This window comes from Barbus barbus, assembly GCF_936440315.1.
Source record: "Barbus barbus genome assembly, chromosome: 7".
Lineage (NCBI taxonomy): Eukaryota > Metazoa > Chordata > Actinopteri > Cypriniformes > Cyprinidae > Barbus > Barbus barbus.
This window is the reverse complement of record NC_136735.1, coordinates 7,202,144-7,346,322: the sequence shown is the minus strand read 5'-3', so window position 1 is coordinate 7,346,322 and position 144,179 is coordinate 7,202,144. Positions and strand designations below refer to the sequence as shown.

General features: G+C 36.8%; 11 protein-coding genes across 21 annotated transcripts in view; 4 read left to right on the top strand and 7 right to left on the bottom strand.

Moving 5' to 3' along the window:
- The window catches only part of meis1a (Meis homeobox 1 a), a 24,039-nt gene extending 3,279 nt beyond the window's left edge, over positions 1-20,760 (top strand). Inside the window, exons 7-13 of one of the 2 annotated variants that reach the window (XM_079422384.1) lie at positions 2,913-3,018; positions 4,952-5,097; positions 12,959-13,035; positions 16,996-17,054; positions 18,420-18,509; positions 18,983-19,083; positions 19,978-20,760. In XM_079422384.1, coding sequence (XP_079278510.1) covers positions 2,913-3,018; positions 4,952-5,097; positions 12,959-13,035; positions 16,996-17,054; positions 18,420-18,509; positions 18,983-19,044 — 540 coding nt within the window. In that variant the 3' untranslated portion in view covers positions 19,045-19,083; positions 19,978-20,760. The remainder of the gene's footprint in view (positions 1-2,912; positions 3,019-4,951; positions 5,098-12,958; positions 13,036-16,995; positions 17,055-18,419; positions 18,510-18,982; positions 19,084-19,977) is intronic. The other variant, XM_079422385.1, reaches the window with a different exon arrangement.
- Positions 20,761-28,141: 7,381 nt separating this feature from the next.
- Positions 28,142-32,841, top strand: etaa1a (ETAA1 activator of ATR kinase a). Its single transcript, XM_079422345.1, has 5 exons — positions 28,142-28,419; positions 29,300-29,434; positions 29,522-29,595; positions 29,681-29,790; positions 30,741-32,841. Exons 1-5 carry the CDS (start codon positions 28,302-28,304, stop codon positions 32,389-32,391), a joined length of 2,088 nt encoding a protein of 695 aa, XP_079278471.1. The 5' UTR covers positions 28,142-28,301; the 3' UTR covers positions 32,392-32,841.
- Positions 32,842-40,746: 7,905 nt separating this feature from the next.
- On the bottom strand, positions 40,747-57,432 carry ppp3r1b (protein phosphatase 3 (formerly 2B), regulatory s1ubunit B, alpha isoform, b). Of its 3 annotated transcripts, XM_079422229.1 has the most exons (7): positions 57,216-57,385; positions 52,442-52,481; positions 51,818-52,044; positions 46,370-46,546; positions 44,937-44,996; positions 44,562-44,746; positions 40,747-42,858 (listed from the first exon to the last, which is right to left on the bottom strand). In XM_079422229.1, the coding sequence occupies exons 3-7, from the start codon at positions 51,834-51,836 to the stop codon at positions 42,811-42,813; spliced, it is 489 nt and encodes a 162-aa protein (XP_079278355.1). In that variant the 5' UTR covers positions 51,837-52,044; positions 52,442-52,481; positions 57,216-57,385; the 3' UTR covers positions 40,747-42,810. The 3 variants fall into 3 exon arrangements, with proteins under 3 accessions (XP_079278355.1, XP_079278353.1, XP_079278354.1); XM_079422227.1 differs by lacking the exon at positions 51,818-52,044 and having other exon boundaries at positions 57,216-57,432; XM_079422228.1 differs by lacking the exons at positions 51,818-52,044; positions 52,442-52,481; positions 57,216-57,385 and adding an exon at positions 46,827-46,896.
- Positions 57,433-58,457: 1,025 nt separating this feature from the next.
- Positions 58,458-61,779, bottom strand: cnrip1a (cannabinoid receptor interacting protein 1a). The gene is made up of 3 exons (XM_079421139.1): positions 61,512-61,779; positions 60,997-61,141; positions 58,458-59,670 (listed from the first exon to the last, which is right to left on the bottom strand). Exons 1-3 carry the CDS (start codon positions 61,688-61,690, stop codon positions 59,506-59,508), a joined length of 489 nt encoding a protein of 162 aa, XP_079277265.1. The 5' UTR covers positions 61,691-61,779; the 3' UTR covers positions 58,458-59,505.
- A 348-nt stretch (positions 61,780-62,127) lies between these two features.
- On the bottom strand, positions 62,128-64,702 carry fbxo48 (F-box protein 48). Of its 2 annotated transcripts, none has more exons than XM_079421523.1 (3): positions 64,633-64,702; positions 63,674-63,987; positions 62,128-63,586 (listed from the first exon to the last, which is right to left on the bottom strand). In XM_079421523.1, the coding sequence occupies exons 2-3, from the start codon at positions 63,974-63,976 to the stop codon at positions 63,425-63,427; spliced, it is 465 nt and encodes a 154-aa protein (XP_079277649.1). In that variant the 5' UTR covers positions 63,977-63,987; positions 64,633-64,702; the 3' UTR covers positions 62,128-63,424. The 2 variants fall into 2 exon arrangements, with proteins under 2 accessions (XP_079277649.1, XP_079277650.1); XM_079421524.1 differs by having other exon boundaries at positions 62,598-63,586; positions 64,220-64,697.
- A 27-nt stretch (positions 64,703-64,729) lies between these two features.
- Positions 64,730-80,429, top strand: aplf (aprataxin and PNKP like factor). 3 transcript variants are annotated; one of them, XM_079421349.1, is made up of 11 exons: positions 64,730-65,055; positions 65,187-65,279; positions 66,745-66,816; positions 67,675-67,835; positions 68,727-68,907; positions 70,486-70,570; positions 72,400-72,587; positions 73,376-73,665; positions 74,470-74,589; positions 75,285-75,331; positions 78,977-80,429. In XM_079421349.1, the coding sequence occupies exons 2-11, from the start codon at positions 65,187-65,189 to the stop codon at positions 79,168-79,170; spliced, it is 1,431 nt and encodes a 476-aa protein (XP_079277475.1). In that variant the 5' UTR covers positions 64,730-65,055; the 3' UTR covers positions 79,171-80,429. The 3 variants fall into 3 exon arrangements, with proteins under 3 accessions (XP_079277475.1, XP_079277476.1, XP_079277477.1); XM_079421350.1 differs by having other exon boundaries at positions 64,741-65,055; positions 68,733-68,907; XM_079421351.1 differs by lacking the exon at positions 66,745-66,816 and having other exon boundaries at positions 64,764-65,055.
- A 26,994-nt stretch (positions 80,430-107,423) lies between these two features.
- On the bottom strand, positions 107,424-116,538 carry prokr1a (prokineticin receptor 1a; the record flags this gene model as incomplete). Its single annotated transcript, XM_079422320.1, has 2 exons — positions 107,424-108,129; positions 116,075-116,538. The coding sequence occupies 2 exons, from the start codon at positions 116,536-116,538 to the stop codon at positions 107,424-107,426; spliced, it is 1,170 nt and encodes a 389-aa protein (XP_079278446.1).
- Positions 116,539-125,003: 8,465 nt separating this feature from the next.
- snrpb2 (small nuclear ribonucleoprotein polypeptide B2) lies at positions 125,004-128,964 on the bottom strand. 2 transcript variants are annotated; one of them, XM_079421179.1, is made up of 7 exons: positions 128,912-128,964; positions 128,657-128,747; positions 128,390-128,562; positions 127,969-128,100; positions 127,786-127,827; positions 126,573-126,661; positions 125,004-125,853 (listed from the first exon to the last, which is right to left on the bottom strand). In XM_079421179.1, exons 2-7 carry the CDS (start codon positions 128,718-128,720, stop codon positions 125,694-125,696), a joined length of 660 nt encoding a protein of 219 aa, XP_079277305.1. In that variant the 5' UTR covers positions 128,721-128,747; positions 128,912-128,964; the 3' UTR covers positions 125,004-125,693. The 2 variants fall into 2 exon arrangements, with proteins under 2 accessions (XP_079277305.1, XP_079277306.1); XM_079421180.1 differs by lacking the exon at positions 128,912-128,964 and adding an exon at positions 128,888-128,911.
- Positions 128,965-129,851: 887 nt separating this feature from the next.
- On the bottom strand, positions 129,852-134,104 carry rnaseh2a (ribonuclease H2, subunit A). Of its 2 annotated transcripts, XM_079422142.1 has the most exons (10): positions 134,039-134,104; positions 132,996-133,080; positions 132,201-132,329; positions 132,054-132,125; positions 131,854-131,980; positions 131,675-131,762; positions 131,365-131,502; positions 131,144-131,231; positions 130,342-130,465; positions 129,852-130,174 (listed from the first exon to the last, which is right to left on the bottom strand). In XM_079422142.1, the coding sequence occupies exons 3-10, from the start codon at positions 132,325-132,327 to the stop codon at positions 130,015-130,017; spliced, it is 924 nt and encodes a 307-aa protein (XP_079278268.1). In that variant the 5' UTR covers positions 132,328-132,329; positions 132,996-133,080; positions 134,039-134,104; the 3' UTR covers positions 129,852-130,014. The 2 variants fall into 2 exon arrangements, with proteins under 2 accessions (XP_079278268.1, XP_079278269.1); XM_079422143.1 differs by lacking the exon at positions 132,996-133,080 and having other exon boundaries at positions 134,039-134,098.
- prdx2 (peroxiredoxin 2) lies at positions 133,070-139,851 on the top strand. Of its 2 annotated transcripts, XM_079422145.1 has the most exons (7): positions 133,070-133,276; positions 133,554-133,628; positions 135,067-135,190; positions 135,369-135,522; positions 136,124-136,246; positions 137,295-137,425; positions 138,826-139,851. In XM_079422145.1, the coding sequence occupies exons 3-7, from the start codon at positions 135,088-135,090 to the stop codon at positions 138,906-138,908; spliced, it is 594 nt and encodes a 197-aa protein (XP_079278271.1). In that variant the 5' UTR covers positions 133,070-133,276; positions 133,554-133,628; positions 135,067-135,087; the 3' UTR covers positions 138,909-139,851. The 2 variants fall into 2 exon arrangements, with proteins under 2 accessions (XP_079278271.1, XP_079278270.1); XM_079422144.1 differs by lacking the exon at positions 133,070-133,276 and having other exon boundaries at positions 133,531-133,628.
- Positions 139,852-142,197: 2,346 nt separating this feature from the next.
- On the bottom strand, positions 142,198-143,781 carry junba (JunB proto-oncogene, AP-1 transcription factor subunit a). 2 transcript variants are annotated; one of them, XM_079421368.1, is made up of 2 exons: positions 143,669-143,781; positions 142,198-143,449 (listed from the first exon to the last, which is right to left on the bottom strand). In XM_079421368.1, exon 2 carries the CDS (start codon positions 143,409-143,411, stop codon positions 142,545-142,547), a length of 867 nt encoding a protein of 288 aa, XP_079277494.1. In that variant the 5' UTR covers positions 143,412-143,449; positions 143,669-143,781; the 3' UTR covers positions 142,198-142,544. The 2 variants fall into 2 exon arrangements, with proteins under 2 accessions (XP_079277494.1, XP_079277493.1); XM_079421367.1 differs by having other exon boundaries at positions 142,198-143,775.
- Between the last annotated feature and the right edge of the window lie 398 nt (positions 143,782-144,179).

Genomic DNA, 144,179 nt, shown 5'->3' with positions numbered 1-144,179 from the left:
AGAAGCTAACATAGAACATGAAATAATATAAAAAAGGCCTATAAGATGTGATCAAGATTTCAATGGGTCTCTGGTGAGAAAAACTTTCTTTTTTTCAGCAAATGGACAGTTGACATCTAACCTGTTTTAAATATGTTTGTACTTTGTCTATATTTATTTGCATGCAGCTTTTATGAGAGATTATTTGGAACATTTGAGCATTTAAAAATTCTAAATAAATAAATCACCTAAAATAATACATTATAAGTTATAATTTCATTGTTGAGTAAATTTGTCAGCTGCTCAAATACAGTATAGCGAAGCAACCTTGAAACACTATCCGGACAGTTTGTTTTTGTGGGAACTCCTGTTTCATACAATACTGCTGCAGACTATCCGTCCGCCTTGTCTGTATTAAATAACAGCAGATAATGAATCTTCTGTCATTTTATAATGAATCATTTTTGCTCTTTTGATGTTAAATGGAGCTTAACTCTTCATATTACAGTGTCCATGCATAATGAAATCTCACAAAATTATTGTAGATCATATGATAATTCATATTATACGTTCCCTAATTGAATATACTGACACAGTAACATGATCACAAGTGTGATGAAACCTTTCAGCGAGTAAAAAGACATTCTCAGTCTTATGTAGCAGGTTACTCAAAACTCCAACATTTCTAATTATATAAAAGTAAACAAAGTGTTTTAGATAACAGTCTTTCTAACTGCTGGTGTCAAACTGCTGCAGCACCTAAACAGGTCGCTAAAGACAAAGGACTTGAAATGCCTAAAAGCAAATAAATATATGTTGTTATTTCAAAATATATATGCTGCAAACTTGGGAAGTGTTAATTATTTAATGTAAATAATCTACCATTGTCAAGTGTGCTGTGTGTGACCTTAATAGCTAATGCAAATCACCGAAGCATTGTTTTTCTGTTTACTGCATTGTTTGCACACATGTTTGTTGTTTTCTGTGAGTTTGGTGTCATGTGACGATAACTCACAGTGCATTTCTCTTAATGATGTGGTTTTGAGAGGCACCATCATTGCATTTGAAACATTAGGGATTATGTTTGCCCTGTTAAAAATCTTGAGATATTATAAGTGTGTCACAAGATTCCTTATTGTGCTGAACATCTCTTTATTTATACAAAGTATAATTCTGAGAAGACCAAACTATGTTGCTATTCTGTGCACAATTGGCGCTGGATAACAAAAAAATAAACCACTTACTTTAGTTTGACTCAATTTTGAAGCATTTGCTTTCCTAAACAACTCATAACTGAATAAAACATGTCATTCGGATTGTAGATATAAGTTACTTTAACATTTTTTAAATGAATAAATGAAATACATATAGATAATTGACTGGGGCAAGTTGTCACATCACGTCCTCTAACAGTACTTTTGAATGTTGGTTTTAAGCACCTAGTTCAAAACCCTCTTAAATTAGGTTTAGTTCAGTAAAATATCCAAAAATATCCAAGCTAAAATATCATACTAATGTCATCATGTTTCTGTAATTCCATTTGGGTGACAGGGACAATTTTTCATAAATTTAAAATATATATATATTTTTAATATATATAATTTATATATATATATATATATAATTTTCAGATTTTAATTTTTTACATTTTTATTATACATTATTGTAAATTATGTGACCCTGGACCACAAAACTTCAAAAATGTTTTGAAATTAAGATTTATACATCATCTGAAAGCTGAATACATAAGTGTTCCATTGATGTATGGTTTGTGATGATAGGACAATATTTGGCTGAGATACAACTATTTGAAAATCTGGAATCTGAGGGTGCAAAAAAATAAAAATATTGGAAAAATCGCCTTTAAAGTTGTCCAAATGAAGTTCTTAGCAATGCATATTACTAATAAAAAAATAGGTCTTGATATATTTACGGTAGGAAAGTTACAAAATATCTTCACGGAACATGATTTTTACATAATATCCTAATGATTTTTGGCATAAAAGAAAAATAGATGATTTTGACCCATACTATGTATTTTTGGCTATTGCTACAAATATACCCGTGATACTTAAGACTGGTTTTGTGGTCCAGGGTCACATATTTTACATTACATATATAGGTTTCCGAAATTTGTCTATATTTATTATGCATGCAGCTTTTATGAGTGATTACTTGGAATATTTGTGCTTTTTTAACTGCAAATAAATTCTTTAACTTTTTTGCCCACCAAAAATGACAATAAAACAGCAAAGTTAATTTTTTTTACATTATATATGTATGTATGTATGTAATTGGAGTCAAAATTGTGACAACTAGCCCCAGTCTCCTCTAATATTAATCCATCTTGCTCTTATCACTCGTGTGTGAATGGTTGCTCACCCCTGGTTAAGACATTTCTCTCTAGGTGAAGTGTCAGTTAAATGCAACACAGTGATCAGATTGCATCTTTACTACATAATAAAAATATTTAGCTGTCACTGACATGCAGCATTCATAGTTGGTCTGTATGTGCAGTATGCAGTGATACACACACTGGCCAGATGCACAGGTGTTTCACGTCGTAGCTGTTATTGTATTATGTATTTTAGCACAGTTTGAATGCTTAATTGACCAGTCAGCGTCCAGGACTGTATCCATCCGCTTCATTCGCTCGGTTAAAGCCAACAAGATGGGTTTTCAAAATATCCCGTGCGTGTATGTGAGTACGTTTGTTTGTCTTATAATTTCTGCGCAGATGTTTGTGCGTGCATGCACACGTGTGTTTATATACAGCAGTCCGTAGCGCTCTTCAACTGTTTGCTCTTGCAGCATGTGTTCTGTATTACTCCTTACAGCACGCCTCTGGTATGCGGCGCTATACTGTACTTAACCAATCGTATATTACGCCGAACGCAGCTTATTACTCTGTCTACCTGTCTGTCTCTCTCTAGGCGTTCTGGAGGGAAGACGCCGCCGCATCTGTTCATTCTTCTGAAGCTCCTGCGGCCTGCGGCAGACGGCCCGGCTCACACAATGGAGACAACAGCAGTGAGCACGGTAACACACTCACACGCTACGCTACAGATATACACGCGAGCGTTTGCGAAGGCCTCGCTTCTGTGCCAAGTGAAACAGATCTGCTGCAGGTTTGTCATCTCTAGCATACATTTACACTTTAGCACCACCACGGGGGTCTCCGACTGCACACGCACACACAAACACTCAAGTACACACACCGGTAGACTGCTCCTAAATAACTGCAGTCGCTCGGTGTGTGTGTGTGTGTGTGTGGATGTGTGTTGGACAGGAAATGGTGCATGATGGATATAAAGACTCTTCTCTGGGCTCCTCTGCTCTGAGCACCAACCATGGCCAATAAAAACCAGAGTACATACTTCCCCGAGCACCGCATCTGTGTGTGTGTGTGTGTGTGTGTGTGTGCGCGCGCGTGTGTGTGTGTGTTTTGTTCGCTGTGCCTCAGCGCAGCAGCTGTGAGTCTGGCTCGGACAAAATATCTCACTACCTGAGAAAGAGAAACAACAGACAAACACATGGTTAAATGATGTCCTAGAGCATTGTTTATACTGTAAACGTTTGCTTGATGTCTTTTTTTAAGTTTTTGTCACATTTAAAGGAGCTGTGTCACACCTTTTTACTTTCTATGTCAGTTTTGTTTTCAAAAACAGTTCACATTTCATTTTCTTGACATTTTGTGCCCTCTTTCTGATGCATAAACATAAAGGGCTGTTGTTTTTCTCAATATGCTTTTAAGACTACTAATGTTTAAGACTTTTAATAGTGCAAACATTTGCTTGACTTTTCTTATTTTAAGCTTTTTAAAGGAGCCATGTCAAACCTTTTAACTTATTTATGTCAATTTTGTTTCCAAAAACAACTAAAATTAAATTTTCATGACTTTTGATGCATAAAACTAAAGAGCTAGTATGCTTTTAAGATTATTAATGGTTAAGACTTTTTATACTGTAAACATTTGTTATACTTTTTTTTTGTTTTTAGACTTAATATAAAATGCATGCATTTTGACTTTTTTTGTCAAATTTGTTTAAAAAAAAAGGCTATAATTTTATTTTCATGACGTTTTGTTCCCTCATTCTGATGCTTCAGTATAAAAGGTTTTTGATTATATGCTCTTAAGAATTTTATTACTGTAAACACTGTAATATGTCTGTTTTAGTTTTTAGATTGAATTTGAAAAGGGCATGTCATACTTTTTTTAACGTTTTATGTCAGGATTTTTTAGTCGGTTTTTATGTTCAATGCCTTCTTTGCATGTGATAATTGTCTCATATTATTGAACATCACTGAATCAACCTACATACATTAATTTATACCAACAAAACTACCTTTAACCATGTAGAAATGGCTCTTTAAGGTAACAGCTGCATGTTAACACTTTTTTACATTGCAGCTTTTTTCTGTCTGACATCAGAAAGTTGTAACAACTTGTTCAAAACAAGGTGATTATTCCTAATAAATGGTTATTTTCACAAGGGAGGACATTTATAGCTCTAAAAAGTTACTGTTTGTTACGGTACAAAAGGAGAATTTGGCTCCTCGAGATATGACCGCTTAAATAAAACTAACTGCTAACAAAACACATCAGAGATGTTGAAACCATATTAAACAGAAGTTCAAATAATTCTAGTTCTAATGATGTATTTAGAGCGTAATTAAAAAGTAATGCAATCATACTGTTGTGATGAAAGAAACGATCAGCATGATAATCATGCTCAAATTATGATGAATGAAAATGAATAAAGTACTTGTGATGTACTTTATTAGTAAAAAAAAAAAACCCATCAAACTAAATATGCTTTTGCATTTATTAGAAGGTTTTTGAAATGTTATAACCCCTTTTAAAATGTTTAAAAGCATATTACAAAGAAATGAAAACAAATGCAGCCAATGCAAATACAAAGAATATTATCTCACATCTGTTAATGCTGTGTAATTGCTTTCTTTTGCCCAGGTGACTTTCTGGATCAGAGTGTTGCGTCTCCGAGCACAGGAGAGGAGGAAGACCCTGATAAAGAGAGGAAGAACAACAAGAAAAGAGGCATTTTTCCCAAAGTGGCAACCAACATCATGAGAGCATGGCTGTTCCAGCACCTCACGGTAAAACACCTCTCTGCTTTCCCAATGATTATGCAAATCAAGCTCTTATAATCTTCATTTACATTACATATTACTTTCTCATAGAGTAAAAACCAAACCGGAATGTGCTGAAATAAAGCCAAAAGTCATTCAACTGTATGTAATATAAATGTAAATTACAGAATTATGGTTTTCAGAAATATTAACGTTCAGTTATGTTAAGATTAATAAAAGTGCGTGTGAATGTGCATTACTAGTTATCATGTAACCTAAAGTTTCTTTATTAGTAAACTTAAGGTCATCAATACCCAGATATAAACCTATAAAACAGCTTAGAGATGCACAGAACAAGATAAGAAGCTCATGCGGCGTGTCTGTACCTGCACGGCTACATTATTTCAAGCTCAGTGACGCTCCCACATTGCCTAGAGGCTAGTTAGTGCACACACACACACACACACACACACACATGTTGGTTTTTGTGGTTTATGGGGACTCTCCATAGGCGTAATGGTTTTTATACTGAACAAACTGTGTGTGCTATTGCCCTACACCAACCCTACACCTAAACTTAGCCCTCACAGGAGACTGTGTGCATTTTTAGATTAAAAAAAAAAACACCATTTAGTATGTTTTTTAAGCCTTTTGAATTACGGGGACATAGGCAGTGTCCTCATAAACCACCTTCATATTGTAATACCTCTGTCATACCCATGTCACTATACAAATTTGTGTCCTCATAAACCACATAAGCATGCACACACACACACAGATGCACTAATGACTGGTGTAACGATATATTGGGATGAAACACAGGCAGGGTTTCCTTACTGTTGTCATGTGTAAAGTGTGATAACGGTTTCCATGGTAAAGTGGGCGGGGGCGACTGTGAGCCCCTCCCCCTTCCTCACGCTTTGAATATGTAATCAGTGATATTGCTTTCAGAGAACTGAGCAGACATTTCTACAGCCTTATTTTCGTTCTCTCTCATTCAGAAACTTGTTGAATCTCCTTCCAAACAAATAGGCGCTCACACTGCCTCATAAACACTAGCTCATATGCGTCCCACATAAAGGCTGTGATTTAGATTGAGTAATTAGTGGGTAGTTTGTTGCCTTCTTGAAAGCAGATGTGAAGCAGCAGAACATAAAGCTGTCTGTGCAACCAACATTAAGGAAGGAAGGATTGTAGAAGGTTTTTTTCTTTTGCTTTCAGATTGCTTTTATTCTTTTGTATTTTTATTATCGTTGGGAGTCACGAGAGGACAGGAATGAGCTAAACATGTGCTAACCACACTGCATACATTTTAATCAAAATATACATTTTAAATGCTTTTAAATATATTTCTATTTCTAAAATAGATTTTAAAAAATATACAAAAATTATCAAAATATATTTTGGTAGGAAATATATTTACGTAAATAAACATATTTTAGCAAATATATTTTTGGCAAAAATATTTTTAAATATTTAAAAAATATATATTTGGAAATATATAGTTTTTGCCACATGGATTCAAAAGCCATATATATATATATATATATATATATATATATATACATATACATATATTCTTGAATGAAATATGAAATAGATACTTTGTTCAGTAAAGATGCAATGAATTGTTGGAAAGAAAAACATTTCTGAAGGATCATGTTACACTGAAGACTGGAGTAATGATGCTGATAATTCAGCTTTGCATCACAAGAATAAATTACATTTTAACATATATTCATGTAGGAAATAATTATTTTAAATTGTAATAATATTTCACAAATTACTGTGTTTTTCTCCCCTGTTTTACTGACTTCTTTCATTTAAAAAAAATCCCAAACTGATCCCAAACCTTTGAACGGCAAAGAAAATTAGATACTTTATTTTTGCCAAATTGGCAGAATCATAAATATCCTTCAAAGAGGAGTCAATCCCATATGCACAAGCTGGAAAAAAATCTATCCAAGATGGTGAATAAAATGCATGAAGTGTTGATATATTTATAATTATTTCAATATGGAGTGTTAAAATAGTGAGACCATTTTACTTTGCATGTTTCGTATCAAATGCTCATTTGGGCTATTGTGTGATTTAGCAACAGTGCCAAACCCTGCTGAAATCAGTTTATATGAGAAGAAAGTACAGGCCTAAACCACTGCATGATCAACTTATGAATTAACATGACGACAATTACATGACATTATTGTACAGATATTTTGTAGCAGCGCACAAACACCTAAACATACCTCAGTGATTTGGAGGTGAACAATGAAACGTTGTAGACGCGAGGGCTTTCCTTCAGGCGCCGAATAAGGTGGTTAGCATGCAGATAGATGACATTACAACATTCCCTGAGATCATTAGGGGGTCAAAGGTCGTGGGTGTAAAAGAACACGCCCCCAACCTTTATTCCCGTACAGTTGCCTGATCCATTCAGCTCCAGCAGTCACACAAACACCATGCAGCACCATCGCAGACGTTACTGCATCCTGCTGTTTGAAGTTGAGAAACACGAGAAGCGCATGCAAAACCGAATTCATATGTTTTCCACCCTGCCTCTTCCCAGGCTCTGATCATTTTCAGTCTTCATATTCGTGTTTGTCAGCGGTAGATGTGATTTCGCAGACCTCCGCTCGCTGATTACCCTTTAATTCTGCTGCAGCGCAGACCAAAGGAATAGTTCACCCAGTCATTATTTTCTGCGTTCTTACTGTTGCTTAAGACCCATATGCTGTCATTTCTTCATAATGCATGAGTAATTTTGACTACTTTTACTGTTTTTGTTTTAACTTTTACTGTTTGTTTTTTTAGTTTTGGACAGTTCATTGTTGCATGAGAAAGAGCTGCATTAAGTTTTGTGTCCCAAAAATATGCAGGTTTGGATCTGTATTTAGAAAAAAAATTTTTGCCACAATATTTGATTTGGCCAAATATGACCTAATTTGGTGATGCTGTATATATTTATACACTGCTGTTCAAAAGATCCTCTTACACTCTTAAAAATAAAGGTTCTTTATTGGCATCAATGGTTCTGTGAAGAACCTTGAACATCCATGGAACCTTTCAAATACAGAAAAGGTTCTTTATAAGGGAAAAAGATTCTTTAGATTTATTTGATCAAAAATACAGAAATAAAACATTAATATTGTGAAATATTTTTGCGGTTTCTAACATTGGTTTCCTGGTTTAATATCTTAAATCTCATTTATTTCTGTGATGCAGAGCTGAATTTTCAGCCTCATTACTCCAGTCTTCAGTGTCTTCAGAAATCATTCTAATATGCTGATTTATAACCAGTGTTGAAACTGTTGTGCTGCTTAATAGTTTTTTTGGAATCTGTGATACTTTTTTCTTTGATTCTTTGATGAATAAAAAGTTTAAAAGAACTTCAAATTCAAATGCAAATAACTTTTCTATTCAAAATAGAAAACTTTTCTAACAATATGTCTTTACTACCACTTTTTATCCATTTAGCACATCCTTGCTGATTAAAAGTATTAATTAATTTAAAAAAAAATTACTGACCCCAAACGTTTGAATAGTGGTGTGTAACACAGAATTTCTGTTTGGAATAAACACAGTTCTTTTTTACCATTTTATTGATCAAAGAATTCTGAAAAAAGTATCACAAGTCCCCAAAAATATTAAGCAGCATAACTGTTTCCAGCATTTATTACATATAAATCAGCATATTATAATGATTTCTGAAGGATTATCTGAGACTGAAGCTTTGATCACAGGAATTGCATTTTAATATATTAAATTGCATTTTACAATGTATTCAAATAAAAAACTGTTATTTTAAATTGCAATAATATTTAGCAAAATTAATTTTTTTTGATCAAGTAGATACAGCCTTGAAGAGCATAAAACTTTAAAAAATCTTCCTTATCCCAAACTTTTGAATGTGTGTGTGTGTGTCTGTATTTTTTAAAATCTTGTATGTAAAATGTATATAAAAATATCAATAAAAAAAATTCAGTTTTCCCCACAAAATATAAATGAAGATTGATTTATATATGTATTTATTTATTTTAATTTTTTTCTCCTGGAAATTATGTCTTTATGGCAGTTTTTCAGAAGATGAAGTGATAATACAGGACTTCTTACAAATGGTTGTCGAAAGCAAAAATGCTATGAATTTCATATATTTTGTGAGAAAGTATGACATGCAAGAGCAAAATTAGGCACTATTTTTGGAATCAGCAGCCCAAAATGAGTAGGAAACAAGTGCTGGATTTCATTCAGCAAATATGAGGCAGGGTTGTGAAATGATGTAATTTTCTTTCTGTGGCTGAACGTTTTCTTGTATGTCTCAGTCAAAGCCACTATATAAGAGAGTTGGGAATACAGGGATTTCCCTTATTTAACACCCACCTTTAACAGTGGCTGTTGTTTAGGGCTTCATTTATACTTTCTAGGCTGTTCATGCTACTGTTTAAGCCGGTTTCTCCACAGACATAGTTTTCCTTTGAAGCGCTGGAGCATTTGGTTGTAATGAGGGCGCCGCAATTAACGTCAGTCCCAAAAAATGAGGAGCGGAGGGCCATGGTGGGGGCGGGGCGGGGGCGCGACGGACCTCATTTAGCCCAACTGCACGGGCATGTTTTTTGAGGATGGATCTGCTGGGGTTCCTCCCCCCCCGGGGTCTCTCCAGGGTCGAACTCACTGTTATCAAAACACCATCCATTACGGCTCTGACAGCTCCTCCTGGGGACCCGGCTCTGCTAGACCTACGGGGAATTTCCGTCCTTGCCCGTGAAAAGAAAGGGATGCGGAAAAGAAAAATGCTGGGGAGAATGAAAGAAAGGAGAGGTGATTCATCACGGCCAGACGTTTTTGGTAAACGCAGAGGGGAGGGAGGCGAAGACGAGACGCAGAGAGATGAAACAGAGAGCCTCGCTTTGGGATGCGCTGCAAAGTTAATGAAAATCACAGTCGGCCTGCTGGGCCTTTGTAGGAACATCTTTTTAAAATGAAAATCTGTTTTATGCAGTGTCAGAGAAGCTACTTTAAAACTAGCTTGCCAAGTAACAAGCTACTCCTAATTTAGAGTATAGAGAGCTACCCATTTGAGAAAGTAATTTGCTACACTGCAAGTTAAGTAAAAGTATATTTAATATCTATAAAGCTGTATTTATATACCAAATAAATAATTAAATAATCAAGAATATAGCAATGTATATACACTACCAAGTGTTTGAACAGTAAGATTTCAGTCTCTTCTGATGACCATGCCTGCATTTATTTGATCCAAAGTAGTTTGAAATATTTTTACTATTTAAAATAATTATATATTAATAAAATATTAAATAAAAATACAGTATAATAATAATATTTGAATAAAATACATTTGTTTATCATTTCTTTATTGTAATACTTCATGTGTATACACACACACACATTGTTTAAATATTGGTATATTACTTTATATATTTATATACTTAATATATAATATTACTATGAACTGTTTATGCCCCAAAATGTGCAAAAGTATTAACACATTTGGGGAGAAAAAATAATATTATTAATACAACTATAAAATATTAAATGAAGATAAAATAATACAATTATACATCAATTATATTTAAGTTTAACGTCTTTATTTATATTTGTGTATGTATATAGTATATGCCCAAAAATATGCAAAAGTATTATATGTGACCCTGGACCACAAAACCAGTCATAAGGGTCAATTTTCCAAAATTGAGATTTATACATAATCTGAAAGCTGAATAAATTAGCTTTCCATTGATGTATGGTTTGTTAGGATTGGATAATATTTGGTCGAGATACAGCTATTTGAAAATCTGGAATCTGAGGGTGCAAAAAAATCGAAATATTGAGAAAATCTCCTTTAAAATTGTCCAAATGAAGTCCTTAGCAATGCAATTGTAAAAACCAATGTATTGTTAGCTATTGCTACAAATATACCCCAGCGACTTAAGACTAGTTTTGTGGTCCAGGGTCACATATTAACCATGACTGATTTAATATTTGTGTCTACTATTGTTTTGTCCCCTGCTGTCTGTGATTTTTTTGTTGTTGTGACCCATCAGTTGAATGCTGGTATACAAGAGTTTAGGTAGAGTGTGGTCTAAAGTCTAGACGCGGTGTTTGAGTACAATACAGAGACCATCACACACACACACACACACACACACACAGCTGCAGCGGGTGAAGCTGGGTGTGTTTTAGAGTCTTTTTAAGTACCGTTCACCCTGAATTACCGATCATTAGAGCCCTAACAGTTTTACTGCCTCTGTAAACAGGATAATGACCCCACACACACCTTTAACTCTTCATTGAGTTGCACAGGACACACACACACCTCCAGCCAGCATGGCTCAGTCGCTCGTAAAGTTACCCACCATTTGCTACCAGAGCTCTCGGCATGCAACAGGTGTTAAGAGAGAGTCATTCATGGGTGAGGTGTTTATAGTCGCTGCTGTAAAACCCCCTGCTCCAGGATCAGTTTAATACGCACACCTCTTTATTTATAGAGCTCCTTGAGCTTTAGGCGGCTGACCCGGGATCGGTTGTTGTCTAATGACAGGTTGAGACCCCCTCTGTCACTGTGTGCGTATCCTCTGGGTTTAGAGAAAGGCTTTGGTGGTTGCTAGAGCCGTCACCCTTGGTTACAGGATAGCAATTTGTAATGACTTTGTGGCTTGGCGTCTAAATCCCATCTGGCAACTCTCCGATTAGCGAATGGGCTTTCCTTTAGAGTTTAGCGCTTTATTTGCCAAGATACACAAGGAATTTGTTTGGCTGCACATGCAAACACAGAACAGACGCAAAACACAGTTCAATAGAGGAACAATGGCAGCTGAAACCTGATTCTTCAAGCACTGCTGATTTTTGTGTTGTTTTTATTGTTTCATGTACAGTTTTTTTTTTTTATCATTATTTTTAAATGTTTTTGAAAGAAGACTCTTCTGCTCACCAAGGCTGCATTTATTTTATTTAAAATAAAGTAAAATCAGTTAAATTGTGAAATATTATTACAATTTAAAATAATTGTTTTTAGTATATTTTAAAATGTAATAGATCTTAAATATAGTAAACAGTGTATTTTAATATAAATTAATAAAATAATTGATATATGTAAATTTACATTTGAATGTATTAAAATCTTTTAAAGTCTAATGATGTCTTTAATGTCTTTAAGATAAAAAAATCTTAATTATATAATATATAACAAATTATTAAAACAATTGATTATGTATTAAATTACATTTTAACATGAGATTTAAAGTTTCATTAAATACATTTTATTGTGTATTAATGATGTAAATCTTAATTGTTTCTTAAATATATCATATAAATTATTAAATAGTGTGTGTGTGTGTGTGTATAAATATATATATTAAATGATTAAGTTTTATTAAAATCTTAATATAAATCTTAAATCTTAATTGTGTAAATCTTAATTACTTATATTTTATATATTAAATATTAAAATAATTTATACAATTATACATACATATTATATCTTAAATTACAATTTAATTTGAGATTTTAATATTTGTTAAAATACATTTTAATACATTTGAAAAATCCAGAGATTCCAATTCCAGTTTTGCATTTATTTATTTTATTTTTTTACATTTTCAAACATACCTCTATTATATCTTGTGAACATTTTTTGTGGCCGTACGTTTGACTCTCTGATAAATTTACATGAATTTATAATCTAAGCATAAAATGTGTTAAAATCAACATGAAATCAAAACTGACCTTATTTAGACTTTATTGCACATTCCTGGTTTTATGCTTCTTTTTATATCTCAATATTTGTATATTTCTGTGTCACTTAAAAACTATTTTGTGACAACTTCAGATAGATATTTAACATGTACATACTGTGCTTGTTTGTGCCCCGCAGCACCCGTACCCCTCTGAGGAACAGAAGAGGCAGCTGGCCCAGGACACTGGACTGACCATCCTGCAGGTCAACAACTGGTAAATGCTCATCAGATCAGACAAATCCAGATGTGAAAGTATGAGCAAGTGTGAAGTTTGTTATTATTTCTAATGAGAAACAAAAGGGATTTTACAGCATGATGTAGTTAGTAGAACCTTTTCAAGTTCATCAAAGAACTTTTATTCTTTAAAAGTACATACAATACAATACAAATGTACAGATGATAGACAGACAGACAGACAGACACATCCTTTAAAGAAACTCAACAGGCTTGTTTTTATAGTCGAGTGTTTGGTTTCCAAATGTCTCTTGAATTTCTATGGCTTCATGCTCTCGGCAGCCAGTCATTCACCACACAAAAACACATTGCGGTCACCGCTTACAATGGTTGTGCTTGCAGCAACTGAACCCTTACTTCATGTAGTCTGGATCATATTTTTGGAGCTTGCGTAGTTTTGTTCATGTTTTTTAGGCACGACATGCAACCTGTCCGTGTTTGCATCTGTCTAAATCGGCCAGCTTTCACAGATTAATATGTGTTTGACCGCCTTGGACGTCAACAGCCATAGATGTAGGAAGAGTTTCTCCTCCCTATCAACTTTTAAGCTGATAAGCATATCTGTTTTGCTATCCTAACTGCACGATTACATGGTTAGTTTAAGCATTTATCTTTTTTTCCATGCTAAAATTGCTTTTATAATTTGCACACTCCTTGTGAGTGACCCTCCAGTTGAGAAGCACTAGTCGGCTCAAGAACGCCATACAGTGAAAAATGGTTCTTGATAACCATTTACTGCAAAAAAAAAAAAATATATAGAAGATGTGTTATTTTAAAGAGTGCATGCTCTTAATGTGGAGGGAAATGACCTGTGAAATCTTGATTTCATGGGAACATTTCTGCATGGATATATATTTCAGTATATAAGTCACCAAAAGAAAGAAAGGGAAATTTATATATATATATATATATATATATATACACACACACACACACACACACACGCACACACATATATATAATTTACTTAATATTTATTTTTTACTATTTATTTAACATTTATTTAATATTTTAAAAATATATACATGTTGGACTGTGGTTGTACTCAGGTTTATAACGTCATATCTAATAATTTCTGTGACTAATAAAAGCAGATTCTATTACACGAAGTACATTTTAATTGGCAGAACATTTTCTCGTCTTTGGCTTTTGGCTCATCACTGTAAACCAAATCCAGACCTCAAGAGCCCTTCATAATCAAAATGACAACTAATTAGCATTTTAATCACCAGAGTGAAAATACATTAGGTGCTCTTCAAAGCCCAACACAAACAAGAGCGCAGAAAGTGCTGTGTGTATGTCTGCAGCTCCAGTCGCACAGAGGAAACAGGTGAGGGAACGAGAGGGGCGAAAACGAGCTGCTGTCAAATTAAACAGAAATTATCACTGGGAACAGCTGGACTGGTTTATTTAAACGTGGAGACACACACACACACACACTGTCCTCCGAATGAACTCACAATACAGTGGGACTAAAAGAACACTTCATGTCTATGGTGTCCAGACAGGAACATTTGTTGTTGAGTTGAGGCTACAAATATTGTATGGTGAGTTAATATAAACTGTGAGGCCTAGGAATGTTGATTTTAATTAAACTTTTCACATAAATTATATGGATAATACAATTTGCAAGTAAATATTTAGTATTAAAAAGCAAAATATAATATTTAAAATATAATAAGTTGTTACTTCTATCTAATCTATCTATATATCTGTGTGTGTGTGTGTGTGTGTGTATATATATATATAATTGTAACAACTTTAACTCAGAAATTGCTAGTAAATTTCATAATTACACACACACATACATATAAACATACAGATACATTTAATGTATGTATTTTTATTTTATTTAAGAAGAGTACTGTAGCATTTTAGTAATATATAATTTTTAATATATATATATGTAATTATATAAATATAAAAAAATGTGAGTAGATTTATCTATGCATATAAAATTTTATATATAAAAGAAATAAAAATATATATATTTATGTCTAATTCTCTTATTTTTATATGATAAATTTTTATTATTTATAATTTAATATTATTAATATTTTTTATAATATTTAAGAATTTATTCTTTATAATTGCATATATTTCTCTCAAATACTTGCATATTTTGGGGTATATTATACAGTAATATATAAGCGTATATTTGGCACAGCAGGTTTGTTCAGTGTTGGATTGTGGAGGAAAGGTACTATGTGTTTCTTTGCTCCCTTGTGCACCAGAAAGGGCCCCCAAATATTTGACTTGCTGCGTAGTGTTGTTATGTGTTTGGTGTGCGTGTTGGGCCGTGTACGAGTGTGTGTGTGTGTTTGGAGTGAACAGGCAGAGGCATGAAGCTCGTAAACTTGGTCTCGTGGTGAGAAGAGGGGTTCAGTGAGGGGTCAGCTTTTAACCCCCTTAAAGAGTGGGACGGGCCCATCCCCGCTGGGGATACGGCTCCTATCTCTGATTGGTCACCTAACGGGCGGAGCTGAGAGAGATGCTCGCCCTCTACAACCTCACAAAAGCGTTTATAGTACCTGCTCTGAATGTTCGACCTCTAACGCTGCTCTTCCTGTTTATCTCTGCTTTTAATGCAGCATTACTCAAGAGAAGTGCTTCTCAAGCTGTGGTGTGCAATATAATATGTACAATTTATTATAAAATCTTCTAACATATCCATTTTTAATTGGCAGTTTTAATTTTCCATGTGATCTCTATAAAATTTTAATATAGTTTTTTGTGTGTAAGACTAATGCATAACATACAAAACATTGCAATGTGAATAGTAGGATGCTAGGGGAATATATGGTGCATTTCTTAATGCTTTAATGCTCACCAAGGCATTTATTTGAATAAAAATGTAGTAAAAATATTGTGAAACATTATTATAATTTCAAATAAATGTTTTCTATGTGAACATATAGTAAAATGTAATTTATTCCTGTGATGCAAAGCTGAATTTTAGCATCATTACTCCAGTCTTCGGTGTCACATGATCCTTCAGAAATCTTTGAAAACAGTTGTGCTGCTTAATATTTTTGTGGAAACCGTGGTAATTTTTTGAGGATTTATTGATGGAAAAAAGAAAGTATTTATTTGAAATTTGTAACATTATAAATGTTCAATTTAAATGCAATAAGGAAATACTGTGAATGTTTATGTCAGGTCAAAGTTGGCTTCTCCGCAGCCTTAACTCTAATGTCATATGCTGTTTAACATTTCAGATGGTGACACCTCTCACAGAGTGTGTAATTCACTTCCTATGAATGAAACGTAGAACTTCCCCTCCTTTGTGAAGGTTAAAATGCGAGCGAAGCACCTGGGGAGATGCAGAGCAGTCATTAATCATGTGTGGACTTGTGCCCTGGCACCCGGCGGTCAGAGGTCACGGGGAATTTTTTAGGCTGAGAAAGAGCAGAGCTGCGCTGCTGCCCGGGGTGTGAGGTCACTGAGTCAGGGGGTCAGAGGTCAAGCGTAGCATGGGACTAAATGCGGAAAGCATTGAAGTTCTGTGGAACTTCTTCATTTATGTTCTGTTTACAAATAAACAAGTTTTCTAAAACATTTGCTGCCAGTAGCATGTTGTGGGTGGGTGCTATGATGTTGCTAAGTGTTTCTTGCTGGCTTTCATCTCTGTTATTCTGGTCTCTACACATGGCTAGTCTGTTGGATTTTTCGTCCATTTTATTGTCCACCAGGCATAAATCTGATGATTTCAGACATAATAAGCGGCATGATTTGAGGAATCACTCATGTCTGGAGCACAAGCGGTGCTGGATGAGTTGCACGCCAAAGTTTAATACTCTGGGTTTGTTCAAATCCATAATCATAAGTATGAGCAATAATTTTAATGATGTTTGCCTTTGACAGAAGCCAGCAGCGTTAATAAAACAGAAATGTGCTTTTTTTAATGTTTTCACCCCTGTTCTTTCCTTTGCTTCATCAGGTTTATCAACGCCAGGAGAAGAATCGTCCAACCGATGATCGACCAGTCCAACCGTGCAGGCAAGTGCCTTGTAAACTGACTCAGATCTTATTTGTTTCAATTCTCAGAGCTAAACCGTTCACTATATTTTAATTATTGGTTTATGCAAATATTTGCGAGATTTGGCTGTTGCATTGCATTTTTCAGGGTTTTTTTCTGTGCTTTACACCATGAGCATCAAGTTTTTAAAACCACGGCTCAAATTGAAAGGTTTTAATGTGCAGCAGTTTTAAAACAATCTCTGAACATGCTGAAAATTCAACTTTACATCACAGGAATAAATTACAGTTTAAAATGTATTCAAATAGAAAACAGTTACTTAAAATTGTAATAATTTTACACAATTTTACTGTTATTACAGTATTTTTTTAAAAACTGTTTGTGTATGGTTTACACACACACACACACACACACACATATATATATATATATATGTTAGTGAAAAATAAATATATTTGAGATACATACATTTATTTCATGCTAAGTATACTACAAATACATGTACATATTTATGTACTAAATAAAAATACCGTGCAATTGTACTTTTAGTATACTAGACTGGTATGCTTATAGTCTGCTAAACTGGAACAACTAATTTTGTATTTAATTTACTTAATGTGTGGAAATAGTGCTGAAATCCAGCTAAAGACATGCTGAAGTATATTTGATTGTGCTAAAGTGGAACTGTTGCAAGTACTTCAGCTAAATATCTTCCATTTAAAGACAGAGATCATACAATCCTTATTAATAGTGACATTAAAACACATTCTAGGCTTAATATTAAGAAATGTGCATTGTGCACAAGTAGTACTCCAAATAAAGTTAAATTATCATTTTTATTTTAACAGGTTTGAAATATATTTAGTATGAAATAAATGTATTTTAAATATATAATTTTTTACTACGGTATACAGTATATATACATAAATCAAACTAACATGTTTTAAATAAAAAAATGGACCAATCGTATATCTCCAAACATGTTTTCGATTGAGTTGTGTTGTGCTATTCTAAACAGAAGACTGTGTGCTGTGTGCCCATAAAAATGTTTTTCAGGATGAAGTAGTTGAACTCAGCCTTAGCCATCACACACACACACACACACACACACACACTCACACTCAGGATGAAGGATAAAGGCTTGCTGATTGCAATGGACCTCAAAGACATTTACCCAAACGGATGCTTACAAAATGATCTTTTCTGACCCATTTTTGTAGTTTGGTTTCAGTAAATGGTCTGGTTGAGCTGGAAGGGGAGTGTTGTTAACATCGCCTCTGTTTACACATTTCCTCTGGGAAGCGGCTGGCGTAGTTATGTTTGACCTTAACTGTCTCTTGTGTAATATATGAGTGTAATGCATGTGTGTTTGTGCGTGTGCGCAGTAGGTCACAGCGGCCCGTACACTCCTGATGGTCAGCCAATGGGAGGTTTTGTAATGGATGGACAGTCGCACATGGGCATCAGACCACCAGGTACATCAAGTCTGAATGTTTAGATGTTTGAGGGACAAAATGTACAACCAGCCTGTAACTGAAGCCAGCTTGGTTTATAAAAATGAAAAGGATGATTCAGCCCAAAATCTAAATAAATATATATTCAATTATATTTTGCCTGAAGAAAAGGAAACCAACAGTGTGTTGTTGTGGACTTTCAAGTTGTATTTATGACATTTAATCACATTTTCCCTCTCAGTTCTGATTAATTTAACACACACAAAAAACATTTTGAAAAGAAAATAATACTGTTATTCAGCAAGGATGCATTAAATTGATCAAAAGTGGCAGTACAGACATTAATAATGTTACAAAAGCAAATAAATGTTGTACTTTTTAACGTTCTATTTATAAATTAATCTTTAAAAACAAGTATCACTGTTTCAGCACAAGCATTTTCAACATTGTTTCATGAAAGTCTCTCTCTCTCTCTGTCTGTGTCTGTCTCTCAGCGGCTCTGGGTGGTCTTGGGGGAGTGAATATGGGGCTGGAGAGTCAGTGGCACTACATGTAAACAAACCCCTGGCATCCTGCTGAACACAGCAGAGCAGAGGTACGATCCTGCACCAGGGATTCCCCTCCAGTGAGAGCAGCTCTTACGGCTGTTCCACCTCGCTAACAGTCATACTTCTCTCACGTTTTCACCATTCTTCAGCTTTCCTCTCTCTTCTTCTATGTCCTCATTTGTTGGAGCAATTCTCTTTCATAACAATCCCCACACAATATGCTGTGGTATGAACTGTACACTGTAAAAAAACTCATTCGACTTCATGAAAAGTCCATGATTATTCAATGTGTTTCTGTTTATTTGTGACCCTGAAGCACAAAACCAGTCATAAGTAGCACAGGTATATTTGTAGCATTAGCCAACAATACATTGTATGGGTCAAAATGATTGATTTTTCTTTTATGCCAAAAATCATTTGGATATTCATTAAAGATCATATAAATATATCAAAACTTAATTTCTGATTAGTAATATGCATTGCTAAGAACTTCATTTGGACAACTTTAAAGGTGATTTTCTCAATATTTAGATTTTTTTTGCACCCTCAGATTACAGATTTTCAAATAGTTGTATCTCTTAATATTGTCCTATCCTAACAAACCATACATCAGATTTCAGATGACATATAAATCTCAATTAAAAAAAATTGACCCTTATGACTGGTTTTGTGGTCCAGGGTCACATATGTGAAATCTACTAGCAATCCCTATCCCATAATTCCATTGTCACTTGGTATAAACCGCCCAGACCGATTAATTAGTCACTCAATTACTCAGTGGAGACAGTTTATGACATTGGAATCAGTTAATGTCTCAACCCACAGGAAAAGATAAAGATGAAAGTGGCTGTTTTGATAGAAATGTCAGCTGAGTTGATTTGTGACGGCGCCGTCGCCAGTACAGTTTCCTCATAAATGATTTCAACTCTTTTTCATTACAGAGTCAGGTTTTTTGGCGAGAGGATCGATCCTTTGCTCACGTACCCAGATTGGATTTTGACTTGCACCACCATGAATGGCCTTTATTCAACGGTACAAAAACCCCTACAGCTTCACTCTCGAAATCAGGCGGCACAGACGCATTCAAGATGGCCGCCGGGACTCATGTTCCCTGTGATGGGAAGATCAACCGTATCAGGACAGAGAGAAAACAATACAGGATAAAGCAATGCCTCAACACCTGGACGGAGCCGCTCTGGGCCGGGAGATTCCTTCACGTGACCTTTCACCTGGAACCAGGTGAATCTTCAAGTGGCCTGGAAGGTCAAAACAGAGTCTCGTCTTTCAACTCAAGTGCCACCTCAAATGAAGAGTCATCATTCTGCAGACAAAAGCCCGGGAGTATTTTCGCAGCATTAGACGTCACGCTACCACACATCTATTACAGGAGTTCATGATATAATCTGTGCAGAGCACTTCAATACAAAACCCGTAAATGTATATAATGCTGCTGGATGTGTCAAGCGTGACACAGAAAAGGTTCATAAACGCTGGTGTTGCCCAACGAATGCAACTAAAGGTTTCTCGCACATCATTTACTGCAGTAGAAATGCGCTCACATGCATTGGGACGGTCAATGGTTTTTGAAAGGTACTAATGATTGTTCTGGATTTGACTGACGTGAGCTGAGCTGTATATTCACACTATGTGTGTGTGTGTGTGTGTGTGTGTGTGTGTTTGGTTTTCAGTGAGCGTGGGTTTATTCACATAAAAATTCATACCTCAACATGTGTGTTATATCATTTTTGTTGCATGTCTGCTTTGATTCGTTGGCTGTGTGTGGAATGGACTACTAGTGTACTGCTTTCTATACAGTATATTATGTACAGTACATATTAAGTTTAAAAATAGTACACTACTGTTCAAAAAGTTTGGGTCAGTAAGGTTTTTTAAAATAAATGAATCAGCAAGGACTCATTAAATTGATTCAAAGTGACATTAAAGATATTTGTAATGTTACAAACATTAATTTACATACTATATACTGGAGAAATAGTAGTATGCTAGTATGTTTATGTTCTTAGCACAGCCTATGTGTTGCTGGTAAGTGCACTGCACACTGAGCTGGTGTGTATCGTCCTCTGTAGGGCACGAGAGGTACTGCTTTCTCCTGTTTGTATTGTTCTGGTTAAACTGAACATTTCATCAACAGCTAGGCTAAATGAATGTCTAGTCCATGTCCAGACAAACATACATATGTAGGCCCACATTCTCACCTAAAATGAACTATTTCCTATAGAATAGGAAGGAGGATTGAACGAGAGAAAGTGGCTTGTGAACATGTTGGCTTGTGGTTGAAACAGAACCATCTGTGGTACGAAGGCGAGTGATGTCAGAGAAATGAAAATGTCTGGGTTGGATTTTAATGCCTGATCTCGCTCTTCTTCCACTTTTCTGTTTAAACTCACTACCAAAACAAACCCGGCATCATCTCAACATTGGAGAATCTTGAAGCTAATCCAAAACCATGTTTACAGTTCTGGCAAACTGTTTTTACGTTGACATATTTTACTCTTAAGCACCCTTCCTGTTTGCATTATGAGTATATGTTGCAGATCAGTTATTCCTACTACAGACCTTTAGCTGTACAGGAATACCGTACGTTTAATGAAATCTACAGTATTTTAGGATCATAAAAAAGTTTTTGCATTCTTGAAAAATTTAATTACCACAATGCATCAAGAAATGTTACTTTTAAAAAATATATATATATATATATATATATATATATATAGTACACACTAGATGTGTGATAGATATAGTTTTTTGAGTTTATAATTTTTATAGGATATAAACATTTTATATATACACTATATATTATTTTTATGTCTGATTTTTTTATTTACATTTTTATTTTATTTTATTTTTACATTACAGTAATAAGAATAAGTCAGTTGGGAAAATGTGCTTAATTGTCATAAAAACGGAAATCTTTTCCTTAAGGCTTCACTATATTATATATAAGCAAGACGTAATTTATTATTTACAGCAATGCATGATTAACACATACATACTGTTTTAACCATTTAAATCATGCATATAATAAGGGGTGTCCACAATCGAAACGAGGAAACGAGGGGATTGAATATCTCTCTGGATCTGTTTCGGTTGAAACAGAGAAACGAAGAGAGCGAGAGAAAGAGAGACAAACAGATGGGTGTCGGGTTGTCTTGAGAAAGCTTGTACCAGGACAGGAAGTTGCCCTCGTTTGAAAAAGCAACTGGCTTCATTTGACAAAGACACAGGCTTACAGTAGTCAACAGGAAATCAAAATTCACTTTTACTTACAAATAACTCTTTATTCATTTATCTTAATCTAAAGTATTTATTTTTCTTTCACTGTAGCTATAATAATAATCAGTGTTTTCTACCCTTTATACTCATTTGGCAAAGCAGTTTGTCAGAAGATGAATGATGGGTAATCAATACGTGCTGTTTAACAACATTGTTCAGCTGACAAAACCTCTCTCAGAAAAACTTTCAGTAGACAAAAACTCCACAAAACACTTGTAAAAAACAGTCCCTTTATACACAGTGTGCCAGCTGTACGTCTGACTTAATAGGGCGATTTACATATCAAGACGACTGATATTATACAATTAACAATTTTCATTCACACTTTGTACACCATATCACAAAATAAACTTAAGATAAAATAAAATAAAGAAATATTGGGGAGAAAAAAAATATATATATAGCCTACAAACACAGAAAATGTAGGGGAGTAGGAGGCTCTCACATTATGGAACCAAAATCCTCTAATAAAGTAAACAAAAACCTTGCTTTAGGACTTTTCATCTCTCTTAACGTCTCCAAATATATTACAAATTCCTCTTTAAAAACCACTAATCGTGGGGAAGTTTTGAAAAATGTACATTTATGGGCTAGCAGTGATATCGTTCATCGGCTAGATAAACGAAAATCGTTCCTGAGTTGACACTGATAGCTGTTGTGCTACGGGCGTCCCGAGTTCGAATCCCGGCTCAAGGATCTTTCCCGATCCCACTCCTGCTTCGCTTCCTGTCTGTTTACACTATCCCATCACAATAAAGGCTAAAAATAAATGCGTTATGAAAATGCTTCCAACGATATTGTTTCTCTGTTGTAGTGTGCCTCTTACAAAAATAGACAGATTTTTTTGTACTATAGGGCTTATCTTAAATACATTAAATGGAGAGTAAAGAAGACAACTAGCAAACCAAGTCCTTTGAACCATAATCTCTTAATATCTCACCAGATGGACAGGAAAAATATGAAATGGACAGTGAAGAACACAACTAGCAAACTAAATATTGCAAAGGATAACATTCCTTTGTGTCGTTATCGATAGTTGTGTACTCCTCGTATAATTCAGTCGATTATTGAAGGGGTGTTTACGCGACACCTTTTTCAATTATTGCATTTTGGCCATTCATTTACACGAAAATGGCGTTTTGGGGGCCTGAAAACATAAACTTTTGAAAACAGGTTTCACAGTGCGAGTTTTTGAAAACAATATTGTTACTGTCTTGCAAAAACGTGTATTTGTGAAAACGGTTACGCCATGCGCCAACTACTGGCCTGGCATGCATAATACAGCATTTTTCAGTTGTTTTCACGGATCCATGTAAATGGGGATCGTTTTGACAACATTGTCATCTGTATGCAAAACTTGTTGTGTAAACGTATCCTAAAACTATAACGTATAGTTATTGTTATAGTTATTGTGCTTGGTGGGAACGGACCTTAAGCGGCAAATCAGAATGTCAAATCACAAACTTACAAGAAACGAGCCTCCCAAAATGACTAAGGCTGAGATATGAACTGTTTGATGGGTCAGCGTATGTACAGTTAGCAGCCGACCCCTGTGCGACCCTCGGCCGAACCACACCAAAGACAAGTCTGTGACTGATTACGCAGTTTCACACACACATATACACACATTCAATCAGCTCTTCTAATCAGGACCTAACCACAAAAAAAGGCCAACCAGGGGTCGTTAGGTACCTTTTCTGATGACATCATCAGACTGCCGTGGGTAACCGGAGATGGACCGGCTCTGGCAGCGGTACAGGGCCGTATATCACAGAGTTTCCCAATAACCACTGTTCGGAGAACAGCCATTTGTCAAATGAAAGGCCTAGCAGTGCAGACTGTGTGTGTGTGTGTGTGTGTGTGTACACACGTACCCAGCCCGGCTTGATATAAACACAAGTAATCTGTTAAGGTAGCTTTAGCAGTGACAGGGCAGTCAATCAGGCGTCTGTCTACATGTCAGCCTGACAGCTTAACAGTTCATGGGAGATTTATTAGCCACGGGTCAGATCAAATAATATATCCCCAGTCTGCTCTTGTTTAGAATGACTTAGCTCTATTGATTAGACTCACCCGTGAGGCCCCTTCTGACATGGGCAGAGCTCACAGGAAACTCAGCTAAATTGCCAAACCTCAATATATCATGCTTTGATAATTCAATCAGATGGTCTTCATTTATCATACAGGTGAATGGCAACAGTGATTCTGGAAGCAGATTTTAAAGGAATAGTTTAAGGTGAAAAATGTAAATTCTATCATGACGTTTACTCTCATGTCTGTCCAGATCAGTGTGTGAATACATACAAAAACAGGTCATCAAACATCAATCAATGTCCAAAAAGGACCAAAAACACCACAACACCAATACAAAAGTGGTCCAGCCTTTATATTCAAATTATTTTTGCTGTTCAAAAATTAAAATAATCATGAAAAGGAAGGAAAATGTGAGTTTGGAATGACATGATGCTGAATAAATAAATAAAAATAAGATTACAATAGATTAAAATAAGTAAACAAATAGATCAAATTAAACATAAATAATAAATTATAAGTTAGATTTAATAAAAATAAATAAAATACAAATAATAAATTAGATTTAAATGAACAAACAAATAAACAATAGAATTAGATCAAAATGAATAAATATATAAATGTATCAGTATATTATTGTAGTGAGTGGGAAAAAAAAAATCTCAAGAATAAGAAAATAGAAACTAAATATCAATAAGGACCAAAAACACAAAGCTCCACATTTTTATCCAAGACAAAAAGTTTAGACAAAAACAGTTTAAAAGTGTAAAAATAGATAAATAAATACAAATTAAGAATAAATTAAATAAGTACGTAAATAAATACAAAGGAGATATAAATGAATAATTTAAAAATAAACTAAATAATACAAAATAACTGAATGAATCAATAATACATCTGACAGTATAGTACTAGTGAGTAGAAAAAAATAACTTAATGGAAATGAATGGAAACTAAACATTTCATATTCAATAGTATATTAAATTGGTATGGTGTATATTTAGCAGTTAAATTAGTCTAAATTGGGTCTTTATGCATAAAACAAATACATAGCTGTCTTTTACATTTTAGGATGGGGGTCCTTTGCAAAAAGTTGACAATATTTAGGGGTCTGTGGCATCTAAAAGATCGAAAAACCCTTTCTTTATGGCGCAAGGCAAATAATTCTGACTACCAGTTGGAACAGTAATTTGTTTAATGTTAAGGTTACTGATTAATGAATCATCAAACTTTCTGTTAACAAAATAGCTTGGTATGACATCAAACGGATGAACATTTCCACTTAACCTCTGAGAGGTCGATTACATGTGCCTTTAAATTTATGTTCAGCTCCTGCAGCTATTTCCTGTGTTACATTACCCTGAAATAACACTGAAGCTTTGCAGCAGTGCAGTCGGCAAGCAAAGCATTGCAAAAAATAAACATATAAATACATGACTGAGTGGGCACATGCTGTATTATGACATTTATATAATGTAATCACTCCATAAGTACAATAGGACAAAGGATCTGACAAGCTGAGATGGCTATCAAGCATTATTTGGACCCAGAAAAGCACACATAATATGCAGATGCTGACCTGCACTGACACAGACATGCAGAGCTCCAGACTTCTGTCAGTGTAATGATGAATACCTACAGCAAGAGATCAGAAAAGACAAATAGAGCACACTGGATTCACGATTTTCTCCCAAGTGGAATCACAGAACATTGGCTTACAACCATTTCAAAAACGTAATGAAAAACAATAATTGTGCCCAAATACCATAGCTCCTACCATTTTGTTACTATGTAAAATCATCTCCTTCACGCAACGTAAGACATTTTCAGGTTATGTTTGTCATGTTTTTGATGACAGTGGTTTCTAACAAAGAATTACAGCAGCTTGTGATGTCAAAACCCAGAGGACTTATTCGCCTTGAGCAAATTTGACCCTTTTCCTTTGGGTTTTAATAACAGGGTATTTCATCACTTATGTACAAACATACGATTTTAAAAATAAAACATAACTGCTTCAAAAATGGGTGTTTTCAGTATAGTATGTGTAGTTTATATCAGAGCAAATCGTCCAAGTATTGTCAAATTATATTTACCACAGATCTTATTTTAACCAGTAGCCTGCTATACTACTATTATAGTAGTGAATATTTTGGTGAAATATGATGGGCAATAGTGTAGTGATGTATTAAGCACAGTTTATACACAATGTTGCAATGGAAAGTGACTAAAGCTTGCTCGCTAAATGCTGCTACGTCATACAGGTGAGTCTCAAAAACTATAAAGTTTGTCCAAGAAGTCACTAGTGATTTTTTTGGAAAGATGTTGATTAAGGGGCATCTAAATCGGCAACACTGCTCACACAGAAATCACTTTCAAACCAAGCATTTTTCTGTTGGTCAAGGCAGCGAATTTGCCTGAACCTGTTGCAAAACCTGCTTAAAGCTTCAAATTTTTGTCCAGATCACACAAATTTCTATGGAAATGACTTGATTTCGTCCACAGAAATTCGCTGAACAACAATAAATGTGACCTCGCATGCACTTAACTAATAAAAACATGTGCACATGCACTATAAAACTTCAGTATAGTTTGAGCCAACTAAAAAATAACAATTCAGGCAGTACTTTTATTAGCATTAGAGAGGTATTAGAGAAGCTCATTTGCGCGTGATTGCATTTTGACATCTTTGTTTTTCATTGTGAGGAGTCTCCAGAACACGGGCCCGTTCACGCGTGCGCTAAACCTGCGCGGTTTAAAACATCTAGGAGCTCACACCTGCCCTTTGAGCACCAGGCTCTCCAGATGTAAGGCTGAATGGGAAAGTTATCAATGGGTCTGTCCAGTAACTAATGATGAACATTTCAGTTGCTCACGGTGAACTGTGACTTAAAGGGACAGTTCACCCAAAAATAAATAAATGTCATCATTTACACACCCACAAGTTACTGAGGACCAGCAGCTGTTCAGTTACCCACATAAGTGTCTTCTTTTGTGTTCCGAAGAAAAAAGAACTTCATGCAGGTTTAGAACAACCTGGTAAATTTTTAGAATTTTCTTTTCAGAATATTTTTAAAGTGACAGACACATCTGTGCTTCAAGGTACAGGCCTATTGTTTTATTAAAATTTGGATAGTCTGTTAATATAATATTCAATACATTATCAGAGCTTGGTAGACATAGTTATTATATTTCTAGACCTTATTAGACAGATGAATTAATAGATTGTGATTAATGTTAGACCCTTATTAATTTATCATTTATATTAATCATAAATTTATACATAGTAAATAATCAAAAATGTCATATACAATTTGGCATAAAAAAAAAAAAACTAAATTATTTACATAAAAATGGGACAAATAAATATAGCCCGAATTTAAGCAAATTATTAATAATAATAATAACATCATAGCCTACAAATTCGTCCCATCCAGAACTGTCAAAAAAAAGACTAACAATGATTAATAATTAGAAATAATATATATTTTTTGTACCTAATAAAATCCCATAAAAATCACTGTAACACACTGCATGTCTCGGCTCATTACTTGGGTAACTAATTATTTGACATTTTTACGTTAAGAAAACTTACTGCACAAGTCACTTGAAACAACCGCTCTGCATTCGCTCAGTGTGATTAATTATCATCACGTAATAAACTGTTAGTCGTATTTTTTTTCAGTGATTTAATTCTTTAATTATATAGCTATATTTGCTGTTAGGAAAGTGTAGATTGTATGCGTCGCTCTTGCGTAGCAGCTACGCACAGCTGACGTCCTCGAGCACGTTTCCGCAATGAATCCTGGGAGGAACTGCGTATTTGGCGGAATGTTTGAACGATTTACACAAATCCGGGCTCATGATGGCAGCGAAAAGCACAAATAATATAACACCAACTCGGTGATATATTAACTCCAGACATTCTGAATAACTCTACAACATGGAGGGCAGAGGCAGTCAGGAACAGGAAATCGCCAAACTGATGAAGTCGAAAGTAAACAGACTGAGACGCAGCCCTAAAGCAGCGACACTGAACCCCGGGCAGATCCAAAACACGGGTAACAAATCACCCCAAAACAGACAGAAACGTGCCTCTGGCTCCTCTGTCGTATCTGACTCACTCATGACCAGCCTGAGAGCTCCAACTTATTGTTTGAACGTTGTATTGCTTTTATTTAAAGTATTTAGTTCAGTAAATACAATGTTTACATTTAAGAAAGTTAAGAGAATTTTAATAAAATGAGACCCTGGACCACAAAACCAGTCATAAGGGTCCATTTTTTGAATTTGAGATCTGAAAGCTGAATAAATAAGCTTGTATGGTTTAGGATAGGACAATATTTGGCTGAGATGCAACTGTTTATAAAAAACATTGAGAAAATCGCCTTTAAAGCTGTCCAAATAAAGCCCTTAGCAATGCATATTACTAATCAAAAATTAAGTTTTCATACATTTACGGTTGGAAATTTACAAAATATCTTTATGCAACATGATATTAATATCCTAATGGCATAAAAGTAAAATCTGATAATTTTAGCCCATGCAATGTATTGTTATTGCTGCAAATATACCTGTAAGACTTATGACTGGTTTTGTGTTCTAGGGTCACTTTAAGAAAAAAAATGCTCTGGGCTGCGTTTCCCAATTTGTTTCAATGGGTCTATGATGTACTTAAGCTTACGATGCTAGCCAGTCTCAGGCTTGACCTCAATTTGATTATTTACATTATTTTGATTGAACCATCTTTTGAGACCGTTGAAATCATATTTTATCAAATATCAGGAAAAAGGCAATAGCATAATAGGAAAGTCGCACATGTAAAAGTACTATGAAGTTTTCTGTTTCTTCATTAAGTAATTAATGTGCATCACAGTACCGTCAGATGCAGCCATGTTTCTGTATTAAAGCAGGTGTTTTTGAACTGCATGTGTTTTATAGCAGAGTTCAAAACCCCTACACGTCCAGCGAGAGGCCAGTTCAGGAGACTGATACCTGACGACTCGCCCAGCAATGATCCGGATTTTCATCAAGATATTATATGGGATACAACATCTCCATCACCCATTCGACATGGTGTGCATGTCTATTAGACTTGTGCATTTTAAAATTCTTCTTTAAATGCGCAGTATCAAAGTATGACAGAAGTGTATTTATTTTCAGGTCGTGGACAGAGGAGAGCTGCAAATGCCAGAGCGGTGGATATATCGGACATTGCCAATCGGATCGCTCCAAAGGTTTGCTCGAGGAACACAAACTACCACAATGCTAGTTGAGTGTTATTGTCAAATGCTGTATTGTGATGTATTTGTTTGTTTATAGAATGGAAGATTAGAAGAAGCAGATTCATCTTTACTGCAGTGGATTGGGGACAGTGCCGTTCCCTGCACACCAGAAGTACAGCAACCCAAAGTCAAAACTATGTCGACAAAGTAAAGGAATCTTTAGACACCTCACCTCATCGATCAGATTCCAATTTTACTTAAAAAAATTAAATGAATTAGTTTTAATTCTTTAAATATTTACTTTATGCTATTTGGAACCACAAAACCAGTCTTAAGTTGCTGGGGTATATTTGTAGCAATAGCCAAAAATACATTGTGTGTGTTAAAATTATCTTTTTTGCCAAAAATCATTAGGATATTAAGTAACGATCATGTTCCATGAATATATTTTGTAAATGTCTTACTGTAAATATATCAAAAAGTAATTTGATTAGTAATATGCATTGCTTAGAACTTAATTTGGACAACTTTAAAGACGATTTTCTCAATATTTAGATTTTTTTGCACCCTCAGATTCCAGATTTTCAAATAGTTGCATCTCAGCCAAATATTGTTCTAATCATAACAAACCATACATCAATGGAAAGCTTATTTATGCAGCTTTCAGATGATGTATAAATCTCAATTTCAAAAAATTGACACTGGTTTTGTGGTCCAGGGTCACATTTTACATCACAGCAGCTGTGTATCATTTAGTTAATCTTGCTCTAAATTCAGTGGAAAAAATAGTTATATATTAAATATTTATGTGTGCTTTTGCATTATCTATTGAATAAATATTTATAAATTCAATGTATTTTTTTTATGCAAGTCGTATTCAAATAACTATCTTTTATGATCTTTTTATTATTTATATTTGAAACTTGCTGGATCCAAAAGGTCTAATTATTTGTAATAAATTATTGATAAATCTGGCATCATTGCGCTACACAAACAGCTTTGCATTATTATAAATACTATATTAATGCAGAAAGGTGCAAAGTTGTTTATGCATCAACTACGCTTTGAAAAATAGGTATATATAATGCTATAGGAAAATGTATCATGCGTATTTAGTCTCTGTACTTATCTAACGTCTGCTGATGTGTATGTTGCAGGCAGAGCACTGTGGAAGATTTAATGCGGCTGGCGAAGCAGTTTGACTTCAACATGAAGCAAGATGAAGCTCAAGAACAGAGCTCTGATGCACCAGGTTCAAATCAATCTGAGGAACAAGAGCCGCCACGTGACGACCGATACACAACAGCCCACAGCGGTTCTGCTCTAAAACCCAATGAGAAGCCTGTTGATGAAAGGGGACATTATCAGGAGATGGACGATGATCTTGATTTCCTTTTTGATGGGCCGACCCAGCGGCTTAGTGGGCGTCTTAGTCAGGCATCAGATTATCGTACTCAGGAAGTTCCTGAGAGAAATCTCAGCATTGTGAAAGCCAGCGTTTCACAAAAAGGTTCTGTGTTCATGACGACAGAAAACCATGGCAGTAAACAAGTTAACAAGGCTGATGATTTTGATGATGACTGGAACAGTGATGGTTTACTCGATGACTCGTTGCTTTTGGAGATGACGCAAAACCCAGATCTGTTTGCTGCACCGCAGTACAGTTCAACACAAAAACAAACTCATGAGAATCAAAATGCTTTCAGTGCAATAACAAACAAAAAACAAGAAGCTAAATCTGATGTTAAATGTGGTACATTTCAAGGGCAACAGACAAAAAGTGAGCAGAGTTTTCAGCAGGACTCTCTAATACAGGCAAATCCGTATGGAGGGCTGCCTAGAATTGGAAATCACATGGAAAATAATTGCACAAATCAGGTTTTTCCCTCGAGTAAAGCTTTGCCAGTTCCTCCAAGTTGCTTTAATGGCAAACAGAATCATGTACGACCGCTTCAGGTTATTCAAAATTCACCTGAGCTCAATGCTGTTTCCTCAACAAGTCATTTCCAGCCAAACACCACACATATGCTGCCATCCACCGGCCTCAGTACTATTAAACCTCCTCATTCAAATCCTCCCAGCATGCACCAGAATCCAAACTCTGGAGGCATTAAACAACAAGGAGAGAATGCCGTTACAGCCCAAAATGGCTTTAGTGATGTTTCAGATGGAGACCTGGACTCTTTTTTTGCGTCTGATGACATCTGGGATGACGGAGTGGAGGACGATGATCTGTTTTGTGAGGCGTGTGATAATCTTGAGGAGCTATCTGGCAACGCTGAAACCCCAGCCACAAACAACCAACAAAACACAGCAAAAGCACTACAAAACAAGCCGTACGGCCCCTCCGAAACGGCCAGTCAGCAAACAGTGTTTGCTCAGCCTTATCCACCTAAAAAGCTGGCCGCTAATGTTTCCATGTGCAGTGCAAACACATCAGTGTCTCTGTACGGCCAGAAAGCTCATGCGGTGAACTCTGGGCCTGCAGGACTCTGCTCTAATGTGTCATGTGATGCAACGAGACCATCTGGCCCCTCAAGTAATGGACCGTATAAATTTAAACAGGTGAGAAGCTTCTCTGTGGTGGGACGGGGGACCTGTGCTGTTCCCCCCACACAGCAGGGTCACGAGAGGGGCGTGCTGGCCGTCCTCCAATCAGATGTGAGAACAGCAAATAGTCATCAGTTCAAAAAGCCGTACAGTGACTCGTACAGGTCTGCGCCGGTCATTGCCAAAGGTACAGTTAATGCCACATGCTCTTTGCTTTATTACTGTGATTATATTAAAAGTTTAAGTAAAATACTGTAAAAATAATCAAGGATGTTTTCCACATTGTTTTTCACTAAATTAGCAAAATGAAGAATATTTAATCAATTTTATTTACATGCAACCATCAATATCAATAGTAATTAACAATATTTTACATAGTCACTTAATTGTACATAGGCAAAATAATCATACTGAACATATCATATATAATATACACTACCATTGAAAAGTTTGGGGTCAGTAAATTTTAGTCTCTTATGCTCACCAAGGCATTTTTTTTTCTCAATTAAGTTTGTATTGATTTTCCTTATTTATAACATACCAGTGAACAATAAATACATAAGACTGTGTTCAAAAAATAAATAAATAATTTTTTTTATCAGAATGACACTGTAGAGGACAACTGGATATACAAATCATAAATCAGGCATGGATCCAATTTCAGTTGTCCTTTGAAGTCACAATCTGAATAAAATTCTCCCATATGTCAAAATCTGTGTGATTTCCATTCAGTTTAGCTAACATTTTCTCATATGATACATTCTCAATCATCAATTCAGTCCACATTTTAAATGTAGGACATTGACTGTCTTTCCAAAATCTGAGTATCAGTCGCGCTGCTGTAATTACACCCACAGTAACGAGGGAAAACTGATTTATTAACATAAACATCCTTATTGAAAATGGGAGGTCAGATCCCAAGCATCTCGCATGACATTTCAACACCACAAAGGTTGAATCTTTGAACATTGCCAACGAGCATGAATGTATGTGCCAGTTTCCTGTTTACATTTCCAGCATTTATTATCCTTTATACATCCCATTCTAAAGAGACGAACTGGCGTATAATAATACCTATGCAAAACCTTATATTGGATAAATTTACCTTTTGCTTCTCATGTACTTTCCACAGTATGACAAAATTCTATTCCAAGTATCTATGTCTCTGTCAATATTAATGTGTTTTTGCCAAATCAAGCTCAGGTTTTCACAAATCTTATCACCCATGCTTAAACTAAGTTGATCAAATTTAGATGATTTTTGAAGAGGTCTCTTATTTCATAATTTTACTAAAATATTTTTGTCTTGTCCCATCGAAATCTTTGCTTCCCAAGCAGTTTATCTGTAAATATTTCCAGAAATGATCCCGATCTTCTAAATGAAAGTTCTCTTTTAAATTGTTAAAAGATAAAAACTTTACTAAATAAATCTCTCATGGTACGTATTCCACTTCTAAACTACTGTCCCCAAAACAAGGGTTTTTCCCTATTTTAACAAAAGGGATATTCCATATTGAAGAATAGTACTGACATATGTGAGAAGTCTTACACATCCGGTGAACAATTTTCCAAACCTCCTTAGAATGAAGTAATATTGGGTTGGTCATATGGACCTGTATGTCCCCCTCTGAATTTTGTGAAAAAGCCCCTATTGGCCGGAAAGGTGTAGTAATTTGACGTTCTATTAATACCCAATCTAAATCTGTATCATCTCCCCCCCCCCCCCCCCCCCCCCCACCCAGTGTCTAGCGAGTTTAGACATTTCAAATGCTATTTTATAACGCTCCACATTTGGTAATGCCAACCCCCCACTGTCTCTGGGCAAACATAATTTATTGAAGCCAATCCTAGGTCTTTTACCTTCCCACAAAAATTTCTTAATCATAGCATTGTATTGTTTATATATCTGATGAGGTATAGTTATAGGGACCATCCCCGATATGTAAACTGTGGCGCTACCAACATTTTTATTATTAATCTTTCCCCATAACGTTAAATTATTTTTTTTCCAACTATCTAATTTTGTTTGAATTTTCTGCAACAAAGGATCCATATTTAAATTCAGTATATTCTGTAAATTAGGGCTCAAGTGGATACCCAAATATCTAATTCCTTTATGCATCCATTTGAAACTTAATCTACTAACTGAGGAAGAAAAACATGTTACTGATACTGGCATAGCTTCTGACTTATGCCAGTTGATCTTATATCCTGAAAATTTAGAATAAGATTCTTACGCCAGTCTTCAGTGTAACAACGTCGTTTGCACTGCGCTCCTCCGTTACTTGATCTTATTTATTTTCTCACTTTGTGCAAGAAATTATGATCCGCACTCATGAGAACAGTCTTCTTTTTCAGTTTAATTCAACAATCATCACCAATAGGGAAAGCCACAAACGTTTCGGTTACCAAGTCTTCCTCCTCAGTGCGTAAAGCAATTACATCCCTCCACCCACTTTTCAAATCACCAATTGTGTCGACGTCATCAGTCATTAATCAATGTTGAATCATTAAAACATTTTCCTTTTAACTTCTAAACAATTTTCACAACATAAAACATCATATTCACTAGTACATCACACTACGCATCCGGTACTATAAGAATGATCTAGGATTATTCATTTATCACTATTATACAAGCCTACAGTTTAAATAATCAACAAAATATACTCCACCGATTAACTTTAAATAGTATAAAAGTGCAAATCTTCAGTGTCACATGATCCTTCAGAAATCATTCAAATATGCTGATTTGATGCTCAAAAATAGAAATTGAAATCTTCCTGTAACATTATAAATGTCTTTGCTATGACTTTAGACCAATTTCTTGCCTCCTTGCTAAATAAAAGTATTAAATAGTTTTTTCTTTTATTAAAAAAACAAACACTTGAATGGTACTGTAGGCCCTAGATCTGTTAAATAATTAAAAAGAAAATAAATCATTTAACATTTATTCAATTAAAAATCCTAGATCTTGGCATTGTATTCATTAAATATCTGACTTGCATCAAGGTTTCCAAAATGAATGTTATTTATTCACTGTTTTTCTGTAGATGTGTGTGACTCTGGAGCCGTGAGGTGCAGTGATGCTGAGATCGAGAGGAAGAAGCAGCAGGCTATGGAGAGGCGTAGACTCCGGAAGCTGGCCAATCAGAACCTCAGAGCTCCTGTCTGATTCACTGTTACTGTGGAGATGCAGAATTAAAACAGGTATACGTGTATATAAAGAGCTACAGTGTGTCTACACCACAACAATAACTATTCCCATTATAAGCAACAAATCTTTGCAGTTTTATGGATTATAATGGGAGTGATCTAGTTTTCCGCATCATGCCGCTTGTTTGTGGACCAAAACTCTTTAGGAACAATGTTTTGTTGTTGTTGTTGTTTTAAGGGTCATTTGTATGTGTACTACATCTGAGTGCTCAAAAACAATGCTTAGTATTATGCCTGTTTGGACATCAGAGAGCAGATCCTAGATCAACACTTGTTCTGATAAACCTTCTCAACAGATCCCCATTTGGCATTACTAAAAATCAGGAGTAGCTGCCTTTTTTATGCAAAATGTCTTTAAAAAGTGAATGTTTACATTGCTTAAAGTAAATCACTCTTGTTCATTTATGATGGTGTAGAAGACATTTTACAAACTTTGGTTGGTTGATTTTGTTTTATTGAGTCTAAAAGAAGCAGCCCAGGATATTAAAGTGACCTAAAGTGAGTAATGTATAGTATTTATTGAGTTGGAATTGTCATTGTAATTAAGGCAAGAATAAATAACTTTAATAAAAATATTCTGGATTTTTGATATTTTCGCCTAACTGAATTTTATCTAATCATATCAAGAGCTGCAGACTGATATGACCATACTGACTCTTATAATGCATTTATTTTCAGGATCTCACAGTCATGGAACAGAAAATCATTCATAGAAGTCATAAAAAGTGGATGCAATTAACATAAATTTGTATTGATCTTTTTGCCGGTTCTTCTTATTTTTAATGTCCTTATATTGTTATTTGTGACCCTGGACCACAAAACCAGTCATAAGGGCCAACAAACCTAAATAAACTTTAATAAATGCACTTTCCAATGATGTATGGTTTGTTATGATAGGACAATATTTGGCCGAGATACAACTATTTGAAAATCCAGAATCTGAGGGTGCAAAAAAATCAAAATATTGAGAAAATCGCCTTTAAAGTTGTCCAAATGAAGTTCTTAGCAATGCATATTAATAATCAAAAATTACATTTTGGTATATTTACGGAAGGAAATATTCTAAATATCTTCATGGAACAAGATCTTTACTTAATATCCTAATGATTTTTGGCATAAAAGAAAAATCAGTAATTTTGACCCATACGATGTGTTGTTGGATATTGCTACAAATATACCCCAGCGACTTGAGACTGGTTTTGTGCTCCAGGGTCACATTTGCATTTTCAGATCGACTGTCAAGCACATATTTAAAGGAATAGTTCACCCAAAATAGAAAATATGCTGACAATTTACTCAGCCTCAGGCCATTCAAGATGAAGATGAGTTTGTTTCTTCATCTGAACAAATTTAGAGAAATTTAACATTACATCACTTGCTGACCAATGGATCCTCTGTAGTGAATGGGTGCCGTCCAAACAGCTGATATGAAGCTGAGTGAAACAAATCCATTAAGAAATTTTGACTAAACTGTCGCTTCAGTCCTAAAAGTCCTGAAAAAGTTGCCTTATCTGAATCAGGAGAGTAATATGCACAGATCAAGCACCGTTTACAAGCAGGAACAGTTATTGAACAATATTGAACTGGAGTGGTGTGGATCACTATGATGTTTTTATCAGCTGTCTGGACTCTCATTTTTGACGGCACACATTCACTGCAGAGCATCCATTGGTGAGCAAGTGATGTAATGCTGAATTTCCCGAAATCTGTTCTCATGAAGAAACAAACTCATCTACAGCTTGGATGGCCTGAGGGTGGGTTCTCAGGGAAACGGGTGTAATGTCTGTTTCTCATCATTAGCTCTCTGACGCCGCTGTCCTCGGACACCTGCGGCACACATGAGTGCTCCTGAAAGTCGAGTCTTGTTATCAGGCTGCCGGTGTGTAACTGTAGCTAGCGCACAGAACTATGAAAAGCCCCCGCGGGCAGGGGATGCGATTTCACCTGACCAGCCGAGCGTCCAGGCACTTACCTGGACCGTGTGTTGTCTGAACTCTGATGAGGACAGCATGAATGGAGAGCTTCTGGTGAGCTTGATGTCGTACATGCAGAGATTAGTGTGTGTTTTGATATGGGGCTGACCTGAGGATTACATATCTGAAGTCAAAGGTCTGCACCTATGCTTCATTAACCACTAGCAAGTACACACATTAGGATGATGTGGCTGCTGTTAAAGCTGAGAAATATCCCCATTTACACCAATTTGGTAGCTTGTCAAATTTTTGATGCGGGTTGTGTTTGATCGATCAAGTTTGATCAGTTGTGTGCTTAAAAATTACACCATCATGGGAAACCTGGAAATGTCAGGGAACTTTAAAATGATGATTTCCAAGCCTGGAAAAAGTAATGGTGATCATTAAAAAAGTCTATAGTCTAAAATATTTAATAGACTGAAAAATAGTTTTTTGTGAGTGTAATTATAACAAATAAATGGGAAATTCATGGAATTTGGAAAGAAATAAATTTGTTTTTTTTATTTATAATAAGTTAGTTTTCTAAATATTAACAGTTTGCATAATTATTTTTTTTATATGTAAATAATTTAAATATTAATTTTTTTACATTTAGATTTTTTTATTGAATTTTCTTTTTTTTTATATATATATATATATATATATATATATATATATATATATATATATTAACAAATGTTTCTATAAATGTAATAAATACTTCAATTTAAATATTTATTCATATAACCTTTATATTTAAGAACATTTCATAAGTATTTTCATACTTCATTTTATTTAAATATTTACTGTTTAGTAAGGAAACAAATGAGCAGAAAATGTGCATTTCAGTCAGTAAATTAAATAAAAAGTTGACTTTAATTTACTGACTCTTAATTTCTGAAATACACACTGTGGTTTTGTTGCATTTAAGTAAATTAGTATAATTAGTGTTTTCTAGGCTTGGAAAGGTTATGGACATGATTATTATCATGCATTTTTCATTTAGCTGGCTAACTTGCTTTTGTGCAGAGCAGAATTAGCTTGAAAAGCCATAGTAATGGCTGATTTGGTGAATCAGTGTATGAGTTGCTTTATTTTAAAGCATCAAAATCAGTCAGAATTTAAGTGATTTATCAGTCTGAGTTTTTTAAAAGATGTTTGCTAAATCATAAACATCTTAAAAATGAAAATGAATTGGTTAAATGTGTGGGAACCTATAGGATTTCAAATTCTCTGTGCCGTTTATCCCTGTATTTCGTTTTGCCCGTCTGGTGTCCCGTCGCCAGCACACGGAGACGGAGAACAGGTTTAAACTGAAGCAACAGTATCCTCGCTGTCCTTTTGTCTGCTCGATAAACATGCTTATCAGCAGCCTGTGTGCAGAAGTAAAGTCACCTGAGAATACACCTGAACTCCAGCTGAACCTGCTCTCCTCTCTGCTTTACTCCGATTCTCTCACTTTCATCAATTATTCTCCTTCCCAATCAGAACGGACACCGATACAAAATATCGCTCACTGTCCCATACACTGGGCCTGAGAAAAGCCAACCTGCGAGGCCAAGACTATTGTCCTACCGGGGCACAGATTCTGGAAGTGGATCAGTGTCCTCTGATGTCTATGCATGTGTGTGGGAAATAGGAGTGTGTGTGTGTGTGTGTGTGTGTGAGTGGCTGTAATTGATAGATGTTCTAATTTGTCTGTTGTGCTTCACCTGATGCTGACTGATACGGCTGGTCTTGAATCTCTCCTGCAGAAAGATCCTGTACTGGACTCGGTTTCTGCAAGGAAACAAAAATGACGTGTTGGAAAATGTCTTGTAAATTTACCCTTTGGTTCAAATGGAATTGAGATAATAGGTGAGATTATTAGGCTGTTTTGGGTCATATTTCTGAGCATTGTTCCCAGCCAGCGATTATAAATGTGTTCTGCACTGAATATAAGCATGGCCATTTATCATTTATGTAAAACATAAGCTGGTCCTCGACAGAAAGTAGTTAAAGAAGCACATTGATGTAATGCCTGATGTTTTTATCTGCTGGATCTTTTGGCTTACTGACCTGCGTAGTCAAGCTGGGAGAGCAGTTTAAACAAGCTGAGACTAACAAACCAGTTTAGGCTGATTTGATATGATTTCTTGACCAGGGAGATGTGTTTTAATGAAACCGACTGAGATAACTCTTCCTCTGAAAGATACACTAATACCATTTCAATTAAGGAAACATTTCTTTGGAAACTTCATAGGTTAGTCCATTACAGTCTAAATGGAATAGACATCATATTGAATTAAAAGCTGTTAAAAACTAGTCTGTTACGGATTCCAAATTACATGACAAAAATTGTAGTTAGTAACGTAAACCATTACATATTTTAAGAAATGTAATCAGATTACTTTTGATCTAACTTGTTTATCACATTGATTTAAACAGTACTCATGTACCATATTGTACAAAGAGAAAGAAAATAAATTCCATTACTTCAAAAGATTTCCCAAATTGGCATTTGTGAAGACACTGCTGGGGGTTAATGAGTTTAATGAAAATCATAAAAAAGATTTCTCACTTATATTAAGAATTTAACCATATTCAACCAATAACGTGATTTTTACAATAACAAAAGCCTTACAAAGACATATTAATAGATAGTTAAATAACTCACTGAGTGATAATTCAAATAAAAATTGATCCGTAACTGATGCAATTTTGAAATGTTGAGAAAACGCGTCTTAAAATTGAAATGATTTTTGTAAATCCAGTGTTCAAATGCTATGGCCTCCAGTTTTTTCGTGTAATTACAGCCACCTGATTGGTGACTGGTCTCTGTGAGAATATCCACAAAACTGGAAGACCCTCTGAATGTTTAGAAGTGTAATATGTTCAGAAAGGAATATTCAAATGAGGAAGTAGAGAGAATCAGTAAATTATGAATAATTTATTGTTATTCTGTGAATATGTAATCAATAAAAAAGTAACTGTAGTTTGAGTGTTTTAAAATGTAATATCTAATTTACAAGTTCATAACTTTGGATTCTAATGAATTAATCCAGATTACATGTAATCAGTTAATACCCAGGTCTGGTAAACAACAGTACAATCCATTTCCTTTCTGTGACCAATATCTTAACTTCTCAGAAGTTACAATGATCCCCCCCCCCCAACCTAATATATACACAACAATTATTTAAGATATATATTTTAGAACCATAGAATAACCTTCCCACAACACTGGGTTCCCCCTTTCCCTGCATCTGACTCAATAGTTCGTTCGTTTGTTGTGTATTACTGACACCTAGTGGGAAACAGCTAATATTAAAGCTGTATGACTTTTAAATTCACCCTGTTGAGTAAATTAAAGTACATAAAACACGTTTAGAAATAAGCTCTTAAATTAATGATGAAGACTGCTTTTCGTAATTGCGGTGCTATAGAAAGACACAGAAAACAGTTGTACAAGTCTCAAATATTTTATTTCTCATTTTCATGAATGACATTTCAATGGTTCCCACGGCATATGACGCAGCATGCAGAGAAATGAAGAAAGAAACAAAACGTTAAACCTAAAAGCGACACGTTTTCATTCACTTGTATGTTTCCTTTGTCCAAAACCCCCACGGCTCTCCCATCTAAAGTTATACAGATGGCTGTCTGACCCCCAGCTAAAGGAATACAAAACAGGAGCATTAACAAACACGCATTCTGTACAAAACAAAGCAAACAAACCATGAACTGAAAAGGAGGAAAAAAAAATCGCTGGGAGTGACAGACACCAATCCAGAATAACTAACACATTTTTATTTTCATAATAATAATGTTTATGGATAAATGTAGTGATGAAACTCGCTTTAAAATCATTTCCATATTTAAACATTTACCAAAAGTTTGGCAACGTCCATATATTTATATGTAAATGTCATTCAGATTATAATATCTCAATAGTACGATTCATATGTAAACAAGAGAATCCCCCCCCCCCCCCCCCCAAAAAAAATTAAATAAAAAAATCAGATCTACATGCACAACAGAAAGAAAAAAGAGAGAGAACCCCTCCCGTGTCATGCAAGCACATCACAAGACCTTCGGGAAAGACACGTTTAAGCGTCTTCACCGTGCAGCAGATGGCGCGAAAAACGCCGTTTGCGCGGGAGAATCACATTTAAAGCAAAATAGCGGAGTGGACGAACGCTTCGAATTTATTCATCCGCATTGAAGGCGTCTGGTTTGGTCTCTCCTTTTTGAACAATCCAATCCCACGGATCAATCTTTGAAATGGTGAAGGAAAAGAGAAACTGATCAGTCAGTCGGATCTGGTTTTGCCTACTTCGACACCAACCCGATTAAAGCTTAGAAAAAACCCGAACCCACAAAACACACAATCTGTCCTTCAGTCCCTAATATACAAATATGAGCTACTAAGGTCTTTACAATGCTGCCTGCAGTCAAGTTGGAAAAAAATTAACCTTATATTTCCACAAACAAATAATCAAATCAGGTGTTATTGTGGATTCAGTTTGCCACAATACGCACTGTATCCTACATGTCGAGAGGTAAATCAAAATGACTCGTTTTCGGTGTTAAAATGGTAATAAATCCAGAATACACACACACAAGAAAAAGTCCAGAAATTTTACTGATGGCACTGTTCCATCCTGTAGTAACCTGGTATGATCTGATCGTCCCTCCCCACCCGACCACTGCGATAAAACACCGGTCTTAAAAGTAAACCGTACATATATATGTGCACAACTTCAAATATATTTGCTTTTTATCCTAGTCTACTGTATATCAGAAAGAAAGACGGTAGATGAACTCCCTGACAATATTAACACAGCACACTTTACACACACACATTCTTGGTAGAAAATTCAAATCGGATTTGCATTTTCCGTGAGATCTGAAGCAGATATTTGCTTGAAAGAGGTGGAAACAAACTTTTTTTTTTAATCTTCCCATGACATGAAGAACATCTGATAGCAGTTTCAATATTCAGCTATTGTTAAATCCCATGTATGTGTTTCGATTGGCACTTCATGCTTGAAGCGTATCGCACTGAAATCAAGTGTCAAGTCATATATCGCTCACATACACATATTCCCTGTAGACCTAGATCATCTTTAAAAAAGACAGGACCAAAATAAATACAAAAACCCCCCCTTCAAAAAGAAAAATAAAGAACACACACACACACACCCTCCTCTCTTCCTTCTCCACCACACTGAATCGCTCGGTAATCAACAGAGAAGTCATCTCTCTGACTGTCCTTGAATACCCGAGAACGTGGACAGAAGAATCTCATGCTCTATAACACTTAGAATGGCAGGCGTCACAAGGCTCAGGGAGTACAGACGGGGAACAGAGGCATCATTCAGAGAAATACTTCCATTGAAAGAGAGAACGAGAGCGACAGACAGACAGACAGAGAGAGAGAGCGAGCGTGTTAGCGGAACATCTGGAGCTGATTCTCAGAAATGAAGAAGTGAAAAGAGGGTGTTCTGTGAAGGGCCTGTTCCGTCTCTTCACACGTCCACCACCATCTTTTTGTGAATGTCTAAGCCACCAACCACCTGCGGAAGAGATGGGAGAGGGGGACGGGAAATAATGTCAGTGCATTTCATAACCAGAGGAAAAAAAGTGTTAATTAAATGAGCCACATTTTTTTACTATGCAAACTCTTATAGCACACTAATTAAAGCACCACTGATAAAACATACCAAAAAATCTAGTCATTTGTTCGACAAGTAGTCTACCAACACACACTTTAGAGACAACATTCCTATAGTGGACAAACTGAGCCAAAAAAAGACACCCATATTTACAAATAAGTTCTATTAAAAGGGTGGTTGACTTTTTTCTAGGCTTGATTGTGTTTATGGGGTACAGTGTCTAACGTGTTAATGCTAAAAATTGCACTATTTTTCACATAATTTACCTTTTATTCTACTTATTCTATTTTTTCCTGTATTCTCATAGCAATGTGTAAATAAGTGTATAATTGGACCAGTTCATTGTTGGAGCTGAGATGATGATCTGCATGAGAGAGAGAGCAGAGCGTGTGCAGAGCAGACGGAGAAACAGCAAAGAACCGCTGCTTTAGAACATTGATTTTGAAACGTGTGAATCCATTAGAATCGTTAGAAGACAGAATCGCGATTCATATATGAATCATCCCTAGTTTTCTCTTCCTCTTCTTTAAAGCAGCGCAACATGGTCTCGCCCCCTTTGTTGTGTTCCTGGGGGTGGGGTTTATCACGTGATGTCATAAACCCGGGAAGTAGCTCGTTGTAGTCCCTACGAGCTGTTTTTGTAGGCATTAAACTGCCAGAATTTTAAAAGACAATATCTCCGTTTGCATCGAACTTTCAGTGTCTTAACTTTGCAGATATTGTTTATACTCAAACAGCAACATTACGCACTAACTAACGTTAAAAAAGTGAAATCGCAATCAACCACCCCTTTAATAGATGAAGATAAATACTATTAATTATATTCATATTAAATGTTAATAATTATATTTATGGTTCACTTCACTAATAAATAAAATTCAGTGATTCATGAGTATCTTTTTTGAAAAATCGTTTAATATAGATGCATAAATGCAGGAATTTATAAAAAAATAAAATAAAATTGATAAACCTTTGAGGAAAACACTCTGAAACCAGTAATAACCAATGCTTGGGTTAAAATTTGTGATGCAGCTAAATTTTGGCCTCCAGAAATACTCATTCCTTCTAGTTTCGACCAAAATCATTGACCAAAATGGTTATGTTTAATTAGTTCTTCTCTGATGGCATGTTTTGGCCATGTCTGCATCTATTATGTGCACACAATCTATATAAGCTACAACAGGTAAACTATGGAAAGATGGCACTAAAACAGCTTCTAGAAAGCAGGATTGTGCTAAATATGCACACTATTACATATTCTTTATACTTTTTCTTAGCCTGTTGTCTTCATTATTTAACATACGTATAATAAATCTCATGAAAACACGTTTTTATTACAGCCACAGTTAAATGTTTATATTTTAACAACATAATGGAGAAGAAACACAATTATATCATTAAAAACTTGATATTAACTTGATTATTAAATAAACTTAAATTTTCAGTTTCGGGTAAAATCATTTTGGTGCATCACTAGTGAAAATGGTCCTTTAGTTTTATTTTCAGCAAAAGCTGAACATGGCAATTTCAGATGAAAGTGTTTGGAGTGTCAAATTTCACTGTCTCTCAACATTAAAAACCAGACCCAAAATGAAATGACTCACAACACAGAACTCCTCGAAAGATATCCTCCCGTCCCCATCCTTGTCTGCGTTGATGATGGTTTTGTCGACGATCTGCTGCAGCTGGGTGTCCTTCAGGTTATTCCCTACCATCATCTTCAGCACCTGGAACAGCTCACCGTTGGATATGTAGCCATCCTTATCCATGTCATAAATCCTGAATGCAACTGCAGAAATAAACAGAATAAAAAACATGCCAGAAAAAGTAATAAAATGCTTTACCCCAGTGCACTACAGACTAGTTTTATGAGTTTTTCTTTTTGTTTAGGATCAACACTGGATGACCATAGGTGTACTAAACACTTAAACCTAACTAGAGGAAAGTGTTGGGGAAATTCAAGATGGAAAGCGACTCACAGCGGAGCTTCTGCTCCTTGTCACCCTTGACACTGAACTGGGAGACGCCTTCAATGAACTCTGCAAGAAAAAGGACAGAAAATGGGAGGGTGAGAAAATTGTCTACCCTCTCCACCTTTAACTGGACCATGTTAATGCATCTGAACTCAAGTACAGACTAGGGCTGTCAAAAAAACAACAACTGAATTTCGCATGCGTGTCAAATGTAAAATAAAAATAACTTTAGGTGTGCTTAACACCGTGTCCTAACTACACGCAACACGCGATAAAAGGCATCTTTTCCATGTTAATCAGAGGTTTTGTCCTAACTAGCCATGACTGCGACACGCAAAATTTCTAATTTAGAACCGGTTTCTATTTCCGCGACGTCGCGGCTGGAACAACAACATATAATCTCAGATGATTTTGTGCTTTATACAAAGTTAAATGTGTCTAATATGAGTTTATATATCATATTGCCTGACCTTATAGCCATACTGAAACCAACAACAGATAGTTTACCTCAGATCTTGAAAGTTTAAAGCAAAGATGAGCGTTAAAACTGTGGACTCGCTGCGAACCAACGAGTGTATTCCATGACAAAGATGTTATCAGTCACTCAGTATGTACATTTAATGATGTTAAAAAGGTTTAATATTTATGAATTAAATTATAAACGTATCCATTTAGTTTCGAGTGCAGAGCGCTTCCAGAGAGAGCCCGCCCACACACGCTTCTGATTGGCTGTGATATTTGATTGATTCTGTCGCGTCGCGCTGTCGCATCGTGTGTAGTGTGGCTAGCCAACCTGCGTTTCGCTGGAATCCTGACGCGTCGCGTGTAGTTAGGACAGGTAGCCTTATCAGTGAAGTACGAAATGCAATGACAATGTGGGTCAAAATTATCCATTTTTCTTTTATGCCAAAATCATTGCATTTTAATGTTTTTCTTAGCTTATCCTGTTGAACCCACTAGATGCGGCGCTGAAAGAAATTATGCCTTTTAAATTTGAATATTGATAATATTTAAGTACAAAATTCGAATTTAGTTTTTCAGCCAGCCCTAGTACACAGAGCCTCTGAAACCAGCATAGAGCTCAGGTAAATCTTGCGCTTTCACAAAAAAAGAACTGGACGTGGACTGAAATGCAACAATTTCAACTGAGATCTGGGTCAGAAAATGCACATAATATTACATTTTCTGTAGGAAATATCAGTTCTTCCAAAAGACGAGAAAGGAACAGATTTTAGGCCTTTGATTCGCATGAGGGCAGTTATGAATGCTTAAAAATATGCAAAGAACAAGACCAATCACAATTCAGCATGCAAATAAATGCATGCAAAAAAGAACAATTGGAATTCAGTATACTTTGTAATGAAATCAACACCATGACGATAACAAAAAACCCATGAGCAACGCATACTACACATCAACTGGAATAAACAGAAATAAACCTTTAAAGTCCACTTCTCCATTTCCGTCTGTGTCGAATATATCGATGACTCTCTGCACCAGCGGATTCTGCTGCAACTCGGGTAGAGACATAAACTCCTCCACGCTGAGAGAACCCGAGTTATCCAGGTCGAGTTTCTTAAACCGCTTCCCTAGTCTTTTAATCTCATCAGCGTCAACTGAAATAGAGAGAGATGGGGAAAAGAGTGAGAACAAGACATTTCAAAACAAAACACAAACTATGCATCCCTTTCTTATTCTCTTTGATTTTCCTCAGCTACAACCTTACATCCATCTTCAAAACGTCAATCTAATATGCCTGCAAAGATTGCTCAAGTCTTAAAGCACTCGCACACACACACAGGGATCCAATATTCCACATCCCAGGCTCTCACACACACTTCCATTCATCTTTGGCTGCCATCAGAAAGCCAGAACCCATTCCAGAATAGACCTTACCCAGTTTCTCCTGCCTGGCAGTCATGGTCATCCCTCAGAGGGTTGTCGTTCAACTACAGCTCACTGTTGTGCTGTGTGGACTACTAAATGGCCTAATCTCATTCACACAGCCACGTGGTACACACCTCCAGTAATCGGCTGCCAGGCTGTTTGCTGTTAGCACTGTGCAGTTAATCAAATTAAAAATCCAAATCACAATGTGGCTGAGAGCAGCGATTCTCAACCTTTGTAACTCTTCAGTCCCTCGATGTCAGAGGTAACAAACAAGTCACTAACAGAGACTTTTTAAATGAAATAACTCCGGGGTTAAAGCAAAAAACAATCCTGAGCCTGAACTTTTTTCCGGGGGTGGGCCGGGCCAGGGAGGGGGGTTGGTGGGCAGCACATGCAAAGCATGCAATGACTGTTGCAACTTTGCAACTTAAACATTTGAAAGGATACTATGGCACAGTTATTGCTGTCCTTATTCAAACTGATTTTTTTTTTCCTTGTGACTATATGGTTGACCTGAAGAATGAACGCTATATCACCACTTATCAACACTAGGGGTGTGACAAAACACTTGAGACAAATTTATTTTTTTTTTTTTCGCAGCCATACGCTGCACACCGGAGATCCGGCACGGTGACGGAAAACTTTAAGCCCTGAATAACTATTAAAATGCCGATATGAATATTTAAGTCAAGTGTGCCATTTAAAGGGATAGTTCACCCAAAAATGAATTACTCTCATGTCGTTCCAAACCTGTAAGACCTTCGTTCGTCTTCGGAACACAAATTAATATATTTTGATGAAATCCAAAGAGTATTCTGACCCTGCATGGACAGCAACGTAACTGACATGTTCAAGACAAAAATGATAAAATGAAAGAATAGTTTGAATTTCTAGTTTAATTAATGACTAATTAAAGATTTCTCATTTGAATTTATGCTTTTCAAAAATAAAATTGTATTAAAAAAAAAAATAGAATATATTAAATATGCGAAGCATCTGGCATGCTAGATTTTAAGTGAGTGCAATTGAGTTAATATGTTCAAATCACTAAATGGAAATATACCACAAAATTAGTTTATTTCATTTTAATTTATATTTCTTTACACAAACAAACAGATACCATAATTTTTAAGTTTTCAGCCATTTTAAATAATTAATAATAATAGTAACAATGAATTAATAATTCATTAATATATTAATAAATAATATAATAGTAACAATTTAAAGTTAAATCATTTAAATGTCCCTGATACAACAGACAAATGAGGTATTGCATACTCAGAAATTCTGAAAAAAAGTCTTATATAGAGGATGAAAGTGAATATCTGGGTCTCAGGGCGACAATTTAAGTTCTTTAAAATCATTAAGTACTATTTAAGTACAATAACATAATACTCAAGTTGACTTGGTTCCAAAAATAGTTGTTTGAATGAAAAGCAAACAGATGAAAATGAGCTCTGCCTTACTGCTGCTGTACATCCAATTATACTCTGAGATAAAAGAGAGGTAAAGAGACATACGCTGGTTTCCACTGTGCTATTTTGAGTTTGTGGACACTTCTCAGATTACCCTGAAGCAAATGATGTAACCGCTTATTCTTCATATCTATTAATATGCCCTGGATTAACCCTGATACATCTAGTGCCAATGTGTGTCATTAAACCAGGTGACTTTATTACACCATCATGCATCTGTCGTTCACTGAAACATCAGGACAAAGCATGCCAGTGTCATAGTCCACATACTGACAGTGTTATTTACATAACCTAAAAGTGCCTTCAAGGCAACAGAAGAACAAAAACAAGAGCTAAAATGTTCATGCTATTCACTACGACCCATTCGGCATCAGCAGAGGCAGTTGCATCACTGAGCCACATTATTCAAACAATGTTGAGATGGAAGAGACAGAGGGGTATATTTATAGCTGTCAGGCTGATCCTCGATGGTCTCTCACACTCACCCACTGTAATGGCTGATAAGGGCCTCTCAGAAAAGCCCCCTAGCAACAAGGACGGCCAACTTAACAGAGGAAGAGCAGCGGCGTACGTGCTCATTAGCGCATGATGGTTTAGAAAAATGTGTCAATTTCTGCAACATCATTTGTTTTGTGGTAATAAGCGTTTCACTTTTAAAATGTGTCTAAGGACAGCACATTCTGCTCTTTCTAGATGTTTTTAAACATAAAAGCATGTCTTATGTAAATGCCCTGTAAATAATGCATCTGTTTGGGATCAGGTGAATTCAAAACCAGCTTAAAAGGAATATTCTGTGCAAGTTAAGATCAACTGACAGCATGAGGTGTAATGTAGATTAGCCCCAAAGACAATGCACTCATACAACTTATAAATTGGAGAAAGTGTGCAATAAGGCAGAATAGTCCTGCCTTCTCAATAAAAGAGAAAAACTGCTAAATGATAAAGTCATTGTATCACCACAGCTGCCTTTAGAAGCTCCAGCTACTTGTGCTTCTAGACAAATAACAAAAATACGTTTTTAACGATATTCTATCAATAGTAAGCCTATCAAATAGTAAAATAAATGATGTGTTAGCACGCACAACATTTTCAAACATTTAAACCAGGCAGGGTTAACCTTACAGTAGTACTCAACACTTCATCACTTAAATTAAGATTACAATCATACAATTTAAAAGCACAACCACCACAAAATCAAACTTTAGCATCTCTTTTTACTTTGAAATTTCGTTCTGAGGTCAAATACAGATTTAAAATCAAAATGATATAGCTATGATACTGTTTTTGAGATTAAATTATGAAAGGAAACACTGGCATCTAACATTGCCTTGGGGAAAAAAAAATTGTTAATCTTAAAAAATAAAAGCATATAAATAAAATAAAACAGTTGTTAAATAAGCAGCATGTGTCCTATTCTGTGTCCTTAAGTAATGAAATATTGGTATCTCATATTTTACAGCAGTCCCTGCAATTTATGAAAGAAGTCAGTAACACTTTATTTTACACTGTCCTTGTTACACGTTACATGTACTCACTAATATAACAATTATGCATAATTACATGCAAGTAACCCTAAGCCAAACCATAACCATATATTAAGTATATGCAGTTAATTAATATTACTCAGTACTTAAATGTGTAATTACATTTTACATTATAAATGTTATACTTGTTACACTGCAACAAGGACACCTTAAAATAAAGTGTAACCAAGAAGTCAATTAAATCTGTATGTTGGTGTGTGAAAATATTCCTATGTAACCCCCTTTGTATAATTAAAATTTTGATAACTGTAATTTAATTAAAAATTTTCTCAGTAACTGTAACTTTTTACAATTACATTTATTCTGTAATTAATCTATGTAATTCCGTTACATGTAACTAGTTACTCCCCAACACTGGTCCTTACATTCATAAATTCTGCTTTTAAATCTTCCAAATTGTATTTAAAGAATACCAGTTATGAGCCAAAATAATTTTTGTGGTAATCAACATTACACTACAAATGCTACCCAGAATACTGCTCTAATTATACAGGACGACGTCAGTGCCAATAGCCTTGTGGGCATCCCGAGCTAGAATCTCGGCTCAAGGACCTTTCCCGATCCTGTCCCCCTCTCTCTCCCACTTTGCTTCTTGACTCTTCTACACTGGCCTGGATCATGAATAAGTCTTTAAAAATATATATATACAGGACGACCTGGTGGCCATCTTATCCCTTGCAGTTCACATAAACAGTCTGTGTTTGCCTTTACCAGATGCATTTCATCAATAAAAATGATTCGGGACAATGTCACAAGTGTCTTGTTACCACTATCTAACTGGAGAGGCCTTATGATGTCCTTGTGGTTGCTAAGCACCCATCTGACCAACAGGTGGCTCAGTTTCACAGCAGCACACTTGTTATCGCCCTGTTACAGTCCTGCAAAATTAATTACTGTTGCCTCCTCATTCTACAGCAAGACCTCCTGGGAATGATGCAATTAATCTTCCACCTTGATCTATAAACTCCTTCTGCTTTCATCATTACTGGGTTGAATGAGGAAGAACCAATGACTGGATTTGTTAGGTTTGTGGCAAGCTGGCGTCGGATCTTTAAAAGAGGGTTATCCTCTTTTTCGCAGGACAATACATGTAGCTTTTCCTTGGCTGTGCACTATGAGTAAGACTTGTCTTAATCCCTCTGTGGTCTTGGAAACCTGTGTCAGTGAAGTTGCCATAGCAACATTAAGGGAACCCTGTGCTTGTACCCAGAGAACTCTGGGTAATGTAGTTCTACACAGCTGATCTTATGTGGCTCAATGTGAAAGATTATAACATTCACATACGCTGAAATTGTTTTTTTTACTCGGAATCAGATTTCACTCAAATTGCAGGTGAAGGTGCAGAGTATTAGGTGCAAAAAGCTTAATGAATTAAGTATTCATTTGTATCAAAAATAAATTTCTGCACATCAGAACAATTTATCCATTCAAAAAGCAATGTCTATTTGTGGAAAGGCTATGTAGTAACAGTTACATCAGAACGCATTTCTTAAAGGGACAGTTCACACAACAACGACAATTCTGTTATCATGTATTCTCCCTCAAGTCATTCCTAACCTTTATTGACTTCATTTCTTGTCCATATGACTTTATCCTGTGGAATATAAAAGAAGATATTTTGGACCCCATTAACATTCATAGTTTCGACAAAAAAAATATATCTTTTAGTTTGGAACAACATGATGTGTAAATGATGGCAGAATATTCATTTGTGTGTGAACTATGCCTTTAAATAAATGGAAAGTGTTGGTTCTAGATCTTTCAGCCAAGCACAGGTCAGCACTATTATATTGAAAAAGGGGTGTCAAAGGTCCAAAAGTGCCTCTAATGTTTTTGTCAGTGCTTTCAATGTCTAAAGTGGAGCAGAGAAATACATAAAAAAGAAACCTATTAAAAATGGATCATCACCTCGTGTTCTTCTACTCACTCCCACCAACTCTAAAAATAAACAGGCTCTTCCTGCAGCCCCGACACTAACCTTTACAAGCTGGAGGCATTTATAGCCCTCATTTCCACAGACCGCCACCCCGTCTAGTCTGGTTACACTAGCGCTGGCCCTGCTCCAGACCCGGAGAGCCCCACTGATCCAGGGGATGCCCTCTGCCTCACGTCTTGATCTCCAGCAGATCCCAGAGCAGCAGGAACAGGTGTTTAAAGAACCGGACTAGACTACACTGACTGCTTACTCTGATCACCCACCACGAGCTGCATGTAAGTGATTAACCACAGGTCACCACTGTTTATATGACGTGAATGTGTATGCATAAGTACCTAAATGCATTTAAAGTAAAAACTAAAAAGTTAAGGGTAAAAAAAATATAGCGTACATAGTAATACAGTGAAGTGTTGCTCTCTGTCAGTATCAGCTCTCTCTGTTTAAATGAAAGCTGTCTTTTATCGCCTCAACGTTTAGTTTGCACATTCATTGTCACAATAAATAAGTACAATTACTAGTTAAAACATTTGGTACCATTTTGATCTTCTCGATACAACGTCAGTATCACAAGTGTTCACACTTATTTCAGCAACTAGAGCTGCATTTCTTAAACAAAAAAACAAACACAATTTGAGGTACGATTGAGCAACAGCCCAAAATACTTACAGTGTGAGCACATCTCCAAGGGATAACTCGCCTCATTTCCCTGTAGAGAGAGAACAAGGGTCTGAATCAGCATGACAATGCACATAAAATGTTACTGATCAATCCTAAAGGTTCTGTGAAGCCTGACAGACATAGCAACAATATCCAAAGGGGGGTGATTTTCACATCTAACTACATAATCAATGACTCTGCCTCATCAAATACCTCAACCAAGCATACTATCTATTATAAGCTATGGTTTACTCTAATGTAAAAGTCGATTTAGTAAATCTTTGTATGTTCTCTCTTCATGACACACAGCTGTCACCAGAGTCACAAGGCGAAAGGGTCATCAGTCACAACTACGGCTCTTAATGTGTCTTAGTTAATTAGCTAATCAGAGTTGAGGAGTGAGTTTACAGTGCTGTGGAAGAGGCCATCAGTCTCAGAGAACAGACGCCGAATGAACCTGGATTTTATTGTGTGTAATACTGTAGATGTAAAAAGTGAAAGCACATAGACACAACATAGTCAATTATCATATCATCAATCATACTGAGAGGGAAAAGACAACATCCTTAATCGATGACTCGACTGACTTAACTCACCAAAATCTAGAGCGAAGAGTGGTTACTGGCTGATTTATGTTGATATATACACTACTGACTCAAAGTTTGAGGTCGTTAAGATGTTTTAATGTTTCTGAAAGTCTCTTCTACTCACCAAGGCTGCATTTATTTGATCAAAAATACAGTAAAAACAGGAATATTGTGAAATATTACAATTTATGTTTTCTTTTTGAATATATATTTAAATTATAATTTATTCCTGTGATGCAAAGCTGAATTTTCAGCATCATTACTGCAGTCTTCAGCGATCCTTCAGAAATCATTTATACATGTTTATTTGATTATCAAGACACATTTCTTATTATCATCAATGTTGAAAACAGTTCTGCTTCTTAGGACAAATAATTTCACATTACTATAGATTTTTGATTACTAGAAGGCTACTGGTAAACATGCAAATGTATTGATCACAATATAAATGGAAAATAATTTCTAGCAAAATCTAAACTGCAAAATCTCTAGCGACTGGCACATAATAGAGTCATACCACCCAGGCATTCCTTTGTTATACATTAGAGTGGAAATACACACCGCAATAAGCTAGGAAAGAAATCAGGCCACCCCATCACCATCCAGTTTCAGCACACTGGGACATGCAGAAATAGCAGGAGACAGAGAGAGAAGAGAATATGCCATGATAGAGCAGGATAGAGAGAAGAAAAGTAGAGAAAGGAAAGACAATGAGAGACACTGTAACGGGGAAATCAGCGCTAAAAACATCGTCTCTATTAACGATGCTAATGCTGAAAGATAGAGATTATTCTAATATACACATACACTGTTGTTTAAAATTGTGGGGTCAGTAATTTTTATTAAAGAAATCAATACTCTTATTCAGCAAGGATGCAGTAAATTGATCACAAGTGACAGACTAGACATTTATGGTAGAAAAGGTTAAATGCTGTTCTTTTTAACTTTCTATTCATCAAAGAATCCTAAAAATCTGTCATGATTTTCTTAAAAATAAAAAAAAACAGAAACAAATAGAAAATAGTTTTAAATTATAGTAATATTTTACATTACTGCTTTTACTGTATTTTTTGATCAAATAAATACAGCCTTGGTAAACATAAAAGATTTAATTGGACATTGTGATTAACTTCTTATTTTGGGCTTTCATGGTGGAGAGAAAATAATACAGCTTAAGTTTTGTTTTTAAGTGAACTGGATAAGACAAGCAGAGGGCAAGATTTCAGAAGAAAACAAAGTCTATAGGTGTGACATCCCAGACAAAAATCAAGTTGTTTCAAGTTAGCAAGAGGGTGATGCCTTCATCGAGCTGTGTGCTGAAAGCCTGTTATGACTTGCAGCGAGAAACCAAAGCTGACACAACCCAATGTAGAGAGCGGGATAGATAAACTGGGACATCACTGAGCCTAGAAGTTTCTAAAGCAACTTCCAGAGTATCTAGAGCTCTCTATTAGATGTTTATCACAGTTTCATAGCTTACAATGTGAAGTTCCTGAGCGGTCATTTCATGCGGATAAATTAAAAGGAGAGGTTTTCTAGTATTCTTCTAAGATAAAAATTCAAGCACACTGATAACCCATGTAGTAGAGATAGTAAAAGAGGTGTATTTCCATGCTTTGTGTACATAAGTGTGTATGGAAGTAGATTAAACTTGTGTGAGACCGGTCACTTGAGTCACTGCATGGTCGAACGCTGTTCTCCGACTTCTCTAATTTATTGTATTAAACGTAGCGGTTCAGTATGTCCCTCCCTGTAAAATTAGTCTGAACGCTCAGTGCACTACAAACTGACAGTGTTTTGCCACAGCTAGTAGGTTAGCTAAGGTTGAGTGCCCTGTGTTATTTTGACTTTAGTGGTAGAGAGACAGCAAATTAACTTAAAGTGGATTGAGGGTTTAGGATTACTTCATCTGGTTATACGGTCTCAAGCATGAGTCGACAGGCAAGGAAAGACGGCTCAAAGCAAAGCAAGAGGTGGAGGAAACAGTCATAGAAATTAAGCAATGTTCGACTGGGCTACTTTCTACTCTATGACTTCACAACACTCCCAATCACGTCCAATCAGGAAGCTCCTTCAGTAGAAAAGTCTATCTATTAGAAAGACATTAGGATCATCTGAGGCAAGGGAAAGGTCAGGTGCAGAGTGTCAGCAAATCAGACCTGTATCTATAAACATTTGGTTAACAGATGTTCACTTGCATAATTTAACAGACTTTTATTTTATTTAAATTGAGCATGACAAAAGTCAGCATGAAATGACAATCTATTTACTAAATGCATGCTATAGATTTTACTGTGAACAATTAATCCGTACATACATTTTGTTTGTTTTTTAATCAAAATGTCATAACTGGATCTTCTGGTCAAAACGGCAGCAAACAGGACTTCAATGGACCGGTTTAACAGCCTGAGCCTGATTCTAAGGCACTACAGTGGGTCGTTTGAGCCCAGAGTCTTTAGACACAGTATAGGAATTAAAATGCAATATAGACATGGTGTTGGTAGACTATTCTAAATCTGGGTCTGTGAAGCTAGCCCTTGGAGAATGCAATGCTATGCATTCCAAGTATGCATACTTTTCTAGCCTTTGAATTGAGTGCATTTAGTGTCTTCTTATAGGGTCGTTTGCATTGATACAGACAGATATGCAGGCTGAGCTGATTAAACAAAGTGCTCATTCCAACTAGGGTCAGTTCCAAAATTTTATATTGTGTATCTCTTTTTTGCTATAATATATTCTGCATTGTATCAGCCACACACTTCAGTGCAAATTGAGGTTAAATTGAACGCCTATAACAGACAATCAACAGGCTCACGGCTTCTGACCAATGAACTTCCGTTATTTGACCAGGATTTTAAAGGAAATCATTTTTATGGAGACCCAAAAATGGGTTGCAGTTAGGTTCTGATAAGGTCCTGGACAGCAGTTGAAAAAAATGCAAATAAAATCAAATTCAGCCACATAATCATTGATAGTGAGGATAGCAAAACAAATATCTACTACTCTAATTTTTTTTTTTTTTAATCTCATATGGCATGCATCCATTCAAACTCTATTTTGGCACAAATTCATTGGATAATCAGTAATGCGGCTAATACTAATAAGACTCTAAAGATCTTAAGGGTAGTTGCAGGTTTTCATAACTTTGGATTGCTCATTTCCTTCAGCTTAGTGTATGATGAACTGTATCAACATAATTTTGAAACACGATTTCCTCTCATGTCATTGAACATTGAAATGTCATAACGTATACAAAACTAAATATTACAATAAGGCCACATAAACATGGTTCAACAACAATATTTCTAGATTTAAACCCCTAATACAATTTGTCTGGGCAGTGACACCTAATAAAAACCCACTCTCAGATAATGTGAAAATCTAAAAACTGGCAAATTACTGTCACATCATAACCAAATACTACATTTTGAAGAAACACAGTTGTAATCTAAAATGCTTGGCATGATGGCAATGACTTCAATGATTCAAATTAATATCAAATTATGTATGAAAGTGATTTTATGCATTTCTGAAAATGTGCAAGGCCAAATACCCCCAATTTTCACACTTCTTATTAATTGATCATACAGTGGATGTTGAAAAGTCTGGGTCGACCGACAAAACCGAAACAATCTAGCAAATTTAAAACTTTAAAATTACTGTTTCATGAGAAAGCATACATTTAAAATGACCCCAGGGGGCAGAAAATGTCCCCAAATGTAGGAAACCCCACCTTATAATTAATGGCCAAGCAAAGTCAGGCTTTTCTGGAGAATCAACCAGTCGATTCAAGTTGTCAACGGATCTATTTTCCACGCAAACCAGCTCTCGATCAGCTTGACAGCCGTATCGATTGAGCAGCAGCTAGTAACGTTAGCTGCCACACAATGTTTCTCTCTCCCCGCTGCGCCATAACATTTGATCCCTGCTCGCTCAAATACAGCTTTCACACCGGAATCTATAAGACAGCGATGTGTTTATCGTCTGTGTTTCCTAGCAGCCATGAACGTGGGCCACACTGACAGCCATGGCTCTGTTTTATCAACAACGGCTTTGATCACGACACTTCGAGCGCATTTCCAGCCCGTCGCGGCGCGTTAAATGCCTAATTGATCCGAAGCGCAGCCGTATCGGTAGTATCTGCTAATATCGGATATATTTGCAGCGGTTTAGCAAGAGCTGTAAGGGATCCTTACCATTCTGTCGCCGGGCTTGTCTTCGCCTTGTGCAGAGTCTCACGGAACTCAACGGTCGCTGACGGTTATTTTTCTGCGCGAGGAAGTCGCAGGGATTTTCTTCTTCTCGGGCTTTCAGTCGACGGTTGACGGATTCACTGCAGTCGCTTCGGTAACGTTAGGTCCGCAGCGGAGGGGGAAGAGGCAGTGGGTTGAGTTGGTGGTGGAGAGCGAAAGAGAGGGAGGGAGGGGGGAGGTGCATTAGAACAGCACATCCGGGTATTTCTGCCTTATTTTCTCTCTCAGTCAATACACCCGCATTTGCATCATTACCGCTGATCAAATGATTTAGCATCTGAGGTCTGAGAGAGAAACCTAGTATTAGACTTTAATGAAGACTTTATTTCAGTTTGCATATATATGCCTCATTTGAAATGGCTGCAGTACCTGCTTATGATAATAAAGTTATAAAATAGTTCTTGTAATATGATTGGAATTATGGCTTAATACATTTATACGTTTTTTTTTAGCAATGTCTAATGATTTTTCCCTTTTTAAAATAGTTTTTATTTTCTTGTTTCATCTTTCTTAAAGGGCTTTTATTGTGAGGCCTGCTTTTGTATTACATTTTTAAAAGGCTTTTTTGTGACCATTCCTAAATAAAATTAAAAGTATAAAATAGTTGTGATTTGTAATAAATGTGATTGGAATTATGGCTAAATACAACACAAATATACATTTTTAGCCATGTTTTACGTGAGAAGCTTTTATCATAAGGTCTGACCATTCCTAAATAAAAATACAAATATAAAATAGTTTTGTTATTTTTAATAAATATGATTGGGATTATGGCTTAATTTAACACCTAAATGCATTTGTTTTACATGTGCATCTTAATATGTGATATTTTTCACTTTTTAAATAATGTTTTATCTTTATTTTCCTGATTTTATTGTTTGGTCTTGCTGTGGCACATTTAATCTGTCTTGGAGTGTTTTGTTGTGAGGCTTTTTTTGTTTTGTATTAACATTTAGTGACTAATCCTAAATATGAAGGTATTTGCATTTTAAAGGGTCCTGGTTGTGTGTCTATAAAAATACTTTTTAAAAATAACAAACCATGTTTAGTTAGCAGTATGCTGTTCACAAATACACCTTTATATGTTAGATGTTATAAATAATCTAGTTATAATGTATTTTAACTACAAAGTTATATCAATATTCTAAGCTAAAAATAACCACCACATATCATTTTCTATTTATTGCATATTTTATACTTTCTTTCGTCTTTTGGTCTTTTATTGGCTGGTACCATAATGCATTTTTTTTTTTTTTTTTCAAAACAGAACAGAACTTCAAGCAACAAGATTGTTTATATTCTTACAAAAAGGTCAAAAGTTTGGCTCAAAGTCACACAAAAATCAAGATTGAGATTCAGCAACACACATAGGCACCCCACGAGCAAACAAATAATCAGAATATGAGTAAAAATAGGCATAGAATTAAGCAACTGCATTTCTGATTCACTTCTAACTCTCACCAGCGAACTAATGCTTCTGTGAAAAATAGGCAACATAAATAACAGTTTAAGCAGTGAACAACAGTAACACAAAATAGGAAGTAATTAAACATCCATTCACACCATACAGAAACAGACACGCCTGTCACAAATAAATAATTGTTTTACGCTGGTCCCAAAAGACCACAATATTAACTGACTGGTCTTTACTTATATAATATTACATTGTACACATAGAGTATCATGTATAGCCTGTGTACGTTCATACAGCACCTTTTTGAGCAGCATTGTGGAGCACTGCCTGTCTCTAAAACAGCAAACCGCTGGGGTAAATACAGGCTTGCAGTACAGTTTTCTCATCTGAGTCTTGATGAAAGATGGTCTCCGTGTATTTGTAACCATAATAGAGCTGATATGTGCTGTGCAAATGACCAAGAGAGAGCTGTAAATTCAGTCTCATTCAAATAACCCTTCCCATGGAGACTTTCACTCAAAATATCACCAACTTTTTCAAAGTTTCACCAGCTCAGGCGAGATACAGAGGAAGAGACATAAATGGGGAAAAATTCTGTTCAGACTGAAACGTTCAGATCATGCATGACCAGTGGTACAACGAATTAGATGCAGTGCTTGACTGGTAAACAGATACCCTGATGGATCACTTGTTTGGAGCCTTTGATAGTCACATCTTATTTCACTTGCGCACTTTGCAGTCATCTATCTCGCACACAGCGGCCCCATGATGGTTACAGGTCATATTGTGCAGGTTTGCTGCTGCTGCTCCGCTCGTGTTTTACTGGAACACCTCTTTGTTTATCCACATGAGGCTGCGGGTCTCGTTGGGCTTGACCTCGTACTCAATGCAGTTGAAGCTGTTGCCGAACTGGCAGTGCTCTCTCTTGTAGTAGTTGTAGTATTTCACTTGCCATACGGTTTCAAACATGCCAGCATCTTTGAACTGGCGACAAAAAGAAGATGGAAGGTTAGGAACATTTTACAGCTCAGTTCTTTTTTTATACTCAATCAGTTGGCTAACTAATTTGTCTTTAGTTACAGAAGGGTGGTGCTTGTGTGTCCATGCAAAATGAACACAATGCTTTGACACTGTAAAAAAAAAATTATATGTTACTTTTTAACTATTCATTTAAACATAGCAACCTGACAACATAGATTTAGCTTGCAGCTTATACAGTGTTTTGCTGATTTGCAATTATTTTAGGTTGCACTTGTCTGTACTCCAAAAAGATTTTTTGAAGTTGTAAATAAAACAGATTATTGCAGTACAAGAAAATACAATTTAACTTTTCTTACATAGAAATTTAGTTATACAAAAATATATATATAAAAAAATTAACTTTTAATTCATGCTTACTTGCTTGCCATTTCTTTTTGTGAAGTTTACTAGCAATTTCTGAGTGTAAATTGTTTCAAAGTAAATCCCAATTAGGTTTTTTTCAGTGTGCGAACTCGCTTCCTATTTAATATAGACTCGGTGTAATAAAATTAAGATGTAAAATTGTAAACATCATTTTTAAGGTTGTCATATGTTTTGGAGTGTACTTTTAATATATATTGTAAATAACTAAAAATATTGCCAAATATATATGGGCCATTCTACAGAATTGGTCCAAAGTCAGAGTTAGAAACGTCTTGGGGAAAAAAAAGTGTATATTTTTCAAAAAATATTATATGTATGCAAATTGTATAATATCCAAGAAACACATTTCTATTGTGCAGTTAAGTCTTGTATTTTCAGAAGGTTTTGGAATATTTGTCCTCTCGCCAAATTTGTCAAAAAAAATCTCCACTAAAAATTTCCACCTACAGCTTAAGTTCAGTTTCTGCCTTAAATTTTAAAGTATAATGGCTGTAAAAAAAAAAAGAAGTTAAAATTGGTTAAATTATTTTGACGAGTTAAAATAATGAAAAAAACCCCAACGAATTTTGAAATGATTTCAAGAGCCCTGTTAGTTGCAATGGTGTTATATGAGGTTGCTTCTATATATTGTTCTGGATGGTTTCTTATTGGTCCAGGTCAAAGAGCCCACCCCCAATTTATATGACATTCTGACCAACAGATAAGACTTAAAAACAGGATTTGTTTACCCGTTTTATCATGTGTCAGGTGCACAAACTCCTCAGTAATTTGAGGCTACGAGTGAAATCTAATGCTTAGCCTCAAATCCCTAATCCTGAACAATTTAGCATTTAGCAATTCCACGTGACTTCGTGATGAATTCTATGCAATTCTATTCTATTCCGAATCCGGGCTGGGCTGTGTTACCTCTATGGAGACCTGCACAGGTTGTCTGTCCCCGCTCTTGGTGTGTGGCACTCCCTCAGTGTCGTAGTTGCCATTGTAGACGATCTGCTCCTCGTCTTTGGACTGCTGCTCCAAAGGGAAGCTCTTTCCGCCGATTCCCATTGTGCTGAAATCCCATTGAAACAAGCGTCAGACTATCTGCCTGTTTACCTTATTTGACACAAATCTGAAATTCCTTCTGTCAATTAAACATTAAAGAGTCGTGCGCTCGTAACACATCCCCGTGGCTCAATTTTACAGCGTTTCTAAATAACGCAGACTACTGCGCAAATAAAGAATCGCCTTATGCACATATGCAGCAGTTTATTTATATCACATATTGAATTTCTTACAGGAGCGCAGGTGCACCTTTCGACCTCAGTATTGCGAAAAACACCGAGCGCTAAGAGCTACCTATATGCAACCACCTTTAATATCAGAATAGAAGTATATAAACAGGATCAGTTTAACCGCGCATTAACGTTGCATCGACTTACGCGGCCTCCGCGCTACCCGGCTTCACGATCACCTCGATTTTGTATTTCGATCCTGTTAGCAATTTGATTGTCCTGCTCTGGCCGAACCTCGTCCCGTCCACTTTATAAAACACGGGTCCGTCATTGGGTTGGATTTTCAGGGAAATCGCGATGTTTATTATCGCTGGAACGTCGGCCATGGTTGCGAGATAACGGAGGTCGATGTATTTCCAGGGCTCCCCGTCATTAACGGGATGGCGGATGGTCCCAGGAAGCTGTTGAGAGATGCTGTGACGTCTACACAAGCCATCACACCCATTTTAGCCATGCAGCATACATCAGTGCACATGCATATGGCTAAACTGGGCTCGTATAATACACCAATGGCCATTAGTCTCGCGCTGGGTAAACAAACGCACACTGAAACAGTCCCTGTCCAAAGTGCTGAAACTGAAGAATCATGTGGTGCTACTGCATGCAGTACTGGGCCATTTTTATAGTAAAAAAAGTAGATGTACTAAACGCAAAATACTGCTATTACGTGTTTAGTGAGCTTGAAATGTCAATAAAACATTAATATGATTAAATTAATTATAAACCCATTTTTAATAGGCTGCTATGATGTTTTTTTTTTTTTGGAAGTAGTAGTATACCTTTCACATTTTTTGTCTTTGCAGAAAGCTTTGCAACAAATAGTAGTAGTTATATAAAAACATTAGTTCTAATTAAAACATGATGTGTGTGGATTTTTAATGGACAGTCAGACCAATAATAGTGTCATTTTAAATTACATTTATGCCATTTTAAATAATATAATGAAGAGGAATATACATAATTTGAATAATCAGATAAGTATGCAAATTATATTCTCACTTAACATTCATAATAGTTTTATCTCACAGATTCCTCCATTAGTTTTTCCAAAAAATACAATTTTCTGAAAATGTACTCGCTCTCAGGCCATCCAAGCTGTAGATGAGTTTGTTTCTTCATCAGAACAGATTTGGAGAAATTTAGCATTGCATCACTTGCTCACCAGTGGATCCTCTGCAGTGAATGGGTGCCGTCAGAATGAGAGTTCTGATAAAGCTGATAAAAACACCACAATAATCCACACGTAATCCAGTCCAACAATTCTTTAATTTATTAATTCATGTTTTTAATTTACTTTACCATGAGATGGCACGATGCTACTAGTACTTACTTTTTTTGTCTGCTAGGACTAAAAAAGTCACTCAGAATTGCTTTCAAAATGAAATGGAAAGATGGCTTTCCATTTCACAGCATGACAGTGCTAGTTCATAAATACTGATTTCTGTATGAATATTGTATGTTAAAAAAAAGTCGTTTTTACACTACAAAAATGTAACAATGCTTTTAAATGTAACAATATTTCTATATTGTTTTAAATGATCATGTTATAAAGACATATGCATACAGCAGCAGAAATGGAAAGAGAGGCCAGCACTGAAGAGGGAATTATAGCATTAGTACACATAATATTCATTAATATATTAGCTTTGATAAAATAATAGTTGCATGATTTAAGGCAAAACACTTTTTGGCAGTGACTCTAAAAAAATTAATAAATTAACAAAAAATCAATACTTCAGTCAAAATGTGCAGAGTTTTGTTGATCTATACAAAAAGAGCAAAGAAAGATCTCTCTCAGTTCCATCTATTAAATGATTCCATCATATGAAACCTATAAAACCTCATTTTCCTTTACAGTCTCAAGCAAATTAAGGTGATTACAACTAAAATGTTCGGTAACAAAAGCCACATTATCATGTGTTCTGACCGCCACAGTCTTTGTGCTTTTTTGCAACACCGATTATAAAATTATTTGCCCAACAAGTGTTTCAGTCATAGTGCTTCCATCGCAGCTGATATATTTTAGTCCATTGACAGGATCCCAAAAGTCTCTCTCAGGTCTATCTATCCAGTTCCGCCTCCAGTATCTCTCCCCAGGTCTCCACATCCAGTGGATACATGCTGTTGGGCGGGATATCGTCAGCAGAGCGGATGTTACTGTATCGGCCCTTCAGCCACCTCCGCTTTACACAGCCTTTCCTGTAGTTACGCACAAGAGTAACCTGGAACAAAAAAGGAAAGGTAAATAAGAAACAACCAGCAGAGATAGGAACAAAATGAAGCAGAATTTTAACAGCGATAACACAAACCTTCCATGAACACCCAGCAAGCCTGTCCCCATTCACTTCCTTCTGGCAAATAGCCAGCACTGTAAGACACTGGCTCCTCCACAGCTGATCGCTGCCCTCGATTATATCATTCCAGTGTCTGCAGGTGAGCGAGGCCCGGCACAAACTCCTGACGTCCAGCTCACTGAAGATCTTAACACTCATCTCTGTAGGAAGGGTCTCTGTAAAGTTCTGCTGAAGTGGATTCTGGTCACCAGGGATCGTGTTGGATCCTCTGTCTCGGCTGAAGATGACGCTGTTGCTCCTTTTACAGACATTCAGCATCTCTCAGCGTCCTAGAACAGTTTCAGTTTTATTTTCATTGAGTCCAACACCAGTTATTTGTATGACAGAGCATATGTGACCCTGGACTACAAAACCAGACTTAACTAGCACGGGTATATTTGTAGTAATAGCCAACAATACATTGTATGGGTCAAATTGATCGATTTTTCTTTTATGCCAAAAAAATAATTAAGATATTAAGTAAAGATCATGATCCATGAAGATATTTTGTAAATTTCTTACCGTAAATATATCAAAACTTATTTTCTGATTATTAATATGCATTGCTAAGAACGTGATTTGAACAACTTTAAAGGCGATTTTCGCAATATTTTGATTTTTCTGCACCCTCAGATTACAAATTTTCAAATAGTTGCATCTCAGTCAAATATTGTCCTATCCTAACAAACCATACATCAATGGAAAGCTAGTTTATTTCGCTTTAATGCGTTATTCAAGCAACACAAAGGTTATAGTGAGTGAGTCATTGAACGATCGCAGTATCTGTTTGTTTGTGGACTAAGGTAAATCAAGCTAACAGTGTCTAAAACGGATTTTAAAAACAATTACGAAACGGTCACAATTACATAACTGTATTCTGTACGAGAAAATAATGATATTTATAAAAACAGTGTGTTATTTGTAAAGATTCATACCGACGGAGGCGTCTCACTAACAGCTGAGGATTTAAACGTCTGCGTTTGTTTACGCCGGAAACGTCAAAAGGCAAACCTCGCCTCGTTCCCACTGCGCATGCGCGCCTCTCCCAAAAAAAAAAATTGAAGTTGTTTTGGTTCTGCATTATTGTAGTGCAGAATTTGAGTTATAGGTTGCACTTTTTATTATTCGTGTGCTAAATTTGTGCACCTTCGTGGGTGAACGTTTAGAAAGGGGCCCACGTGCGTGTTTATACAGCGCATGCTCGGCGTGGAGTTCACCGGAAGTCCGAAAATAAACATTATTATTCATTTCTTGCTACACATCTCCGTCAACACAGCCAGCTTCTTCAGCGTTTTTCATGTACACAAAGCAGCGAAAAGTTAACTGTAACGAATTTATCTTCGCAACCTGAATAAATAGTAAGTAACTTCTTTCTTAAAGTAATAATGGGAGAGTTTGTATTGAGAAAGTTTTAAAACAGCAGCGCAGTACAGATATATACTGGGTGAACTTTAAGTACAAACAGGTCTGTGTGTGTTCTTATGCACAGATGCCAGGCTTTGAGCTGGAACAGGTGGACGGTGGCAGTCCTATAGAGCTGCCCTATGGAGAAACTGTCCTGGGGAGAGGACCATTTCTAGGGGTAAGTGGACTATTACCTCTATGTAGGGTAGCTTCACTAATATGTCTTCAGAATATATTAGATAGCATGCTAATGTTCTTTCCAGTGTGCAAATTCTCAAGTTATTTTTAATTAATAATTTAAGTGGCTGAACTTGAGTCAAGTCTGCTGTGCACTTTTACAGAAATGTATTTTCAAAGCTAAATAGTCATGGAGGAACTTGTTAAAGCTGCATGTTTATGCGTTTTGGCATATTGAATGATTTCTTCATGTTGGTTTAACGTTGAACACACAAAATACTTTCAGTTTCATGCGTGGGCCATTTATCATTCAGCAATGACGATCAAAGCCCTCAAGATGGCACCCAAACTCTTATGTCTGAGGGTTAGAAAATAGGTGATAATGAGGTGAAATATCTCATGTGGTGCATGAATTCACAAAAAAGTTTTTTGCATTGTACCAACAAACCTCAGGCATCCTGATTCGGTAATAAAGCATAGATTATTAAGACCTTATAAAAATCAAAATAGGAGTTTGGTCTTAGAAAAGTTGGCAGCCTTAAATTTATACCATATAAATCTTTTTGTTTCTAAAAACTAATTTGACTTCAGTACAAACTTTACCATTATTACTTCCAGAAAGAAATGACTTACTTTTTAATTAGGTTGCGAAGTTCATAAATCTCATTTGACTTACGCCAGCTTCCTGTTTCATAAGGAAATGTGTCAAGACTAAACAGAAAGCTGTGCTCTTGGAGTCGTTTCATATCATGGGGTCTTTAAATCACCCAGATCACAGTGAAGTGACCTCATGGTGTCACTGTAATGTTCTGCTACACATGATGAATGACACTGAGCTACAGCACACAATGTTTACGATAGTGACACTGAATTCTCTTCATATAGGTATACATACACTACTGTTATTTGGAGTGGATAAGATTTCTTGTCTTTTAGTGACTTCTAGCAAAAACAAACAAACCAAAACAATACTATTGTGAAATATTATTAACATTCAAAAGAAATGTTTTCTGTTGGAATATATTTTAAAGTGTAATTTATTCTTGTGATGCAAAGCTGAATTTTCAGCATCATTACTGCAGTCTTCAGTATCACACGATCCTTCAGAAAACATACTAAAATGCTCATTTGCTGTTCAAGAAACATTTCTTATCAATATTTAAAACAGTTATGCTGATTCTTTTTTGTTTGTGGAAACTGACATTTTTTTTTCATGAATAGAAAGTTCAAATGAACAGAATTTATTTGCATGTGTAGAAATGTTTTGTAACATTATAAATCTCTTTACTGTCACTTTTGATCAGCTGAATGCATACTTGAATAAAAGTAAACTTTTTTTTTTTTTTTTTAAATCTTAGATAATCCAAACTTTTAAACTTTTGCACCATTCACCAGAAACATTCATACTTTTCATGATACAGTTTATCACTATAGCATCATTTTACTTTGTCTTTGCTCTCCTCCAGGTGAATGATAAGAGAGTGTCCAGAAACCACGGCATCCTTGAGAACCTGAATGGCCAGCTGCGTCTGAAGCCTGTAGGTTTTTGTTTGTCATCTGATGTGGGCTGAGAGTCGTGATGGTGGTTTTATCATTTTACACTCTTCTGTCGAATAAAAGCATCACTCGCCCTTTGATGTTAAGACATCAAAAGTTTTTAAATATGAGCTCTCTCCTCGCATCTTTCTCTCTTGAGCAGCTGTCTCTCTTAATTACATGTGTTGTTAGAGCCGCTGCTGCCATAGCAACGGTGATTGCATTTGGGTAATGTTCGCCTCCATTGATCTTTCGCCTCCGAGTATATAACAAGTCCTTGATTTAAAAAATCTCATGAATATTCAGATTATTGACACCTATTTGAGATAATACATTACACATACTTTTTTCTAGCTCCACAAGCTCAATTCAGTGTTATTGTTAACTAAAACGATTAAATTGTTTTTGTTCATTAAAATACAGCCGAAATAACATAAAAAAAAAAAAATATTCCATGGAAAAAAGTAAACGTACTTTAAAAAGAAATTCAAGTTGTACTAAGTACAAAAAAATATAAATAGAAGTATAAAACTAACAAATATGGCAAATGCTCAAGAATGGCTAAAACCTAAGCTAAAAGAAATAAATAATACTTAAACAACACTGGCTCAAATTTTGACTTTTTGTTGAAAGAAATGATTGTCAAAGCCATGGATTAGCATTTGCGCACATGCTTCAGAAATATTCAGACATTGCACTCATACAGGAGACAAATCCTGCCTGATTCCTTCCTCTCCTCGTTGTCTCTTTCAGCACAAGGTGGCAATGTAATTCTGAGTGTGCCTCTACGTAAAAGACGTGCAAAAAGGGTTATTATTTGCATGTGATTGACCAGTATTCCTCTCATTTCTATCCTCTAGATACACCTGAACCCATGTTTTATTCAGACGAACATTGTGGCTGCGCCTCAGCCGCTGGAGAAGGACCAGTGGCATTGCCTAAAGGAGGGCGACGTCTTCTCTCTCATGCCCGGGAAATACATTTACAGAGTGCATATCAAAAAAGATGATCAAACCCTGAGGTGATTCAGCCTGTCACTCACAGGCATTCATTTATTATTCAACAACAACAGAGCTCAAGCGTGCAATGATTTGCAGCAACCTCTCTATTTATTTTACTTCTTTAAGGAAAGGGTTAATATATTGGTGTTGAATGCATTTGTTTAAAGTCAACATGAAATCAAATTGGCATTAATACATTCAAATTTGGCTTCATTCTGGTTTGAAACATTTTTTCAATCCGAAATGATTCCTTATGGATACAATGAAGTGCTACATTATTTTCTTGTTGAATGCTGTCACATTATGAAAGTGAAATTGGTTGCAAATGACTTCAATTACAGACCCTCATGAATATTCAAATGCATTCATGCATACAGTCTTATCGTTCTTTGTCATCTTAAAATAGCACCCTTTATTAAGGCCAGTCATTTATCTCATCTATCTATATTCCCTCTAGACATGATATTAAGCGTCTCTGGTTGAATGTGTTCATTTTGACCTTTCCCTTAAAACTGATCTGTGACCTCCGGGTTCAGATGAAAGGACACTTCTATTGTCTTTCTCTATAATGAGCACACTCGGCTCGAATGGACACGTTAAAAACGGGCGCTCTGATAACACCCAGATGATAAACAAATGATAAGAGCTGCTGTGACGAACTGATTCTGAATGTGCTGATTTGCATACATTTAAAAGTCATTCTTTTCATCTGTGAAATTAGGCTATTATGTGGTCTTCTTTTATGGCGTGCTCATGCTGACGAGGGATTATTATTTTTGTTGATGAATTGTTTTAAAGACTGTCGAGATATAAGCAATTTACATTATTGAAGCTTATCTGAGGGATTTTTACTGGAGTGTAGTGCTTAACTTGGAGAAGTAGAGAAGATTTTCACTGCTGGTTCTTCACAGAAACAGTCAGGCGTTTGAGGAGGAGATGGAGGTGGAGAAGTGTTTGAGTCGACCAGCAGCACCCTCTCTAGACTCGGCCACACTTGAAGCCGACAGCTGCACGCCCACGAACCCGAGCGCCACACCTACAGAAGATAAAGGAACGAGTGATCCTTCACACACTCTTTCCTCTTTAAATGAGGTGTGTGTGTGTTTGCATAATACATAAAACCTACCGGTCAAAGGTTTGGGGTAGATACAGTTTAATGCATAGGAACCTAGATAAGAGACTTCTTATTAGGGTTCCTGTGCATTAAAATATCTTCCTATGCAGTATGAAAAAGTATGGTTTTTCCAAGTTTGGATAAGTATGGAAAAAGAAAACACAGTTTGGAAAGTTGTTTGTGTTTCCAGACTATTGCCCCTTTTCTATGGAAGCTCGTTTCTTCCACTGAATAAAAAATTAAAAAGATAATTGCGACTTTTTATCTCACAATTCTGACTTTTTTTTCTCATAATTGCGTGATACAAACTCGCAATTGGGAGTTAAAAAGTCATAATTCTGAGATATAAACTCGCAATTCTGAGAACATATCAGTCTCCCCCCCTCAAAACTGGACTTTATAAAAGTTAACTTTTTTTCTCAGAATTGCGAGTTTATATCTCTTATAAACTCGCTCGCAATTCTGACATTTTTCTTGCAATTCTGACTTTTTTGTGAACAGTTGTGCTTCTTAATATTTTTGAAAACCATTCTTTTGAAATTCCTTGAATAGAAAGTTCAAAACAACAGAATTTGAAATAAAAATATTTTATAACATTATAAATGTCACTTTTCATAAGTTTAATGCTTCCTTGCTAAATAAACACATTAATTATCTTATTAAAAATCTTATTGACCCCAAACTTTTGAAAAGTGGCATAGCTTTGACCAGACTGTAGATTTTGGTAGGATTTTTTATGGGATTTTGGTTATTTAAAGGGATAGTCACCCTCAAGTTGTTCCAAACCTGTATGAGTTTCATTCTTCTGCTAAGCACAAAGGAAGATATTTTGAAGAATGTAAACAAACAGGTTTCAGGTCCCCATTGATACAGGTTTGAAAGAACTTGAGAGTAAGTGATGACAGAATTTTCATTTTTGGGTGAACTGTCCCTTTAAACATATGGACTCATGCATGATTGTATTGTGTCCTGATGTTTCTTCTAGCTGGCAGTTCTTTGCTACCTGTTTTATTCCAGGAGCAGCAGGACGCTGCTGTTATTGCTGCTTTTACTATTTGTACATTCCTGTTACATCATGTCCTCTCTGTTTGCTGTCTAGTTCCTCATCTGAAATCATAAACATATTTAATACACATCTGTTCTACATTTTTCAGTTCTATACTTTGTATTCAAAGCTATATAGCCTACTTATAATTTCTCTCTTCTCTACCTGTCTTTGCCTATACATATAATTCTATAATCTGTCTTTACTGACTACAACTCTCTCAAAGTACATAATTTGTATATTTATAAACATTAAGCAATTTTGTATTTAAGTTTTTAGATTATAAATATGATTAATTTTGTCTTTTATTTATTAAAAATAAATCTTGATAAATTTCTAAAGTTTCTCTCTTCTATACCTCTCCTTGTCTATACGTAACATTCTATTCCCTATCCTTCTATACTCATCGACTACATACTTTTCTTATCTATACTCTTCACTTCTATACCCTACTTGGCTATACTACTGTATATTATCATTTTCAAATCTATCTCTATTCTGTGTTTTCAAGGCATCCACAAAGAGCCAACAGGACGAGTCTGATGTGCCACAGAAGAAACGGATCTTGCCGGCCTGGATGATGACTTCAGCCAAAGGTACTGTCCCCATGGCAACAGATCCAGTGTTCTGTCTGTTCACACTTATTCAAAAAAAAAGAACACATCCGCCAAGTGTCACGTTGACTCTACTCAGCCTGTTGTTGAGGAATAAAGTGGAGAAAATGGAGATTGCAGAGAGAGTCCCCATCCACTTGTCAAATCAGTTACATATCTATGACTTGACCAGTCAGACTGGGTTGAGCCCAGATGTCCTCCGCATCTTCAGAGTTACTCCCATGCATCCTGCAGCTCTCCAGAAATGCAGATGTATCGCTAATGCAGATGTAAAAATGACTAAATGTAATGTGCTCAAGTAAAAGAGCAAGTGTGCTACAGATTTCTTAAACAGATCATTAGCTCCAAACCTGCCATATCCAGCACTTCATCTGGATCTTGTGGCACTTTACCCTGCATTCAGGTTTGTGCTTGAGAAAGCTTTCTTATTCAGCTCATGTAGGAGCAGGCTTGTGTCTTCAGCACGAATATGTCTTTAACTCTCTGATACACAATGTCCATTACAGTCAACAAATGTTTAAATGTTTTTTTTAAACCATTAAGGGTGTGTTAATATTACATCCTTACCCATAATTCTATACCACTGTCATCTGGTCTTTGGATTTGTTTTTATTAATGGCAGCATAAAATTAAAAAGACTGATGAAAGTGGTGATGCATCAAATCACACTGACATATTTACTGCTATTTTCGGTAACACTTTATTTTAGGCTCTCTTAACTAGTTGCTAATTAGCATGCATATTACTAGAATATTAGCCATTTATTAGTAGTAATTAAGCACATATAAATGCCTTATTCTACATGACCTTATACTATAGCCCTAATCCTACCCAATACCTAAACGTAACAACTACCTTACTATTAATAAGAAGCAAATTAGGAATTTATTGAGGGAAATGTCGTAGTTAATAGTGAATAAGTGTTCCCTATTCTAAAGTGTTATCCTATTTCTGTTTCAATAGAAAGATGTGCAACTCAAAATATATAATTTTGGTGAAATTTGAGCTGAATTTTAATGTGCCTAGAATAAATATTTTGTATGTATTTAATATTTTTTACATTTAATATATTTAATATTAATATTTAATTATTATTTTAAGTAATTTTTCCTATAACAACAAATGACCTATTTTTAGAGAGAGCAAAGGTTGATCTATGTTTTGTTTGTTATTAGTTTCTTTAAAGTACATGAAGATATTTAGTAAATTTCCTACCATAAATATATTAAAACTTAATTTTTTATTAGTAATATGCATTGCTGAGAACTTAATTTGGACAACTTTAAAGGCGATTTTCCCAGTATTTTGATTTTGTTTTTGCACCCTCAGGTTCCAGATTGTCAAATAGTTGTACCTCGGATAAATATTGTCCTATCATAACAAACCATACATCAATGGAAAGCTTATTTATTCAGCTTTCATGTGATGTATAAATAATAAAGAATTTATTCAAAATATATATTTTTTGTAACATTTAAAATGTCTTTCGTCGCTTTTGATCAGCTTAATGCATCCTTGCTGAATAATAGTATTGATTTCTGTAACCCCCCTCAAAAAACCTGAATCCATTGTGTTTTTTCCCCCTACAGTCTGTAAGTGTAGCTTTGTTCATCAGTAGGGCCCTGTTTTAAAACATCATGTGTATTTTTCTGTTTTGTGTTTCTGAGCACGAGTATGTCTGAGACTGAAACTGCAGTTAAAATGGGTTTACTTTACTATTACTATTTGTTTGTATTGAATTATGACCAAAAACTTGCAAGTGCTGACATTATCCATCAATAACTGTGTTTTTTCTGGCTCTTTTGGAGCAGGTGAAAGCTCAGCGGTGAAGGCGACCCCTACAAAATCCAAACGAGTAGCTACACCCAAGAGGGCAGCTGGACCCAAACGGGCTCGAGCCGCACCAGTGTCATCTGAGGAAGAGGAGGTGGAGGAAGAGATGCCCAAAAGGAAAGCAAAAAGACTGAAGAGTGACTCTGAAGATGAGTCTGTGACTCGGGTAAATTAGCTATTTTACACAATATGGGATTATTGACCCGATTATATTATATGTATGTATAAATAATGTCATTAATATATTAACTTTTTAAATTTGTGGTTACTTAAAGTACGCACTATATAATTATACAATTTTATAAAATGACAGCAATATCAAATTATAAGTATCAGTAAGTAGTAAAATGTAATGATGATGATAATGTTAATTATAATTATAAATGGTACTTTAATAATAATAATAATACTTATCATTGTTATTATTATTATTATTATATAAACCATGATTCAATGGTAGCAATAATAAACATTTTTATTATTATTAAGTATTATCATTAATAAATTGTACTATTTATCTATTGACGTTTATAATTTGCTGTTGCTGTCAATTTGTAAAATAGGCAGTATAAAAATATATATATATTATACATTTTATTTAAAAAAAAATTTTAAAAAGCGTGCACATTTTGTGTTTGTATTTATATTGCATAATAAATTTGTGCGTGATTCTGGTGGCATATTGTCGTTTTGGGTATATTAATAATCTTGAATAGTAATAATAATGAATAAATCCTCTTCCTTTTTTACTTTAATAATTGTACAATTTGTTTTATTATTATTTTAAGCATTTGCTAATTTTTCTACCTTTTAATAGTGCATTTTATTTGTAAAACCTAAAAGATATAATTAGAAGAATTGTCGCATACAGACATACACAGTAATACCTGCATTTTGTTGCACTGAAATGTAAGAAGAACGGAGTATTTACTGTGTGCATGGATGTCCTGACAGGATGATGCAACCGCTCCCAAGAGCAGTAGAGATGGATCAGTCCCGGACGGAGCGAACAGCAACGGTTTGATGGAGCGTGATGATGGGGAGAGAAGAGGAGCTGGCAGGGGAGCTGAGGTCAGACCAGGAGCTCAAGCTGAAGACTCAAAGACACAAGCAGAAGATCCCAGTGATTCTCAGGTCAGCCAGGGACGCCCGCAGATGTCAAAGGTCACGGAGAGCAAAACAAGCACCAGGAAGGTGAAAAAACAGCAACAGACACGGTGTCCTTACGGAAGCTCCTGCTACAGGTACTGCACCGCAAGACTGAAGAACCTTGAGTGAACTGTTGCTTTTTTAAACTTTCTGCTTTGACAAGTCAATGTTTAGACATTACTGTTTATAATGACTTGAAATGTTTCTTGAAGATCAATACTGCTAATTAGTTTGGAGTTCACATTATCTCAAGATAAGATGGTAAAAGAAGATTAAGAATGAAACCATCCCAAGCAAAACCTTCTCTGAGATGTTTAAAAAGTGTAGCTCAGCTCGACTGAAATGGTTTACGAGTTACTTCAAAGACATACGCACATGTTTTCCCTAACATCTAATTCTCTGACGTTTATTTTTAATATTAAAAAGCTGAGAGAGAAAATACAAAGTTGGTATTTTAGCTGGAGGGCGCTGGCCCAAATGCAGGGGTGAAGCGTGACACGCACTTGTCAACTCTTTGTGGTTCAGTTTTCTGTTGGGACTCACATACCCTGCATCTTTTTTTGTTCCTTCCCTTCCAAACTCTCCTTTAGACACAGCCATAAAGAAGCAACATAAACTTTCAAAAGTGACTCTGACATCAGTTGGGATTTCTGAATCACTTTTTTCAGTTTCATTCTGTTGACAGTTTAATTGAAATATTGAATTATGATGGGTCACAGAATGATAACGACAAGCTGAAAGGAATAGCGGAAATGCTGCTGAATAGTACTTTAATTTCCAACTAGATTAGCTGTCAGTGTAATTAAGTTGCATGAATGCTCGTGATTGAATTCATTTGCCTTATTGTGTTTCAGCGTGCATTGCAGTTCACTCAGCAATTGTGTTTTTCCTCTTACCAGAAAAAATCCGGCCCACTTTCAGGAGTGCAGTCACCCTGGAGACAGCGATTATGAGGAAGAGGAGGCAGAGGATGCTGACGATGACAGGCCTGAGTGTCCGTATGGTACCCACTGTTACAGGTGACCACAAACGAGTTTAACCACATCACAATACTTAATTTAAATGCATATTTAGTACGCTTAGTACAATGGATTCTCAACTCGAGATCAAAAACTTTGAAAACTGTCAGTATCAGAACTCAAAACTTCCTGCTCAGTATAATAATTTTTTAAAAAATAAAATGGAAAAATTGACTTATTCAGAGCATATTAACCACTTTTACACATCATTATAAGAAACGTGTGGAGTGTAAGTTGAGCTCAGGAAATATTTAGGCAAGACACCACAGTTTAATAGGGTAAACGATTTAACTAACTGATATCACCATACTTTCCCCACTAGAATAATCATAGTACGTAGTTTATATGAGCAAGCGAGTTATTATCTAATGAAGTATGCAGTAATTTGGATACATTTCCAGAACAGAAATCTGAACATTGGATAAAGCCGGGTTCTAAATTCTTGTTTCATTTTGTTGACATAAAAGCTTTTTCAGAGGGGGTTTTGTATATCTCTTTTTATTTATTACTTGTGCATTTTAAATATTTTCTTTCCACTAGTCTGACAAAAGATATTTTAAGTATCCAAAATAGCGCAATGCATCAAAAAAAAAAAAAGATTTACCTATCTTGCCTTAAGTGAAAAGTCTATTAGATTAAGTGTAACTCTAGAGTTTGTTTAAAGTTTCTTCTTTGTGCTTGCCTCAATATTGCAGGAAGAATCTCCTTCACAAGAAAGATTACAAACACACTAAATCACCACGTGAGTATTTTTACATGTGAATTAATGTGAACTGTGTGCCACGGTTACTCGGTGTAAGATGAAGGGTTTGTTCAGATCCTGAGCTCTAAGTTTAACAATAATAATAGTGATGCTTACCTGAGCAGACACCACTAATTGAGAGTAAGAGGTTTCAATCTGTCTTCCTTAACTTTAAACTGAATAATGTCGTATTTACTTCCTTTTGGGGTCTCGTTTGGCAATAAGTTAATATATAGAAAAATGGATTTAGTGAGTGACTCCCCAAAACTCAATAATTGGTGCCAAAATTGTTTTTGGGCAACATGTCATTTTATGACAGTGCCTGCTAAAACACCACATTATTGCTGTTCTAACGTGAAATATTAGTTGCGCTTTCCAGAACACAGTCTCTAATTCCTAAAAAAAAAAGCCATCAGTCTTACTTCCCTGTCTCCTCTCCTTTCCTCTGTCCTGTCTAATTTGGACAGTAAAGCAGAGCGGAATTACAGACCGCAGGGAGCAGCGTTGATATGAGAGATGTGAGCTATGATCATCATCTGGACTACTATCAGAAAACAGGGCTTTTCCTGCATTTAGGTTTTCATCAGAAATAAATTGTGCGGTGGAAACCACAAAAGCTCAGTGAGGCTCTTGAATTAGACGCATAAATCTCTACTTCGAAATGTTTTGGAAGGTTAAACATCTCAAATGACCAGGCGTTTAGTTGATAATGGAGTGCTTTAAATCTAAAAAAAATACTTTTTTAAAAACAGAAAGGTCAGTTGCCAAAAGGTTGGTGAGACAGACTGTTCTTTTTTCTTTAAGAAATTAATACTTCAAAAGGAACAGAAAAGACATAATGTTACAAAAGATTCCTGTTCCACATAAATGAACTTAGAAACAGGATTCCACAAAAATATTAAGCAATACAGCTTTTTCAATATTCAAAATAATGAAGAAAAATTTCCTGAGCAGTAAATCAGTATATTAGACTGATTTCTGAAGGATCATGTGACGCTGAAGACTGGAGTAATAATGCTGATAATTCAGCTTGCAATACAGAAATAAATTACACTTTAAAATATATTCAAGCAGAAAACAATTATTAATTTTTAAAAAAATATTTTAGAATGTTACTGTTTTCCTGTATTTTGATTGAGTAAAATAAATATGGTAAATAAATAGATGACAAAATGGTGGCGTTGGTGAAAATGAGTCAAAGAAATCTTTAATTAAAGAAAAACTACCCTAAAACAACAAATACAGTATACCCTATGTAGGCAAGCTTATAAACATGTGTTTGTTAATCACTTAAAGGTATAGTTCACTCAAAAATGAAAATTCTGGCATTAATTGTTCACCCTCATGTCATTCCAAACCCGTAAGACCTTCGTTCATCTTCGGAACACTAATTATGATATTTTTGAAGAAATCCGAGAGGTCTCTGATCCTCCCATAGACAGAAAGGATCAAGGTCCAGAAACGTAGTATGGACATCGTTAAAGTAATCCATGTTACATCAGTGGCTCATCTCTAATTTTACTAAACTACGAGAATACTTATTCAAAAGTCATTATTTTTGTTTTCATTGTGCACAAAAAGTATTCTCGTAGCTTTGTACAATTACAGTTAAACTACTGATGTCATATGGACTATTTTAACGATCTCCTTGCTACGTTTCTGAGCCTTGATCGTGTAAGGATCCCTGCTGTCTATGGGAGGGTCAGAGAGCTCTCGGAATTCATCAAAAATATCTTAATTTGTGTTCTGAAGATGAATGAAGGCCTTACGGGTTTGGAATGACATGAGGGTGAGTAATTAATGACGGAATTTTCATTTTTGGGTGAACTATCCCTTTAAGTTAAAACAATTATTTGAAATTGTGTGAAGTCAATCAACTCTATCACATAATCTACAACAAAATGGCATTTTGCCCCAGGAAAAATCCTCTTATCTAAGTGCAGCAGTGAGTCATGTTGAAAACTTTCTGGCATCCTACTTAAAAAGCAGCATGTCTTAAAAGATTCATGAACTGCCTTTTTATTATTTTGTACTGTTCCCTGAGGTCCGCTTGTAATGTTATCAAGATTTTTACATCAAAAACCTCATAATTTAGAAGTAATAGGCTATTTTCTGTTCTGTTTTTAGCCCCCTTCATCAGAATGCTCTGTTTGAATAGCCATAGCCGATTGTAGACTCGGAAGTAAACGCCCACTGCTATGATTGGCTAATAGTTGTGTATGTTTGACAGTACATCCTTCACTGCTGTAATTTAGTTTAAAATGCTTAAATACTCAGTACATATCAAACAATCAGTAATAACAGACAAATCAATAGTGATCACGTAATAAAAACAGTTTTTCACACTTGTGTGTTGTGACGTGTCTGTCGGATCCAATATAGTCGGCAGAACATCGTTTTTTTAGTTTCAATTTCTGAAAATCACGTGTCGAATTGTGCCTGAATCCATGGTAAAATGAATGAAGAAAGGACTGAGTGATCTGGATATTCATTAAAAATAAAGTTCATCCACTCTTTTCTAATGTTAGGATCAGAAGGAAGGCTATGCAAAGACTTTTTTTGCCCCTATAACTTGGCACTGCACAGTGTCTTGTCTTCGGAGCATCTTTATCATTTATTTTCTCCGTAGACCTGCGTTTGCCTCTCTCGTTATTATTTACCTACTACGTGTGTGTATCGGTGGACAGGGCAACATTGTAGAATCAGTGGGCGGGGCTAAACAGGTAGCGATGTAGAAGCAGGCATTGATCATCTTCTGCGGAGACTGTGTTTAGCCCCACTATTACATCATTGAGGGGCAGATTCCACAATCTGTCATTTTGGCAGACTGCCTTCAATATAAGCTGTTTTTAGACTAGAGAGTTTTGAGTTAAAATGACTGTTTGTCGCAATGGTCATCGCTTACCAATCGCATCTCAATTTGTATAAAGAGCTTTGAAAGTGCGAACAACACTTTCAGTTGCCTGAGATGCAATCACCTTGACATTCTTAGATGAAGAATAAACAATATGTCTATTCTTCAAACTCATGCATATTTAACGCCTGCAAATCCGTGCGACACAATGATGCCAGATTCTGAATCATTTAACTTTGGATTGAATGAGTGTAATGTTTGGTGAGTAAGCTGAGGCTCCTCTGGGCCGTAGTCACATTTAACACAATTAAACCCCTCTTAAACTAATTGAAAACATGCTGCATGGACCCTGGGGAGGAACAGACTGCACATATGGACGTCAGCATCGATCAAAATAAACATTAGAAGATTATTATCTAAGCTTTTGTGATGTTTGATTGTTAGTAACCACCAGTGGTTTCACTGATAAGTGAATTGCATTTAATGCTTCAAGAAGTCACAACCAATTTGGTTATTGTCCTCCTGAAAACAGTGTTGTGCATGCCGAATGCCACATAAAAACCAGGCCTGAGCCCACAGACGCTCGCAGCTGTTTTATAAGCATTCTCGTTCTCTGAGTCTGAAGATCTTAAAAATTGAAGCTTGTAACCACGCAACTGAGCAAGATGTTTCTTCTTAAGCCGTATTTATACTGTCTTGGGTGATCACAAGGGGTCAATGTGAAATACAGGGGTAAATCGGTTCCAAAATCTTTCATTCAAACCACATTTCATGCTGTTTTGTTTGCCCAGCCAAGACCACCGCTGCTGATGATGAGGGTGAAGATGAAGATCACTATGAAAACAGTTTTATTAATGATGAGAGTGAGGAGGAGGAGGAGGTAGGTGAAGACTCGGACTACGTGCCCGAATCAGACGACAGTGGCAAAGAGGATGTTAAACATCTGCAGAAAGAAGCAAAAGCGTTCCTCAGGAGGAAGAAGTGACTTTTGTTTAGGGCATTTTCCATGAAAACAGCTTCTACACACTAATCTCACAACAACTATCAAACATCTCATACTATCCAAGGGGGCATTTTATAAAGTGTTAGTGTTTATTGTTAGTGATTATTTTCACGACCTTTTACCTTCACTTTTGAAGGAATAGTTCATGTGCGTGTTTGTGTGTGTATGTGTATATGTATACATGCATACATACAGTATCTTACTTCACAATCTAATGTTTGTTTGTTTTTAGAGTTATTTTTAATCTTTTCTCTTATCTTGTCTGTGTTTTTGTAAAGGCTGCTGCTTTATAAGTCTCTTTTTTTGAAGATTTAAGAATTCAGGTAATTATAGTTGTGTGGACTTATTTTTTTTTTACTGTTTGGCTGTTTATTTTAACTGCTAGGTCTTGATTGGATCATGGTTTAGAGTCATAGGAAAAATAAACTCTATTATAAACAGTTAACAATTTTTGAAATTATTTTTAATTGCTATAATTACAATACATTGGGCATTTATACATTTTACTTTCATCATAATTCGTCTGCCAGTGACATTTATAGAGCAACAGCAAAGGTACAAGTGTAACATGGCTGCTTTATGAGTTTGGCATCCTAACTGAAATAGAACCCTAAATGAGAAATTTGGAACACTACTTGGGGAGTAACTCTGTGCATCATACAAATAGCAGTCTTTAGGTGAAGTGCACAGTTGGTATTGAATAAACATTATGAGTTATACCTTGTCTGATGCAGCTTAAGAATTTGGACAAAGGGAAGTATCTCAGTAAGCAGGCTGTCTTTCAGAACAGCATTCATATTGAGGGACAGCCTCTGAAAGCAAAGACCTCACTGTGCATTATTTGTATTCATTTACATTTCTAGGCCAAAGCCCTGTGGGCTGCCGTTTTTAAGAATTTATTTATTTTTCTTGGAGATTAACTGATTTACTCTGACTAAGCAAGTACGAGTGTCTAAATGGAGAAGAAAACAAACAAGTCTTAAAAAGGAAATCTGTGATTTTCAGATACGGGTCTTTCCAAGCCATTGTGATTTAGTCCAAAACCATTCACACACTGTTTAGAAAACACAAATAAACTAACATCTGAGCATTCAGAAGAGGAACAGTTGATGTAAGCAGATTAAGAATGCTATGTCAGGATTTATTCATCATACAGAGCGTTAAGATGTTGCCATTGTGACTTTTGTCCTGTACAGTATTTTGTACTTTTGTCTGTTGTATAAAGATCATTCTTGGACTTGGCTGTTGATGGAAAGCATTGCTTCTCTTTTGTAAGATAAAGCATCAACGCCCAAAATGGAGGTTGAATCAGAATTAATTTTGTTCATGTATTTGTGCACAGTGTGTCAAATAGACCCTCATGAGCCATTGATTTGGAACACTCTGCGTTGGCAAGGACTCTACATGCCAAACGGGAGATTTGACTCATGATTGAGAGACGTGGCATGTAGCCAAGTATAGTGTCCCATACTTGGAATTTGTGCTCTGCATATCTCCCATCCAAGTGCACACACACAGCAGTGACTAGTAAACACACACCCAGAGCAGTGGGCAGCCATTTCTTGCCACGGTGCCTGGGGAGCAGTTGGGGGTTTGGTGCCTCAAGAGTCTCACCTCAGTCGTGGTTTTGAGAGTGGAAGGTGTTACAACCCCTGGCTCAAAGGGTAGCAACAAAAAGGAGGGACACACGAAAACAAAGCTCCATAAAGAAAGGCTTTATTCAACTCAAAATAAAACATTATAATAAAACAAAACAAAAATAACAATATTTCTGAAAACATCAGCATCATCAGTATGTAAAGCAGGGTGTCTGAATGTTAATGTAATGTGCTGTTGTAGCAATGTCAATATGCTCAAACATCATAAATCAAATTAAACCAACCCAAAATCCAAGTCCAAGACCGAACTTCCATATCTCTGATGGTATCTCTTTTAAAGGGCGTCTAAACCACACCGGCAGGTGCACTCAATAAACTGCCGATTAACATGAGTCAGAGATTGAACCGCCAATCAGTGCCCGAAGAATCAGTCATTCAGTCCCATTCACTCCCCAATCCCCCTACAATCCCTGCCGGTATCGAGACTCGAACCTGCAACCTTTGGGTTACACGTCTGACTCTCTAACCCTCATGACATTGATTGGCACATTTGAAATTACTTGACAATTATGATGAGTCTCCAAATCTGAGGTCAAAACTGGGACTGCAGCACAAAACCTAGTGTTTGGACCAGGCCTTGTTACCTGATTAAAAGGATAGTTCAACCAAAAAAAAACAAAACAAAAAACATTTGCTGTTAATTTACTCGCTTCCAGGCCACCCAAGATGTAGGTGACTTTTTCTTCAGTAGAAGAGCAAAGAAGATTTTTAGCTGAATCTGTGGACATAAAATGCAAGACAAGCGGCTGCACGTTAAAAGCAAAAAAGTAAAAGCACATCTCTTCTTCTCCTCCACCCACACTAAGAAGCATATTGGGTGACGAGAGCTCTCCAGTGATTGCGATCAAGGGCCAGATCTTTGGCTTCTTCCCATGTGATGTTTAGGGAACTGAGGTCATTGATAAAGGTTCGGCGCCATGTCAGTCGTGGTCGACCCCTACATCACTGTCCTCTAGGTAGGACCCACTGAAGTGCCTGATTTGGAATGCGGCTTCTTTCCATCCATATAATGTGTTCAGCCAGCCACAGGTGACGGTATGCAATCATTGTACTAAGGCTCGACATATTGCTTCGTCATTTGTTGAAAGACTGTTGATGCTTTCCCAATCCGGCATTTGACATTTATCTCTGCATCTCTGTCTCGTCCAATAGTGCTGCCAAGGTACGTAAACTTATCGACTTCTTTAACGTTGCATTCATTAATCTTAATCCTTTCGGCACTAATGTGTAATCTGACCTTCGCTGCTACTTTATGTAAGCTTGATTTTTTTTTTTGTAAATGGTAACCGTTTTCACCGAGCAGAGCAATATCATCCACAAAATCGAGATCAGTGAGGTGGCTCTGTCCATCCCAATCAATGTCTGCATTTGGCCTTGCCATAGCCTTCCTTATAACAAAATTAAGGGCCACCAAGAATAGGAATGGCGACAAGATGCATCCTTGTCTGACACCAGTCTCAATGGCAAAAATGTCAGTGTGACCTGTATCTGTTCTGACACAGCAGCTGGAAATGTTATACAAGGACTGGAAGACAGCTATGAATTTCTTTGGCATGCCATACAGTTGTAAAATATTCCATAAGGATTCACGATGGACACTATCAAAGGTTTTCCTGAAATCGATAAAATTGATGGAAAGTGGATGCTAATACTCCAGGCATTGTTCAGTGATGTTACGTAAAGTGAATATGTGCTCTCTACATGGGGTTCCTTTCCGGAAGCCAGCCTGTTCTTCTCGGAGGCGTTTGTCAATGGCTGCCTGCAATTGTCTTAGTAGAACTGTGGAAAACATTTTTCTCAGTATTGACAGGCGGGTTATGCCACGCCAGTTTGTTCATTCCATTTTATTCCCTTTCTTTGGTAGTTTAATGATGGTACCCCTTTTTCCAGTCTTCAGGGACAGCTTGCATTCGCCAACACGCATTAATAAGATCTATTAGGAAGAAAGGAAAGGACGTGATGTGTGGCCAAGTATGGTGTCCTATACTTGGAATTTGTGCTCTGCATTTAACCCATCCAAGTGCACACACACAGCAGTGAGAAGTGAACACACACATACACCCGGATCAGTGGGCAGCCAATGCTGTGGTGCCCGGGCCAATGCGTTCAGTGCCTTGCTCAAGGGGTTCAATGCTTTGCTCAACTCAGTTGTGGTATTGAAGGTGGAGAGAGTGCTGGGCATTCACTCCCCCCACCTACAGTCCCTGCCAGACCTGAGACTCGAACCCACAACCTTCGGGTTACAAGTCCGACTCTCTAACCATTAGGCCACGACTGCCCACTTAGCTTCACTACTACAATGAATTTTATCCAAGCCAGCTGCCTTATTTGATTTCTGCATCTTATTGACATTTTGGACGACTTCTGCTGTTACACATCTAGCTCCTCCTGTGCTTCCTCCTGACCGAAGTCATAGGTGTTTAAGAGAAGCTGCTGATTTCTCGTAAGTATTCAACCCATCTATCATTTTGTTCCTCCCTGGTAAGGAGCATCTTTCCATTCTTGTCTTTGATTGGAATGGAGGAACTCCTCCAGGCTCCTGATAGGTCTTATACTCAAGGTGCGGGTATCATTTCGATCCACAGCCACCTGGGCTTCTTTGCATTTCTTCTCAAACAGTCTTTCTTATCTCGCCTACAGCTCTGTTTCACAGCCCAGTCAAGGTCAGCATATGCATGTGATGCCATTTTCTTATCCTCAACCTCTTGGGCTTGATCCCGTTTCTTTTTGGCCTTCTTCGTTTGGTCAATCAGTGCCCATGATCTATCCTGGATCTATTCTTCCTTCCACCTTCCTCTCCTTTGGCCAATCACTTTTTTGTGCTTATGTGGTCAATGTTTCCTTGTCATACCATTCATACCAATTCATACCATACTTATGGTCACATCAATGAGTGGGATGAACTCTAAAAGCGCTGTTCTTTTTATTTGGTAAAACATGTATTTGTTGAAACGGCTAATAATAAAATGTGACATTCTGTAGTTTTGTCTCATATTCATCTTTTAATCATATTTGTAAATGTCTTGACTCCACAGCCAACAGAACAATTTTGTCTTTACTGTTACAATACTTATGAAGGGAGCTGTATATATATATATATATATATATATATATATATATATATATATATATATACGTATATGTTTTTTTGTAAAGGGTGTTTGTCTTTCTTTGCACGTTCCCTTTGTAAACACTGTGTTGATACTTCCACCTACATCATGCGTGACTTTTCCAACATGATTACGTAATGCGTGAAGATATGGATGTGCATCGCAGAGCTAGTGCAAGAAGAGTATTTGTGGTTAAAAATATATGACTTTTCCATTCATTGACCAATCATTTCACTAGATAAGACACTTATTCTTTGGCTGGGATCGTGTAGAGCCCTTTAAAGCTGCATTGAAACTTCAATTTGAACCTTCAACCCGTTGGCCACAATTGAAGTACTATATGGAGGAAAATCCTGGAATGTTTTCCTCAAAAACCTTAATTACTTTTCGGCTGAAGAAGACATGAACATCTTGGATGAAATGGGGGTGAGTAAATTATCAGGAATTTTTTTATTCTGGAAGTGAACTAATCCTTTAACAGCAAATTTTCATTTTTGGGTGAATTATCCCTTTAAGATATTTTGTGCCTTGTTTCACATAAAACGTCTTGAGTTCAAAAACAGCGAGAACAGAATGTAACAGGACAGCTTTAAAAGCTTTTAAAAACAGTAAAGCTAAAAAACACCAATTTCAAAATAGTCTAGATCTGGAGTCACCAAACTTGATATTGGAGGGCTGGTGTCCTGCAGAGTTTTGCTCCAGCTTGCCTCAACACACCTCCCTGGAAGTTTCAAGTATACCTAGTAAGACACTGATTAGCTGCTTCAGGTGTGTTTGATTAGGGTTGGAGTTAAACTCTGCAGGACACCGGCCCTCCAGGACCGTGTCTGGTGACCCCTGGTCTAGATCAACTAGTTGACTTGTCTGAAATTACCTTGTCTGAGTCTCGATGCTCTGTATTGCTTCATCAGCTGCTGCGCTCATGGAGGTTTGAACATCAGACTGTTAATCCATCACAGGAGTATCTAAAGGAGCTCGGTCTGACTTGAATTGAGATTTTTTCCCCGGGCCGATGATCCTGACAATCAGTGCCAGCTGCCCTCCCATGTGACCATGGCAATATTTCCCATTCCTTTATTTCGGCGGAGGAGAGAAGTTTCTTTCTGCTATCTGAGATTAATAAACACTGCGAGAGGGAGGATATGTGGCGAAAGTTTCTTTCAGTTGCTCTTGCTCATGAAATGAACCAGACATTTAGTATTTCTGGAATCATTCACTTAATTCCAACACTGCTGCAAATGTAAGTTTGTTCCAGAAGGTAGGTAGAGTAATCAAGAGTCTCCTATGCATTTTACACACTATTCTGTATGACTCATGTGTGAGCATTGTTTATTACTGATATACCATAAATGGTTTAGCAAAAAATATTTTATTGAAAAAAGAAAATGTTGAGTTACAGATAATGGGGGGGGGGGGGGGAAGCAACAAGAAAATAATTAAAACATAGTCATGCAAATTAAATATGCATGTTGATTTTTAAAAGGGAGAAAGAATGCATTTCATATTATTAGTAGTTCCAAAATACTTATACTTAGTACAAGTTTAGTTCCAAAATACAGATAGTTGCATGCGAAAGTTTGGGAACCCCTTGCAGAATCTGTGAAAATGTGGATAATTTTACCAAAATAAGAGAGATCATACAAAATGCATGTTATTTTTTATTTATTACTGTCCTGATTAAGATATTTTAAATAAAAGATGTTTACATATAGTCCACAAGACAAAAACAATTGCTGAAATTATTAAAATAACCCCATTCAAAAGTTTGGGAACCCTTGGTTCTTAATACTGTGTGTGGTTACCTGGATGATCTACGACTGTTTTTTTGTTTTGTGATGGTTGTTCATGAGTCCCTTGTTTGTTCTGAACAGTTCAACTGAGCACTGTTCTTCAGAAAAATCCTCCAGGTCCTGCAGATTCCTCAGTTTTCCAGCATCTTTTGCATATTTGAACCCTTTCCAGCAGTAACTGTATGATTTTGAGATCCACCTTTTCACACTGAGGATGATTGAGGGACTCAAACACAACTATTAAAAAAGGTTCAAACATTCACTGATGCTCCAGAAGGAAACACGATGCATTAAGAGCCGGGGGTGAAAACTTGTGAACAGAATGAAGATGTCCAAAATTTTCTTATTTTGTAGAAATATAATTTTTTTCCCATTTAGTTCTGCCCTTCGGAAGCAACAGAAGCTACTTGCATATTTCCTGGAAGACAAATTAAGTACAATTTACCTTGATTTTCAAATTCAAAAAAAGTTTTCACCCCCGGCTCTTAATGCATCGGGTTTCCTTCTGGAGCATCAGTGGATGTTTGAACCTTTTTTAATAGCAACTATACTATTTTCAAGTATTTTTTTCTCCCAAGTTGATATGCACCATCGTTTTGGCTTCATAATTTGTCTCACGTACATCAAGCAGTTTTAATTCATGTCGTTAGTGGCCTGACTGTACTGAATCATTCAATTGAACCCATCCTGAGTTTCACCCAGCTACTCTACAGGATTTAAAGCTGATCTCTAAGAGATGTGAAATAACAACATGCTACCAACACAGGCTCATTCCTGACCTCCCATCTGTCAGCGTAGTCACAATTACATTTTTTTTTTTTTTTTAAATTTCAACGAGATGAATATGATATCTCGTGGGTTTTTTTGGCTTAACCTTAATCCCTGCTGACACTGTTTGTCCTGGACAGAGAGAAAATGAACACAGACCAGCCGTGTGTCCACCTCAAGACTAAAGATAAACATAATTCAGAACCATTTGTTTCCACATGCTGTTCCACACATTTACTCTTGTGTTGCGCAGTGAGATGGAAAATTGTGTTTTGAGTATAAGCATATTCATCTGCAATGCACGCTCAGATGTGAGTCCAAAAAGGGTTTTCTTCTTTTTTTTGCAGGTATGTAAATTGTTTAACAAAACTATTAAATTAAAAACCATTGGATCACAGACATTAAGGGGAAAAAATTAAAATGGTAAATGCAAAATAAAAATATAGCCATGCGTACTTGATTTAGGATAGCAAAATAAATGTTTTCTAATTTTTGAAAAGGTAAGGAAAATTCTCATCATAATTTTAATATATTGTGGTGTTTATTTTCAGGATTTTAGTATTTATATTTTCATATTATTTAAATTGTCAACGTTTTTGTACAATGATTAACTTTGGTCCTGTGCTGAGTTGCATATTGGGTCAAATGTAGAATCAGTGTCCTGAAGCAAAGCCAGCTGAGAACTGCTGATTTACACAATAGGGACATTTAATATTGGTTTTAAACAGCTTAAAAAAACTGGCTGACTGGGGGCCAAGGTTTATCTTGGATGGAGAGCGTTGGGTGATGCATGTGCCTGTTCACAGTTTCAGCCACAAATAAATAACTTTTGAAAGTTGATCCTGGAACATCCAGAAACCCCATTTAAATCATAAAAGAGTTTAGTTTAAGATATGCAACACACAAAAAGAGTTTATTTTAATGATTTCATAAGTGCCCATAAAGGTGTTCTAAACTTTACAATTTAGTTGTGTTGGGTATATACAATAGTTCAGAAGTTTAAGATTGGAAAGGTTTTTTAATGTTATTGAAAGAAGTCTCTTATGCACACCAGGCTGCATTTATTTGATAAATTAAAAAAAATAAAAACAGTAATATTGTGCTATATTCAAAGCTGAATTCATTATGCTAGTCTTCAGTATTCATGATCCTTCAGAAGTCATTCTAATTTGTTGATTTGCTGCTCAAGAAACATTTCTTATTATTATCCATGTTGCAAACAGTTGAGCTGCTTCATATTCTTGTGGAAATTGATACATTTTTACATTAGGATACATCAGGATTCTTTGAATAGAAAGTTCAAAAGAACAGCATTTATTTGAACTAGAAATCTTGTGTAACATTATAAATGTCTTTACTGTCATGTCTGATCAATTTAATGCATTCATGATGAAGAAAAGTATTTTTTTTATCATATTGATCCCAAACTTTTGAGCAGCTTTTACTGTTTTTAAAGGGTCTCAACTGCCCTGTAATGCGGTTTATAAATCAGCATCAGTCTCCAAGAGAAGGGAGGTAAAAAAGAGAGAGTTTTCTGTCTCACTTTATTTTGATAATCCACTTTAGACATTCTACTAACTATAAGTAACTTTGTAACTACATGTCAACTAATTCTCATTAATTTGCAACTACATGTCTACTAACTCTCAGTAGGGTAGGTTTAGGGTTAGTAGAATAAGTTGACATATACTTGCAAAGTTTCTCGTAGTATGTTGTATGGATCCATCAAAATAAAGTGTTAGAAGATATTAAGCAGACAGTCTACTAATACTCTAATGACTGCAAGTTGACACGTAGTTGCAAAGTTACTTACTGTTAGTAGAATGTCTAAAGTGGACTATCGGAATAAAGTGTTACCGAGTTTTCCTCTGTTTCTAGCATTTAACATTTTACAAGATTTAGGAGGTTATCTTTTCATGCAGAGCGCAATGCCTTTATTCCAGCTTCAAGTGTGGGAATTGCCAAAACCATTAGGGTTTGTCTGTTTTTCTCATTAGCTCAGTAAAAGCACTACCGTCAGTGCTTGAGTCCTTCCAAAGTGAATGTACGCCTGATAATGCATTGTTTTTGTTACATGATGTTCTTTACATATCATATGTTACATTTGACAGTTCTGCAGCAGGGACCCTGTTCACTCAATGACAAACAAGCAGAACAAATCTGCATTTAATGCATTAAATTGAATGTATCAAGTATGAATGAATGCTTCTGAAAACTATTCAATCTGAAAATGACTCTTTATGTTTCATTAATGAGGACCAGCTACATAGGCAGCGGTCTTCAGACAGCATCCTAAATGAAACTGAATCTCATGGACTGTAAAAATTCTTAATTTTTTTAAAGATTTATTTTTAGCATTTATGATAGGACAGATCAGACATGACAGGAAGGGAAGTGGGAGAGAGAGGGGTGGGATCGGGATAGGTCCACAAGCTCGGATTCGAACTCGTGATGCTCGTAGCGCAATGGTGCTGTATGTCGACACGCTGCCCACAAGGCAATCAGCGCCGACAAAATTACCTTAATTTTAATGGTAAAAGGCTGCACATTCTCAGAAAAAATTTACAAAAAGATACAACAGTACCTTTATTTATTCCTAAAAGGTGCATATTATTATCTAAAGTGTACATATTAGTTGCTAAAAAGTACATATTGGTACCTTTGTAAAAGATTGCTTTTGTACCTTTATTTCTGAGAATGCTACGGTAAACATCTTCTAATTGGTCAACGGTTCCCTTGCTCTACACACAGTGAAAAACTATATATAAATCTAATGCATATATATATATATATATACACACACAAAGGAAAATGGTAACATGATCATTTTATAAAGTATGTGCATTCATATGTGCTTAATTTTCACGGGAGGAAACCTGTGGTGTGATGAGGGGTCAGCGCAAATATGAGGGGGACTCCCATTCTACAGCGTGTGCAGAATTATTAGGCAAGTTGATATTCTAGTCATATTTTTTTCCAAGAACATTTTAACAATTCCAAATCACATCAATCTTAATAACTACTATTGAAACTGGCCAATGGCGTTCAAGCGCGTGAAATATGAGGAGGACTCCCACTCTACAGCGTGTGCAGAATTATTAGGCAAGTTGATATTCTGGTCATATTTTTTTCCAAGAACATTTGACCAATTCCAAATCACATCAATCTTAATAACTACCATTGAGTTTGTATTTAATCATTTATAAGTGATATAATTGTCCATGAAGGCTGAAAGTCAAAAACTCCTTATTTGAGGTGTAAAGAATTATTAGGCAGGTTTTCTTTTACAGATAAATTTAGGCAAAAAAGAGATTGAACACAAGCATAAAAGTAAAAAAGTTATTAAATGCCCATGAGAAGGATGCAGTGCTAATGCAATAATAGAATTAGCAAAGTTAAGGCATGACCATTGGGCAGCAAAATGCTCAGCACGGTCAGAAAAAACAGGTGGAGAAGAAAAGACACGTTAACTGCAAAATTATTAAGAATTAATGTGAAGAATTAGGTGAGAAACCATCAGGAACCATTTAGTCTCTGGCACCATCATTTTCCAGAATTGCAACCTTCCTGGAGTCTCCACAAGTGCAATGTGTCAGGTTCTCAGAGACTTTGCTTGGGCAAAAGATTCTTAAAATGGCCCTCACGTAATAAGAATAACATGCTGTAGTTTTGTGAAATACATAAAGACTGATTTTTGTATAGGCTTTCTGGACAGATAAGTTGTGAGTGACTCTTGAAGAACCAGCATCACATTCTCTTTTTGAATTTATCTTCCAGAATCTGGTAGTACGTTTTGGGAGCTCATTTTAGTTCATCTCCTATCCTGAAAAGTCTGTCTTGCAGGATTGATTAAAAATTAGCTCCTAAAACATACTGCCAGATTCTGGAAGTATTCGATTGCTATGGGAACGTATAAAATCCTGCCATGTCACAGCGATGGATCATTGCTCAACTAAGTATGTTAAGTTTCCCATACAGTTGTAGTATACTTTATTGTCCTCAAGAGGGAAATTGCTGTGGACTACATGTTGCTTCAGACATACAATAAACAAATAATAAGAACAATAAGAACAACGATAAAAAAGTTAAACTCAAAATAAACTCAAGATAAACTCTTGTTATACAAACGCAGCGATACTGGTACAAAATAATTCTTTACACATTGGAATTCTATATCTTCTACCAGAAGGAAGTATTCTAAATACAAGAAATGAGTTTGATCACAAAGAATCCTCTCTACCTGATTAAGAACACATTCCTCATATAAATCTTGAAGGTTAAAATGTTCATCATACCCAACAATTCTCCATGCTGTCAATAACAGGTGCACCAACTTAGATTTAAACTGTGCTGACAGGTTACCAAACCATACTGTGATACCATACCTAACAATACTTTCTAAAACAGCTTTATAAAACAGCAGCATAAGATTCTCGTTTACTCCATAGAGCCGTAACCTACGTAAGAAATACAATCTCTGTTGTAGACGAGTGCAAACCCATTCAATGTGTGTTTTCCATGTAAGTGAACTATCTATGTATATGCCCAAATACTTATAGGTCTGTGACTGTATAATTTGATGGTCATGGATAACCACTTGACGATGGTCTCCTATACATTTTGGGTCAAATACAATCTCTTCCGTTTTCTTTGTATTTATTGTTAGCTCATTTTTATCACCCCAGTCAACAACTGACTTATTTCTGACTGGTAAATAGTGCTAATATTTTCATGCACAGAGTAGACTTAGTATGGCTGTGTCATCTGAATATTTTAAAATATAATTTTGTGAATGCCTACTTAAAGGGGTGGTTGACTGTTTATTTTTCTAGGCTTGATTGTGTTTATGGGGTGCAGTCTTCGTATGTTTAAAAACGCATTGTTTTTCACATAATTTACCTTTATTCCACACTGCTCTGTCCCTTCTCTGATAAATGCCCTGAGCGTTTCCTGCTTTTATGAAGCCCCTCCCTCATAAATACGCAATGGCTCAGATTGGTTAGCTGGCCCAGTGTGTTGTGATTGGCTAAACCATCTCTAGTGCGCGTATGAACCCCTCACCTCAGCGGCATGTGCTCCGGTTGTATTGTAAACAATGGCGTCGTCTGTATTGCTTATCAGTTTGAGTCAGATTGAGACGCAGAGGATATTAGTGAAGAGGATCGCGCAGAACCTGTGCAAGAATGGCTTTTAATGGTAGGCCTAAGTTTTTTGTTTGTTGTTGTCTCATACTTTTAGATACGCTGTTATTTGTAAATGCTATTGCTTCTGTTAGCTTTTAATATACGGTTTTATTCTGATTAAAGCTTTAATACAGTACGGCAACCGCACACGCATCCATGTATAACGCTTCTCATAGCTACAGTATGTGAAAATAAGTGTATTCACTGGGCTGATGATCTGAATGACAACGAGAGAGGGAGAGAGAGATGCAGACCAGAGCTTGTGCAGAGCAGGGAGAGGCAAGCAACAGTATTAAGAACCGCTGTTTTAAAACATTGATTTTGAAACTTGTGAATCCATTAGAATCGTTAGAAGACAGAATCGCGTTTCATATATGAATAGATTTTTTAGTGCATCCCTAGTTTTCTCTTCCTCTTCTCTAAAGCAGCACAGCATATCCTCGCCCCCTTTGCTTGCATGTTCCTGGGGATGGGGTTTATCTGGGTTCTTGATGTAACGAACCTGGGAAGTAACTAGTTGTAGTCCCTTACCAGTCGTTTTTGTAGGCATTAAACTGCCAGAATTTTAAAAGATGATATCTTTGTTTGCATTGAACTTTCAGCTTCGTAACTTTGAAGATATTGTATATGCTCATACAGCAACATTACACACTAAATAATGTTAAAAAGTGAAATCGCAATCAACCACCCCTTTAAGCATTCATTTGTAAAAAGAATAGGTGAAGTGACGCAGCCTTGTGGAACACCTGTACATGAGACAGGTGTTCCACAAGGTACAGGTGTTCTACTGCTCTTTTGATGTGAAAGAATATTGTTTACCTTTTGAGTTCTATCTGTTATAAAAGAATAGTACCACTTAATAATACATGGTTTTACACTCAGCTGGTTCATCTTATCAATTAACAAATGAGGTTGAATCGTGTTAAAAGCAAAGCTAAAATCAATAAACAGTAACCAAGCATAAGTTTTAGGATCTTCTAAATGCTTCAAAATCAAGTGCATAATGCAGTTAATAGCATCTTAAGTTCCTCTCCCTTGTCTATAGGCAAACTGTAAGGGGTCTAGATTACTAGCAACCTCTGCTTTTAACATAGATACAATACACTTTACGAAACATTTCATAATCACAAATGTTAATGCAACCGACCTAAATTCATTGTTCTCTAAAGGCCTTGCTATCTTAGGAACAGGTATAATCAATATTCTTTTCCACAAATTGAGAACAATACCTGAGTCCAAAGATTGTTGAAATATAGGAAGCCAAGCTGAAGTCAATTCATCTGCACAACACTTAGCAATATGGGGATAAATTCCATCCGGGCCTGCTGATTTCTTTGAACAGATATGTTTAAAATAGAAATTTCGGATCAATCAATAATTTATCTTTGCTGATATCTGGAAAAGACTCCATTACACCAATACTATTAGTATTCTCAGAGATATACCCATGCTTCTCAAATCTCAGATAAAAGTCATTTATGTCATTCATTTTCTGTAAGTCATCAAAAATAGAAACTGTATTTCTGAAAGACTGCATTGCTGCCTTGGCCAAAGGTGGAACATAAACAACACAGATCAAAATGTTCCCGAATTCTCTTGGGAGATAAAAGGGTCTCAAACTCAAACATAAGAGTTCAATATCCGGATTACATACCATAGATTTCATTGTTATATGACTGCACCATCGCTCATTTACAAACACGCAGATGCCACCTCCTCTGCTCTTCCCCGAGGTGGCCGATCTATCAGCTCGAATGAGAGAAAAAACGTGTACCTCTATCAGCGAGCTGGGGATCTCAGGACGAAGCCAAGTTTCAGTAAGTACCAGGAGACCCACGTCCCGGTACTCAAAGCAGGCTCTAGCTTTAGTGCGTAGTTCATCCATCTTTTGTTGTAACGATCTGACATTGCTCAGGATTATGGCAGGTAATGGAGGTCTGCTTTCAAGTCATTGAAAACATCACCTCTGTGCCCTCTTTTCCGCTGGCCTCTGCTCACCACCGTCCGTGCTCTCAAACAGTCTGGAAGGTCTGCTGGTATATTGTAGTTGGCTGAACGTAGCTGAAGCAGATCCTCTCTTGTGTATGCCGTAATTGCGTAATTGGGTCGCTGCTCGCCATTGTGTGTGAATAGCAGACTGACACCAGATGCGTGATAATTAACAATCCAATGAAGAGCTGTATGAGTATCATCATTGTGGCATTTCACTGCTAAAATTAGCCAGTCAAATCAATCCGATATATCAGCTTAAGAAAAGCAAATAGAAAAAGTAATAGAAAAACACACAAGTTAAAAAAGTTAAAATGGTTCAAATGTCAGCAGCAACAAGTGTCCGTGTTTCCAGCAGTGCAGCGCCACCAGAACCATAATGAGAGTGGAAATTATATGCACATCCCAATATATAAGTGCATATTACCCCCAATGATATGCACTTATGCACCCCCATACCATCAGAGATGCTGGCTTTCCAACTCTGATAACACGCTGGAAGGTCTCTCTCCTCTTTAGCCCGGAGGACATGGCGTCCGTGATTTCCAACAAGAATTCAATAATGTCAATGACAGAATCATGCCGATGAGTAATGCAGTGTCGTCTGAGGGCCCAAAGACCATGGGCATCCAACAAAGGTCATCGGGCTTGTCCCTTATGCAAAGATATTTCTCTAGTTTCTCTGAATCTTTTGATGATGTTATGCAATGTAGATGATGAGATTTGCGAAGCCTTTGCAATTCAACGTTGAGGAATGTTGTTTTTAAAGTATTCCACAATCTTTTTACATACTCTTTCACAGATTGGAGAGCCTCTTCCCATCTTTACTTTTGAGAGACTCTGCCTCTCTAAGACATCCCTCTCATAGCTAATCATGTTACAGACCTGATGTCAATTAACTTAATTAGTTGCTAGATATTCTCCCAGCTGAATCTTTTAAAAATATCTTGCTTCTTCAGCCCTTTGTTCCCCCGTGCCAACTTTTTGGAGACCCGTAGCTGGCATCAAATTTGAAATGAGCTCATTTAGTGGATAAAAGTGTAAAACTTCTCAGTTTAAACATTTGATATGTTCTCTATATTCTATTGTTACTAGACTATTGGCTCATGTGATCTGAAAGTCTTTTAGTTTGCATTTTATTCAAATTAAAAAAATGTCCCAACATTTCTGGAATTTGGGTTGTATTAAGCAGCTCCAGCCCAGCCGGTGTTTTGGGACGGAAAGCGGATAGTATTATGCACTTTAAATTGAGTCGAAAGCACTTTAGGCACATAACCTTTCCTAGGCTTTAAGATGAGTCTGCAATCACCTGGCCTGAACTCAATACACGAGTCGTCAGTTGACAGCACCTGCAGGTTGCTTTATTGATTTCATAACCCATTCTTATACCAATGGCAGTGCCTGCAACGCTTCTGTGAACTGTGAAGGGGGCGAGGCAGACTGCGGGGAAAGGGGAGTGAGGAGTGAGAGGAAGAAAATTGCCCTGATATTGAGGTGAGTTTTGTGGGGTTTTTTTTACTTTATTGCACTGCATAGTGGAACAGTCAAAACACAAACATGACACTTGTACTCGCCGCCCGCAACAGGTAGCATGAGCATGTGAGCATGCACAGCGGAGTGAGTAGACTTTTTCAGTGGCTAGTCTTCGGCGCTGGGTGCAGCTTTCCTCCTCCGAGAGACAGCATCAGGAACGCACTGGAAGTGGGCCTACAGCAGCGGGGTGAGGAGCGCGTGGGCACTGAGCCGGCGCTAGCTCGTCACCTGACCCTGACAGATCTGCATCAGAAGCTCGTGCCACTTTCCTCCTTGGCTCGAAAGAGGCTGCAGAGGAAGAGCGCGGCAGGGCTAGTTGAGTTCATCGCCCTGGAAGATGGCCACACGGAGCCTGAGAGTCCGGAGACTCATAATCTCCACAGTAGGGGCAGTCCGACCCCCCCCCCCCCCCCAAGCTTCACCTCTGCGTGGGCACGACCCAGGCAGCAGACGCAGGATTCCTGGCGATCCGAAGATTCGATTGGCTCTGTGCAGGAGAGTCAAATGCGAGTCATCCTTGTCCGAGTCCGAAGCTCACTGGAACACAGCAGGGGAAGAGAAGGCATGCCCGCTGCAGTGTGTAGATCATGGTGAGTAGTTTTGTTGATAGGCTTCTTGCTTCAGGTAGAAAGTTGTCTGAAGGGATGACGTACAGGTGCCCCTCATATTCAGTCCCCCTCATATTTCACATGCTTGAACGCCACTGGCCAGTTTCACTGGCGTGATTCAAGAAGGCTTCAGTAGTATTTGCAGGAAGGGATAATTCTCATAGGAATGTAGAAGTGACCGAATCGAAAGGGAACTTAGGCTACAGTAGATGGGGAACCGATTGCTCCCCCATGATATTTTGTAAACTGTATTTATGACAAAGAACTGCACAGATGCAGATACTATATAGGGATGCACCGAATGTTCGGCAACCGAATAAGCGAAAAGACCTAATAAATTGTACCGAACAGTGACGTGACGCCATCAAATAAAGGCGCGCACTAAAGCAGCAAACACGTCTGAAGTGTAAAAGTATTTAAAACTGTCCGAGAAAGACGCAAAAATCCTTACAAGCACGAAGCACAGACAGCCAGAGACTGCTTAGCGCTGCATCTCATGTCTCTGATGTGAAGAGGAAGAGGTGGTTGATGCTGGTTACTGTGATGATTTAAATCGCAAAATGGCCTTAAGTGGTTAGTAAATAAACTGCAGAATGTTGTTTTCAAATACAGGCACGAATTGCATGCATTCAAAAAGCGCTGCAGGAGCTTGCTGCACAAGGGTTCAAAGTCCAAAGCGCGAGGAAAATCTGCACTGAAACACTTTTACTCGTCCTTTGCTCAGTAACAGTTTTATTTGTTTTTTTAAATGCACGTGACAATGTGATATGTGCGACAAACCTCTTCCCAAATTCGTAATGAGAATAATTTATAAATCTGCTGTTGTCAACCAAAAGAAGCACTGAGGTCTTCCTGCGGGCTTCTGCCAAAATAAAAGCTCCATCAACATTCATAAATGTTAGTATTGCAAATTGACTGTTGTTCTGTAAAATAAAATAAGACAATAATAATTATAATAGTAATTACCTTACAACAGCTGTATTATAACATTCACCAATAGTGTTCAAATTGGGATCTGTAATATATTCTAATATTTTAAAATTTTAAGTATCTTCTGCTCAGCAAGGTTGCATTTATTTGTAGGCCTACAGTAAAAAATACATGATGAATGGCGTCTTGAATGATCAAGAAGCGGGTCTCAGAAATGGCTAAAAAATTATTTTACTAACTTATTAATATTAAGTTAAATTGTGCTTTGTTGGTATAATGTCTGATAGAATGTAAAAAAAATTCAGTGTTAAGTAATTTTTTAAAAATTGTTATTTTGTAATTGTTTTTTTTTATTTGAAAAGCGGTAAAAAACACCTTTTGTCTATTTAATTTATGCAATGGTGAAAAAAATGGCAAAATCGGCCTACATGGGGGAAAAAAATGTGAAAAACCGTGTTCGGTATTCGGCCTTCAGCCCAGTGTTTCATTTTGTTTAGCTTCGGCCAAGAATTTTCATTGCGGTGCATCCCTAATATTAAAACAATCAGGGTCGCCTGCAGAATTTCTTCCGAGGGTAAGCTCAGAGGTTTTTTTTTTTCTTCTGCGGATCAAATGATCAGTGAGAGCAGAACGAATGATGTCACACGTTTTAAACAAAATGGTAAAATATATCTATCAAGAGCATGCTCACAGATTAAAACAACAGAGAACAAAACTGCGCTGGATGAAGTGGATTAGAATGTTGTCCGACAGCTTATCAGAAGTTTCGTCTCGAGACTGAACCGAGCCAGTCTTATTTTCCCCTTCTCCCAAAACAGCTTATACTGTTTCAGCTATTAAAATGGTTCAGTTTTGTATGTAATGAAAAAGTGATTATAATTAATTTCATTTTTTTATTAAGTTAATTTAGAAAAATGTTTGGAGGACGTTTTGGTCATTAAATGTACCAAGCGGCCAGCAGCAGACAGCGAATTGATCATAACCTTTGTTTGATCAATTTAGCCTTCTCAAATCATCACGACTTGCCTAAAATAAAATCTATAGATATGAAACAGTTCAATATCCCAATGCTATAAATGTTTAACTTAGATAAATGTGCGTTGTTAGACGCATATCCAATCGTTTGTGTTTCCACCAGCATAGCAATTTTTTATCCCCATAATTGATGGATGTCTAAATATAAAAATAAGGAGAAGCTTAAAACAGGCCCGATGCCCAGCCCGCGTCTGAGCTATAAAAATTGACCCGAAATCCGGCCCCTCGGGCTGAAATGCAGGGCTCTAATGTAGATCTTCACGATTTAAAAAAGAGAAAAGAAAAGAAAAACATAAAATCTGCTGGTGCAAATGGTTACTTATTGATGACACATCTTAATTTTCTTAAAGTTACCTCTCCATCAGCGGTGTCTGAGCACGCACTGCGGGCAAAAGTTAGGGATGTTCATTTCGGTTCATTTTCCCAATGACTGACAACCGATGCTCATTAACCGATCATTAACTGTTAACCAACAAAATTCTATCAGCCGATAGAAATACAGTACACACATAATAGCCTAACTGCTGAAATGTTTGCGGGGCAAATCTCAGGCCAGTCTGAGAGCTCATGGTATGCACAGTGCGTACAGCCGTACACCTGCAGGCGCCACTGATAACAGTCTATCGATAAACCTGTCCTCTGTTTCCACGGTCTGCGGATTGAAAAAGAACACAATGAAAGATGGGGAGGAGCCGATCAAAGTTTGCCACCGTTTTCATATGAAATTTAAAGAGGACTGAGGCGATCACGAATTGTGTACAGTTTATGGAGCTAATCACACAATTTTAGGGGGGCTGAGTAGTCATTTTATGGCCTAGCGACGCCATGCCCCCCACAAAAAAACATGTACATTTAACAGTATTTTACTGTGAAATTACAAGTCATATAATAATTGACAGTGAAAAACTGTAAATTGCATTCCCAGAATTCATCACGTGGATTTTTCTTAAGTATTTTAAATGTGGTTGTCAGTATATTATAAAGATTAAACTGATTTTAGTATCCAGTCTAGCATATTAACATTATTTCAGTTATATCCGATGCCCATTTTTCACAAGCTGATATTATTCCTTAGGGTCTTAATGAAAAGTCTGTAACATAGTTTGGTTAAAATTTCTCAATGGTAGTGTAAAACAACACCGTTTTTACCCTGTCAAAAACAGCTCTGTCTAACGTAACCTGTATTCTTGCATGCGGCTTTAAATGCAAATTAGCTCTGCTCACTCCGCCCCTCTCTTCCAAGCCACTCTCTTACCCCTTTTCCACCAAGGCAGTTTGAGTGCTGGTTCGGAGCCAGAGCCTAGTTTCAAATCGGTTCTTTGTCTTTCGACACCCAAAACACCAGCTCTGAACCAGGAAAAGCGGTTCATAAGTAGCACCAAAACATTGCCGGGTTAGAAGTAAGAACCGCTTGTGTCAGGGGCTGGGGGGCGGGGTTATCGTAACAAACAAGATGAACAGAAACATTTAACCACCATATTTGAAATAGCAGCTAAACACAAACACATTGGATTCGCTGTGTTTGGATGCCAATGTAGTTTTGCGAAGCCATGAACATCAATATAGCAACACAACGTCCGCCATTGTTGATGGTGTGTTCAGGGTTGTTTGGGATGCATCGGTGCTGCGCGACCGTTCGGTGCGAGGCATCAGGGTGCTGCGGGAGTGACTGGAAAGCTTTGGCGTCATGTGCCGATCGATCGGTCTGCACGGCGCTGATGTCTCTCCAACAAGTCTGTTGTGTTTGGCGCTGCCACGCTAGCGAAAGATCAGACATATTCAGCGAAGTAATACCCAGCTCTGTAGTGGTTCTCTAGCCTGTGGAAAAGCAAACCGGTTCTTAAAGGGCTCGCCAGTTGAACTAACAATGAACAGGTAATAGCACTGGCTCTGAGCTAGCACCTGGTTCCTGCTGGTGGAAAAGGGGTAACTGAGAGACGGTAAACTTTAGCCGCATTCATTGTGAAACTTGCTAATTAGGATATTATTAGGAAAGGTGATTTGCAAAGATTCATTAAAAAACCTTACACTAACTTCTTCTGGAGGTGAAGCTGGATCACGAATGATTCGCGCGAAGATAGATGCATTTAGGTAGATCGGGGGAGCATTCGCTTCAGAAACAAAGGTAATCCACTGCGTCTTCAGCGGCTCAGATATCAGGAGTAAATGACACTGCTATATTCATTATTACATCCAACAACAAATCACCTCAATCGCTTAGAAGTCATTCTTGTCTTCGTCTGCTCTGGCGGTGAAACAATGGTGGACTGATGACAGCTCACTCAGGGAAGGTCTAAGGTAGAACCCTGCACGGGCCTGCAAGTTCATTTAGAAAAACGTTTGGAGCATTTTTTTGTTTGTTATAAGGCTTTGTTTTTTAAAGTAATGACCAAGCAGCCAGCGGTAGACAGTGATAACCTATGTTTGATCAATTTAGCCTTTTCAAATCATCACGACTTGCCTAAAATAAAATCTATAGGTATGAAACAGTTTAAGCATAATGTTAAACCTAAATAAATGTGCACTGTACCCGATCGTTTGTGCTGAGAGTGGAAGCTAAAGTGCACTTTGCAGGACATGACGGCGCCAGCGCAATCACTTGCATTTTTTTCATTGGATACGCCGTCATTTTTGCTCATAAAGGTAAGAGTAATACATCATTCGGAACTGTAAAGGGTCTACTTATTTGTGTGCACTCACAATATCAACAAAACGTTGTGCTTTTATAAAATAAAAATAAAAAAACATGATGCGCTTTCTGCCATCTCATTTTGAACAGGTGCGCTTCACAAAAACCGAAACTCGGTGAATATATCTATAGAAAGCTTTAAATTACTACTTAACTAAATAAAATAAATAAATCGAAAACAAAAACTGTTTCATTATAATCATAATCCGTAAAGATGCACTTCTCTCTAAAGGTGAGTCTAATGAGGAGATTGCGACTCAGGATCAGCAACTTCATCCTTGCGACACGGACTCAGAAAACACTAGTTTATTACTAAATAATTAAAATATATCCTTACTATTTCCCCCGACACATTCATGGTAATTACCTTTGCTGGTGCTTTGCTGCAAGCTTTAGCCTATTGCATGCATTTGAATGCAGAACACTTCAGCTGCGCTGATGGCACACATGCTGCTGCTGCTGCGGGACACTAAATGCTCTTGACTGTCGCGGTAGCACGGTTTTGTGTTGTTTCCACCAGCGTGGCAAAATTTTTTTTTTGCACTAATTGATGGAAGTAAATAAATCCTTGATTAATATGAATATTTAAATTAAAAACGTATCCCCGCGTATTTAATCTTTTAAATAACAGAAGCGCGTGCGAGTTTTTGGATATGGCAAGATTAAACTTAGTGAACAAAGCACCACATTTCAGCTCTCGTTTTGGTACAGTGGTTACACAAAATGTTATTTTATCCTTGCTTCTAGGAAATTCACAATCTATATGCTTTCTAACAGTTTCATGTGACCGTAAACATTTAATTTTAACGTGGCTTTAGTGAAGTGAAGTGACATACTGCCAAGTATGGTGACCCATACTCAGAATTCGTGCTCTGCATTTAACCCATCCAACGTGCACACACACACACACAGCAGTGAACACACACACAGCAGTGAACACACACACAGCAGTGAAACACACACACACACAGCAGTGAAACACACACACAGCAGTGAACACACACACAGCAGTGAACACACACCCGGAGCAGTGGGCAGCCATTTATGCTGAGGCGCCCAGGGAGCAGTTGGGGGTTCGGTGCCTTGCTCAAGGGCACCTCAGTCGTGGTATTGAGGGTGGAGAGAGCGCTGGACATTCACTCCCCCCACCTACAATTCCTGCCGGCCGGAGACTCGAACCCGCAACCTTTGGATTACGAGTCCAACTCTCTAACCATTAGGCCACGACTTCCCCTTTAAGCACTATGCATCATTAAAGTTTCACTTTCACCAAGTAAAGTCAGCAAATGTGGTGTTTACATGTAATAATTGTAATATGAGTTTACCTTATGGTGCGAACCCAGAGTCTCTGCATCAGTAAACGATAAAACGAGCATCTTCCATCCGAAGATATGTGTCGCATTTTGGGGCAAAGCAAAAAAAAAAACATTGTCGAACGACAATATAAAATGCGGGAAACTATTCATTGGTTATTCTAAAATTAATTGTAATACAAATTATACTGCAACTGGAAAATACTGTAAATTGATAAACTGTGATGACATTGAATGTCTCCGACAGCGCCTGTAGTCCCAATTAGCAATTTGTTTTAGCAACCGTCTTTTTTAAGAAACGTAACAGCTTAAAAAAATCACGAGAGTGGTATAACTGGTGTGTTTTATGTCGTAGAGTACAATGTGAAACTATCTTGAGCTTGTGTGAACCACTGACCTTATGTAAGAGATTTAACCAAAATCCCATAAAAAAAAAAACCATTGACTCTGGGATGATGGAACCGGAAGTGCTAAAATGCTAACTCGCTTCCGGTTTTCGCCTACAAAGTGACATCATAGTTCCAACACTCTATTGAGTGTTGCATTTCCCCCCCATTCAAAAATATAGAATTAGTATGTCCCAAATCATAGTATGTTTAAAAAGTATGCCAAAGATTCCCGGATGGTCGAGGATTCGATTAGAACTACAAACACGCATAAAAAGTGTTAAAAAAAACTACAAGCATGGCGGATATGCGCGACCGACGGAAAGGAAGAGAAAGGGATTTGAGTGATAAATAACCAATGTCTAACCTGATGACAAAATATTTATTTAATGTGATCCATGTTATATTTCATCTGCAGCAACAATGCGAACTGTTATAATGATACGTTTGGTCATTAACTTTGAAATGCATAATTTTGCAAACACATGAGCACGCATCGTAAGACCCGCGATGTATGAGGTGAACAAGTATAAGGCAATTATAAAAACAATTTACAGCTACTTACCTTACACACAAACACCCCACATGAAGTGGCATCTGGTGGTAGGCTGTGTGGTAACTTGACACACTTCCATGTGGCACCCTTGAAACCCCTTTCGTCCATGAATCCCCTTTTATTGAAGAAAGAACAATTTGTATACAACTTATAAAACCATTATCTGATGAGGGTTCTTAATTTCTCACCTAACAGACTTAAGGCAGTGGTCAACTTTCCTGCTGCCTTCTCCACAGGAGTTTAAATAAATGATCTTTCCTTCCTGAGGATATATTACCTGGCAAGACATTGAATTTAACTTTCAATCTTAAAGGAAAAAATCCACTCTCTTATAGTGTAATAGAACAACAGACATCATAGAGCGAAACAAACCAGCAGTGTCCAGTGGTCACCCTTGTTTACAGAGCCCACCAGCAAATCATATACCTGCAGATTCATCTATGGGTACACAGACAATTACAGATGAAACATGAACATTTACGATAAACATATCAAAATAAGCAAGCTTGTTTACCCTTTTCATTTCAGTGGCCTTGCCATTCCACAGATTTGTCATTTGAAATGAATCGATGACAAATGCCTTTCCTGCATACCTGCATACTATGCAAGTGAGGTAGGCATTGATAACCTGCACAAGTTTCAGTCATTTGTCAGTTCCACACTTGTTTAAAAAAGCATTATGAAGAAGTCCAAATGAGTGAAGAATTATTAGGAATTGTGTGAAGACTCGCTCACATCACTCTCAAGCTTCTCCCCAGGTTGGAGTCGCTCAAGATCCCAGGTAAATATTTTATGTGGACCTATTTTGCTCCACAGTCTTCCTCCTTTTCCTGCCCAGATGTCTTGTAAAACTGAAAATAGTAAAAAAACAACAACAAAAAACGCTAATGATAATAGAATGTTGTTCTCTTTACATAGGTTTTAAAATATGGATACATACAATCAGTGCAAGGCACAGCTGAGGAGGGCGCAGGCTGGGGGGCACTAGAGCAGATGGTATGAGGGACTGGAATAGTTGTGGCAGGGAAGGATGTGGTTGTGACGGGTGAGGTGACCTTGGGAGCTTTTGGTGGAAGATCTTCTAAAAACGTGTACCAGGTGATCAAGGTTTACTCTGGGAAATAGTTTTCCATGGTCATCCACAATGTCTATGCTTTTGGCATCAACTTTAGTGACATTGTACAGGCCCAAGAAATCAGGATCCAATTTACCCCCCTTTTTCTGCTAACTTCTTTTGTTTTGCCTCAGGACTCTGTCCCCAACCTGCATGACAACAGCCTCTTCTTGATCCAGTTTCCTCTTTCTTATTTTTTTTTTGCACCTGTGCCATATTCTCCTGAACAGTGTGGTACAACCTGTCCTGCAATTTAATGCATTCAGAAATGCACACCTCTGGAATCATTTCCTCCACACTTTCATTGATCTAAAGTAAAGAGGACAATTGTGATTACACATAAAAAAAAAAATACTGTAATTGAAAAATGTCCAAATATTAAACTATAGGGCTTACCTCATAGGTGTCTGGTACCTCACATGGGATCCATTTGTTTGTGGATGGTATAGCGCAGACTTCTCTTAATGGCCAGGGTTTGGCACACACCCTGATTGATCTGTGTACAGATCAACACAAATCTCATTTACAAATAAGTAGTAAGAATCAGTTATTATACTTATTTGGAAGAACAATTAATGGAATAAAAGACAAATAAAAAGTAAAGCACTAACCTTATTTACAAATTCAGTGCCTTGATCTGTTAGGAGCCTTTTAGGGGCACCACATTTGTAGAACAATTTTACTATGCAGTCTGTTACTTCCTCTGCGCTTTTGGTTTTCAGTGGGAAAGCCTCACAGCACTTTGTGAAGTAATCTATACCATCACACAGATATACTGGTAGCCTTCTTTCGTTGGTGTGGGCTTTCCAACTAAATCCATCCCCACAATATACCAAGGCTGTGCCACCTAATAAACATTCATGTTTATTATATAAAATTGCTGTAACAAAAATATTCCTTGTGTGTTTCATAAAAACATGAATTACCACGATAGGGGTATATTCTGTTGGGTTCTTCAGAGAACATTGCTTTTTTTGACAAGCAGAAGAGTGTTTGACCTAAAATATATTATCAAAATCAGTTTTGATGGAATAATAGATGTATGAAAACATGACGAAGGATTCACATATTAAACTCACCCATTTTTTATGTCCACAGACATACCAGGCCAATAAAAGCGCTTGTTTATGGCATCCAGGGTCTTTTGAATGCCACAGTGAGCACCTATTGGGCCGCTGTGGAGCTCTTCAAAAATTCCTTGGGCCCTTTTTTTATTTCGTGCTGACCACTTTTGCCAAAGTACCTTCTATTTTAATATAATACAAAGCTTCATCTAAAAAGTATAAAAATCCTTATAAACAACCAGTGAAGCCACTAAATCCAGGTGTACATTTTACATTACTTACTTAATTTATTTTGATAGTATAATTTAGTGCTATTTTTATACTTGTGTGAGTAGCTTAATTCGAACCCTATTTAATGCTAATTGGCCACTTTGATTTCCAAAGAGTTTTATCACCAATAATGTTGGGTAAATAGTTATAGTTCATTTTAATTATTCAGTGATTGATATTTTTCTCTCCTCATCCACCATCTTGAATTCATTCATAGAGCTTGGAGGTAACATAGTGTTTTAAAATGCACCCTACGTATGCAGTTAAACGAGAACAGAACAATGTGTTTTTCAGATTCAGGCACACTATGATAATCCCAAATTTACGATGTGCGAGGGGACCCATGGTCCCTTCGCACGGAAAGTCGTTCATCAAGCAGTTCATTAAACTTTTCAAGCCATTGTACGGAAACAATCTTTTTATCGATTTGGCACCGAACTGCGTCTTTTACCCAAGTGTTCTTATATATTAAATACAAGGAAAATAAACTTCCTCCTTTTATATTCATTTTACTGTTTGTATATTTTGAAAATCCCAGAATAATAACAATTGCAGGTTTTAAACCTCTGGTTTTAAATGTTTTTTTAAATGTTCCTCAGGTCAAGTGAAAACCCAGTAGCCAGATATTATTGTAGCTTTAACTTGGTAGCTATTGATTCCAGACTGTTTTTCCAGACTGACTCCAGATGTGACCTGTTATTCATTATAGTTACAGTGTTTTTGTTTCGGGGCAATTTTAAAAATACTATGAAATGTAATATATTAGAAAAATGCAATTAAACAAATCTTAATAGACAAATGTATGTACAATAATCTGAAAACAAAATGTGAAAGTTAATTGCTTTTAATTATGTTTTTATACCTTGGGACCCTAAACAGAACTAATGCAATTTTTAAAAAACTTTTTTCATGCTTGAATTAATTTTCAAACTCACAATGTTTTGGGTGTATTGAAAGAACCTAACATATAAGGAAGGATAATAAAAAACATTTTTGGTTAACAACAACTGCATAATAACATAACTGCAAACTGTTTGTATTACAAATGCTTTATTTAAAGTTTGCTATTGAAGTGACACGATATGAATGGGTCACTAACATTAGTAACCCAGGCTCATTGGAAAAACATACCTGTGGCATTGATTTCTGCAAAAAATATGTTGGTTCTTGGACTTTTTGTGAAACATTCAAAGTGATCCAGTAAGAGGCGCTAAAAATGGGTTATGTTTGATCTGCAACAAATGTGAATCTGTCAATGTTTTATTATACTGTTCCTCAAATTGTGGCAGCTCAGAAATGAAATGAACTTAGTGGCACTAAAAGGTTAGCAAATAATGCACACCCACAGTACACTAAACCCTATATTCTAAACTTAAATGATAGTGTTTACAAAAGCACACGAGAGATAAAAATACATTTGCTAGTCATTTAAGGTTGGTTCTATCAGTGTTTTAGCTCTTTTATTGTGAATTGTTTCACAAGTCCTTTACCTGAGTGTGACACATGGCGAATGCAATGCTGTACCAGGTGCGCTACCAATCAGAAAAGCCATATATATGCAGCTGGTTATGTGATTCAAACATCAAAATGTATTTACTTTACAAGTCATGCACTACGGAAAAAGTGTTTTGAGGTCACAACGTATATTGTGCTAGGAACTGCATGAAAAGATAATTAGCTTGATTTGTGTGAAAAGCAATAAAAGTTTCAGACACTAGTGTCCATTTCAGCTGGAAACTGTACATTTTTTTGGAAAAATGTAAGTACAGCCACTTTTTTGAACATTAGTCTGAATAGTGAACTGAACATTTTGTCTGGCACTTTTATTAAAATCTGCTAAATCAGGGTTTCGATCAGCAACATGATTTCTGGTCTGTCACGTTCAGCAAATCTACACTGATCACTGAAAATGCATGTTGATGTCCGGGGGTCTTTGAAGCAATGTTTTTCCTAATGAATTGGGAAATTATTTCTGTAGTGGATTTAACATTAATATATTAATCTGGGAGCATTTACACAAGCCAGTCTCTCATCTGTTTAATTTTTCCTATCACAACTCTTGGCCGAACCATATCATCGGTCTATCATGTTGTTTTGACTTCCAAAACAAGTCCTTCTTAATTTATTTGTTCCTGTAAGCAATATGTTCATGTCCTGTGGCTCCTTCCAAATTTAAGGACATTTCTTGACCCACATTGTTGAGAACTTGTATCACCTTTTAGTTTATTTCTCCATCATTTCACTTTATTCGTGTACATTCCACATCCTCTGTCACTCTCAAGGATGAAGTCCTAATGTCGTCTTCCGCCATCTTGCCAACGATCGCCCTCGTTAGTGAGCGCCAGTTAGCGAGTTTGATGGCTCTGAAGCACTTTGCGGCATTGTTCCTAACGCTCACAAAACACAGAGTATTAATGACACCGTTGCTCATAGCGATGCACTCGATGATGTAGAAAACAACCAGCGAGTTACGGCCACGTGTGATCAGCGCCGGGTAGAAATCACGCAGCAGTGTGAAGCTATAATATGGGGCCCAGCACATCACGTATGATGCCAGAACCGCGATCAGAACCACCACCGTCCTGCGCCGTCGTCGTAGCCGTTTCCGCAGCTGCTCCGTCGGAAATCCCGGGACGTTCTTGAACCACAGCTCCCTGGAGATCCGCGCGTAACACACTGACATGGTGACCACGGGCCCCAGGAACTCCACGATGAAGATGAAGAGGAAGTAGGAGCGATACATGAGCTGCTGGTCTGCAGACCAGATCTGGGCGCAGAAGATCTTTTTGTCATGGCCCAGTGCGCTGTGCGGGTATTCGTGCTCTGTAGCGAAGTAGGCCGATGGTACCGCGATGAGGACTGGGATTATCCAAACTCCGAAAATAATCCAGTATGCTGTCTGATACTTCATACGGGGCTTCAGGGGATGAACGATAGCCATGTACCTGTTGAACACAGAAAACAATGAAAACTGCCTGAATGCAGTTGCATATAATTGTTGTATAGATATATATAATAAAAAAAACAGCTGAGGTGATTGTCACAAAATTAATAAAAATTTACCCCTCAGTACAAAACTAATTTAAAGTCCGCATAAAATCAAAATTTACAATATTTTGCACACAAAGTATTGAACAATTAGAAGTAGTTTGCTGTCGGGGATTTGTCGTGTCGCAGCGTTTCAGTTGGAAATACATAACCATACTGAAATAAAGGCATTTACAGTAAAAAATAATTTTAGTTATTTACACTGTTAAAGAGTTGGATTCTCATGCTAAACATGGCCAAAGTTTCAAAAAACGATTTGGACGTATAACAGAGTATTTCTGTGCCAAATACACACTTCTGGGTTTCTTACAAGTTTCGGAAAGTTTTTTTTTAATCATGGCTCTTCATGATGTAATGAAGGGTGGAACTCCTTATATGGGCATTCCTCCCGGAAGAGCACGCCCGCATAGACCAGAGGGAGAGCAAGAGCGCGCCCCTCAACTCGTTCATTAGGCAGCACTGTGTTTTTGGTTGTAAGGGAAAGATAACCTTGTTCAGCTTCCTAAAGAACCCAGCCTTACTTAAGCAGTGAATGCATTTTGTTTTTCTGGGGCAGCAATGGAGTTGCCAGTGTGTTTTTTGATGAATGTTTTTTATAAAACGGATAGTTCCGGTCCTTGATTCTGATTGGTTGAGCCGTGTTCGAAACTGTTGTAAATTAGGGCGAATTCCAAACGGAAGTGAGCACCCCTATGCCCTACTCCCTTTGAAGTGAGTTCTTTGAAGGTTGTAGGGCATTACTGTCTCATATAAGCGTTTGGAACTCCCTTGGCCAAGGGAATGACTGACCAGATGTTACCTTGACAACGCTGCACGTGCGTGCAGCTTTCAGCCCTTCATCAGTTGTTGTAAATAAATATTTCTTCTTATTATTAGTTAGTTCAAATATTGTCTAATTGTTTCTTATTTACTATTAAACTTTTTTCAAACTAAACTTGCTTACACTACCTTGCTTACAATCTTTGATGAAAAATATTTAGTATTACATTAAAATAAATACAAATTTAATCAGCCTATTGATAGTTTTATTTTAAATCGAAATCAACAAAAAAATGCATTTTAAAATGCATTGCAAGATCTCCTAACTGCAGATCACATGACCACAAATGGACATCACTTCCGTGAAGTGACCATAACGGACTTCTGGAAGGGCCCTGCATGAAGGGATTAGTTTGAAATGTCCCTAAATGGCGTTCCCTTCCTGAAGTGCCCTTCAAGGGTAAAAAAGGCGTTTGGAATTCACCCTTACTCTACAAACATACACCTTTTTTATGTCTGTGTGTTGCTCGGCAAACACAACCGTTTCTGAAGAACTACATTGTTTGGTGGAAGAATAATGTTTTTATTAATATCATTACATTTTATTTGCTTTGTTGTATTTTGTGAAACCTTGCTACATATATGGAATAACAGTTTTATAAAAGCAATAAGCCCCGTGAAGCCTTGGTCTACAGTGAATTTATAACAGCTAAGGGGGTTTTAGGCTAACAACGCCCCTTAGCTGTTATAAATTCACAGTAAATCACGGTTTCTTACTGCTTTAATAAACAAGGCCCGGTTCGACGCTGGATTTGCACATCGTTAGATACTGAAAGATGGAGCGGTCCTAGCTATAAAAGATCCCGGTCATGATTCAGAAGTGAAACAGCATCAAATGTCTGTGTTTTGTTGGCGATCGGAGCTCAAGTGCTCATCAATCTTTAGCTCGGCCCACGGCGCGCCTCCAGGAGCTCAGCTGTTTTCGGAAAGAATCGTAAAACTGTATATTTCTTTTACAAATATGATAAAACTAAAGACTTTTTGGAGATATGTTGGATGCAGTACTACACTATAGGTACTCAAGATTAACATGAGATTGGGTGAAACTGTGTGTGTTATGCCCCCTTTAAAGGGAAACGTGTCGCCACATCAGATAAAAAAACAAAAAACAAGGTAAATCTACTTAAAAGCAACGTTACCAAGACAGATGTATTTTTTGTTACTGCAGTGGGAAAGAAATCATCACTTTTTTTTTTTTTTAATTGTTTATATGAGTGTATTTCGTCTTGCAGTAAGATGTTTATTATTATCTTCTTTTATGTTCCATAGTTTATGTTAGGCCTTTGTAGCCTAAATATTTATGTATAATAAAATCAAATATTTCTTTCTATAGCTACAATTTGTAATGTCTACTTGATACTTTCTCATTTAGGCTAACACAAAAAATAGCTTTAAATAATCTTTTGTGGCTATTTTCACAATCAACTTTATTTTGCAATTAATTAGATTAATTAATCATCACATGTAATTAATTTAAGGCTGTCAGTCTAATTAATTACATGATGTTTCAATTAATTAATCTAATTAATCGCAAAATCAATTTGACACTGAAAATACCCACAAAAGGTTATTTAAAGATATTTTTGAGTTAAGTGAGAAAGTATCAAGACATTACAAATTGTAGCTTTAGAAATAGTTTATTTGATTCCACCAAAAAATGATTGGGGCTTTGAATCATTGGTTCACACGAGATTCGCTCAAAACGTGGATTCATTCAGAAACTAAACACTGCTGTGTTGTTCGGAGATGCTCGACAATTCTGCTGTGGCTTTAAAGGTAATATATTCTTTGCAAAATTGAGCAAGAACACAATATTGTGTTTAAAATATAACACAATATCAACTTATTATTTACTGAACTGTTGTATAAATCACATTTAAACTCATGATATTCAGGATAAAATCAGCACTCGTGTAACTTATGACTGCTCTCCCTGCTCGTGTGAGATTGTATGATATAAATATGAGACAAAAACACACACAGGGGCATGTTTGCACCAATATCTTGAATTTTATGGCATAACTTTATTTTATGCATTTATGGAGTTGTTGCCCTGCATCATATTTGTCAACAGTCAACTGTATGAAATGTAAGATAATGTACAGGTCTGGGGGCGGGGCCAGTGCATTAACTGCGTTAAAATATTTAATCGCCATATTTTTTTTATAACTACGGTTATTAATTAACGCATTAAACTGACAGCCCTAAATTAATTAGATTAAAAATTTTAATCAACTGACAGCCCTAATATTTATATATACATACATACTTTTATATTATTACATGTATATCCATATATATTAATATGATATTTTTCCAGAATGGCATTACCTGTTAAACGTCTCTGTATTGCAATGCAGTAAATTCCAATTCCTTTAATTCCAATTCAAACTTCCTGTAGCCAATTCTTAAATTCTGAGTTGTAGCATTTGGACTGGGTCTGATTTGAATCTGCTTTAGGAAACTGTGAGCATTTGGAATGGATCTGGTGTTTGGTGTGGGGGCGGTTTGTGGTAGATTTGTATTGGTATTTATCAAACATCTCAAAGCTCAAATCCTCGGAACAGACCAGAAGTAGAAAATGAATCAGGATTATGGGTCTGGCAGCAGTCTATTAACACACACTGACTCTCTCTCTGATCTCTGTCTGATATGATCACTGTCCCCATTTTTAATGAGATATTTCATAACCTTTTGACATTCATGGTGAATAACAGGCTCCTCCATCCCTTGTTCTCTAAATGAAAGGTACAGCACTATTTCTAGCACTATGTCTCACTGATGGTAATAATTCTAAATCACTGACGGTAATAATTCTCAATTTATTACTGGTAAATATGAACTTCATTTAATAATTTATCAACATGATACTTGAAATTCCGATGTTCCAAAGAATTCTGTTCTTCCCAAAGGAAATCTTTGCAATCTTCACGGAACGTTCTAGATCAGCAGGAGTGAACAGAATGTACTTTTGCCCCAAATACATGTGGTTACTGTGATGCATGGGAAGACCGAAGAGTTTTTATTTACTTGATTAAATTTGCAATTGATATGAATCATATGTGCTGTTGGTGAGTGCACTAATAAGAAGTCAGAGTTCATGGGAAACAGCATGCCAGGAGTAACTGGTTAGACGATTTCATGAATGGCACTGTAAGATAAGACTCTGTTCCAAAACCTAGTCAGCTCAGCTGCCTAAGTAGGGAGCATTATAAGGCATCTTAAAAGTAAAGGTTTCTAAAGGGTGGTTTTGCAGCGATGCCAGGGTATAGAAGAACCCTTTTTGGTTCCCCAAAGAAACTTTCAATGAACAGAACCAATTTTTCTTAGTGCAAAGAGCATTTTAACAATCTAAACAACTTTTTTTCAACTAAAGAAGCTTTTGTGCAATGTAAAGTTCCCATGAATGTAAAAGGTTCTTCATGGAACCATCAATGGTAATAAAGAACCTTTAATGTTAAGAGTGTAGAAGTCCACAATTCTTCAGGACAAATGCTGCATTATATGGAGAACCTAATCCCATAATGCATTGCGATGAGCTCAATACAGAAAAAGATATCCATAAATATAAATAATATGAAAAATATTATTAAAATACTTCAGTCTATTTTAGCTAATATTTGCATACAGTGTGTTTTTATTCTTATCAGAGTGCGGTTGGTTTCAAGTAAATGCTCTAAATCCATTATTTGGGTAACACTTTACAATATTTCACTAACACTTAACATTAACTAATGGAACCTCATTGTAAAATGTTACAATTATTGTTATTAAAGCATATACATTCACAAAAACAGCTTCTGTCACTAAAACAAATTCCTCGTATGTGTAAACATACCTGGCAATAAAGCTCATTCTGATTCTGATTCTGAAATTAAACAGAAAAGCAAGCAGGTGCATGATTTGGCATGGCAGCCAATACAAATAATTAATAACCGTTTCCTTACCTAAATATTGCATTTGGACCAGGCTCGGTTGCAGAATCACATCACTCTGTGCTTCTGAAATGATTATCTTGATCTATATAGTGTAGTTAGCTATCTCTGTGTCGTACGTGGTCGCTTGTCAAGCATGAAAAACACAAGTTTTATTTAAATTCTGAATATATTATCGTATACAGCATGCAAAGAGCTTCCTTTAAATTTATTTAACCTGTTAACTGTCACCCGTCCCCTCAGCGGGACACCTAAATTTACTTCACTATTTTACAATTAAATCCTAATCTAATCAAACTATACAAACAATATATCATTGGAAAGGTCTAAGACTCCTAAATATATATTTTTCCACCTTTTTCGTAAAAAAATTATGTAGGCAAATTAATAGATTAATTTATGAGTTGCACCTGAAAAATCTACATCAACAGGAGTTCTGACATTTTTCCTAGTTGCCTTTTTCCCTATCACGCTTTAGAAATCATAAGAAATGATATAGTTGAAAACTTAAAATCTCAAAATTCATCCTTTGAAACCCATTTTAAAATCAGACATTGCATTATCATGGAAATGGTACATAAAAATCATGTTACAAAATGTTTTCGTTCATGAATTATAAACATTTAAGTTTGAATAGTGCTCTATAATCTCTATGTTCAAAACTGTGAGTGACAGTTAAGGGGTTAAAACTGTAACTCATTCATCACGATCTTACAAAGATCCGTTTTATCCAATGAATGTGACCACACAATGAAACTTTTTTTTTTATGAAGTTACGAGCTTGATAGAACTCGGCGCTGGGTGAGTGGGTGGTTTCCAACCCAAACAATTGGCCATTGCATTGTAGAAATCAACAAACATGTCTTTGATTAGCTACTTTGCTCCCCTCTGCGAAAATGCTTTGTAAAATCATTTGACGCTTTCCAAAGCAGAAGAATTGTTTGACAAATCTATTTCGTTATGCTATTATTACGAAGAAAACAGATCCTAGACCAGGAGTTATGGGCAGCTTTTCCATCTAAAATCAATCAGTTAGACTATTTTACACTATGAGTTAGACTAGTATACACGCTAAACTAAAGGAGGGGGGGGCAGAGGGATGTCCGTGGGGGGGCGACCCCGGCCCCCCTCTGGCGCTGGGCCTGAAATTGACAAAGTTGTTTTCTTAATTTGCAGGTGTTTTTTCTATTTGCAGCGCATTGAGATCTCTCGGCCACCATACTAATTTCAGGTAGGATGCTGTCTTAGAATGTAGCTGCGATAGTAGACAGCAAGTTGGCAGTTCATTGGGCATTATTTTATTTTTAAAGTGAACATCTGTGAATTGATTTGTTCAAATTTGCTTGAGAATCGATTAAGAACCAAACTGCAGCAACGACAGACTAATGGGTTTACCTTAAGATAGGGTGACCATACGGGCCATTCTTAATGGGACGCGTCCTTACCAGGATTTCTATATTGCCTAAAATATCCAGGTTTTGGCCGTTGCACTGTGCTGGTAGATTGTTGTGTGACATTCATGAGAGCTATAGAGAGCAGAGCAGACGACGCTTCAAGTCAAACGAACGAACAAACACGTGCACATATTTGCATTGCTTTGATCGAGCTGTAGATCTCACCTTCTCATGCTCAGCGCCATGATTGGTCAATTATGTACAATACCTGCATGTTATTTGTCAAACTACTTTGGATGTTTTAGCCAACAGGACGTGTCCCGTATGAACGGCACATATGGCCACCCTACCTTAAGATCTTTAGAGACTATTGGATGTACAGTGCCAGATGCTAATTTTATGATAAGCTAGCAGCCCTGTCAGCTGACATCTAAAGCTGCTGCTGAAGGCTAAATACAGCATGTTCTAGCTGGCCATTCAAATATTGTCATGCTAATTATCTATCTTAGCCTCAGGGATTGGCCAAACATGATGCAAGCACCGTGCAATTCCTCACACGCAGGTACAGCGGCACCTCAAAAAGCACCTAATCCAAATTTTAGTATCTCCTAAATTTGAAATGAAGTCTCTAATCCTGCCTTTATGTGCTTCTGAGAAGTTCCTACTTGTAAAATTGGAAGTCGTAAATATGATTTTGTGCATGTTTAAGTGTTTTTGGGTTTAAAAAAATGCACAACCTGAGCAGTTTCTCTTTTCACGTGACACTTTCCATGAATACGGTACAAACTTACAGAGCAAAGCTACTATCCAACATAACCTTAACTCAGCTAGACAACCCTGTTACCAACGTTAAGGGTACTTTTTAAAGTAATCTATGGGAAATGTAAGTGATAGCTGTATGACAGCATAATTTAGGCAAAAAATAATAATATTATATTAAAATAATATTAATATTATGCACACTGTCATTAAGAAGTTGGAGGTTAGATTTTCTAATGGTTCTGAAAGAAGTCTCTTATGCTGCATTTTTTATTCAAATATCCAGTAACTGCAGCAATAATATTGTGAAATATTATTACAATTTGAACTGTTTTCTGTTTCATTATATGTTAAAATGTCATGTATTCCTGTGATGCAAAGCTGAATTTTCAGTATCATTACTCCAGTCTTCAGTGTCACATGATCCTTCAGAAATCATTCTAGAATGCTGATTTGATGCTCAAGAAACATTTATTATTTTTTATCAATGTTGAAAACAGTTGTGCTGCTAATAATTTATGTGGAAACTGAGACACATTTTTTCATAATTCTTTGTTAATATGGAATTAACTTTTGCTGTTGATTTCATGCATTCTTTCTGAATTGAATTTCTTTTTAAAATTAAATAAAACAAGACTAAAGATTTCAACCCCTATTTGTACCCTATTCATAGAAAGTGACACTTTCTCATAAAGACAGGAACCTTTTAAAACTTAATGCACTTAATTAGTTTTTCATTTTGTTGCTTTAAATGTGTAATGATGCTTTTTCTGTGTATTTTGGCCTCCTTATGCAGCTGCAACAAATGGAGATTTTGTCCCACAAGCTTGTTTCCTTTTGATCAAAACCAATTTACCATGATTATTTAATAGACACATCCCAACCATACAACATTTAACACCATGCTGCATGAGCTCAGAGAAACAAACGCTCACCTATCCACAGCGATGGCTAGCAGGGCATTGGTGGACACGTAGAGAGACACAGTCCTAAGGTAGTTAATAGAGACGCAAAGCACAATCCCATGATCCCATGACAGTTGCTTAACCACATAATAATCCACCAGAAAGGGACAGCACACAATGGCCACCAGGAAGTCTGATATTGCCAAGTTGGCGATGAGTAAATTGGTGAGATTCCTTAGTTTTTTGTAGCGTGCCAATGAGGCTATAAAGAGACAATTCCCAACGCCACAGACCAGCATGATGCAGACCAGGACCACCGCGATAACGATTGTAGCCGCGAAGAACGCTTGTCCCTGGGTCGTGTCTGGGATCTCGTCCACCGGAACCTCGTAATCCAGAGGGATGTCGTAATTGGCCATGAGGTCATGTGGGCTCCCCGATGGATTGATGAGAGTCCATGTCCCGGTGGAGGTGCTCCTGTTGTCTTCTCCCATCTTCTCTTTTTACTGGTCTGTCAGAGCACCAGGATCTTTCATATTCTTGTCTGAACACATAATTTGTTGCTGGCTGCAAAATGAAGGAAAATACGTTTCCTTAACATACTTTTAAAGGACATTCATGGTTGGACTGCTGTTATTGTACACTCTTAAAAAGAAACATTCTTTATTGGTTATGATTCCATTAAGAACCTTAATGGAATGTTTTCACTCCAAAAAAGGTTCTTTAGATTCTTAAAATATTCTTAATCCTAAAAATTTTTTTTTATTTTACTCAAAGTTTTTTTGAGGAAACCCAAAATGGTTCTTCAAAGTTTGGCAGTGAACTCAGTGAAGTTTGGCAGTTTAAAACACTTTGCGCTCTTATAGACAACAAGAGCTCAGACGTTCTGGCTAACATCTCACTTTGGTGCTTAATGGAAGAAAGAAAATTATATGGGATCAAGTTGACATGAGGGTGAATAAATGACAACAAAATATTCACTTTGGAGTAAAGTGGAAGAAAGACTTAATGGAAGAAGACTTTTAATGGAAGAAAACATTCACAGCTCAGTCAAACTCAAATGCTTACTGAAAGATGTGTGACAAAACGGTTAAGAGTTTAGAGAGCAAAAAGCTCACAGATAGCCACTTTAGGATGGATTTACGATAATGCAAAAATTTTGGTGCATGTTTACTTCAAACTTAACTTCCCCTTTTTTCTGTACTTGTGTACTCTTAAATAAAGCTTACAAAAGGATGTTTTTGCAACAATGCAATAGAAAAGAACCACTTTAGTTCCAAAGAATATTTCAATCAGCAGTTCTTAAAAGAATATTTTTTCTTAGTGTGAAGAATATTTAAATAATCTGAAGAACCTTATTCCAGAACCTTTTTTTTTGGACTGGAAAGATTCTTCATGGAACCATCAATGCCAATAAAGAACCTTTATTTTTACTATAAGTAGCTAATCAAATACGGGTTTTCCAACCGGACATAAAGGGCAATTGGACTTGCATTGAGCTTCTATAACATAAATGTAAATTTTTGTTAAATAAATATAGATAGATAGATTATATAAGGATGAAGAAAAATGTAGGGATGGCCTTAGATTAGACTGAAACTGATCAGTAAGGGACAAAACAAGCACTGTTAGACAAAGTAAAATAACTGCATTAGCATCAGCAAACACAGAGTTACATATATTTATATTAAATTATTTACAATAAAGCATGCACAATGAACACGTAATGCGCGCACATCAGTCTGCATGCATTCTGCTCTTCTAAAACTAATTTATGTCAGTTGTTTACTGGTATTCATTTGCATTTAAACGAACCCAACAACTGTCTCGGATTTAAATGCGTACAACCTTTCTATAGGCTGTTAGCTGTAGTCTATACGCAGTACTCAACTCAATTTCTTTCTTTTACAAGAATAGGCGCAAATTTGCAGAGAAAAAAAAACACTGAACAATTGCACTTTCCCTTAATAAATAAAAAGTCATGAATATCCTACCTTCACAGCATTTTTCCTTTTGTCTCTCCGCGCGAGGACGTGCGCATCTTCAGATGTGTCTCCTGTAGTTTCTGCTGTATGTGATGGAGTGAGGTGCTGCTGTTCTCTCTTCTGATGAATGAAGCAGTGCCCTGCGCCTCCTGCCCTCTAGCGGCACTGCTGTGCGTCTGATCACAAATCATCCTCGCTGCTAGTCCTTCGCCAGTTCAACACATTTTTCTAAACATGTGCTAATAAATCCCCCAGTACTCAGAGCTCACATGGGGCAAGTTGCATAAAAATAGCCACTATGTTAAGACTTGCTTTTCTGATTCAAATTGGGTCTTTCTACCTTTTTGTATCTGACTTTAAAAAGACCAGTCATGAAGAAAACAAAATAGATGACCAATTTTTTAAAGACTAGTCTAAGCAGTTTATGCAACCGGCCTGTTAGCTTTGAGCAGAGCTGATGAAAGCAACAACCGGACGAACCACGGAATAGAAAACTGATAATGAACTTTTATTATAAAAACTATTTTATCACAGGAAAGGGGTTGTTTTGAGGTGAGGCAAAGTAACAAAAGGTTCCTTACAATCCCAAATTCATGTTCTCAAGTGGCTGTTTGTATTAATAATCCAGTTAAACATGAAAACAGTCTTTTCCCCTCATATTGCAACATTTAGCACTTAATAATTTTGGTTATTTTTGCTCTCTTGTTTGGTTCACTGAAAAGTGGACATGATATTCATGAGATTCATTCATTCAGTTTTGGTTTCGTTCATATTTCTGTACTCATGTGATTCTTTGATATCGTTCTGTTTCAGGTACTCAACTCATCTCATCTCACTTTATTTCTAAAGCACTTTCAAAAACCACAATGGGCACCAAAGTGCTATACATTAAAAGTGAAGTGAAGTGAAGTGACATTCAGCCAAGTATGGTGACCCATACTCGGAATTCGTGCTCTGCATTTAACCCATCCAACGTGCACACACACAGCAGTGAACACACAACCGGAGCAGTGGGCAGCCATTTATGCTGCGGCGCCCGGGGAGCAGTTGGGGGTTCGGTGCCTTGCTCAAGGGCACCTCAGTCGTGGTATTGAGGGTGGAGAGAGCGCTGGACATTCACTCCAGCGCTCCTACAATTCCTGCCGGCCGGAGACTCGAACCCGCAACCTTTGGATCACGAGTCCAACTCTCTAACCATTAGGCCACGACTTCCCCGGGGAAAAAAAAGGGGGAAAAAACAAATACATACAACCCAAATACATACAATTTACAACACATTATTAAAAGCTAAAGAAAATAAATGCGCTTTTAACATCCTGTGAAATGACCCTAGAGTACCAGCAAAACCTTGAGAGAAACAATCTAGTTCAACCTCAGATATAAATATCTGACAAGGTGATAAAGGGTCAGCAATTGACCCCGAGACCAAGACATTTTATCAGGCAATTTTATTTTGAAGTTACACTTCACCCAATAATCTAAAGGAAAACAGATGAAATTATATTTTGCTTAAAGATACTGAAGACTACTTTCTGACCATTACCTTTTTTCCAATTGTGTCACAATATTTTCATAACATAAAGCCAATTTTCCCATTAAAGTCTCATTACTGCAGTGGAAAAAGATATTGCTTATTACAAAATAGCTAAATGTGTTTAATTATCCAGAAAATAATGTTACAATGAAAGCATTTCATTTCGACATTCAAAATGTGATGGAGGTGAACAAGCTTCTGTAACATAAAGTAATCTGTCAGAATGCAAAACTGTATCAATGGCTTCATTGTCTTAATGCAAAATAGCTATATCTTCTTTTCTCTTTTAATTTAGGGTTGAAATATGACTTTTCGTGGGATTCACAAGATGAGATTCTGTTTGCTGAGCACTAAAATGGGGGACCAGCCATCTGGACAAAGAAGAAAGTGAAACAGGTGTCGTGTTAAAGATTTATTCACATGTAGACACAGAGCATCGTGCTGTCCTCCACACACACAATCCTTCACTCCCTGACAGAATCATTTCTGAACATCCTCTAAATTTACAGCTCTGATAGGAAAGTATGGTAGATTGCTGCATGGACAAAAATACCCCCCCCCCCCCCCCCCCACACACACACACACACTGTCTTGGCAAAAATTAGCCATAAAAGCAGCACTGAATGAAGCTCATTATAACAGGAAGTGAAGAAGCAGTGAGGCTTTAATGGTGGACAGCTGTGTACCTCCATTAAACCGCATGAGAGACCTGGTGAACTCGTCTGACAGCAGCAGCAGAGCAGACGCCTTCCCAGTCCATCCCAAACACACTGTCTGAAGGTCAAGCATGCATGACTTACTTCACAGATTGTGTGAGGCTAAATTATGTCAGAGCTGCGTAGAAAGAGATGATTGAGCTGTCATGATGACGAGAGATCAGTAGTCTGCTCATTTAGAGAGTAAATCAGGGATGACGGTCGCTGATATCTTCTCATTGCCTTTTCCCCAGTAGATTTATAAAAAGACTTGCTGAACTATTTTATAAAGGGATAGTTCACCCAAAAATTAAAATTCTGTCAACATTTACCCTCAAGTAGTTCCAAACCTGTATGAATTTCTTTGTTATGCCGAACACAAAGGAAGATATTCTGAAGAATGTGGGAAACAGAGCAGTTCTGGGGCACCATTGACTTCCATAGTATTTCTTTCCTACTATGGAAGTCAGTGGTGCCCCAAAACAGCCTGGTTACAAGCTTTCTTCAGAATATCTTCCTTAGTGTTCGGCACAACAAAGAAATTCATACAGGTTTGGAACTACTTGAGGGTAAATGTTGACAGAATTTTAATTTTTGGGTGAACTATCCCTTTAACTGACCACAACAAGAAAGTTGTTCATAGTTAAATCATTTTAAACCTTTTGGGTTGTTGCTATGGCATTGCTGTATGGTTGTTAGGGTGCTTGTTTGGCTGCTAGGGCATCTGTGGCAGACAGAGATTATCTTACTATTGGGAGATAAGAGGGTCTGTATTACTTACTATTGGATAAAGTGTAACGGTCACCTTGGATCATGCCTTAATAACCAATCACATTACAGCCTTAAAGGAACACTCCACTTTTTTTGGAAATAGGCTCATTTTACAACTCCCCTAGCATAAATCATTCAATGATTTATGCTAAGCTAAAAGTGCTACCGCCAGACCCGGAGATCGGCTGAATGGATTCAAAAACGGTAACACTCAACTGTTTAACTCTAGGGGAGTTGTAAAATGAGCCTATTTCCAAAAAAGGTGGAGTGTTCCTTTAATGTCACTGAATTTCAGTCCGAGCTGTGCGAAACTCAGTCGTCGTTTTCAGATACCATAGGAGTGAATGGGAAGTGCCGTAAGCCGAATTCCACTTGTTGCAAAAAGTCAGTGACTTCTCTTATAAAATGGCACTTTTTCGATGTAAACTCTAAAAATAGTTCAATCCAAAAGTACAATGGAGACAAGTCTGCTTACAGACAGGAAGTTAAAGAGCTGGGTGTCTGGTGCCGTCACAACAACCTGGAGCTGAACACACTCAAAACAGGGGAGATGATTGTGGACTTCAGGAGGAACCCCCTGCACTCCCCCCACTCACCATCATGGACAGCACTGTAACAACAATGGAGTCATTCAAGTTCATGGGCACCACCATCTCCCAGGACCTGGAGTAGGACACTCATATAGACTCCATTGTTAAAAAGGCCCAGCAGAAGTTATACTTCCTTCACCAAGTGAGGAAATTCAGGACAGTCTGTTCTGTGTTCATCCATTACTGTCTAGTTTGGTTCACCTATCAAATCAGACATCAAGGGCCTCGTTTATAAAATGTTGTGCAGAAACCATCCTAAATTTGATCTTACGATCATCTCTCAAATATGCGAACGTGTGATTCACAGAATGAACGTACGCACAGAAAGCGCACATACACCTCTCTTTCAGATGTGATATGAGTCTTGAATTTGCGCGCAACTGAATGGTTTCAGCTCTCTGCCTTGTAAATGACGCCTAATTAATATCATTGACATATAAAAGATCACCGGTCATCGTCCAAATCCTTTAATTTAGAACAGTGAGCTGCAAGACCAGCTTACATTTCCAAAAACCTGCAGTACTCCGACAAGAAAAAGTGTGTACATCTGCTCAAACCCTGACGTGACGCTAAGCATTTTTCCATGTCAAAGGCAGTTTTTACAAATATGTGCGCTGACGTGCGTATATTAAGTATATGCACACTCTAAGATCACATCTGTGCATACACACGCTTTATAAATGAGGCCCCATGAGACTACAATGGACAGTCAGGACTCCAAGATCTGTACACCTCCAGAGTGAGGAAAACGGCTAATAAAATCACTTTGGACCCCACACACCCAGCTCACTCTCTCTTCCAACTATTGCCTTCTGGTCGGCGTTACACTGACACCGGAACAGCCAGTATATTCTGACTGAACAATTAAAGCTTTCATAACTATACATTGTCCATCATAACTGACATATGTATACATAGGATCTGAAATTTGCACATTTGGAAATAACATCTGTACATTAATTTAAATAATTAAAAAAGAAATTCTATACTTCTACTCTATATAGTGCATTATTAAATTTTTCTGTTTTTCTTATATTAGTGTTATATTCCATCTCTACTGTGTAATTCCTATGTATGTCTGCACTATCATATTTGTTTGCACTATGTCCATACTTTCTTCTGCACTGGAAGCTCCTGTTGTCAAGTCAGATTCCTTACTTGTTAATAAAGCTTCTGACTTTGACTACCTTTTAGATTACTTTTCACCTAACTTGTTTTAAACTTACCATAAAAAGTACCATATAAATATTAAAAAAGACAAAGAGAAAGAAAATATATTGAGTTATTTGATATTTTTATTTATATTTAGCAGACACTTTTAACCAAAGCGACTTACAAATGAGAACAATAGAAGCAATCAGACCAATGAGAGAGCAACAGTATACAAGTGCTGTGACAAGTCTCAGTTAGTCTAGCACAGTACACATAGTACTGTTGAAGGTGATGGTCCTTCATCCAGCTAGATATGTCCCAGACAGGCTGCAATGCGAACAGCTACCGTTGTATCATCTGGTTGCAATGAGAAGTAGAGTTGAGTGTTATCAGCATAGCAGTGATAAGAAAAGCCATGCTTCTGAATGACAGATCCTAATGATGACATGTAGATGGAGAAGAGAAGAGGTCCAAGCACTGAGCCTTGAGGAATCCCAGTAGCAAGAAGTTGTGACTTAGAAACCTCACCCCTCCAAGACACACTGAAAACCTGAGAGGTAAGACTTAAACCACAGGAATGCGGTTCCTGTGATGCCCATCTTTATGAGGGTGGACTGGAGGATCTGGTGGTTAACCGTGTCAAAAGCAGCAGACAGATCCAGCAAGGTGAGTACCGAGGATTTGGAAGCTGCTCTTGCCAGTCTCAGGGCTTCAGTAAGCCAGATGTTGGGTGTTGTCCAGGATCTATTATATGTTTTGAGCACAACTCGCTGAAGTGTCTTTGCTATGAATGGAAAAAGGGATATCGGTCTGTAGTTTTCTAAAAGTGCTGGATTAAGAGAGGGTTTCTTAAGCAGTGGCATTACCCTGCTTAAATGCTGTGGGAAATATAAGTGTGAAGAGAGGTGTTGATAATGTGAGAATGCGCAGGTATGACAGAAGAAGAAATGGCCTGAAGGAGCTGAGTGTGGATAGGATCAAGAGGACAGGTAGTAGGATGATTGGAAATGATAAGTTTAGAAACGTCTGTCTCCGAGTGGAGAGTGTGTATTTGTCGTTATGAAGTTATCATCGGTTTGTGGTGTGGGGAATTGGTCACATTGTTTTATTTATGAAGAATTTAGCAAAGTCATTAGCTGTAAGGGTTGATGAAGGAGGAGGGGGAGGAGGACAGAGAAGAGAAAGTTTTGAGAAGTGTGCGAGAGTCAGAACAGTTGTTAATTTTGTTGTGGTAGTATGCCGTTTTAGCAGTGGAGACATTTGCTGAAAAGGAAGTGACTGATACACACTAAGGTCGGTAGAGTTTTTTGATTCACGACATTTCCTCTCTGCAGCCCTGAGTCTTGAGCAATGTTCATGGAGAACATCAGACAGATGTTAGCGTGGAGCAGAGTGTGTCAGTAGCACTGTTTGTGTCCAGTGCTGAAAACAGAGGGTGAAGGAAGTGAGAGGATAGGCGAGGGAGAGTAAGCGTAGGTGACCTGCGGAGGAGTGTGTGCTGCATCAGAAGTTAGTGTGAGGTTAGAAGTGATCCGAGGTGTGTAATGGAGTAACTAAAGTGTTGTCAGTGGAGCAATAGCGTGTGTAGATGAGGTCGTTTGTTACCTGATTTGCGAGTAGCCATAGTAGACACTCGCTTGAGATCAAATGAGGCGAGCAGTGTTGAAGTCAGTGTTCTGGCTGTTTGCATATTTTATTATTTTCCTCTTTAAATGATGTAGAGAGGGTGAGCTGCAAGAATTTCTTGAAGACGTTTTCACTTGGCTGTTGAGAAACTAATTCCTGTACTTCAAAGGAGAGCAATAATTCAGTTTTAGGTAGTGGTTTAGTCTGTTTCATATTTCTCATTCCTTCCATTAGCTCTTGCATAAGAGTTGATGCAAGAGTCTCAAGTGACAACTGGGAAACAAAAGGTCTGCTCATCCTTACCATTAAAGCTTCCCAGTTAAATTTACCTGTTGAAAGATCTCTATAGCAAAACATTTGTCCTGTCCATTCAATCCACTTATCAGAAAGCTTTTAGCTGAGCTTTTTTTTCTTTGTGGTATTCTATATTTATTTATGTGTTGAAATGATGCTTAGTGGAGGGTCATTATGTGCTGGGACTAATTTGATAGTGTGTCAGTTATTATGCAAACCTCTCATCATGGCATTTTAAAAGCAGCATGTCTGAAAATGTCAGTGGCCTCGGTGATCAGATCCCCAGCGGTGTAAATGATGAGACCATTCTTTGCTAAAATATAAACATGACCGATTTAATCTGCTGTTTTGTGATACTTGGCCTACAATAAAATGCACATCCTTGCAGTAAATCAAAACAGATATAAAAAACTAAACATTTTGTACATAGACAATGAAAATGCAGAATGGTGTATATATACCCTGTAACCAGCGTTTCTGTCAGTGTTGTATCATGCTGCTGCATTGCTGCAAGCTGCTGTTATTGATGCACCTGTCAGCTTGTGCCTAAATTCATAAAAGAGTCCAGAACAAAATTTAGAGCCGTGAGCGCTGACGAAAATGGATGTTACAATGTTCTGTGCCAAACCAATTATTTCAGTCCTTTTGTCAGGTACAGAGTTTACAACTGATCTCAAGTCTCTCAATTACAAAGGTGTATCTAAAAATGGCTTGGAACAAAATGAGGGTGAGTGCATTAAATAGTGCCTTATTTTTGGGAACTGTTAAATGATGCTAATTTTATTAATCCACAGTACAAAATAAAGATCTGCCCTGGAATATCATGAAGTCCTCAGTGACAAAATAATTCCCATATAAACAAAATAAGGAAAACGATACTAAACGGTCACTGAACAAACATTACAAAAAAAAAAAAAAGGTTGAATGTAAAGACAAACACAAATCAGAAGTGAGGATCTGCCAATCAAAGCCTCAGTTACAGTCCAATAAGTGTGAGCCAGGTCACTTTTTGGCATATGTGATTTTCATGGCACACGTGGCTGTGATTCTGAATCCCTGCAGCGCATCTTTTGCAACTCCAGCTTGAGCCTCGCTCTCAAACTCCACAAACGCAATGTCATGCTTTCCTGGGACCAGGCGCACTTCTTTAAACCCTGGAAACCTGAAGAGATGGAACAAGAGGGGAAGTTAAAAAATCTGAGGAGAAAATCTTGCTGAAGCTGGGTGATGTATATATATATATATATATATATTTCCAAATAGAAGCGATCATCCCTATCTCCTTGTTGTGGGGACTTTCGAATGAGCAGGGCACGTGTGTGTCATTATGTAGTCGTTTGGAATGCACTTGAAGGGAGTGTAATTTCCTCATTTTCATTTGGGATGTTCCCGTGACAACGCAGCACAGTGTCCGCCAGCAGATGATGCTGTTTTAATGTCAAATGTCTTTTTATTGTTGTTAGCATAACTGTTGCAAATAAACATACATTTTATATTTTAATTATATATTTTAATATATAAAAAATAAAACTTTTTAAAAGGTATATTTTTTTATGCTGTTGTCCATCAGTGAACCTGCTGACACACACCGTGCTGCGTTGTCACAGGAACATACCAGCTGAATGAATGAATGTGAATATATATATACACATGTACATATATGTGTGCATGTATATGTGTGTGTGTATATATTTTTTTATTCAAAAGGAAAACAGTAGATTTATACTGTTTAATAACAGTTAATGTTGTTGCTCTAAAAAAAAAAAAATTCCCATTTATGTGCACACTGTAACAATACATTAAAAAGATCATAGATAATCCTTTTGCATTTATTACTATAACATTTGCTTTTTTTAAATGTTTACTGTATTGAAAACTTACTGGTTGAATAACATGGAGAGCATCATCTCGTTGGTTTCTTCTGGGAGATTATTCAGGAACAGAATATAATTTGGTGGGTTGTCAGGGACCTAAATCAATATAAAATCATTCATTATTAGGTACATAAAACACTGGCTACGTTACATGCAACCAATTAATCTGTTTGTAATCAGATTGATGGCTCAATCAATTCAATCGGCAACTGTGACGTGGAGCAGGACAACCTCCCACCAGTCATTCTCATCCACAGGTAACCCGTTTTGGGCGTGGGGAGGGGCATTTTTACTGCTTGATAAATAGGAGCAACACGGCACAGCGGCTTATATGTATATTTATCTAGAAATGGATAAATATTAATTCTGCTGTTAAAAACAAATAAAGAAAGTGTAGGAGAGTGGTGTGCATGCAAGTATAGCCATATATCAAAATAAAGCCCTATTCCGACGAGACTAGTTTTCTAAACCACGTTTCAGTTTCGATACTTATCACCTGACTGATTTATATGTACCAGTTTGGACGGGACGAACATCTCCGTGTTTGTTACAGAGGTGGGAGGGTCTGTTTTGTACATCTGGGCATTTCAGAGATCACATGCTCTGTATGCGTGCATTGCGTAGTCATTTGAATTGATTACCATAGTCACCCAAATACCATGGTGAAGCTAAATGGCTCGTATAGCAAAACCATGTTAATGTGTGGTTACTTTACTTCACCTTTATTTATTTGTAAACCTGTGTTTAAATTTCATTAAGGTACATATGTAATTGAGTGCAGAAATGAACGCGAATAATTTTACCTGACGCTGATATTACAATAGCCAGTCTTGATTTTATTATTATTTTTCCTTTGCCGGGAGGCAAATATATCAAATGTGCACACGGTAAGAGCGTCTATGGTAATTCATGTTGGCCAAAACACACAAGGAAATGCGTTGTGAAAAAAAAAAAAAACATTTCACCGGCACTCACAGACATCGCATTCGGACAGGATTAGTTTTCTCAGAGGATCACTGAGTTTGCTGAAAAACAGGAGGTAAATTGCTCTGGAATTATTACAGAGGTTGTCTGAGAAAAACACAGACATGGCAGATTCGGACAGGATTAAAATCACCGTGCTGTGTAAGTACGTCTGTGAAACACAAATGTCTCTAACGACCCCCTGTAAAACTAGTCCCGTCCGAATAGGGCTTAAGCATGTGAATTGTGTGACATACCTGGACTGTGGCAGGTGGAGGAGGTTGTGTGTTTACAGCTCCCTGCAGGGGGAAAAAAACAAACATCTTTAAGCCAAATTTAATCATTGATCTGGTTCTCTTTAAATGTACATTTCAGCACAACTAGGTCATCAATATCATTTTCTAATCACAATGTCTCAGCAAACATGCATTTCAACTCACCCCTGATTTCTTGTTGACATTGGCGGCCTGTTCCTGAGCTTTCTTTTTCTTCTCTTTCTTCTTTTCTTTATCTCCATACGTGCCTCTCATCTTAGCGATCAGGTCGGAGTCTGTTTTTGCATACTGAATTCGCTACAAGTACACACTAAGGTTAGCAACTGAGAAATCATTTCTAATGCTTTGTAACGTGTAAACTGATGAATAATATGAATGACAACATCTGATAAACGCCCTTAGTGAATCACAGATGAAAGAAACTAAATATAGGCAAGTAAATACCAGCATTTTCACATTTTAGATAAACTTCTCTTTATGTGATCCAATTATAACAAAAGTTAAACTGAATCAAAGGACCATATTCCGCTCATTATTTTCTGAAATGTTAATTGTGTGACTGTTTTGTAGCTCCTAAGGCACTTACCATGGGTTTATTGTAGAAAGGGAATCCCTGAAGCTGTCTGAGGGCATTGGTGGCTGCAGAAAGCTCTTTGAAGACAACAAACGCCTGACCCCTCATCTTTGTGGTCTTTAACGCAACAATGTCCAGAATCTGGCCGAACTGGGAGAATAAAGCGTACAGGGATCTCTTCAACTCTAGAAAAGATGCAGGGGAAACAAAAATGAGTTCACAATCGTATCAATTATATAGTTTAATGGTCAAAAGTAGAAAACACATCAAAGACTTTACCGTCTTTCTTGATCTTATCATTCACATTGTTGATGTAGATGGTGTGATTCGGTCGTATGTCCATGATTAATATTCTCAGGCAAAAACCAAACTGAAATAAGCACAAAAAGAGAACGAATAAAGTGAACAACCACACAATGACAAAACACACGTTAGTAACGTTACAGACTACTGTTATTATCGCGGAGTGCTGCTTTTCTAAATTATAAACCTACAAACAATTTACTAAACATGAATGAATCGCCTCAAACTCACCACACTGCTGAGTCTGAGCGGAAACTGCCGCCACGCTTCCTCCTCCTCTGGTTTATTGTGAACAGTTGCGCCACCTGCTGTCGCGGAGTGATATTAACATCTTGGTCAAACTATAGATATATGGGTCAAACCACAAAAGTGTGTAGGTTAAGAACAAAAACAACTACGACTAATCTGGACTGGGTTTCCCAAAACACCGTAGGTCTAAATTGATTATAGCTCTATGGGTGACAGGTTCTAAGGTCAACTTAAGCTTACGATGGTTTTGGGAGCAGCCCTGGACTGCAAAATTAAAATGTTTAAAGTTTGCCAACCCTGCAAGTACTTTAGGATAGACTTTCTGAGTGGTTGCTAGGCAGTTTTCAGTAAGACATATAGAATCACTAATATTCCAGGGCCAATTTTGTACCACTTATGAAAACCTTGGTTAAAATTCTAAGACAGATTCAAAAAGATATGAAAATTATTATTTTTTTTCTTATTTTACATCCAGAAATTAATAATGCACGCCATAAAAAAACACAAATGAGAATATAATATGACAATGAAAACATTTTATTTATTTTACATCCAGAAATTAATAATGCACGCCATAAAAAAAAAAACACAAATGAGAATATATGAAAATGAAAACATTTTATTTATTTTACATCCAGAAATTAATAATGCACGCCATAAAAAAAACACCAATGAGAATATATGAAAATGAAAACATTTTATTTATTTTACATCCAGAAATTAATAATGCACGCCATAAAAAAAACACCAATGAGAATATATGAAAATGAAAACATTTTATTTATTTTTCATCCAGAAATTAATAATGCACGCCATAAAAAAAAAAAACACCAATGAGAATATATGAAAATGAAAACATTTTATTTATTTTACATCCAGAAATTAATAATGCACGCCATTAAAAAACACAAATGAGAATATAATATGAAAATGAAAACATTTTATTTATTTTACATCCAGAAATTAATAATGCACGCCATAAAAAAACACAAATGAGAATATAATAGATTCATGCACAGTTCATTGTTTTGCGATATCCAGTTGACATGTATTTTGTGATATGTTGAGTGCTGCTGTGTTTGTGTTCAGAGTGTGTTGATGCTCTGTAGTTTGCGTTCAGTGAAAAAGCGGTGTGTGTCTCGTGTGTGTGAGAGCTCTGACGGCTTGCTGCGGCTGAAATACGACAGCATTGAGGTGTTATTCTGACGAGCAGCGGCTTTTTCTCCATCTTCCTCATCATCGTCCCTACACACAAACAAACACATTTAATATTGAATTCCAAGCAAAAATGTACAAGTACTAAAATGTAAAATATTATTGTATATAACATTTTTTATGTGTAAGCACTAAAGAAAATGAATCTGAGTGTTTTGTGAATATGAAAAGGCAGCGCCCTCTTCTGTCAAACTCACCAGTGAACAGAAACAGCTTTACTGTCCATGAGCGTCTGTGCTGTGCTCCAGCTGAACCTTACAAACTGAGGATAACCAAACACTGGGTCCAGATAATTCAGCAGCCAGCTCTTAGTTTTGGGATCTAAACACACACAGAATAAATCATAATATTTGTTTTGAGCCTAGTACAGAACTCTTCAAATGTTTGGGGTCTGTAAAATATTTAAATCTTTATGAAAGAAGTCTCTTTTTACGTTTTCTGAATTTATTAATCAAAAATACTGTAATATTGTGAAATATTTGTACAATATAAGAGAACTGTTTTCTATGAATATAATATTAAATGTAATTTATTTGTGATCAAAGCTGAATTTTCAGCATCATTACTCCAGTCTTCAGAGTCACATGATCCTTCAGAAATCATTCAAATATGCTGATTTGATGCTCAAGAAACATTTCTTATTATTAATGTTGAAAAACGTCCTGCTTCGTATTTTTGTGGAATTTAGAATCTGTTTTTTAGAATCCTTTATTCAATATAAAATTTATTTGGAATATATTTTTTTTTGTACATTATAAATGTCTTTACTATCATTTTTGATCAATTGAATGCATTCCTGCTGGCTAAAAGTATTAAAGTAATAATTTTAAAAACCTTAATGACCCCAAACCTTTGAACAGTAGTATATATGTGCCAGAAAAACAGCAGTAATGACACTAGTGCTCATTTATAAATATCTAAATATGATTAGTCTACATTTAATTGTTAAAAAAAATACTTTTATGGAAATTGAAGGAATATTATATGATATAAACTGACCATTAGGATACCCAGAGCCATAATCTGTGTCTACGTCACCCAAATCTTCTGCAAATTTCCAGGATTTGACAGCATGGTCTCTAGCAACCTACATAGAGAACACTTTAGTCAAAAATCGATCAAATCATATGCATAAATCTTTCTTATAGTGTTAGCAGATATTTTTCCTCTAATAACTGACATTCCCCTTTTATATCATCCATCTCTGAAGGAACCCTTACCTTGGCACAGATGCTGGCAGCGCTGACGATGGGGAAGAGCGAGTCAGCTTTGGGACGGACGGTGACCTCCACCCCCGGGAACCGCTGGGAGAGCTTATCCTGATACTTCTCTGCAGGACCCACTGTATCCACAAACACCTGAGAGGTTTGAAAAACACGTCAAAAATTATAATAATAAAAAATAAATCAATTATAAAAATATATAAAATGCATAAATTATATAATTTATAAATTGTAAAAAACAATAAAGACACGTCATAACGGCTTTATCACCAGTTCTGCTGTCTATCATACAGGTGTTGGTTTGTACCTCTTTGAGCTGCACCCCACAGTCCAGGGCGTACTGCACCAGACCTATCGCAGCATCATGTGACAGCGCATTCAGATTGTACTTTGCTCTGAAAATAAAAGCACAACAGGTTAAAAAGATCCTCTTGACTCTAATTACCAGCCTTCGCATGCATGCAGTGAAATCATGTGTGCACGTACCTCTGCAGCATGCTGGTGGAAATGGTGTTTGGTGAGAGGACCTGAAGTGCCCAGCCTACAAAATCTTTGGCCTCATCGATCTTCAGAAACAGGTTCTCTCTCTCTGCCTCCGTCAGCGTCTTTGAGTCTAAACATGCAACAAAAATACTGCAGATTTCCACAGAATCTGAACTCCGGTCAAGATTTGCTCTGTAACCTACCTGCCACTTTCAAATTCTTCAGGTCTTCCTTTCTGGATACAGTGCAGAAGCATATCCCATACACCATAGGTCCTGAAATACAGCATATCAAATTTATACTCCAGTTTCAATCACAAAATGGCCTTGTCCAATGAGGACGACACTCACCCAGTACGGGACCCCTGCCCGCCTCATCGATGCCCAGGCAGCAGTCCTCTGTCTTACACACGTCCGGGATGGACGAGGACAAGCGGCAACTCACAGAGTTATCCGCCTCAAAATCACTCAGATCCATGTCTGATCATTTGCATAAAAAAAATTAAAACAAAATGTATCACAATTAAGTAAACATATTTATGAATTTTAAGCTTTAAAAAAAATGCATATCACACAAATAAAAAAAAGAATATCATTAATAACATTACAAACAATAATAAATAAAATATTTTGAAAAATATAAATTAAGCTTCAAGCGAACAACTCACTAAAATTGAGCTATCATCTGTCATTTATTATGGAAATTGGTTACAAAATAAAAGATGTCCATTTCAAATAAATGTTGTTCTTTTGAACGTTATATTCAATCAAACGACTCTGAAGAAACGGTTTCCACAAATATATTAAGCAGCATAATTGTTTTCAACATTGATAATCAGAAATATCTTGCTATTGTGCAAGTATTCGACCAGAGCATGTGTCTGAACATATAAAAACATATCCATAAATCACAACACATGTATTATTATTATATAAAATAGAGTATTTTAAAGCCACGTCTTTAACAGATATGACCCACAACACATTTCCTCCCGCATCTGATACTGAAATCAATCAACAATACGAGATCATACACATAATTTAGTCAAAAAACATGAGGTTTATTCACTCTTATTAACTAACTAACAGTGTATTCAAAAGCATCGTAGTGTGTCAAATTTGCTGCATAAACAAACTTGCACGAACCTGTGTGTTTGCAGCAGCGTGCCTCAACCGGAAATACAGAATTGGCGCGAGTGTGACAGGCCAGCGTGACCTTTGACCGACAATACTGGAAGGACAACAAGTATTTATTACTGGATAGAAGAATACGACGCACACTGAAACATATTTAAAAACACAGCTAATGTCTAAAACCATGCAGAGAACTCGTTTAAATGTGCGCCTCCACAAGTCTCTGTCGCAGTGGTTTGTGGGAAATGGAGTTCAGGGGACGTTTGGTTATTTTCTCGATTCAGTGTTTAAACGTGAGGTTAGCATTGCAAAACACTATGTATATGTTTTTTTGTTGTGGATGTAAAATCTGGCTTAAATAATGATGTTTTTTTTCAATGCATTTTGAATTTTCTGACATGTATGTTAATAGGCCAAAACCAAAACTACAAGACATCATGTGCATCTAAATACACTGTTTTCTGAAATGTTGTTCTATCTTACCCAAACTGGAATCTGTCATAAACAAAGACGCTTGAAATTGCAAACTAAAGGGAGGCGGTCCTCTGATGCTCCCTCTATATTTTGCAGCAGGTCGCGAGACTAGGACTTCCTGTGCTCGTGCATCAAGGGAAAGTTAAGTTTCGCTCCCACATCACAGAACAGGTATGTTTTAATGCGGATATATTTCTCTTTTGCTTAGAATCTTAATGGTTATTTACATGCACAAATGCTTAATGTATATTTTTGCTGATTATTACTGAACAAAAGAGCGCGCGGAAAATGCCGGCGCTGTTCTCCTGCAAATTGCATCATATTTTAGCAACTGTTTGACATATCTTAACGCATTAAAATATATTTATTGTGCCAGACTGTGAGTATTAGTTATTTCAAATGCTATGATTCACGTAGTGCTACTTTTATGCAGTATCACTCGACCGGGCAGGCTTAGCTCTCGTAGCTAAGCAGCTAAATGACTTTATGAATATATTAGAAGTTTTAATGTCTTTTTAAAATGCATTTCGTCTTTTGCATGTTTCCAGACCCTGTATATTACAAGTCAACCGGCGTCTTACCAATTATAGCAGAGACTTAATGTAGCGCACTTGTCTCGGCCTTCTCCAGCTCATTTTCACCTTTTTGCTGCAGTTTTCAGGGCAAAGTCTCGGGGGGTCGTTGACCGTTCTCGTATTTTCTAGGGGTGAATACTATCAGCTTTTAGAGATACTGGGCTGACAGTCGCTATCAGGGCCACATGTAAGGCGAGGAATCGACCTCTGAGTCAAGTGCACTTATAAAACCCATTCAAGTCCCTCTTTTAAGGGCACACATGACTAAAATGCTCGTGCATTTGGTGTGTGGTTGAACTGAGATAAAGACTTGGGCAAAAAGGACGTATTTAGACTGAACCACTTCTTGAATCAGAAGCCCATTGTTCAGAACAACTGACTATCATGTGACCTGGTGTGTGTGTGTGTGTCTCCAAATAAAGGCAGAGAAATGTGTGTGTGTGTGTGTGTGTGTGTGAGATCCACTGCAAAGCTTTTGCATTTATTATTGACCGATACTCTGGTTCAAACACCAAAAGTTACTTGTGTTGCTGATTTTTTTGTTAGATTAGAAGTTCAGTTTCCTGTACACATTTCATAACTAATATTTTGAGGCAAATATAATTTGGTAAATTACTTAGTTTTTACATCACCCAAAAATGAAACTTCACTTACTCATGCTTAAGTTGCTCCAAACCTGTGAATTTCTTCCATCTGCTGAAGTTATTTTGAAGAATGTTCAATTCTGGTTCCCATTGACTTTCATTGCATTTTTTCCGTAATAATGAAGTCAACGGAGTCCAGCAACTGTTGGCATTCTTCAAAATATATTTTTGTGCTCATCAGAAGGAAGAAATTCACACAGGTTTGGAACAACGAAAGTGCAGCTTTACACATACCTTCAGTCAATTTGCATTTTTTTTTTTTTTTTTGTCAAAAAACATTTACTGCAATTAATTTTAAAAGTTTTTAATTTGTAATTAAATGTGTGGTGTAAGCAGCAGGAATAATAGCAATAATAATAATATTCTTGATGTTCTTCTTGTTTTTTTCAGCAGTGACAAGCAATCTTCAAGATGTCTTCTGGAAACGCTAAGATTGGTCAGCCTGCTCCTCAGTTCAAGGCCACGGCTGTGGTAGACGGACAGTTTAAAGACGTTCAGCTCTCTGACTACAGAGGTGAGCATCAGACGCTCCACACACTGTTTTGTAGATTAGGCCGAGAGTATTTTAAATGTCATTCTAACCTACTTTTGCTTTCCATTGTATCATGATACTAGCCATCAAACCCACTAACTGGGTTACAGGTGTAACCTGTTTTCACTTCATCTTTATTTTCACTCCATTTCTCCTTTAGGGAAGTATGTCGTGTTGTTCTTCTATCCACTCGATTTCACCTTTGTGTGTCCTACCGAGATCATCGCGTTCAGCGAACGGGCTGCTGAGTTTCGTAAAATCGGCTGCGAGGTCATCGCTGGCTCCACCGACTCTCATTTCAGCCATCTAGCATGGTGAGGATCCTGCTTTTATCCCCACATATTCCACATCTAAAAGCCTAAACTGGCTACTTTCCTGTAAAATATCTTGCGCCTTCATTATAAAAAGTAATTTAATGTAGAGCAGAAGTGCCAGTTGTCCTACACTGTATGTTAGGTGTCACTGTTGGTTTTCTCTCGCTTGTGAACGTGATTCTTAGCAGGCTTTTTATGGCTTCACCCAGTTAGTGGTTATCTTCTATGTTCTCCTAACCAGCCTGGCTTTGATAAGAGCTAATAGAGTGTGTTAGAGAGGCACAGATAAAGGAAGGGTGTAGCGCTTTGTTAGTTCTAGAAACTGCCACTTGAAGTCACATTGACCTTTATTTAGAGAGCATTATTATTTACACTTTTTTTTTAAGTATATATATATATATATATATATATATATATATATATATATATATATATTTACCATATCACATTAACAGTCTAAATCTCTGTTCAGCATCTTGCTGGAAATATAATGAAGATAATTAAATATGAAAAAGCCATGAGGGATAACCATGTCTATTAGACTATACACTTTATAAGTTAAATTCCTGTTGTCACATGACTGTTGGCTTGTTCTCGATAGGATCAACACACCCAGGAAGCAGGGTGGCCTCGGCTCCATGAACATCCCGCTGGTGGCTGACCTGACTAAGTCCATCTGCCGTGATTACGGCGTCCTGAAAGAGGATGAAGGCATCGCCTACAGGTCTGTGATGATGTTTGCACTGGTTCAGTTAAACTACAACTAGTTACCCTCCTTGCTTACAGTGCATGATTGCATCAGGAGATAATGATACTGCAGCGTGGGCAGGGTACAGGAACTATGAGAAGAATTAACTTTAATCAGATTTTATTGCACCTTGAAATTCTATATCAAATGTTCAGTCGTTGATTTGAATTAATGTTCCGGGTTCAAACTTCAGCATTTGACACAGTGCTATATTATATTATATTATATTATATTGTACACCTGCTATTCAGAAGTTTGGGGTCTGTAATATTTTTAAATGTTTTTGAAAGAAGTCTCTTCTTCTCACTAAGGCTGCTTTTATTTGAACAGTACTGTAAAAGCAGGGATATTTTAAAATATTCTTGAAGTTTAAAATGAACTATTTTCTATTTAAATAAAATTAACAATGTAATTTAATCCTGTGATGCAAAGCAGAATTTTCAGCATCATTACTCCAGTCTTCAGTGTCACATGATCCTTCAGAAATTATAGTTTAATTCAGAAATGTAATTTAATTTTAATAATATTTTCAGATTATTATCAGTGTTGGAAACAGTTGTGCTGCTTATGGTTTAGGGGAAAGCATGATGCATAATTTTGGATTTTTTTAAATGAAAAGAGATTTAAAAACTTAACATTATAAATGTCTTCACTGTCACTTTTGATCAATTAATACATCCTTGCTGATTAAAATATTAATTTATTTCAAAAAGTCTTATTGACACCAACCCCATAGGTTTTTGCAAAATAAAAAAATAAATAATATATACACTGTGCATATGATTTGCCTTTTTGAAGTAAAGTAGGGATACTTTTAATTATTTTTTTACTTTAACTAAGGGACTTATTGACTCTTTTTGTAGTAATCAACATTGTTCAATGAATTCACTGAACTTTATTTTTCAGATAAAACATTCCTTTAATGTTGAAAACTAATTTAAGAGCAGTCATACAGATTTTATTGTAAACCGAGAAAGTTGCCATACAAACAGTGAGTTTTCTGTCTCTTGTCCTGCTCCCACAGAGGTCTGTTTGTGATTGACGATAAAGGCATCTTGAGGCAGATCACCATCAATGACCTGCCGGTGGGCCGCTCGGTGGACGAGACACTGAGACTGGTGCAGGCCTTCCAGCACACCGACAAATATGGAGAAGGTGAGTGAGACTGGGCTCTTTCTGAATGTCCTCTAAAATGTTTTGTGATCCGATCACTCAAACCACATTTGGAGGAGGTCAAAAACATATGACCACATTGTATTTGTAGTGTAAACACAGATGCGTCCTGATGCCAAGGAAGAGTAGTTTACTTGCATAACACGGTGTTATACTGTACCTCCAAAATGAGTTTTAAGCCCATACTTGTACCATCTTTAATATGCTTGGTTTCTACTGGAAACATCAGGTTTGAAGCGCAATTAAATTCATGTGTATTTGAGAGCGTCAGTCTGGTGACTTTTTGCTTTATCATCATGTAGTAACACGCTGACTGAAGTGATGTGAGTAACTGTGAAATCTGATCACAAGTGATCACAGGATATGTAATGAGAGAGGGATGGTCTATATACAGAGGTTATGTATTCTGGTAAACGCAGTCGGTTATGTCTTAAGAGAACTGAAACAGCTGAGAAAAACCAGATGTGTGTCAGTATCACATGCATTTGGTCTTAAAGAGACAGTAGCCTATAAATACCTGCAGTGAAGAGCACTATTGTGTTATTTTACAATTAATAATTACATTTCTACACCTGAATACTAGTGTTACTAACTTTATTAGTAACTTTGTTGTATTCATCTACGCTTGTCATTTGTGTAATTGTTTTATTGCTGACTTTTAGTAGTTTTTGCTGTGGTATAGAAGTAGGTTACTGCTAGTAAACTTTCAGTAATTAATAATAAACAAATTTTTTTTGTTTGTTTGCTTTTTGCTGATCTGAAAAATGACCCAATCTGTTACTCAAAATATGTAATATGAGCCGTACCGGGAGATTTGTGATCCGTTGCACGTTGGGTCATCAAGATTTTGTTTTGTTATTTTCATTCAGCAAGAATGCATGAAATTTCAAACGACTATAAAGTAATTTCCAATTATTTATAATGTGTAATTGTCACAGCTTATATTTCTGTTTATTATTCCTTATTTGTAACTTTTTATTAAAGAATCCTATGATATGCATTATGTATTTCCACAAAAATGTGTTTCTTGAGCATCAGATCAGCAAATCTGAATGATTTCTGAAGGATCATGTGACACTGAAGACTGGAGTATTGATGCTGAAAATTCAGCTTTTCATCACAGGAATAAATTGCATTTTAAAGTATATTTAAATAGAAAATTTAAATTTTAAATAGTAATTTCACAATATTATTGCATTGTTTTTTTATCAAATAAATTGGTGAGCAAAAGAGACTTCTTTTAAAAACATCAAAACTCATACCCATCCCAAACTTTTGCTGTTAGCGTATGCATGACGTAGAAATGTTCACAGGTGATGCCAAAATATTCAGTGTCCGTCTCCACAGAGGTCTATAATAAGTTTTCTGTCTGTTCTCCATAGTTTGTCCTGCTGGATGGAAACCTGGAAGTGACACTATTGTTCCAGATGTGCAGAAGAGCAAGGAGTTCTTCTCCAAGCAGTAACAGTCCTGCTGTATTTCGTGGATCGTGCTCCCATTCAGTGGGACGCTAGAGCACTTAACATTAGCCTGAGAGTTCTTGAAAAGTTGTCTAAGCCAACGTAACACTCTTTGCAGTTTAAATGCACTTGTTAGACAGATTTCTGTTCCTTTTCATTGTCTGAAGAAGCTGTTGCAGTCAGCATCTCCCATGCACTGAAATGTGTGTAGTTTGTTTTAAACTCTAGTTAATCTGTATTACATATTTAGTACTCGGTGAACTTTTGATTCATTTTGAATTGTCTCAAGTTGTTTAGCAATCTGGTGATCATCAATATATAAATAAACGGGCTGTTATTGTGTGATGGTGCAGTTCTTATCTTTACCAACATAACTCGTTACAAGGTATGTAGTTTCTGACATTTTGACTCTGACTATAGGTTCATCCATCCAGAAAAGTTTTCACAACTCAATAAGGAACATGGAAACGGCTTTACTGCTCCTATATTAAATAGGTTTTTACTAAATATTATTTGTAAAAATTGTTTTACTAAAAATTAAAATGGTTTGTGCAACTAAGTAAACCAGTGTACAGGCAAGCTTATTTGATAACTGACCGGTTATAAAGTGTATCAATAATCTATTCATATTTAAAGTAGATATTTTTTTGTTTTCATTTAATTTGATAGTTTTAGTAACATTTTATTAGTTATTTTTTGTTTATTTAAATATGCCTTTTAATTTTTATTTAAAATATTCAGTCAGTACTTAAACTAAACGAAATGTGTAAAGGCTGAAGTATGCAATTAAGTATTTTTTTAGGGTTTTAATTTAGTTCAGTTTCAAATAAATATAATAACCTGCCACCTGAACCAACCATTACAGTAATGCAAATACAGTAATCATGCGTTATTTGCGGTTGCAGCTACGGTTCGAATCCAACAATAAATAATTTTTTCTACCTATTAGATTGTGCTTTATTAACGTCTACACCTACCCCAACCCTAAACCTACCCCTTGTATTAATGCAAATACATTAAATGTTGTTCAGTGTGAGAAAGTGTCTTAAGTTTGGAAACATCAGACCGGCAGATGGCAGTATTTCATTACATTTGAGTGAAATAGCTCAGGAGCAACTTGTTCATATGAGCCCTCAGGTAGGCCTATATAAGTGATTTCAAGGGAGGTTTTAATGCTAATTAAGCAGAGCTTGTATTCACAGCAGAGATGTACTTTCTCAAATTGGTAGGTTATGTGTTCCTGCTGTCAGGGTTATGCATCTGATAGTGACAACCTGGTGATAAAACACTCAAAAAAGGCATTTGGCACTGAATGTAAAGCACTCGATGATATTTGATAGTCTGGAACTAGTTAAATCACAAGTAGCTATAGTGAATTTTGTTGATCTTGCTGAATTGTTATCATGGTGTTATTTTCTACATCAAATGATCGATAGTCTACCAACTGAACAGGCAAGGTTCTCTAAAACAGGGCTGTCCCCACTCGGTCCTGGAGGGCCGGTGTCCTGCAGAGTTTAGCTCCAACCCTAATTAACACACCTGAAGCTGCTAATCAAGCTCTTACTAGGCATACCAGAAGCTTCCATGCAGATGTGTTGGAGCTAAACTCTGCAGTACACCGGCCCTCCGGGACTGAGTTTGGACAGCCCTGATCTGAACAAAAGTTTCCTGAAATGTTTTAGTTGAACGCTTGTCTAACGTTTTTTCAATGCTTTGACATTCAGAATGTTTCATTAACATTCCCATAATGTTTGCTCAATAATAAAAGAGAATGTTCCTGTGGTGTTTGTATTCTACAACCAAGAAAAAAAACCATTAAATTGACGATTTAACCATTCAGAGAACATTCAGAAATAAAACACGTTCTTAAAACATATTTTGGTTGAGAATGGGACTGATAACAATGCGTGTCCTTTTATATAGGCTACAGAAAAGGTGCTTTTGAAAGTATTTTATATATTTAACGTGTTAAAAAATCATTGTGTCATCAAACTAAATTGAATATTTCACTGATTTTATTTATATAGGCTAATTTTAATATTAGATGTGCTATAATTTTGTCCTGACTTGAGATATGCTGTTACAAAAACAGATCATGTAGGTCTTGTAGTGTGTGGGTCTGTGGTTTTGGTACTGGATGATTAATTAAAACTTGTTTTCAAACTAAATTATGCTTTAAACTATATGATGGCGACAGTCGATGCTTAACCTGAGGTATCCCTTCAAGGCCTGGTTTCACAGACAGGGCGTAGACTAAACCAGGATTAGGCCATGGTTCAATTAGGACATTTAAGTCATTTTTAATAAATGTCCCTTAGAAAACAACATTACTGGTGTGCATCTTTAGGCAAAACAAAGGTACTGATGTATTTTAAGATCAGTCAGTATGTTTCTTTCAGATGAAACAGCTCAGATTTATATTTTAGTCTGGGATTAGCAAGTCTTTTTAATACAACAACATGTCCACTAAAACTTAAAAATATAGGCTTAACAAAAGTAACACTAGATTTTATTTATATAGGCTATTTGAATCAAATGTGCTTATTTGGGTAGAATTATGTCCTGACATAAAATACAGATTTAATCCCTTTCATGTGTAGGCTAATATCTAATATATTCACCATCTGGGCTACCTATGAGCTGTGTTTACAGTCTGTTTGACTAATGTATTAGTTCTAAAGAATACCTCAGAAAACTTTTGGGGCTGTCTAAAATGAAGAAATATGGCAACTCGTGAGAGAAAAAGCGGTTACAAAAACAGATCATATATCAGGCCTTAAAGCGCGTGGGTCTGTGTGGTTTCTGTACTGGACAGTTAATTGAAACTACGGTTTATTTTCCGGAAATCACTGCCTGCACTTCTGGTTTATAAGTCTAGATGTTATTTAATGCGATCTGTTTTTCTATTTTTATGCTTGCGACGGCTCCATTTTTTGCAAAGTACCTGGAAAATGCCCGTGCGTGTTCTTATTTTTTATCTCTAGTTTTCTTTTCGCTGAAACTGTTTTGGGAAGGTTTCTGCGCGCGGGGAAAATCCCGCGTTGCTAAATTTTCTCTCATTCACATGCGCTTCATTCATTCGAGCGTCAGACCTGAAAGCTCGCGGACTTCCTGACCGGTAGCGTGGGCGGGGATTCCCGCAAGTCTACCCTCAGAGACGTACGTGCGCCAAAACAGCCCATATATGGGCTTTGCGTCAGCAGGAAAAAGAAGCCAACGTGGGCACGTCTTCAACGTAAATTTAAAGCCGCACGGAGTGAGCCAGAAATGAACAACCCAAACAGTGGAACAATTTTCAACGCTTTTACTTAAATATAAAAAAACAAAAACTATATAAACAAACAGAAATACAGGTTTGGATGAACCCGACTCACAACATCAATAACTTACTGGAATGTTTTCATAGGGCAGTACTCAAAAACCAAACCATCTTAAAGGTTTCCCTGTGCATTCACTGTCCATTCATCTACCTTGAAGATGCTTTTGAAAACAAGTTTAGTTTTCTACAAGAAAACACTTAAGAAATATACAACGCTCGTACTCAGTGCTGCAATAGTATCATTTGCATCAAAACATCACAAACATGATCTGCGCTTCCAGTGTTTCCCATTTTGCCAGTGTCCGCGTATTTGCAATTCGCACTAAAACGACTTGATCTTGGGCGTCAGCATCAGCTGGCACCCGCTGCTCACATGGGTCATGACCTTCTGCTTGAGCTGGGCAACTTGTTCCCTCAGTAGGGACGCGGTGCTGGACAGTCCGGCGTTATCCGTCTTGAGAATCTTGACTTTGTCCTCCAGCCTGCAGATGCGCTCCAGCTTCCGTTTCCGGCACTTGGTGGCCGCCAGCCGGTTGCGCAGCCTCTTGCGCTCCGCTTTGATGCGCTCCTGGTCCTCCATGTCGATGGGGGACATGGGAGGAGAGCCGTCGCTGCTCTGCAGATCGGGAACGATCTGTGGCTCCTCTTTGAGCGTGACAAGCCGCTGCGGATGGAGCGAGTGCTGGAAGTGATGAGGGTGCGTCGTGGCTTGGTGGTGATGGTACTGTTGGTGGTGGTGATGGTGATGGTGAGGCAGGTAGCTGATGGTGGCTGTCGGGTAGTTGGACGCAGGTGTGAGGTTAGTGTTGGGATTGCAGCTGTTCAGGGTGGTGTACACGGGGCTCTCCGGTGGCAGGGAGGCGCCGAAGACCGACGACGCGGCCGAGCAGGATGACACGCCGCCGACTCCGATGGAGACATTCGGCGGGGGCATCTGGTTCATTTGGTGGAGCTCGTCCAGCGCTTTTACGAAGCCGTCCGCGAAGCCCTCCTGCTCTTGTGTGATGCCCCGGCTGTACAGATACTGCCCCGGAGTGGGTGATGTGATGACACCGTTACCGTTCTGGATGATGAGTCTCTCGAGCTCCGGAGAGGCGAGTTTCAGAGAGCCCACGTCTCCGGTGTAGAAGTCGCTTTCGGAGCGCAGAGACTTGAGGTTCCGGAAAGGTTCGGCGAAGCTCACGCTCATGTTCTGCTTTAGGAGCTTGTAGTCGTGCAGGGCAGCGTCTGGATGACCATAAGCAGAAAGAAACGAGTCGTCATGATAAAACGGTTGCTCCATTTTTGTTGACATGTGAATAGCAATTAGGTTGGAGGCTTTTGAGTTGACTGTACACTTTACTGTCTGCAAATCTTGTTCTCTCCGTAATATTACATGAAGATGTCAAAAAAGATGTCAAAGAGAGAAAAGAAACTTCCAAAATAGTTTGAACAACTTTACTGTACCAAGTCGATAGATGTTTTCCCTTGACAGCTGATGTTCAAAAAGTTGCGTTCCGGGACAGTTATTTACAAACAGTCGTACGCAGTATCTTCAGTCTCGGTGCGCACTCGATCTCACGAGAAAGTGCGCCTCGAAGGGTTTTATACTCAGCCTTCCGGGGGCGTGGCTCGGAGAAGCGCGGCCGCTGATTGGACGAGAGTTCCGCTCCTCGAGCTGTCAGATGAGCGGTGACGTCGTTGCCGGGAACCGCTGCTGAGATTGAAAACAGCGCTGGAGGCGAGAGCGCAGAGCTGAAGGACGGCTGCGCTCCTATTTTTGTTTCCACAGACAAGACGCAAAAGCTGGCCGCAATAGTTACATAGGCACTTTTCAGAAAAGTTTCCCATGGCCAAGTAAACAGAAACTCTCTTGTGGTCTTGAGAAAAACACGGCGTTAAAGAATGCATGGTGTAAGCTTTGAAGGACTAATAGGCTACACACAAATGTTAATATTTACATTAGGAGATCTTACAG

Coding starts and splice junctions, on each gene's coding strand:
- etaa1a (XM_079422345.1), top strand. CDS start 28,302: ATGGAGGGCAGAGGCAGTCAGGAACAGGAAATCGCCAAACTGATGAAG. Junction 29,435..29,521: donor TCCATCACCCATTCGACATG/GTGTGCATGTCT, acceptor ATTTATTTTCAG/GTCGTGGACAGAGGAGAGCT. Junction 29,596..29,680: donor CCAATCGGATCGCTCCAAAG/GTTTGCTCGAGG, acceptor GTTTGTTTATAG/AATGGAAGATTAGAAGAAGC.
- ppp3r1b (XM_079422227.1), bottom strand. Junction 46,547..52,441: donor CTTGGAGATGTGCTCACACT/GTAAGTATTTTG, acceptor TCTCTATTTCAG/TTGACGCTGATGAGATTAAA. Junction 44,997..46,369: donor TGGAGAAGTGGACTTTAAAG/GTTTATTTCTGT, acceptor TTTTTCTTGCAG/AGTTCATTGAAGGCGTCTCC.
- cnrip1a (XM_079421139.1), bottom strand. CDS start 61,690: ATGGCCGACGTTCCAGCGATAATAAACATCGCGATTTCCCTGAAAATC. Junction 61,142..61,511: donor CCGGGTAGCGCGGAGGCCGC/GTAAGTCGATGC, acceptor ATGGGATTTCAG/CACAATGGGAATCGGCGGAA. Junction 59,671..60,996: donor CTGTGCAGGTCTCCATAGAG/GTAACACAGCCC, acceptor TTTTGTCGCCAG/TTCAAAGATGCTGGCATGTT.
- fbxo48 (XM_079421523.1), bottom strand. CDS start 63,976: ATGCTGAATGTCTGTAAAAGGAGCAACAGCGTCATCTTCAGCCGAGAC. Junction 63,587..63,673: donor TTGCTGGGTGTTCATGGAAG/GTTTGTGTTATC, acceptor TTTTTGTTCCAG/GTTACTCTTGTGCGTAACTA.
- aplf (XM_079421349.1), top strand. CDS start 65,187: ATGCCAGGCTTTGAGCTGGAACAGGTGGACGGTGGCAGTCCTATAGAG. Junction 65,280..66,744: donor GGAGAGGACCATTTCTAGGG/GTAAGTGGACTA, acceptor GCTCTCCTCCAG/GTGAATGATAAGAGAGTGTC. Junction 70,571..72,399: donor GATGATGACTTCAGCCAAAG/GTACTGTCCCCA, acceptor CTTTTGGAGCAG/GTGAAAGCTCAGCGGTGAAG.
- snrpb2 (XM_079421179.1), bottom strand. CDS start 128,720: ATGGACATACGACCGAATCACACCATCTACATCAACAATGTGAATGAT. Junction 128,563..128,656: donor TGATAAGATCAAGAAAGACG/GTAAAGTCTTTG, acceptor CATCTTTTCTAG/AGTTGAAGAGATCCCTGTAC. Junction 125,854..126,572: donor CTCTCCATGTTATTCAACCA/GTAAGTTTTCAA, acceptor CCATCTCTTCAG/GTTTCCAGGGTTTAAAGAAG.
- rnaseh2a (XM_079422142.1), bottom strand. CDS start 132,327: ATGGATCTGAGTGATTTTGAGGCGGATAACTCTGTGAGTTGCCGCTTG. Junction 131,981..132,053: donor GAAGAATTTGAAAGTGGCAG/GTAGGTTACAGA, acceptor TTGCATGTTTAG/ACTCAAAGACGCTGACGGAG. Junction 130,175..130,341: donor AAAGCTGTTTCTGTTCACTG/GTGAGTTTGACA, acceptor GTTTGTGTGTAG/GGACGATGATGAGGAAGATG.
- prdx2 (XM_079422145.1), top strand. CDS start 135,088: ATGTCTTCTGGAAACGCTAAGATTGGTCAGCCTGCTCCTCAGTTCAAG. Junction 136,247..137,294: donor GATGAAGGCATCGCCTACAG/GTCTGTGATGAT, acceptor CTGCTCCCACAG/AGGTCTGTTTGTGATTGACG. Junction 137,426..138,825: donor CACCGACAAATATGGAGAAG/GTGAGTGAGACT, acceptor TGTTCTCCATAG/TTTGTCCTGCTGGATGGAAA.
- junba (XM_079421367.1), bottom strand. CDS start 143,516: ATGTCAACAAAAATGGAGCAACCGTTTTATCATGACGACTCGTTTCTT.